Below are 144179 nucleotides of genomic sequence, written 5' to 3' on the forward strand. Positions count from 1 at the left end.
AAACATATATAAAGAATTCCAAAGGCAAGATAATGTATGTTGCAAAGGAAAATGCATACAAACACTAATAAAAACATAAATGACCAAAAACATCTTATCTGATACCTTTGGCTCAGTCAAATAACCATGAGAGCACCACATTTTAATAAGTGTGAAAATTAACCACTTAAACGCAAGCATCAGTATTCTGGGGAAAGCTTTGCAGAAAATATATCTAATAGCTCACAAAATGCTGCATTGCGACATGTTGAGAGCTTGTAGATCGGCAATTGTCAGCGAAGACAGCTGAAACAGACATTAATTAAGCTGCCATCCATGTGTGACATGGCACTGCTGCGGCTGATACTGGGTGCAACTGCAAACAGAAGAAAAGAGTAAAAAACGAACTTCTCCCATAACTTCTAATGAGACATTTTCCTTCATGGTAACATGATGGTGTTGGGTGTATGTAACCAAATTATATTTGTTGCGTCCACGTAGCCACGAGTTTGTCACCAGTTCCTTTCCTTTCCTTTTCAGGTGGTACATTGTGTGTGTAGTATCGGGCCGGGGGACTGCTGTGTGTATTTTTTGTGCTCATTAATTCCATGGAAATTATGTCTCCCAACATCTCCGATACCATCCAATTCCTTGCCACTGGGAATGTGGATGTCCCTTCCTCCTTTTCTTTTTGCACAAAGTGCAAGACTGAAATGTCTGTACTTCAGAAGTCCGTCACGAACCATTACAAGTTGGACTGAAATACATTTTAAAAAAATTACAAATGAAATGAATTAGAAAATGCCATACAACAAGTCCTTTCTATTCAGCTTTGTTTTCCTCTTTTTCAGCAGGGGGTGTTTCCTGAGGTGAGTATGGGGGAGGGCCCTCGCTCTGGGAGGGGGCCTGGGGGTCCTCCACGGGCGCGGTTGTAGTTTTTGTACAGTTGATTGGTGCGAGCACTATGGGAGGAGGCTGCAAGGGACAAAAATGATAATTGAGCTGAGATAACTGAAGTCCAACAGCGTGACAACTGAGAACAAAAAAGGACATAAGTGGATTTTTCTTTTAGTTATTCCTCTGCCTACAAATACAGCTTGGTTGACATTCATTAGGTCTAGACTAGTTTATAAATCAACATGTTGCCTGTTAGCTGGTTTCTACAGTGTCACAGAAATCCTAAGAGACAATACACAAAGACAAATTAAGCATCACAAAGAAAATCCCAGGGTTATGTTGAGTCACTCCACAATAACAATTATGCCATCAATGCTTAATAATCAATCTCTAAGAGATGTCTATCATCATAACTACCACCAAATAGTCGACTAATATTCACAAGGACTGTCAGTGTTTATGTACGTACCAAAAAAATGGAAGTAATGGCCTATTCTTTGAAAAATAAATGTACATTTAAAAAGTACAATTAAAAAGAGACCGTATCTTCATAATGCTTAAATTGTGGTAGAGCAGAAGGTAGAGGCAAAAAGGAAGCCCAGATAGGATACCTGCAGTGACCACAAAGCCAATTTCAATGTCCACTTTAAGACCTGTGAGCACTGAATCCTCACAGACTTGAATTAATGTCACCTGTGTGTTTAGCATACATGCAAGATGCAGCAGGGGTTCAAAATGTAATTAATATGATGAGCGGTACAGCAATTTGCGACTTCACATTACCATGACTTCATCTGCTGTTCAACCATATTGATAAAGCGAGGCTTATGTTTGATATCGTTGCTGTCAGGAGGAAACCACCTAACTCCTTTTTATTAAATTTCTTTGTGCATACGTCAGTGCGATTGAACACCCTTTACGTCTGATTGTTGGTTAAGAACATATTGAACCAATGGAAAGTATTAAAAAGCTCTTCGGACAAAACCTCTTAACCATTGGACCCTCAAACTGTCTGCTAAAACAGCCTACTCCACCACCTTTCCCCCTCTCATAATAATACTATTACTAATAATATACTAGTATACTAATATACTAATAAACTTTGATGAGGCAGTATTTCTTTGTTTTCAAACTATACAGTTTTCTTCATTCCCTGAAAAATCTATATTTAAAAAATTCAGAAAAAATTACATTTTGGAGTTAGGTGGTTTCTTCCCGACAGCAGAGATATGTTGTTTGTTCCATTTATGTGCTAAATTCTTATGTTCAAATCAAATGAAAACACTTGGAAATGAACAGGCTATCATATAATAAAATATCTATTACACATCTATCACTTAACCTCTTAACAGCTGCTTACAGTACATTCTTTTATTATCCGGCTTGGTTGTAAAAGCAGAACAATGTGTTGTGGGCCATTGTGTCAAGCAAAACCTGCAGAAATATAGGCTTATGTAAAGTGCAAAAAGTCTGTGAGAGAGCCCTCGTGCACCTGTCGTTTTACACAGGGGGACAGTCAAAAGTGCTCATCAAAGCTTGTGAGTGCAGACATTGAGATTGGGCCACAGAATGCTGAGCCCGCTGAGCCCTCAGCGCCCTCTAGAGCGAAACAGTGATGAGAAGAGCGGTGGGGGTTTGGGTTGAGCAAGCAAAACAGAAAGAAATGGTTGGAATGGATGGAATCATCGTAAGGCGTTACTCAACTTGAAATTCTACTTTACAGTGTGTTTTTTAAAAACACTAGAAATTTTTGTTGTCGACTTTTTTTTGTTTTTGTTTGAGTCTTTGTTTTCCCGCGGTAGTAGGTCACTCATATCAAACTGGTATTCACCACAAATCCACTTCCAGTCCAGAACTGGGGCAACTCCCTGCGCCAGAGCGCCACAGCCAGGCTGGTGAGCAAAGTGCAGGGTACCAGGTACAGCAGCGCTGGCTGTCCCTTCTGCATCAGAGCCAACGCCACGAAGGTGATCAGCAAACCAATGCCATAGGCTAGAAGGAAAGACACAGAGAATGATGCACAGGGTGAGGGGCGAACCTGGGACCATCTATATGCAATGACTCTTATCGATATTATCTTATGATTAGATTTCCTTTTTCATATTGATAATTTTGTACTATAAATATCAGGATAATTGCAATTTTCAGTGACCAACTGTTAGTTTGGAATATTACCATCTTCTATGGAGACTTTATCTTCTATGCAAATGTAAGGGGTTTCGTAATATAGCACATTGGTGTGATTTGTGATTTCAATACAAAAACAATTTTTCTGACCATATTTAAATGTAACGAGTTGGTTCAATGGTTAAACAATCAATATAAACACAAATAGATTGAAGATGGAGTGCCATGATTTTTGTATGTGTCTATGGAGTTAAGATTACTCTAATACATCCCCAGGTGTGGTTATAATATTAAAAAAAGTTTTTTTGGTTTCTTCCTGAAAGCTGCAAGCCTTTGAGTCAAAAGGCCCAATCGAAATACACCACTTTAGTGTCATCATAACCATAACCCCTCCCCCATTATCATACAACAACAGCTGTTGGCGAGGCTTAAAGATGGAGTGCCGTGATTTCTTCCAGTTTTTCATGTGTTTATGAGGTGACAGTACTTAATTAGACCCCTTGGTGTGGTTGTTATGTGCAATGATGTCTTCCCTTTGTATTTAGGGTTTCTTCCTGGAGGCTGAAACCTTGACAGTCAAACGTGCCAATGAAAAAAACAGTGATATAGTAACATCACAATATCATCCCCTCCCCCTTTATCATTCAACAGCTGTGGGTGCGGTTTCAGTTCAGGTGGATCACCACCCATCACCACCCACAAGGGAAACCAAGCATACCTAATGAACTGGTGGGCGTGTCCACATAAAAACTATGTTTTAGGGTGGGAAAAAAATCACAGCACTCCATCTTTAAGTTCAGGTGGGTGGTGCTAAGGTTTAAATCAGGTATACTTAATTAAATGGTGGGTGTGGCCACATAAAACATAATTTGAACACTTTCTGTACACTTTTTTGAAAAAAAGAACATCCTAGTATAATCATAGTACCTGATGTTTTAGAGGGGATACACAAGTGCAAAAGAGAGCTACACATAACTCAGAGTCATCAATCACATAGCGTTGTCGAGGTAAAACATAAATCAAGGTGGTTTGGGCCAGAGGAAGGGAAAGAGTGAGAGCAGTAGTTCATGCAGTATCACATCAAGTACCTACCAATGGTGCAGGCAACAAAGTAGATCCTGGACGCCTGCATGAGAATGTCAAATCTATGGCAGTAAGCTACCAACAGACCTAGGAGGAAAACAAGACAGGAGTTACATTTCTTTCTTTCTTTGATGTTCTTTTCATATTTAGTAATGTCACCCTCAACCTGTCAATGAAGCACATTGAACTGAACTGAGCTGTGCTGAAATAGGACTAGTGTGAATATTTCAATACACAGTGTAGGTGGTTAAGTGTTGCATTCACAGTTTCACACTGCTACCACAGGCATCGCGGTGCTCTTGTCCAGTGGCCAACCTCACGAAGAACACTGCCAACTGTCAGCGTGGCATCTTTCTCTGACATTACAGCAGCTGATAGGACATCCAGCATATAGAGATCCTGGGCAATGATTAGCTGCTAAGGAGTTATGTTAGTCATTGGTGTTACAGGCGAGACAAAATGGTAACACCTGAGCAGCACTATTGACGGCTGATGGTTCAGGGTACCCAAAAAGTCTAAATCCAAGCTGACAGATTACGAAATGAGGGGGCCATCGCTAATTCAAATCAACATGGTGGCGACTCCACCTGTATTGGAGGTGATATGTGGTTGTCCCACCCTTCCCATGACAACAGAACAGTGGGGGCTGGCAGGGACCCCCTCCCCTATTTTGGTGATTTTAAGAAAATTCGTAATCAATTCTTTTTGTTTCCGCTACTTTTGAGTGACAGTCATACACCAAAAAAGGATTAAATATGGAGATACAAAGTTTCTGCATGACAGCAACACAATTCCCAAATAATTACCTGGTACCAAGACATCCCCAAAGCCCAGGAGCGAGAAGGGCCGGTCACATAGTGCGAGAGGAGAGAAGTTTAACCGTGGCACTTTAAGCACCATAGGAAGCTGGAGCAAAGACAACAATTAAGTGTTACCACATCTTTCATTATGCCTCGTTACGTCTACTCAACAGCTTAACCTATGCACTGAAACAACGTTTAAGGAAGGAGTAATGATGTGTATAGTGCCCCCCCCCCCCCCCCCCACACACCCCACCCAGGGGGAGAGCAAGAGTTGAAAAATAAGCATACCTTTTCATGTGTGGAGGAGTCAGAGGGACCAGCCGCCACCTCCACCATTATACTTTCCCCGCTCTGTGGAGAAAAACAATAGGGCAGAAATGACCTTTTCCTGTAGTACAGAGGACTGTGGTTATATCATATTACAGTGAAAACTAAAGTGCAAAACAATCCTAACATACCTTTGTGAAGAGGGGTGTAATAAATACAAAGAATACGTCGTAGACAAACAGGACCACCAAGAGTAAAGTGCAAGCCTGGACAGAGGGAGAGAGTTGTTTTTTGTCTTCTTTTTTCACACAATGATAAAATGCTGGTGATGAAAGTCCACAGAGACAGCAATGAAAATGTATATCACAAAGTTATTCATGCAGGAGAGACAAAGGGTAATATGGTCAGTCATTTATAATAAAAAAGACACGGGCTACGTTTACATGAAGGGTGATCATTCCGAATAAATACTTCAGAATAAAATACATCCGATGTAATGTTTTTTGCCACGAGTTTACATGGGAAATGGTCATTCCGAATGAGTGTTTATATGGAGAAGTGATAGAAGACATGATACATGTTAATTCACGTGAAACTACGCCATCTGTTGGACACATAAAATATAGGCAGTTCATTCATTGTGACTTTCAGACGAAAGACGACACTTTGAAATCCCATCATTTCATTCCGCAGTAGTTTTGAGGCTGCTGCTTGGATAAGGACGGACATACTATGTTTACCGTCTTTTTTTCCCCACCTGCTGCGGCTCCCCTTCTCCGCTGGGAAGGTGATCATCTCGTTTTTATGTGTAGCCTACTTTATTATCTACAGCACGGCCAGGGCACACTGATTATTATTGTATCGGGTCGCTCGTTATTTTTGAGAGAGAGAGAGAGAGAGAGAGTGTGAGAGAGAGACCGTTGAACACACACACACACACACACACACACACACACACACAAAATGCACGAAATAACGCGCTCTATGTGCAAACTCCTCAGCGCGCCTTGGATATGAGGCTTATGAGCGCCTTGGAGTTGGAGCGCAATGGAAATGAGCATGCTCAGAAAGACCAGAATTAATTTACATCCGAAGCAGTGTATACATGAGTCCAATTTTCTTTCAATCGCATTGAACATCGGAGTAATCCGGCCAGTGACATCGGAATGGTTTTTAGATCGCATCGAGCGTTTTCATTCGGATGTAAGTTTTTGTAGGTGTTTACATAACAACGTTTAATACGATTTAACTTCTATTCGGAATGAAAAGGGGATTTAACTGCTCATGTAAACGTAGCCAGTGTCAGTCATTTATTTAAAAAAAATCACACCCGTGTGAACTGAGTGGTGCAACTCCCCTCTCCCCCCCTCCTCTCTCTCTCTCTCATTAGCAGGCAACAGTACAGCGCTATCTCTCTCCCCGTTTCTGGTACAACAGCGCCCCTACTGGTACTAATAGTCATTAGCTCATTAACGTCACATACATAGGTGAACAACACATAGGTGAACAACACAGACATTGCTGTTCCTTGGAGTGGTTGCACCACTCAAAAACTATCACCTCAAAGATAACACCTGAAACAACACATACCCAACACATTTTTCTACGCATGAGAAAACGGCACAAAACAACAGCACTCCAATTAAAATAACTAAACATTATTAGGGCAGGAAAAAACGATCGCATCAACGCACCTTAAACGTGGGCAGTCTGATTGTTTTGAGCATGTAGAGACAGAAGGCGATCCCCAGGGCGTCCTGTAACACCCACGCCCACCTGGACAAGTGGACAACACATATAGAGTTACAGGTCAGGACAGCCTGGCCTCCTGACTGGAACCAAGCTCCCTGACATCAAGTAACAAGACATGAGTCACACATGCATACAGGAGCAATTAACGATTATGTCATCTATCGCACATCTAGCAATCAACAAGTGAGGGGCACAGACGGCGTCTATGCGGGGGGCATTGGGTCACAACAACAATCGCAATGACGAATGTACGATGTGTTGAAAAGTCCACACATGCTTGATTAAATGTGTTTAACAATAACGATGAGGCTCGAGCCCACATAAGCACAGAAGGTTTCAAGCAAAGAATTCATTTTTACCGTGGCTTTATAGAAAAAGACTCCAAGCTAACTCCAAAGTAGACCAATAGTAATGCTTTTCACAACATACATGTATTCAAAACTCATCATGTTCACACTAAGTTCCCCACTCTAGAAGGTCGCCGAGGACCCTTTCACAACTCCACAGACCTCCGGGGAACATAAAAAAGTAGAACATATTTTAATTTGGTGACAGGATTATAAATAATAATATGCAGCCTCCCTTATCACCATATAGTCTTGTGGCACACCAGCATTTCTGTCACTATAGACTAGACAAGATCTCCATTTTAAACTCACTGAACTGGTGCTCCATTAGTTTTAATGCCTCAATTCTGTGATGCGGAAAATATGGATGCAAGCGCTCACTAAACACAGCATCAATGACTAAATGTTTTTTATGAACTGTTGCTGTCGCTGTATGAACTGCAAATTTTATCTACACACAATTTACTGGAAACAAAAAGACTTACTGTATAGAAACGTAACTTAGAGGTGGTGGAGCGTGCTACCCATTTTCCCATGGGTTTCATGAAACCACAGTAGTTTTATCAGATCAAGCTATGATCTTGATAAAACGCACAACAGGCAAAAAGCTTTCTCTCTTTTGTTGTGCAATATAAAGAAAAACAATCAGCTGTGTTGAATGTGATAAATCTAGAAATATCTGTCTTAAAAGCAGAAAACACACCAGGATCACCTCAATTGGATTCTGGATTATATTTCATACAGTCTCCTCCTTGACCACTTTCAACCTGACATCCATATTTTGGGCACGTTTCTTAAGTATATAGGGCAGGCCGGCAGGTAAGTTTGGCCTCGGGCCAAACTCTTTCAAAGACAGTAGGCCAGGTGGGCCAGAACACAATCAATGGCTAATTTAGGAATAGGAACCTTTCAGTATATACAATAATTAATAATAACTATATTGTTATAAAAGTTAATAGGTATGTGGTACAATAGATAGAAAACCATGTGGAATAAAATGTTACAGGTGCAGGCCTCATCTTTGAATGTAGCACTAGACTAGGATATTTAGTTCATCAAAATGTTTCAAAATAACATTTTATCTGGAGACTGAGAATCATGCTCCTTTTGAAACAAGAGCTCTTTCATGGTTCAAGGTCCGTTAAAATGGAGAAAAAAACAATGTATCATTTAAGGAAATTATTTACAAAATAATTGGTCGGGCGGCGGTTCAGATATAATCAATGACAGGCCAGTTCTCAGTTCACCTGTTGCCTACTACAAATATAGGGCGGTTAAAAGCATAGACATAAAGGTGGACGCCTTTTCCGGTGCTGGGGCCTCTGTATCTCGAGGGAAGGCAACATGGAGGCAAGCTTTCCCGAGATTCTTTGCAAAGTATAGCGGAAGCAAAGCGGAAGCTTGCCAAGCTTCCAGGTACGTAATGGAAGTATGCGCGACTCTGACTCCTTCTTTCCCAGCGGCACTTGCTTTGGCAATGTAAACGGAAGTCCCGGAAAAGACGTGCTGTGATTGGCCAGTAGTCACTTGAGTGGCAGCCACGCAGCATGCCTTCAGCACTTCCGTTTGACTTCCTCCTCCAGCTAGAGACAAGTCGCTCCAACGAACTGCAGCGACCAATGCGGCATAAATATGTTTTTGTATAGCCAATTATGAGGCTAGGCAATCAAATTAACCCATTCTGACCTGAGATCAGATTCATACGAGGTTTCCGCCGGACACACACTGGTCTGATGAACCCATTCTGACCTGAGATCAGATTCTAGAAATGTCAGTCGCTCTTCGATTTTTCAAAAATAGCAGACCTACAAGCTCATATCGCGCCACTCGGTGGCGCGATATGAGCTTGTAGATCTGCTATTTTTCAATAGCTAAAGCATAACATGATGCCGACACCAAAATGGGTGCCCGGTCAGAATGGGTTAAGTCCTTAGTGCAAGCCAAGAAGACAACATTTGGTGTGTGTGTGTGTGTGTGTGTGTGTGTGTGTGTGTGTGTGTACTCACTGGTCCTCGTTGCGGAACACCACCCAGGTAACGCTGATGCTGATGCAGAAGGCAGAGAGCAACATCATGCGGATCTGAGGCCGTTTGTGTAAGTACGGAAGATTGTTCTCTGGAATCCTACGGTCACAAGATTGCAGACATTCAGCCCACCAGAGAATAATATTTGTATTATTTAATTTGATCTAACCCAATAAAATGACACTCAGATCATGTCTCGCTTTAAAACCATAATTGATAACGCTATATTAACTAGACACACACCTTCATAATCAGGCCAATGCCTATATATCACAAATCTCTTAAGTTTATAATCAGTCTATATTCAGGCGACTGCCTATTTAAGGCATTTGTGTAGTTACTGTAGCTGTTACATTGTATTCATTGTATTCATAACATGCATTATACAAAGACACAGGGAATCTGTGAAATATGCCACAATTAACCAATGCAGAGCAAACAGAATGTTGCTGTACAATAATCTCAAATGAGCATCACCTGCACTTGCAGAAAGGCATTCTCCTGACAAAAGGCCAGAGGCAGCTGTAGAGACCCACCGAGGACGCCACGCAGAAGATGCCAATTACCCAGATGGCTACAGATGAGTCGGGAAAAAAACTATTAGGATGCATGTTGTCACCATGTCACAATAATCGACAACCTTCACAGCCTGTGATGAAGGAATAAAGAATTTAATATATAATTCCAACGTTTTGTGTGCTGTTCCTAAACTATTGTCTTCAAATTGTCTGTCTAATGTCTTATTTAGTGGCTAAATAATAAATATTTGTCGTCCATCCAACACTTTACAATAGACTACACAAAGGTACACTATACCAAAACCTCTTTAATCATCTTAGTATTATAAAACCAGGAGATTAGACCAGTTTCACCTTTGTATGACTAGTTGATGCTACGTTACATTAGCTTTTTTCCACAGAGTAACACATGCCAAACACAATGATTACTGGACAAACTCAGGTGAACATGCACCTGCAACCCTTTACATAATAATAATAATACAAATACTTGCTTTTTTTCTTGCTTTTCTAAATACTGCATATATATATATATATATATATATATACGTATATACACACACACACACACACACACACACACACACACACACACACACACACACACACACACACACACACACACACACACACACACACACACACACACACACAACCCCCCCCCCTCCCTAAAGGAAACTGAGTGCAGAGAGATGTGTGACATATGTGCTGGTGTGTGTGTGTACTGTACCCAAGCTGTCGTAGAAAAAGTAGAGTAGCACCAGCATGCTGCAGCACATGACCACGAACACGCAGATCATGATTGGTGTGACGTCCACCGTCTCCTCTTCCTGCTTCTCGGCGCTGTCGTCCCTCTTGTGTTTCATGTACCGCCTTCAGGATGGCGGAAGGCGAGGTGACAGGAAAATGTTAGAAGCGTTTGTTTGGGGAGTCTTTCATGTAGAACAAAGGGGAACTGTGGCTACTTACAACAGTTACAGTTGTTATGTTACCAAACTATACTCAAAAGGATTAATTTACGTTATTGTTAAGGAAGGCCATTTTTACTCGTGTTTATCGACATTGGTGGGTTAGCAGAATATACTAATCATGCACAATTTTACTATCCCAATACCTTTTTCCAATACAACCTGTAATCAATGGTTGACAGCCTGCCAAAATAGCTGCTAGCAGAGGCAACCTTTCATAGCCTGAATTTACTAATTTATGAATTTATCTATTCTAAGATCTGTATCTGCCAATAACGATTTTTCCCGAGCCGACACTTATTAGTTATGCCAAATCACAATAGTACAATATCCAAAATCAGACAATATCCAGTCTAATATCATGATATGGATATAATATTGATACTAGGGATGTCACATTTTCTGCTCCCAATCCGATTCCGATCATTTGAAAATGACTTGATCGGATCGGGACAACCCTAATGAATACGGATATCGGCAGACATTAATCTTAGACATTATTGTAACTGAACAAGGATACGTATAAAAGTAATGCGTTACTAGTTTGGCCTAAAGTGACGGCAAAATGTTGGCACTGTACAATAGTCTTTTCTCATGATGCAGGGAAGATACTGTGTACAAGTCGTTCCAAGAACACATTGAGCCACCACATACAGAGGGGTGTCTGTCTCATTTCAAAACTTACTTCTTGCTGTCCTTGCTGCCAGCCCATTGGCCTCCTATGGCAACTGTTCCCACTGCCATCAAAAAGATGATCACCATGTTGTAGTCCAGCACGGGCTCACTGGGTGCATACATGGCAACCTCTCTTCCTTTCCCAAATTTCTGCAGGGGTTAGGAAACAGAACAGCTCTGGCTCAGGTTGGGGAAGTCACTGGCATGCGATGACATACCGGTAATCAAATATACAGACTATACTTTGGTTAGCCTGGCTGTGAGCCAGTGGTAATGATTGGCCATTGCATAGAATTTGGACATCAACACATGTAATGCCAAACTACAATTTTCAGGTTACAATAATATACAGCATTAACGGGGGGAAAGGTCTGTCATATTTATACAATTATTCTGTCTTGATTTATTGATTCTTCAAAGAGCAAGTTCTCCTAACAGGTATTATGACAGACTGCATCTCTTTAACTTGTCACCTTGCTTATGTCCAGCATGTCAGAGTAGCTTAGCAGTGCTACTGGGATGTCGATCTCTTCATACTGTGTCTTGTTTCCTGCAGGTGGTGTCTGTAATTTAAAAATAAATAAAACAATAGACGTTGTTGCAAAATGTAGACAAAATAAACTGTTAGGAAATATTGGGAAAGCAGAACGATGGTCATAAATTAATTTATAAAATATGCGCATTGCAAAATGTTTCCTTCTGCGTTTCATTTGATTTAGAGGCCTCAATACCTTAAGGAAGAAGCACTCTAAAATATTGTATTGTCTACAATAGATTTAGAATTTTATAACTGAACTAGATTGCATTTTGATATCAATATATTTGAAATGAAGTATTATTGAACTTTTTGGAATTGGGTATTGGGTAACAACAGTTATAATTGATTAATACTATCAATTACATGTTTCATTTATTGTTTTGTTTTGACATTTTTCTTCGTTTTCCTACTATTTGCCGAACATTGATTTAAGAAAGTTGTGAATCTTCTCGTTTATATGGTTATTACACTCAATACAAAAAAGCAAAGCGACAGTACATTACATTTGTAGTCGCACAAAAAGGGATTATTTCCAGCCAATATTCCTTCAAAACAGTCCGTGGTACGTTACTGACAGATAGCGGAAATGAAACAACATAATCATTGAATGTCTGACCAATCACACATAGAACTTCTTGGACGTGCAAGAACTACCAAACAGCTCTGAAAAGCACAGCCTGAATGAGGTTTTGTTCTTATTGCCTACAGTACCTAGGCCAAACAAAGTTTGGACGTCATTCATCACATGCCAAATTGGCGTTAGCTGCCACGGATATTTACAGGTATTTGAAAGGTTGGAGGCTGTTATATGTGCATGTGGTTTGGTGTGATGGGTTGTTGATGCCCCCTTACCAGCCTGTCCTTGCTGACTATGAGAAGACCTTTGGCACCATTAATCTGGGCCAAGCGGACCTTCTCATAGAAGGTGCAGTTTCCCCTCATCACCATAGGGATGGTATTGGTGAAGCCTCCCTCAGGGACGTCTGATGGAGAGCACAGCACTGATGCCGTCAGGTCGTAGATCTCCAGACGTGACTACGGAATGCATAAAAAAAAATAATAATAATAATCGTGCCAAACATTATAGACCTACATAGTGAGACACAGTCTACACGTACACAATGCACTTGCAAGTATACGCAAAGGCATAAATGCACCATTCACCATTTTAGTCCAAACACTGTGCAGTTATCTGAAACTTCTATGATACTTTTGTTGGCAACATAGTCATGTGTAAACAAACAAATAATAGGTGACTGAGACAGCAGCTCTGAGGTGCACTGGTCAAAAGAACTAATGTAGAAATCACAGTCTGATAGAGTTGCCGACTCTGCCGAGATCAAGACCTTTGAAGTTTCAACACCAGTTTGGATGGTGCAATTCAATAGAAGGAAAATAAATGCTAACTACATGTTGCGGTACTCTTCTACTTCAATTGATATCTCTCCAACCTGACCTGCACCTCAGCAATTAATGGCCATTATTAAATTCATAAAATTCTTGATCCTTGTCTATTATTTTTCATCTGACCATCACCGATGTGAACATTCTTGGCCATAGAGTTGGTACTAACTGTTCACTTACCGCCTTATTGAGGTCCTGAGGTAGACCTGCCCATTGTGAGTTGAAGAATATGCAGTAATCCTTTCCTTTACTTTTGCCCTTGTCGCTGAAATGGGCCATGCCATACTCTCCCACGACCTGTAAAAAAAGTAAATGTCATAAGAAAGAAATCACACCCGTGTGAAGTGACGAAATTTCCCCTTCATTGTCAATGGCATAATTTAATGTTTGCGTTGCGGACAATTGACCTAATTTCTCCTTTCATTGTCGATGGCAAATATGAGACGTGTGGGGACAAGATCACCTACATTTTCCCTTCATTGTCAATGGCATTTAATGTTTGTGTTGCGGACATTTTGTGGGGACAAAAGCTGTATATAGGAGTGGGCCCTCAAAAATCACACCTGTGTGAAGTGAGGGGCACACTTATAATCGTACGTCATCATACATCACCTCATTCCGGCCATCACAATTTGCGTACTCACCTTCGTCATCAATGTTTGTGTTATGCAATGTTTGTGTTCACACAAACACTCAAAATTGTCCATAAATTGTCAATGGCATTTAATGTTTGCGTTGGGACAAAAATTGGGTTACATACACCAAAAGCTGGACATATAGCCCCTCAAACATCACACCCGTGTGAAGTGAGGGGCGCTCTTATTATCATTCGTCATCTCATTCTGGCCAATCACCAATCAATGTTTGTTTACACAAACCCTCATAGCTGGATATAAGAGGCTCAAAAATGTAATATTAAAATTGTAATATAAATGTTATAAATGTGTATATAATGTGGGTAACAACATTGCTTTTAAACATTAAGTAATGAATGAGTTAATATCGACTTTAAGCCCAAATACATAGCAACGTTGTAAATGTGTTGAGAAAGTAATTCCTTAACTATGACAGTAATGACAAAGTAGCTGTTGCTGGTGTGTCTTTTACAGGCTACTCCAACAGGCTTTTTGGCCTCATTTGAGTCATTTCCGTTAGCAGGGAGGCCAGTTCTGACACACTGCAGCTCTACAGTTGGTGTGAGTGTAACGTTATCGTTCATGACCAGTAGCAGCGATCTACTTTATTGCAATAAACCTGATAAGACAGCCCGTTAACTTAAAAGTAGGCTAATGATTGCCATGTTAGCTGATTGTCTGAAATGACAACCAACTCGAACATGGTTCCTGGAGTTCACTTACCGGTAATAGTGACATTAAAGCATTTAGCTGAACCATCAGCATAGTATGATGGTGTTTTTACTGAACAGAAACCTAAAGATGTGCGGGATACGCCTGGGCCCTATACATATCGGGTGATCTCCGCAAGCTAACACAGTCATAGCATGCAAGCTAATCATTCCGAAAATTAAAGAAAAAACAAAAAAACATTGTTTTCATCGACCACGTGCCGAGTGCAGTATACATAAACACACGCTCGCTTTGTCAAGGCAACCGTGTGGCCTCCCTTACCTTTTGAACTAGAAAAGCTGTCCAAATCAGGGTTAAAGGGACCCTCATGATGCCTAGCTTGTTGTTGTTTCCCCATCAACCGCACTGCTCACTACACAGTGCGCCCACCAGCTGTTCCTACAGACCCGCCTACTCACTGCAGCGCATTATGCTATTGGTTATTCTAACTAACACGAGTAAAAAAAACGCCTTGTGAAGTTGTAATTCGTTTCTTCTACCAACTTTTATGTTTCAAAAATAGTACTAGTAGTAGTAATCATCATGAAACAAAGACTGGACTCTAAATTAAAAGCACCGCTGGCTACCTCTAGAGGCTCAGGCCCTGCTGCTCCTTACACCTGGTTGAGTGGAACTCTGTCTTCAGTACAACTCTACTCACTAGGCCTTCTCTAGTACTTTGCGAAAAGTGGTCTGTGTGGCCGGTGGTAGGCCTACGGAGGTGGGAAACAGAACCCTGGGAACAGTAAAGGTTAGGGGGAAGTTGGGGGAACATAGTCTAGGAGGAATATAGGAGGGAAGGTGCTGTCCATTTATTTGTCCTTCAGCAGTCCAGCATGAAAGTGTCCAGCCACCCACAGCCAGTTTCATGGCAATACATCCATGTGGGGAGCCCTGTATATAGGCTACATGCACGGCTTGGGATATCCGTGGATATGCACGGCGATCATCCAGCTGTGCTCCCTGGTCCATACTCCATAGCGTAAACCAGAGAACTCCTAATGCTATGGACCAGAACTAAACAATTTCCCAATTTGTGGTTTATTTATCAGTATTGAAATGAAGAGGATCTTAAGGCATGGTTTAAACCTTCATCTTCACATTTACCTGTATTTTGCATTACTGTGTCTGACATTGAAGGTCACCCCCCCGAGAACCCTCATTATCTTCATAAACCTCACGTCGGCTTCTCTGTTGTGACTGAGGTTCCACTTCGCTGAGAATGACTTCCTCCGCGTCATCGGATATAATCACATCCTCCCTGGGAGGTAGCAAATCTTCCAGCTGGTGCATTAGATGTTCTGGAAGCCAGTCCTTCTCAGGGAATTCCACCAGGAACTGAAGGAATAGCCATCCCTTTTCATAAGGATCCTTGTAAATTGGCATGCCTTCATTGTGGATACATTTCAGGTCATTGGGCTTCACAACTTCACCTGGCTGTGAGCTGATGAGCAGCGTTCTGTCGTCTAATGTGTGAATAGTCTTCTTAAAACCACAAAGAGCATCAACCAGTTTGATAACCATTTTCATTACCAGATTATCCCCCCGTCTCTGGAAAACAGGATGCTCCCTCTGATCCAGCACAATGATGATGTCACCAGGCTCCAGGCCTGGTACCTGGTCACCTTCACCATGGAGTATAATTTTCTGACCATGTCTCATTCCTTTGTCAATGTGAACTTCAATAATCTTTTTTTTGCGTTCCACCTTGTGCCCATTGCATGTCTTGCAACGGTCCTTGGAGTTAAAACGCTCGCCCTGTCCTCGACAGTCAGCACACACTCTACGTAGGGACTGAATCATGCCCGGTATGATCTGTTGTTCGTGGACCTGGAAACCTTCTCCTTTACAACTTGAGCAATTCTCCAGTGAACCGGTCTTACCACCATAACCGTCGCACATTTCACAAATGACATTTTTCTGGATCCCAACTTTTCTGGTGCTTCCATTGTACATCTCTTCCAGGGTGACGGCAAACTGATGAACTACATTCTTACCTCGTCTCTGCATTCTTTCACCAAAGAGGGCGTTGAAAATGTTCATGGGGCATCCCCCTCCACCCAAGCCACCTTCCTTGATAGCTTGTTCTCCTCCTCTATCGTACAAGGCCCTCTTCTTTGGATTTGATAGCACATCATATGCTTGGGATATGAGCTTGAACCTCTCTCCTTCATTAGGATTCTTGTCTGGGTGATATTTCAATGCAAGTTTTCTATAAGCGTGTTTGATTTCTTCAGGCGAGGCTTTGGGACTAACACCCAAGATGTCATAATAGCTTGTTTCATGAACCATGATGACGACCTTGCGACTGCTATGCCGTAGATTCTTGTGTTTCTATGGAAGATAGAACGCCCGTGTCACCTTTTACGGCGTGGCTCCTCAGAGGTCAGCCGTCTTAAGAGGGTCTTGTCTATCTGGAGTGGTTCAGAGCAAATCTCGCAAACGGTTTGACCTCGATCAGGGTCATATGTTGTGCACACTGCCAGTAGGCCACAGCTTTACCTCTATGGATTTCTTTACACATTTAAATATTTGGAAATATTTAAAAAGTAAAGTAAGACCAGGCTGAAATATTGCCCAAATCTGGAGTGATGTTATAAACTTGTTGCAAATATAGCGTATATATATGACACCAATGACGTCACTGGCTGGTAACATGAAGTCTGAGATGCACATTGGAGCCACACTGGTCCCATGTGGATCCACATGATTACCGTATAATTCTTTGGCACCCTAGTTTTTGAGTGGTTGAGCCCCTCCAACATCTGGCTTTCTGAATTACGTCATATGGCAGCCAAGTCTATGGACTTTTAATGTTTGTTTAGAGAGCACTAATCGTGACGTCATGTGACAGCCACGTCTATGGACTTTTATCATTCGAAGTTTTGAGAAACAAGTTAACTATAGGGTTGAATAGAATTGGTTGACAGAAGGTCGGTCTCCAGTTCACAACCTGACTCTGGTATACTATGGGCACAAGTGTCCATGAGCAAGGCCCTGAGCAATTACTGCTGTATCATGAAAGATGCCTCCTGCTCACATACACAGTGGTGAAAAAATACTCACATGTTTTACTACCAAGCCTATTGTAGAAATACTGTTAAAATAAAAGTCCAGTAATACAAATTTACTGGAGAAAAAGTGGCATCAAAATATACCAAAATATAAAAGTAAAAAGCACTCATTATGCAGAAGGTCCCATTTCACAGGTTTTCAAATGTATAAATGTTCTTTGAAAATGTACAAGCCCACTTCAGCAATTTGAAAATAGCCGAAGTGAGCTTGTACATTTGCCTCTGAGATGTAGTGGAGTAGAAATAAAATAGTTGAAAATTGAAAATACTCCAGTAAAGTAGAAATAAATTGTGCCTGTACTAATTGTACAAATTCAATTAAATGTACTGCATTTGAATTGATCGCAATATAATTTAATAATAAAACCTTAATAATAGTGTGTAAAACACAGAAGCCCAGTGTTGTGATTCAATTCATCTAATCTAAAGTAATAACTAATAAGGCAAACAGCAGCTATTGTTTTAATGTTGTAAATTTGAGTCAGGTAGTTATTATAGACAGGAGGTGGCGGTGTTGCACACATAACCAGACTATTGAAATGTTTTAACAACTCAATCTTGTAATGGTCCTCAGCACAAAATGTTTTCACATGGGGTTTGTGCATGGTTGTGGCCAATATTAATATTTTGTGACAACAGGTCGCATTTACTATGAAATCGTGCATTTCCCGTCAGTCAGTTGTTTGGTTGGTGGCATCACGTGACATCATCAGGGATGGTCATCAATATTAAGCCCATACATGGGAATGCCCATATATGGAGATCCCTGATTTCATCAATATTGGCCAGCAACTCCTGACCTCAAACCCTTAGATCTCCATATATGGAGCTTACCTGTTCTGACATTCCAGATTGATCCATCCTTCCTCCTCGATGTCTCCCTTTTGACAGGCCTGCCCCAAAGTTATTAGTGCAAACTTGAGTTCTCAACAGGCCCTACCTGATGAGGGCCCTACCTCCTCTTCAGACCTTCATGTGAAGGTCTGAAGAAGGGCTACGGCTCGAAATGTTACCACTTTAAGTAAAGAAAGTTCTGGGAGCAGAAAATGGTGTGCAGTTCTTTTTCATTTACTTACTTGTGACTTTGTTTAATCCAGCACCCTGCTTAGTAGGCACTTGGATGTGCGTGTTATTTTTTGACTGTCGTTTTCAGCCTCCTTTACTACAGTACAGAATTAATTCCATATGTTAGAGTACTTTTTTTCTTATTATTAGTCCATACATTGCCTGATATGGACCTCTACATCACGTCTACATCACGGCATCAATTGTATAAAAGGAAAGGATAACCTTCGCAACTCTTTCACGGTTTCTAACGTCACAAGCATATTGTGAGGTTAGTCAGACATTGTTCTGCGTTCCTATCCATCACAAACCCAAACCACCTGAGAATCACTAAAAGCCGTCATCTGGAACACTTACAGTATTGATCCAAACACTATTCAAGCAATATCTCTTGAAGCCTAAACCAAGATGTTCAGGCCAGGGCTAGACCGTGATGTAGACCATCCCCGGCGGCACCATCACCCGCCATCATATCTTGATGATCATGAGTTCAAGTTCCGTACCATGCACCGCACCTCTGTTCATGAGCAGGCCAGACCAGATAGCTTCACCGATGTTCTAGGATGTACTCATAGCATGAGAGAGGAGCCTGACCAACTGCGATATAGGATGAGAGAGGAGAATCACCAACTGCGACGGGAAGTGCTACGTCTTACAGAGATGATTTCTAGCTCTTCGCAACGTGTCATGTCACGGCTCCAGATCCAAGAGGATGAGGCTTCATCCACACGTCAGCTGATGCCGCTACGTCAGTCCGAAAGGTCTGCATTAGTCCGCAATGAGTCTCTACACACGGAAGGCAGCCAACGTGACATCAGGTACACGCATCGCCCTCAGCATGGTGCTGTCTGCCATCAGTCCAATGACAGCTCTCATACCTTGCCCGATGATAGCTACCAACGCCACTTTGAAAGCTTCCACGAGCATGACAGACACCAGCCTCAGCAAGATGATTGGTCCAGGGGCTTTATTACCAGTTCCAGCAGTAGGCCAGGAAACTACTGTCCTCTGCCTGATGACTCCTGTCACGATATTGACATCCACCATCACCTTGAAGAATCTAATTGGTGGCTGAATCAGAGAGCCCATTGCCGCCACCGTCATGATGATGATGACCACTACCATCATCAAGATGACAGGCACCATTCGACTGACCGTAGAGGTCAGGACCACTACCGTCCTGCTGATGATATCCACCATTACCACCAGGGTGACACGTACAGACCTTTAGATAATCACTACGCAGATCAGTACCGTCGGTACCATCCGGTGGAGCGGCATCGAGCCACACCCTCACAGCCACCCCGGGCCCGTAGACCCGTATGGACGCATATGGGGTTGTTGCACTCTAATCCAGGGGACTATGTGTATGGACAGGGAGGTTTAGATGCTGTCCTAACACAGTTGCTAGATCAATTCGAGAATACCGGCCCTCCTCCAGCAGAGAAGGAAAGGATATCCTCTCTCCCGACAGTCAACATCTCTCAGGAACAAGCAGACCGCAGTATGGAGTGTCCAGTGTGTAAGGATGACTTCAGGTTGGGTGAGCCAGTTAGACAGCTGCCTTGTAATCACCTTTTCCATTCAGACTGTATAGTGCCATGGCTGGAAATGCATGACACCTGTCCAGTGTGTAGGAAGGCTTTAAATGGAGAATACAGCAGCAGAGGACAGAAACCTTGTCCGTAAACAAATGCTATATGGCGGTGGCCGCAATCGTTGTGTTTGACCCAAACTAGTCTCTCGAGACAGACTGTTGCCGTTTTTCCTTTTTTTTTGACGATGGATTCTCAGATTGGACCCAAACAAACATGCGTAAGACGGCGATACATTTAAATGCATTTCTTTTTTAGGACAGAAACTGAGTGGATTGTTGTCCATCTTATAGGCCTGTGGCCTTGGCAGCAAACTGTGTGTCTCATACGGTTTGGCAGTGGTGTATGTGGACCGAATCAAAAATAAAAAAGACAAAAGGAATGAACAAAATAAAATTGTAATTAGCCTATAGGTCTTGGACTATATAGTCTGACATTGTCCCTACTGTAAGTCATTTATTTTGGTAAATATTTAAGTACAAGCTTTTTGAGCGGCGCTATGCGCAGCTTTGTGCGTCTGCGTGTACCAAATTTGAGATGATTTGATTGGCTAAGCACAGAATGTGATGTATGATGATAAGAGCACCCCTCACTTCACACAAGTGTGATCTTTTTTTATAGAACGCCTGTGTCCGTCTGTCTTGAGCTAATCTCACCAACTGCTGGATATCAGCACTTCAGTACCAGAGGTTTAACTTACTGTAAAAAAAAAACAACTGTTTTGTTTTAGTTCAATGTTTGTTTTAAAAACGCCATTGACAATGAAGGGAAAATGTATGTCATCGTCTCTTTATTGTTAATGGCATTTATTGTTTGTGTTGGCACCATTATTTGTTTTACATCACATCACCTAATCAACATGAGTTATACTTAAATATATTAGCGCCCCTCACTTCACTCGGGTGTGGATTTGTTTTGTTTTAATTTAGTGGAGGTTATCTAAATGTCATGTTTAATACTTTATGAAACTTTAATACATAGTCTTGGATGACTGACCTCAGACAAGTACACATGAAGTCCTAAAGCCATATTGTGCCCCGGCCCGGTGAGGCTTATTGAAGCCCAGAGAAAGGCAAAGACAATCTTTCTGCTGACACAGTGGCTGCTGGAGATGACTTGCATGTTTTGTTACGGTTTGTACAGTATCTGTACTACTATTTCAGCCTCAGGGTGTGGTGCATGGCTTGATGAAGACCATGAAGACCTTCAAAAAGGGAGCTCAAAGTATGGAAGCTTTTCTGAGACATGCATCATGCAAATCGGTTTATTTTCCTCATAAGTCATCTAAAGCGTCACAAATATTGTGGGAATTCCGCTGTGCAACGGCAGAAATAAAAGAAAGAAGAAGGGATGACAATCCCCACATTTCATTGAGGGGAACTAGCCCCTCCTATGTCCAGCTTTGGGTGTTTGTGTAAACACAACCATTGTCCTAGCACAAACATTGAATGCCATTGACAATAAATGGCCAGCTTTGAGCGTTTGTGTAAACAAACATTGAAGACGATGGTGAGGACGCAAATTCTGATTGGCCGGAATGTAAGAAGATGTACGTGTCGTGTACGATGATAAGAGCGCCCCTCACTTCACAAAGGTGTGATTTTTACTACTAGAACTTTCTGTGCTCTGAGCTACCAGCACACCTGACTTTGGGTCTTTCATTGATTAAAAAAATAAATAACTCAAAGTTTTGGAATCTGTAACAGTTTTATTCCACGACCCATTTGCTGGGGATAGGAAACTCAGTAGCAGGACATCAGTAGATTTAAAAAAAATGAAAGAACTAAATGCTAATGACTTTGTGCATCAGATCATAAAACAACATTATTTACAACATTCATTCCTTAAACATGTTTAACATAGCAATCCACATTTTGACTTGGGACCAAATCCAGTAGTCTCTCAAACGCTATAAGCAACTCCATCTACTGTAGCTGCAACTGAAAACTTATCCGATGAGTGTTAATATTGTGAAACTGACATTTCAGTCACCTTTCACAGTGGGAAATTAACAAAATATCCCCTTTACCAAGTGTACAAAAACTTTCTTTCAGAGACACCAATTACAACAGAAACATGGTTTGACTGAAAGAGCGTCCTGACCATTCTGAAATATGCGATTGCCACTCTATATCAACATAAACACAGTAATATTTGTGCACTTTCCTCACAATACCATAGCTTCAATTAAAATAAAACAATGGTGACATGAGTGCCAAATGGTTATAGACATGACCCAATTTCATTTCTTTTTACAAAAAGATAAAACTCCTGGGAACAGACTTTGGCAATACAAAAGTGAATAGTAATATTTCAAATTTGTCTAAAATAACTACAGTGTATGCCCCAATCATGTATAATATTGGTAAAAATGTCTCCTTTTCTGCTTAAATAACTTCATTTTTGCACACCATCTCTAAAAAAACGTGGGCAGTGGTACCTCTGAGCTTGTTCTTCACATTCAGTGGAGCTGTGAAATAAAGTTCTCCAATATTAATAATAATTATAACACATCATGATATTGTTTAGCATGAACACACGTTCCTATACTATACATACTTACAGTACATCTTGAACATGGAATAATTCCTCATCTTGAACATGGAACCATTCCTAAAGTCTTAAAAGCAGATTTGCATAATTCCAACTGTCCATCTGCATCACCCTTCACACAGGGTCCTCGTCCAGAAACAATGGCGTCTGGCCCCAGCCGCCTCCCACTTCTAAAGGAATATTACGCGTTCTTTTTCCCTTTTGATCACGTCTTTGGGGAAAGAAGGTACGTCTTTGGGGAAAGGAGGTGGTGGTGGTGGGAGCATCTCGCTGCTCCTCTTGTGTACACTGAAGGATTGAGAGCCCTTCACACCGGCTGGTCCTGGAGGAGTGAAACGATCCACTGTATGGAGAAGGGCACACATTGAAGCAGAGTGGTTTAAGTTTAAATTCATCCTACCTAGGCTGCCTAGATTGTCTTATTAGCTTTGGAGCATACGCCGAAGTATTTGCAGCTTTGATCGGCGGAAAATAGTCCCATGGTTTGTTGTTGAAGAACACAGCCTCCACAGCATGTTGTAGTCCAAACAAACCAGCCGTTCACTTGCATTGAACTCATTTTCCCAGAAGCCCTAGCAGCCCAGAGCATGGCTTGATTTCCGGTTTCGTCATCATAATGCGACGGCCTCGTCACCAAACGGCGAATTAAACACATTAAACTATCATTTTTGAATTCTCAAATTAACTGCACTTTGTTTTAGCTAGAAACATTTTGAAAAATTGCATAACTGCCACCAAGAACAATTGAGCCGCTGCCAAATACAAGTTGTGTTCATGGACACTACCAGTACCTGAGTGATGGATCCTTTGGGGACTGCGGTTACTTTTGGCTCGTAGACTCCCTCCCTCTTTACCAGTCACTCTGATGGGGCTCATCTGAGTCATGTCGATAGACGCTGGATGAGGAAAGACAAACTACAATAAGGCTAATGTCTGTGATACTGCATGCATGGACATGTGCTATTTGTTATCCATGGATGATTTCAGCCAGCTAATAGTGTTCACATTATGCAAGTCTGTGATTGGCTGTCCACTGGCCATATTGCCCAAAAGTCAAGCTTAGCAGCAGCCCCGTTTTTCATACAATTAAAAAAAAAAGGCAAGGTCAACGTCAGCCTAAATTCCTCTGGCCAAAATGATGAATGAGCATTGAGATATGTTATGAGCGCATTGGATATCGAGTCCAATAAGATTGTGAATAAATTGATTTAGAAAGGCAAAAAATATGATTATACATTAAACTTTACTGAAATGAGATGAGATTATTTGAACACAGCTGTGTCTTCCTGACCTGCACTGTGCGTTCTCTGATGGGAGCCTTTGGTCCTGAAGCTCTTCCCCTTGCCTCCGAGGGCTGCCAGCTTGGTGGGGATCTGCTGCTGCACAGCCCCGGGCTTGTGGGACTGGTTGGTGGTGCTGATCAGGTGCATGGGCACCTCAGCCTTGACAGGCAGGGGGCTGATGCTCTCCTTGCGGGGAGGCACCGGGGGCACTTCACCCAGCTCAATGGTGGGTATGCGGATGTGGGACTTGGGGCTTGACATCAAGGCACCTCCCCCTCTACCTCCCACATCGCTTCGGAACGAGTGGTAGTATGACAATCCCTGAGGCTGGGATAGGAAAATGAATCAAATAAATGATATGTGAAACACAATGAATGACTTCAATTTAAAGCTGAAATAAGTTGCAGTCCAACTGCAACCGAAGACTGAAGTCCCTTTAATTAATAACTAGTGGTGCCCGTTGAAGCCTCTACAGCGGTGCCCATTTAGCACTGGCCTACTTGGAACGATGCAAGTTGGAAATGAATGCCCCACCCATATATTATGTCTGTGTCCCTTTGTCAGGTTCTTTGTCAGGCATGCCCAAATATGTCAGAACAGGCCAGCTCTATATATGGACACGGGACAGGGGCCCTGAGCAAAGGCCTTTTTGGGGCGGTTCTGGACAACCGTGGGCAAGCACTCTAGTCTATAGCAAAGATTACTATAAGAATATAGAACTTTTGTTTTTACCAAAATACTTACGTTTTGATTTGATTTAAACTTAATTAACTTAATTCTTTAATTATGTAATATGCATATCAAACAGTGCATCACCTGTCCATGGTTGTCGTAGTGGCCCTGCATGCCGAGCTGTTTCTTAAACTTCTTCTGCTGCTGCTCGATCCACTCGTTTTCCTTCTCCACCTTCTGCTTGGCCTCGCGCAGCGTGGCCAGGTCCTGCTGGTAGGCCTCCCTGTTGTCCTCCAGCTCAGCGCGCTCCTCGGCCAGCCGCTCCTCCAGCTGCCGGCACTCCTCCTCCCGCCACACGAGCTGCTCCCCCAGCACCTCGGCCTGGATGCGCTGGCGCTCCCGCTCCTTCTCCCAGAGCTTGCGCTCCTGCTGGTGCTGCGCCTGCAGCTTGTGGAAGTTGGCCGCCTCCTCGCGCTGCTTCTCGAGGTTGCGCTGCTTCTCCTGCTCCAGCAGCATGCTGCCGCGGTGGCGGGCGGGCCGCTGGCGCTCCGACAGCGACACGCGCTGCAGTTCCAGGTGGCTGTCCTGTTGCGCGATGATGGCCTGCGTGTGCGTGTGAAATGTAAAGTCATTTAAATGGCTTCAATACGTAAGCTTGAATAATGATATGCAGTAAGTTAGGTTCAAGTAAAAGATAATGTTAGGAAAATCATAATCGTGGTTTGGATTTGTTCAGTTAAGTATAAGAAGTACTGTGCATTAGAAACTTTTAGGAACGACACCAACGGAGATTTAAGGGTATGAATATTGATATCAGAGTAATGTGCTGTCTCTTACCTGCAAGCTGTATAGCCTCTGTGAAAGCATTACCACCTTATCGAATAACTAAAGAGAAAAGGAGATACATTTGCAGACTAGGAATTAAAGGGTTATATTATGCAGTACATTCCCTTGTGAATTTAAATGAAATTAAGAGAAAAACAGAATGATCAAAACTAAAATGTCCTACTTCTTCCTCGTGCACGGAATTGAAGGTGGAGTTCCAACATGGCACCGGGGTCTCATAGTCAGCCTTGAAATAGAAATGGTAATGTACAGTAAGTGCTCCATGTTCAACATCTGTATGAATTATTTGATCCTAATCCCCTTGCACACAGTCAGTTTTATCTACACGAAAAGAATAAATTGAATTTACATGTTACATGAGTGGCTGAGAGAGTGTGTACATTTTTAATTTCTTTATTCAAAACCAGTTTGATTTCTGCGTGTTTTCAGATATGTTAAAAACGGATTGACCAATAACAGAAATGGCTCAGTGTGCAAAGATCTCTGCAGTGAATAAAAGAATCACACCTGTGTCAAGTGAGAGGCGCTCTTATAATCATACATCATCTCATTCCGGCTGATCGCAATTTACGTCTATTCTGCACTCACTTTTTATCCTCAATACGTACTTTGCTCAGCCAATCAAATCATCTCAATTCCGTGCTCAGCCAACCAAAGCATTGCTATGATTCACACAAAGCTGGGCATAGCCCTCAAAAACACGTTAAATCTATGGAAAAGAATAGGGTTTATTGTGGGGGGGGTGGTCGCCCGGGCAGGGGTCTCGATGCGTTGCTTCGGGGCCGCTTCTTGGGGCGGTGGCCCTGCCGCCTGGAGGGGTGGCGGTTGCCGCCTTTGAGTGGAGCATGCATGGGTCTGCTCTTGTAATGATTTGGTGCCTATGATAACTGTTGTCTGCCTTTTTAATATATGTATTAATGTACTGTATGGATGTATTCCCTGATTGGGAGTCTATGAAAATTCGAAAGTCACTTGTCATTATGGTTCATTGTCCTTGTCATGTCTGTGTATATTCAATCTTTTTATTTATAATAGTGTTGTGCCTGAGCCGTTTTTCTTTTCTTTTGTTTGTTATTATGTTCTTGTTGTGTAATGTCTTTAAAAACCAATAAATATACTTTATTAAAATAAAAAAAAAAAATAATAGGGTTTATTAAACGTAATTTCATAATTCCTCATATCATTTAGTGCTGCTACAGACACGACCATTATAAAACACAAATTCCCAGGATATTCACTTACAGACAGTTCCTGGCTCTCAGATAAGTCAATTTCCTGGAGTTGGGGGTCAGAGGGGGCCTGGCTACTGCTCTCCAAGGGACTGCCCTCTGCACTACCAGGTCTCTCAGCAACATTTTCATCTGGGAAGGTAAAATCATGTTATGCATTATAGTAATACAACATTTGTGTAGGATTCCTAGCTTTTTACCATCAACTAAATTTGTTGTGGCTCCAAGGATAAGGTTTAGACAGTATGAGTATGCTAGCGTAACTAGCAAGCTGGCTCGGAGGCTGCTGGGGAACTGGACACTGACAGTAGGCTAATGGGATAATCAAGAGAGTCAGGCTTACCGTGACTCTGGCTGAGAGAGGGGCTGCTGTCAAACCCTGCAAAGGTCTGTGCCCTCTTAAGATGGCTTCCATGGTCTTGGTCCTCCTGTGGACAATTTCTCATCTCTGACATCAGCATGTTCTGCAGGTTCTCCACTGTGGACACAAGACCAGACAAGTCAGGAATGGCGAGAACCGAATTCGATGGAAATCCACATTGAGTCAATCCAGTGTCCACAAGAATATTAAATATTGGAAAATATTGGATAAGAGTGTTTTTCATATAGTAACAAAATAATTGAGAATGCTCTATATCAGATTTAAGTTAAGATTTGCTTCAGTTTAACCTGAGTCACAATTGAAAACAGGGTCTACAGAACAACTGCAGACCATGACCAGTTTGACCACTATGACGAGTCATGATTTAAGTATTCAGACTTTCTTTCCTATGGCTGGCAACAGTCACAGGAGCAGATTAAAACAAATATACACTTTATATGCATTCAACGCTATTCAACCCAGCTCTGAATGCAGACAGGTTATTGTCTTGCTCCACCTACCCTCGGTGATGGCTCCTTTGAGCAGAGTCTCCCCCTGCTGGAGGTCGGATGCATCTCCGCGTAGCAGCAATCTGGTGTGGGAGGTCTCCAGACGGCCGTATGTGGCAAAAAGCTGCAGTTTCTCTGTCAGACTCTGCACTATCTGGGTGTCCTTCATCGTCAGTTGCTCTGGGAGAAGACCACCAAACATAGTCACACACACATGCACGCACGTCAATCCATGATTAAGTTTTGGCAAACTTAGCATACATGCAACAATGGCGCTCCCAATAAAAAGAGTCTCCCAATTAAAAAGGTATACACATGGTACTGTGAGGCATGTTATTAAAAAGGTTATAAAAATGTTCCAAGTCAGAATTATCAGGAAAAAAACTTCCAACCTCAGCACTGAATTGTTCTGAGAAATAAAGTTGCAATTGTGAGGGGGGAAAATTAATTATTTATAAAAATAAATTATATTATAAAAAGAGAAGGATCCGGGCACACAAGGTTAAAAAATGAGGAACGCCTTTATTAAATTAAAAGGCAACGACCAACATGTTTCTACCTCTTAACAGGTCTTCATCAAGGCAAGGATGAAGACCGGATGAAGACCTGTTAGGTCGAAACATGTTGGCAGTTGCCTTTTAATTTAATAAAGGCGTTCATCATTTTTTAACCTTGTGTGCCCGGATCCTTCTCTTTTTATCATGTTTTGATCCCGTTTTTTGATCCGTATGAGCACCTTTTTATCATTATCACATCCTGCTACCTCCATTGAGCACCTGGTTAGTTCCTCTTTCTTCTTTATTAAATGATATGTTCCTAGAAATCCTTTCAAAAGTTTTTAACCCTGGAAGACTACCGATATCCGATAGAAAAGGTCAAGTTTCAATGTCTTACCCTGGAATTCTTTGAGCCTGGTGGCTCTGGCCTCCTGCTCACTGTACAGCTCCTCCTCTCCCTCTGGACAACTGGAACACACCAGTATAATTAACTTTAAGTACCGTGTGAACCACAATGTAGCACCTGGTTCAAATGCAAATATTTTACTACTTCATTGTCGTTTTCCTTATGCTGAATATGTCAGAGAGCCCTAATGTCCCAGGTTCGATTCAGGACCTCAGCGATGTGTCAAAGTGTCCCTGAGCAAGACACTTAACCCCTAACGTCTCCCCTCTTTGCACTCCTCTGTGGGCAGCACTCAGCTGGGTGAAGCTGAAACTGAAAGTCGCCCCACTAAAAAGCCCTCCGTCCAGCCTACCTGTCCACAGCGTCCCGGATCAGGGTCATCCAAGTGTCACGGTCCGCCTTGGAGCTGGTGTGGATCTCATACATCTCCGGCAGCTGTGAGGAGGCGCAGATGAGGAACATGGCTTTGTCTATATGGGCCACTTCCCGGACGATTAGCCTCTGGAGGGAGATTACAGATGGCTTGTTGTCCTGCAGCAAGCGGGAGAGAAGATCCATGAGAACAACGATAACAACCAGCAGGATTCATCATCTTAAGGACATTAATAGTAAATAGAAGTCAGTGTCTTAACCTATTAAGATCTGAGGCAGATTCTATAAATGCCTTGTAACACCGGGGCTCCACCGGGCGCGTCAGGGAATGTTCCCTTTTTAATCAATGAAGGGTGGCTCCACTGCCCGCGTTGCATGACCGCATTAAAATTGCCCCGGTTCATTTTTTGACGCACGCGACGGAGACGCAACGCGCCCGGGGGATGCCCGGGGGAAAACCAGTAGTTCTTTCAAGATTTTTCAAAAATGTAAAAAATAGCAGATGTAAAAGCTCGCATCACTGCACAAAGTGACACGCTGTGAGCTTGTACATCTGCTATTTTTGAATAGCCAATGCACAAATCGCACCTGTGTGAAGAGTCTCTCTCTCCCTCTCTCCCTCCCTCCCTCCCTCCCTCTCCCCCTCCTGGATGTAGGAGTGGTTGCACCACTCAAAAATGCTTTCCTGTTTTTAATGGTTTAAACTGTGGGTCTAGGTAAGACAATGATGGTCATTTCACACATTGCACACAGTATTATTAAATAATATGATGATATGTACAATTAATAGCAGATAAATTGTTATAGCAGATGTGAATGCATGACATTTTGCCACGCAAAGCAAGCAAGTCAGATGATGATGGTGGAGAACTCACCACAGTAGCAAATACAAACTTCTGATCTTTTTCTTGCAAGAGCAGAAGCACGTCGGTCAGCAGCACAGCATGGATGTCTGTGAGCAGGATATGGAGACAATCATATCAATATGTCATACTAGAGATGCAGCAGGTTGTCAAACTAATCCATTTGAACTATTGTGAATCTATATTCTACATACAAGCTCAGCGCTTGTAGATCTGATATTCTACAAGTGAGGTGACTAATCGATTCATGATATATAAAGAATTGTCATAAAAGCACTAAAAGGGTTGCGAAGGAAGTGTTTATAATATGTTAAGTTAACGCCTAATCTCTGTAGAGACATTATATCAAAGCACAGTAGCACACAGTACTGTAGAATTCCCTGCTGTGAATAATACCACCTCAAACATTGTACAGTAAAATATATAATTTTGTGTGTGTGTGAACAAAAGTTATTTAGATTTATTGCTTCCCAATTTGAGCCGTCTTGTAAAAGGATACTTGCAATTATATCAACTTCCATGTTACTCGATGCCACAGAAACGGTATTAAATCACATATGTATGCTGTTGTTCTGCTTTGTGCTGCGGTTTTAACAAAACCTAACCACTAATGCTGATATTTGACCCCATGGCTCCCATAGGGCCATGACTCGAGGGTTGATTCTATAGATCGTGGTCATACGGTCGTTCTACTAGAGGTGCTCAGTCTCTCCAGTTCCTCCTCAGCCAAGCACATAGTGTTGCAACAACACATCATCAGTAGAGTCAAACTAACAGGTGTAAGACAGGTGTAAAACTCACACCTGTCTGGTTTAAAACCAGCCCGCCTAAAGCCCAAACCACAGTTGTACCGCCCCATTCAAACTCCCCATGTGTCACTGTCCAGACTGTGTCAGATATCTATGCTCAAATATTATTCTAATGCTGCGTTCAGTCACACTGGCAGATGCCAAAGATACAAAGTTACAGTACACAGCGTATTTGTAGCTTTGTATCTTTGTAGCTGAAGTTGAAACCAGCTCAACTTTTATGTAGCTTTGCAGCTGTTGCAGTAGCTAGCTACAAATGTCAAATGTATCTTTGTATCTTCATGTCGCTAGTTTCCATTGAAAATGAATGGTAGACGGTATCTTTGCATCTGCCCGTGTGAACGCAGCATTATGAGTATATTTATTCAATTCAAGTAACCGGGACTATTCATTCAACACCAAGGCTAAATAAAATCTAAGCCAACCACAATGGTAGCTTACATGTTTCACCGATTGCCCTCACTAGCCCTTACCCGTTGTGAGATATCCCACTAATAAATTAATTATTAATCATTAATGTGTCAAATCGAATAAAAGGGCTTCGTTAAGACCTCCATATTATTATGGTCAATGCCTGTGTGAAAAGTGATAGGTGCAGGCAGTGAGGAGCTACGGCAGTCACAGTGACACACAGACACACAGACAGACAGACAGACACACACAGACAGACTGAATTATAGTATGATGATGATGATGATGATGATGATTATTTAAACAAGAAAATCACACCTGTCTGAAGCTCTTATCATACATCACATATCTCATTCTGGCCAATCAAAATTTGCATCCTCGGCCCAGGCCGTAGCGTAACGGTCTGGGCACCGGACTGGTGATCCAGTCGCAGTGTGCCGCGGGTTCGACTCCCGGACCCGACACGGCCTTTACTGCATGTCATCCCCCCATCTCTCTCCCGTTTCCTGTCAGCCTACTGTCTGTCCCTTCAAAAATCAATAAAAGGCGTAAGCCGCAAAAAAAAGATATAAAAAAAAAAAAAAAAAATTGCATCCTCACTTTTAGCTTCAATATGTACTTTGCTCAGCCAATCAAATCATCGCTATGGGGTGATCAACCAATCATCAGCCAATGTTTGTGTTTACACAAACCCGGGCATAGGAGGGTAGCATCCCTCAAAAAAAAACAATTAGGACGGTAAAACACATGTACTGTATTATACAGTATCTATGATACAAATCAGATAAGAATCCCACAAATTGAATATAACTCTTGAAATGGCCCTAACTAAGCAACATTGAAGTCAACTCCCCGGTCAGGGAGGGTTTGACCAGTGCCCACCTTTGTTTTTGCCCGAAGCTGCTTTCCAAATGATGGCGCCCTCATGTAGCAGTGTTCTAGCTCCCTGGACCAGGTCCTCTCCGCGGAAGAGTCTGCCACCCTTCAGGCGACCATGGGACTTGGGCTCCAGGCTGCGGCTGATGACATTCAGCCGCACAGCGTTCTTGTAGTCATTGACATAGGCGTCCACCTGGGAGATGGTGTCTCGGATCACAGCCAAGGCCGTCACCAGGGACTCGTGTTCCTCTGTGTCGACTGGAGAGAGGATGGGGAGACATGAGGACCAAGGAGGTTAAAACAGGGACTTGCGAGGAACTACCTGAAATCAAATCACTCAAAATGTACGGAAAATGTATATACCAAAATTCAGTCAAAAATAAATTAGCATCGTTTCATAAAGCAATAACACTAGGGTTCATGTGGTTACAAAAAATCCCTATTCTGGGCATGTAGGCAAATATTTGTTGAAATGAGCAGATCTATAAGCTCACATTGGTTACTTTCTATGAAGAGATTTGGTGTAGAGGAGAAAAAAGGAAGGGAAAGGAAAAGGAAAGGTACTATGTTTACCCAGGTTAACTGGACTAGGCTCAAGAACTTGTTTACAGCCAGGCCCTGCTCATAGAACATTTCATGGTAGAGGTTCAATGCCTTGTCCAAGGGCACTTCAGCTGTGGTAATTTTAACGTGCCGGTCCGGGGATACGCTCCGCAAACCGTTCGGCCACCGCTGCCTCAAGGGACCAAGTAGACCTCAATATAGAAATATAGAAATGCTGTTTACTTCAGGGCTGGCAGCGGTCTACATACATCCAGCAGTCTACATACATCCAAAGTTAGTTTGGACAGGATTGGTACTAATCAAGAGCCATCCCTGTACAAATGACACTACAACCTCTTGAAATGTCCAAATAACAGCCAAAAGTAAAGCAGCTTCCTTAAGTTCCTTGACCTACAGTACTAGGAGTGTGGGTGCAAATGTTTAACACCAGTTGGTCCAGTGGTTACACACAGGCAAAATCATAATCTCCGTCTCCCAGCCTGGTGGTGATCGTAAAACCATATTTGTTGCAGTGACATTATCTGTAGAGGAGGGAGGAACTTAAATGCAGATGACATTTATACAGTACTTACCTTCAGTGTTCTGTATAATGCGCTCCACTAGGACAGGGTATTTTGTGATGCGTTGAGTCACCAAAAGAAAACAATCAGGGACACCCTGTCTTCTCACAATGGGTGACTGACCGATTCTCTGTTAAATACATGAAGGGAAAAAAAAAGAATGCACATTAAATTCATATACATTTTTAATTTTTATAGGATTGCACAATTATGTACAACAATGTCCAGCTCAGTGGCCCTGTGGTTAGTGTCCGGCATCCGCCCAATGACTGGGAGGTCGGAGTTCGATCCCCGGCCGGGTCAGAATCATCTTTATTATCACAGTTTTACAAGTGAAAAAGTTTGTTTTGTGCATAGTTCCCATCGTGTTATAAGGGTCATACCAAAGACTCTGAAAAATGGGACCCAGACCCAGTGCCTCCCTACTTGGCACCATCATCGTTGGATCCCTTCGACATACTAGCGTCATGTCCAGGGGATGTACTTGTACATCAAGCTGCCTCACAGCTCACACTACAGAAACGGGAGATAGGCTCCTGCCCTACGTGCTTACAATTATGTACAGTACTTCTGGTAAACATACATCTATTACATATACTATACTACTAATACGTGGCCTGCTGCTACAGACACTTTATGGTAGGACACCAAGTTATGTGTTCTGAGACACTGCTCTGCGTGCCATGCACGCAAAGGTCAAGGTAAACTTTAAGCCATATCATCATGGTGATGTGCAGAATATCTTTGGTTTGTTGGTAACTTGTATTGTACAGTACTTTTAATTCTGGGCAAGTTGTTTTCAACCACATACTTTAATGTTTATTACTGGACACAAAAACAAACAAAAAATACAGCACATGGATGTACCTGGGACGTATCCTTCAGTGATGTATCCTAAGGCGTTTCGGGGCTCGCAACATCATACCCCTCACTCAGGTGACCCAGCCGGGGGTAATCAAGTCCCGACTTACGTCCCAGTAGCTACCCTTGAACAGTCCCATTAGGGAAAGTAGTCACACTTTGAGCAGACAGGCTCTTCTTCAGACTGCATGTCTCCTCAAAATGTCAGTACTGGTGCTTAATTGAGACCTGCAGTGTGTGAACTCCTGACTTCTTTATCTGCTTTTAGCACCATTCTCTGTAAAACATAAATATTTTTCTACAAGATGCCCACATCTTATACAGTGCAGCAAACATGATCACCTCATGCACCAAATTATCACAGAGGTTTCTCATTTTGTCCATTCTAACCTACAATCCTACAGTGACCCAGAGTAGGGCCTGCCCATCTTCTATAGTAAACCACAACCATTCACTGTCTGTGTCTGCAGTGGTTCAGGGGTAGAGTGGACGGTAGAGCAGCTGGATGGGAACAGCTAGGTTCCAAGTTGGTTCAGTTCACTCCCTCAGTGTCCTTGAGCAATACTCTGAACCCCCAATTGCTCTCAATGTGAAGGTTGGTGCCTTGCATGGTTTCATCCACCATCAGTGTATGAATGTTTATGAATGGGTGAACGTAATGCACAATCTTTGCTTTGGATTAAAGCGCTTTACAGTACCTAGTTCGTACTGTAGGACAAATTAATTTTGTGAACACGGTGATACACCCTATAAACTGGGCACAAAGTACAGAGCACTTACTCTTATGAGGTTTTGGAACTTCTTGTTGTTCTGGAGCTGTTCCTTGTACACACTGGTCGAGTCACTGTTCTTGCTGCAGAAAACGCCGTAGCAATCCTTCATGTTCTCTCCAAGGTCACCTGAAAACTATTCAAATGTCTGGTTGAAAATGGGATTTGTATAAAGTTTTAACACATGAACCTAGTCCTAGTATTAACCAACATGCATGGTGGATTAATAGATTTGCTTTAATAAGCAGACAATCATATCCAGATTGAAATTCTAATTAAATAGACTAGAGGACTGCCAGATTGTGTGTTGTGGCATTTATTATTAGTAAATGAAAACTGCTGATGATTTATCAGGCTTTATGTAAACTGAGACACTGGTCCTCCTACTACAGCTCTGTATATCAATGTACATCTGGGAACAGAACAGCTCAGTTCTCCTCATGTTGAGGTTAATTACAGTTGCTGGGTGTCATTTTAGGAAGGAATGCTGAACCACCGAAATGTCAAACAGATTGCATGACACAGCTTCTTTTTCTACATAAAGAGAACAGGAGATCACTGCGACCATGTACAAAAACGAAGAAAGCACCCACCTAGCTAGCTTACATTTGGTTAACGGAGGAGGAAAGGGTCATTTTTTTGTGTGGATTCTCAGGCAATTTGTGGGAATGATCAGTAGCTTGATCTGAACACATTAACTTTTGGTTCAAAAAGGCCAATGTCAAAATGATATAATATATCATAATCATATCTCAGTCGGAAATGGCATATCTTTCTTGACAACTGAATTGTTTTGATGGAGGCATGCACTGCACTCCACTTAGAATCTTTCTAGTTAGATATGTAATGGAGTTTTGCAATGTATATCACACGATTATTAAACTAGTCATTTCATGAACCAAAACTGCAATATGAGCAGCCACCGAGTCCACTGATTTCTCATATATCAGTGGCGTGGTATGGAACCCTTGGACAGAATAAAACAAACATGAAACACAGACACATTTACTTCCTTTACCAGTGAAACTACCACAGCAGTTAGGTATGTAATGTATCCTTGGTACAATTACACCAGTGACACAGCATCATTCCAGGGCCATGAGGACAGACAGTAAAACACACACACCCCCATCAGCACTTCCCTTCAGACTCAGGGCCTGAGTACACCTGTACTGAACAGAGTGGCAGTGTGGGTGGTGGGTGAAGCTACAGTCGTTGATATTGTATTCATTTGTAACTGTAAAGGTAAATGGACTGGGGACGATGTTGATATTGTGAATTGAAGTACCTGTATGTAAAATTTTCATAGCTAACTGATATTGACCTCAGTCATCAACAATCAGCAGATAATAACTGAACATCGAATGACATACATTTTCACAGCAATGTCTATGAATTTGAAAGTGTTAAGAATTAATAGAGATCAAATTGATTGTGAATCCTTCTGAATCGAGAAAAAAAATAAATAATCATGACCCCAATGAAGAATCTAATTCAAAGCGAATGGTGAGATACCAAATTATGCACACCTTAACGTGCCCAAACAGAGTTGGTAGAAGCCTAATAGATACACGTTTGACCCATTGTCAAAGACTCCCAAAAGACCAAATATTTTCAGCTTGGTTATTCAACAAGGTAAAAAAAAGAAAAAAAGTAATATAAAAAAATATAAATAAATGTGTAATTTCTTTCCATCCAAGTATCATGACAAAGGGTTATCTTTCCCTTTCATCATGTCATCGCAATTCACGTTACGTTTCCTTGCCTTACCTGAGAGAGGAGGATATCTGCCAGCTGTGTGATCTGATAGTTGTTTGCAGAGGTCACGGTGTCTTGCTCCTGGGCGCCTTCCGCCTTCCGCCGCCTGAGGCAGGACAGGAAGTGCTGGTGGAGCGCGAGCAGATGCTCCACCACCGGGAAGAGTCGCTCCAGCTTGTCCTTGTCCATCTGCAGGGTCTCCTTCATCTCGTGCATGTAAACGTAGAACAGGATCTTGAGGGTCCGCACATGGTGCATCTCCGTCTGAATCAGCTCTGGGGGAAATCAGAGGGAGAGTATATTCTTCGTCATGGCGGCTTTTTCAAATAATGGGCACCTGGCTGTTTGTGTGTGTTTATGATAAAAGTGTTCCAGTTAAATGGCTTGGTGGCCAGCAGTGGCAGACGGTGTTATTACGGCACATGAACAGTATCATAGATGCCACATAACTCACCAGTACTACTCCCCTCCCCCAGGGCACTGTGCTAAACAACAAATGCGTTCCCATTCAACTCGATTGGTTAGACATGGCTTGGGAAAAAAAAGAATTGCAGCTGTCATGGAGGTCATTGTTAGAGTATAGGTGTGGTTGTCCCAAGTGTCTGTCTGAGGTCATGAAGTCATTATCCATCACCAAGATAGCAGGCACTGTCAATTCTGCTTCTTACCATGCCGGTATTATGCACTTTACCAGAGTAATTACTCTAATCCTCTTACTTTTTACATTCATTACAGCATAGCGGTTCATTGTCTGTGGGAACACTTAGCCAGAGGGAGACTGGCTGTTTAACAGCATGCTCAATGAGAGTGACAGGCAAACACTAGTCCTTGCATCGATATACTGTAACTTGTTGTTTTTAAAGCACAGTAGCTGTGGGTTTGTAAGCGGTGGTTCTTCTTCTCGCTGCTGTTCCAACGCACATACTACTAGGAATAGTAATACTACACAAAAGCCCATGGTATATCCTAATTGGAACGTGTCTATGAGTGCTTAAACACACGTATTTGGGATATAAAATACAATTTATCACAAAAACAGGCATTATTTGACCCGAGTAAGAGGAGCGACCAGCCGACACTGGTCAGCTGCTGTACAGCTGCTGACAGCTGACCAATCAATGCAAGTTAAAGCCGTATCTTCCCCAAGGGCTATATAGCTGTTGACCAATCAGTGTGGCATGATGCCACCATCCCTCCTAGCTATGGGACGGAAAGGGACAGGGAGATAAATAATGACACAGTGCCATAAAACAACAACAGTGCAGAATACATATGGGGTTGGCGTTCTCCAGTTGGTGAGAGTTGAAGGATAGAATGGGAATGAAGAATGAGGCAGCTGGACAGTTTTCTGTTGGACAAACTACAAGCGGCAGAATGCTACTCCATGTACACTGTAACTTTAAGTACACAAAGGAACCAAAACACAGAGCGATGTGGTCTATAACTCTCGTGATGTGAACTCACATTTTTGTACTCTGAAGACCATAATTATCTTCCTTTTGTCTTGGTGTCAGTCTCAAATCATCTGGTAACCACAGCACTATAATTCTGTCAGGACCAGTGTTTTAATTGCATATTGGAGCTATATTTCAAGTGCATTATTTTAGCATTTAATATGTTTTACGGCATGACCATTTTCTCCTGCACATACTGTACATGTACATGTACAGACAAACAAGGTTTCTATCCGAAAGCAACAATATACTATAACATAACGGAGCCGTATACCTACCATAGATGACATCCTGTCTTTTCACAGCTCGTTTGTCCAGGGCTTTAAGGTAGTTCTGGTCCACAGCCACACTCCAGGAGTCTGCCTCCAAGTGCTCAGCATCAGCCTCCAGCTCATCGCGCAACACTGAATATTGGCCATCTGGATAATAAGTAGAAGGACGGTCATACAGCTGCACAATATTTAAGTTAATAGTCAATGTATTATTACTACCATGTGTATATCAGATACTTTTATGATGACTATACAATATATTAAATGTTTGACAGGTGGTCCTCATAAAAGTCTTAAAACAGTGAAATGTCTCGCAATTAAAGCATAACAAAATGTAATGAACAAAAGTTCAGTTCAGTTTGTCAAGTTCAATTAATGTGTACGTTATTTTATATTATATTTTTCCTCGCTCTTTGTATAATTAAAGTTATGTTATTTTCATAATATTAACAGTGTATACGTATTTTAGCTTATATGTTCTCAAAATATAATGCTACAGTATGTTTTTCAAATTGATAAAAAAAAAGAAAAATTTACAAATTTTGACAAAACATTGGAAACCAATCTAGAAACATTGGAAACCAATCTAGAACTCTCTACAATTGGGACTAAACCCCCAAATCCAGCAGTCTGGCTCTAGTCAAAAGCACTTAAGCTAGTCTCATCAACCAGGGATTGTGTAGCTCAGGGTTGACAGGCTGTTATGATAAGAGGTACAGCAGGGACCTTTCAACAGGCCCTCATCCCGGATCATTATTACATACAGAAGGCTAACTGACCTTCCAGGTTGATGGACTCAGCCGTGGAGGGGGCCAGGGACGCAGAGTCGTCAGAGAATTTGAATCGCAGGGCATCGGTGTCATCCATCATGTGCTGAGACGGAATCTTGAAGGTATGTGGTAAAGATAAGGGTTGATAGTTAATGAGTGATGTCAGGGGAAGGGGATGGCATGCGAGCATCCAGACACACTGAAATGGGTGCACTCATGCATATACAGTACACACGTGCATGGACTTTTACTCAAAACACTGCCAAGCCCCCATATACATACATGCATACATACAACAAAAAGAAAACGCAATACACTGACACCAAGCTAGACAGGAACGCCCACAAACGTCACATCCGGTTTTAGCCCGGGGTAAGAATTTTCTATGGCTGCCAATGCAACTTGGTCGAATCCTTAATCACATACGGACAAACATCTATGCCGATAATATCTAACTTGCGGAGGTAGCGTGCCTTGTCCACGGGCAACAGATCTTTCAACGTATGGCATTGCAAATACGTTTGATAATCGCTACTCCGCAATGCCGCAAATTGCATTGCAGTGAACGAGAGCAAATCACAACTTCCCCCGGGGGTGGGCGGAGTCACAGCTTGACGCTCTGAATACACGCCGTGGTGTCAGTGTATAAGTCTGCTATAGTCTACACAGGTCTAGACTCCATTTAACCACCGCCTCCTCATGCATTAGAATGTTCTTCTTAAGGGTGATTTTTCCATTCATATTTTCATTGATATTTTTAGATATATTATTTTACATTTATTTGAAAGTGAAATATCAAACCTGGGACTAGCTCTCAAGGGTGGAAGTAGTCTGTGCTAATGAGGTAGCACTGGAAAGGCCATTGAAGGCTGGGGGAGCAACACTCTCCCTAGGACTGAGAGGAAAAGCATATTAAGGGTCAGAATTAAGTGATGGGGAGACGGTCTACGGCTCTACGCGGTGATAACGGCTCCATATTAAAACCAAGATGACTTCCTTCCTTAGAATTGTGCCTCATCTCTCACACACATACCCTAAAAAACAGGGGATGGTCATAAAAATAGGGTTCGATTACTCAAACCTGGTGCATTCAGCTTGACCAGGTGCTTCAATGAGCACACTTGGTTGTGTATGTGTATGCGGGTGGGAAGCTGGCAGGGGATTGTGTTCTTTGTCACTGCACTACTGACTCCTAAAGGTTGGTTTGGGAGGGCCCATTCTGCCAATGGACCCGTAGAGCCAAAGCGGTCATAGAAAGAGTACGAACATAAATAATAATAATATATTTAATCCTTGAGTTGTTGGGGTATTTGTCACTGTACATTTAACCCATCTCAACTATTAGGAGCATTCATACGAGGTTAAGTGTCTTGCTCAGGGACACTTTGACACAAACTGGCTCCGCCACCTTCTGATTACCACATGGACTCTCTACCCACTCAGCTACAATGACCTCATCAAAGTACCAATTGAGGGATTTTTGTGGAAGGCAGTACCTCTCCAGAAACAGATACTTGAGGTTCTAACCACATTACACTCATTATTAGTCATTTCAACAGACATAGCTCATATTTGAGAGGTTCAAAGATGAACATTTATTACAGGAATGTTAGACTTACCTTCACTTTGCTGCTGACAACAACCCTTACTGCTTTATGGACTGGTGCTCACTCAAAGTCCCTTCAAACAGTGAAGTTTCTGCATTTGAAAAGAAAATACCAGATGGAGTCATAGAGTGTGCTTGTCGCCGTACTGAATCCCAACAAAAGGCTTGTTTCAAAACTAATCTGGCCCTGTGGAGAGAGAACTGGTTTGGCAGACTATGACAGCACAGCTCAAGTCTGACCTGCTCTAAGGCAAAGACACATGACAGAGAGGTTGCCTCGGAGGAAGCAAAACATGGCAAAAATAACACACATAAACGTGCTATGCATTGCTAACCATTGCTAGAGGCTAATTGATTTAGACGGGGTGCTCAGGTGCCCAACAGGGTGTGTCTGACAGTAGTTTCATGACGATGTCATCGGCCCCCTTTCTTTCTTCTTTGCCCTAAGATACACATCTCCACTGCGTGGGAATTATAGGTCTGACAGTGAGACAGATGTAATTGCATGGCAAGAATTATTTAAACTGATTTGAACCTTTGAACCTTTCCTGTGTTGTTCACTAGTTTTTCCTAAACTAACATTCACATGACCTAAAAATGAAAATGGCTTACCTGTTCTTTTCCTCTCCTCTTTTCAATGCAAGTAACTCTTCTTGAACATCTTCGTGGCACTTTAGAAACAGAAACATATATTATAAATAAACATGCGGAAAATAATAAATAAACAAGCGGAAAATATGCCAAAAGGAATACCAGTGAAGCTACTGAGGAAGGCAGTTTAATTAGAAACCAAAAATAACGTGTCAAAATCCAACCAAGAGCAAGAGTCCAGATCAAACAGAGTGAGAGTGGCTTTCAGTTACTCTGTGTGTGTGACGTGCATGTGTGTGACGTGTGTGTGTGTGTGTGTGTGTGTGTGCGCGGCTGCTCATGCATGTGTGTTTTTGGCAGGCTCTCGCACTGAACCTCAACCTACAGTATCTTCTGTTGTGTACACATGCCAACCTAAAATCAGCAGCTGTTGTTTCTAATATACACTGATCATTGTCAGCTCAACCCTTTACAACCATTGCCTCTGAAGAATCATACAGAAGCAGAGCAAACACTGTTTCTGCTCTCTGGGATGATGAAGCAGGTTATGTTAAACAAATACACGTTTTAAAATTGGGTAGGAAAAATAGGCTAATCCAATACACGTAGCAAAGCCCATTATGGCTTTGACAAAATGTGTCCCTGCATATGAAAAGGAATTAAGTTTCAAATTGGTTCCATGCAGGATAATTACAGACAGGAGGACTGGGGTTAGGACTTACAGTACTTGTGTAGCAGCGTATTATTATTTGAAAGCTAAAAAGCACATGTTGAATGACAAGACACGCCCAAAACACACATTACTGTTTGACCAAAGGAGCTGTGAAAATGTCACATAGCCCAACACGTGCATGAATGCGCACACGCACACACAAAGTACACAGACATGGATGCTTCCAGTCAGAAGGATCCTAACACTTAAGTTGTTTACCTTTCTAAACCTCAAGTCACTGTTAATTCAAAGCCTGTTTCAGGTTTGAACATTGCAGTCGACTTTTTATAGGATAAATGTCAGCATACTTGGGCGGGAAACCAATCTCTTAAAGTAGGTCCATATATAGAAAGGTTCCTATTACTGTATGAAAGTAAGAAGAGGTCAGGTGTCTTGGTACGGGTTATCCTATATTGTGTTTGTAGCTCCGCCCCCTCGTCTGGACTCTGAAGTGACAGCCACACCTCGACTGATTCACCCAAACAACACTGGCTGGGAGTGGAGAGAGCAACATGAAATACGGCTAGACAAAACAAGCCCAGCAAGTCTGTCAGGTAACCATCCCACTGAGGGCTGGAAGGCAGGGGCTTTCGCTTAGGACACCGCAGGACCTAATCACTTGTACACTGGAACATGCTGAGTGTTTGTTTATGGAACAAAATCAACCTGTATTCATGATCCATTTGGTTTGTACAGTTCAGTACAATCATTCCTATATTTCTATTCTAACTGGTTTGGGCAGTAGATGATACATGACTTGTCTCATCATTACATGTTCAATAAATGTTCACAAAGCTCACACTGGTTTGAATATATTTGCATTTTATACCAAATAATTATCAGTACTTTCCTTTCTCTCTCTCTCTCATCGGTGTATATCTTATATTTTTGTTCACATTCTTGCCTTGTAAAAACAACCCGGCCAATAAACACATTGAGACTTCGATATTTCGCTAAGTTTAGAAAAACCTCAGACTTCATGCGGCTGGTGAGTCTATGACATCAGAAGTAATCTATGACATCAGTGGGACTTCCAAAAGTTACTTCCAAAGTTCCATATTAGGGCAAGGTTTCAGCCCGATTTGACTGCCATTGACATTTATTATAAAACGCATGCATCCGCATGCATCCGCCTCGTTGACAGCAGACTGCTGGGCGAGCGCTGGCGCTTTGGCATGGGGTCAGTATCAACATGGAATTAATTCTGTACTGGCCATATATAATGAGCATGTCTTGAGTGTACAGGGTTTGATGAGGTCGGATCAATTCAACATATGGAATGTCAGAACAAGAAGTCAGCTCCATATAGGAGATCTAAGGGTGGTAGCGGCGACATTCTCTTGAGTGTACAGGGTTTGATGAGTGTTAATTTTCGGGCCTGTTGAGAACTCTAGTTAATTATCTCTTCCCAGGGAAATTTTGGAAGGCAGTGAATTCTCTTCAGAACACCAGCACTGCTGCCCTACCTACCTACACAAATTATCTGTAACAACCGTTCAATATCAGACCCCATGGAAATATGTACATCTTTTAATACACACTTTTCAGAAGCTGGTCACCTGGTCACCCATACATACACAGAGGACCTGCACTCGAGGCTGCCAACCATGTTCCTACAAATAGCTCAACAGTAAACGGGTCAATTCTCCCTGCCACTGTTATCCTAGAAGCACTATTAAACATAAACCAAAAGAGCTCAACTGGGGAGGACAATTTAGACCCGTATTTCTTAAAATTAGCAGCACCTCTTATTGTAGAGCAGATCACTCCCATTTTTAATCTTTCAATTTCATCAAGCGGTTTCCCTCATATTTGGAAAAGAGCACATATAACACCATTGCACAAGGGAGGTGACAAGCAAGATTTAGATAATTATAGACCTAGGCTCTCTCAAAACTACCGTGTCTTGCAAAACTCCTGGAAACACTCAAACTCCCAGTTAAAAGTATTTCTTTCCAAGAAACACTCATAAACTCCCAGTTAAAAGTATTTCTTTCCAATTTCGTTGAAAATGAGGGCTTGCCCTCAACTGTATTCCGAGTATAAATAAAGGTGAGAGAAAGAAAGAAAAGGGAGACATCGAAGAGGAAGGAAGGATGGGGAAGGATCAATATATGGAATGTCAGAACAGTATATACTGTATATCCATATGGAGATCTAAGGCTTTGAGGTCAGTTGTAGAATTGCAATGCTGGCCAATAAATGCGAAAGCAGGTCGCACGAGACTTGGGCACCATGTATGGGGGCTTTCCCCATGTATGGGGATTTTGAGTGACTGACTGACGAAAACAAATGTACGATTTCATAGTAAATGCGACCTGCTGTAGCAATAAAAACATGTGGAAAGAAATGTGCAGAATTTGACATTTGGCACTGATCATTCCAGTGGTTTATGAGATTAGGCCCCGGCACACTCTCCTCACACACAGCCGCATACACACAAAACCTCTTTCTAGACAGCTCGGCCCCTACACTAGCATAAAAAATAACGCATCTCACACTATTTCTACTATCTCATTACTTTTTCTTGGCAAGCCCTAAATGATTAATTGCCGTGAAACTAACCTTTAGCTTGAGGACATCATAAAAGCTAACCAATACAAAACAGTCAGTGATCCTCTGTCATAATATCTTGTGACTGATTGTAGTACAGATGTATCCACACACTGTGGTTTCAAAGCTGTCTGTAGAGAGAATCTTTCATACTAGCACCATCATGACAGCTCTTACCTAGCCTAGTAGCCTTGACATGCAGTTTACTCATTAACTGAAACATACTGTACCACACACACACATGTGAGGGGTGTGTGTGTGTGTGTGTGTGTGTGTGTGTGTGTGTGTGTGTGTGTGTGTTGAAGCAGTGCGAGAGCCTCAATTTAGTAGTCCCTAATTGTAAGCATGTGACCTCCCGATGGGCGGGTGGGGGTGTTCTGGGGCGTGGGAGACACAGGCAAAGAAAACATTAATGGTATTGGAGCACCCCCCAATTTGGAATAATACCCCCCCCCCCCCCCCCCACACACACACACACACACAGCTACCTCAAATTAATGAGGATACAGGTCTACATAAATTATACTAAAATACTACCATGTATGGCATGCGTGTATGCCAGTGTCAGACATTTTGTCTAACGACATTCTTTAAACCACATCTCTCAATAACCGGGGCTCCAGAGTCCAGTCCAAACCTGGCATTATAGGTGAGATATAGTGTAACTTTAAGATCTACCATGTGAAAGTCCTTGCTACATGTTGGGAGGAGAATGTGAGGAATGCAAAGGTGCACAGTGAGAGAGAACTGACCTGGATTCTTACCTATTGAAAAGAGCACTGCAACTGCAAGTGTCAAATTAAATCATTATCAACAGGCAGAGGCTATAGGGTTTCTGGCCAACAACGACCCAGTAATACAGAGTAACTAGACCAGATTATTTAGGCTTTGTTTAAATTAATAAAGTAGAAAGTTAAAGTTATCCAACTGAAATGTGGATATAAAGTAACGCTACGTTTACGGTCTTCTAAGCTTACAATACATACATGTCGGCTTCTTTAAAAACAAACGCCACAACTAGGCAGTTTCACTTGTTTGAAGTCGGTGGAAAAAAAACATGGCAGAAACGGACATAACGTAAAGCGGTTGATCAAACCGTCGCCCATTCAATATTATATCATTTATTTCAGTCAGCCCTGGCAGTCCCCAATTAAAACAATGTGCCATGTATCATATTACATGTATGTTAAAACGTGCCTTATGGCCTCTTAATTGTCCCTTCGAACGCGAGCAACAACAAAGTTACAGATGTCTTCTTACCTATCGTTGAACACACAGCACAGAAGAGTAAACAAGTGTAGAACTTTAGCCAGTTCCAGGTATGACATTATACACTGACTATTATTTTCCATTCCAATCCACAGACACTACTTTTACTCTGTCTAGAGACAGTACCATGTGATGCTTCTAAGGAACAAGTGCACACAGGCACAGCAGACCTACCAGACCAGCCCCCTCCAACTCAAGCAGTTACACCGAAATCGGTTATCCTATCGAATTCTTTGACTCCAGATGTCGCTCTTTTGAACGTTGGCAATGTTGGCCAATTTGCAGACAGTCACTGCAGTCAACTGCGAAGAAATGGCAAAGAATGAGAATAATTGCTTCCTTGTTCGATATCATTAGCCTAAAGATGAATGAAATGAAAATAATGTCAGTTAAGTGACAATTAAGTTAAGTTAATGTTCATGTAAGTGAAGTTTACCTGCCATCCTCCTCCCATCTGTCTGTCTGCAACATAAGCCTTACCGCGGTACTTTAATTTGCTCAACAGTGACCTCTTGTGACAGTGTCAAAGAATTACTAACAACAAAATCATTATCAGAGCCTTATCATCATTGTCTGTTACTGTGTACAACATTCATATTGAAATAAATCTACTGTGTACAACATTCATATTGAAATAAATCTGTGTACAACATTCATATTGAAATAAATCTACTGTGTACAACATTCATATTGAAATAAATCTTGAGTAATTTCTGTATTCTATACATTCTGTGTCTTTTGGAATATTCCAAGGAGACAATTAAAACGTTCAGATGTATAGGGGAGAATTACTGTTACCAAGCCGTCACTCTTTCTGCACTATTAGGCCTATCATAAATATAAAGGTTGAACCGACTGCATTCACTGGACTCCAAAGTGTGTGGAAAAATAATTTCCAGCACAATACTATCTAGTATCACCTGACTCATCAATTGAGGCTGTCGATGACTCTTTGCTCAAATGTGTTTGAAATGTTTAATGTAGGGTTTTTCTTTAAATCCATACTTTGGGGAGGTGCTTGATGTAGGTGTATTGTACAGTATTGGTTCCAGATGTGTATTCTGATTAGTAATAGATTATACAAGGTTCACAGCTGTGTAGTCCAAAGAGGAATCTGGATGTTTTCACCATATATCACCTGCTGCTCAAATAACACACCACTTATTAGTTTAATGTCATGATATTTGGCAATAAAAAACCCAAACTATTTATTCTGTATCAGTAATGCAAAGATCATACATAGAAAAATAGTAGAATTGATAGTACTTAGCCTACATTAACGAAAAACAGATTTAGCACTTGGAACACATTTGGCATGTTATGACAACTAGAAAAACATTTTGAGATTTGATTCGTTTTGAACTTTCACTTGTTTTCTAGACATCACTGCTTGATATCTCAGATCATTCAGATATATACGGGCCACCATGGCCCAGGAAAAAAAAAACGAAAGGGAAGTTTTGGTCCTTTCCTGCTGGAGGAACCGTCTTCATGCTCATCATAAGATGGTACCGTTTGTCACTCTGAAGTGGGTGGTAGACAGTTCAGAAACATCACTACCAGTGACACCATCCATCAAGCAGCTTTGACAATTTAAAATAAATAAATAAATGCATACTTTTTTGTGGAAAAAGCGCTCCTTACACCTCCCCCCCCCCTTCTTTCCTCTCTTTTTTTTCTTGGAAAATATAACACGATGGGAACTATATGCACAGAAATTAATTTCCACACTTTTTTACTTTTTTACTGTGATGTGACAATAAACAGGAAAAGGCTACTGTATAGTTTCTATTACATTGGAATCCCCATTGCTGAATGCAACAATGAATGAATGCACTGGTAGGCAGGTTTCAGAACTGTTCATTAACCACCAATGAGACGCAGTGAGTAGACAGAAATTGTGCTAGATTTGTGGGTCCGACCGTTCCGAGGTCGACGGATTTGACTGGGGCGAGTGTGTTTTGGCGCGAGGGTTCTTGTATTCGTCTTGTATACAGAACTGTGTCTGGACTGAGTCATCCTTACTACACAAATCATTTCCAATTATATTTAATAATGACTACCAATTTAGTCATTCTTCTAGTTCCCCAATTCTTTTTGCTGAAATGCCCAGCCAAGACGGAGACACCACGGAGCATTTAAACAGCTAGTTTCTGTGTTGGTGGGAAGGAACTTGACCCCTGTAGCACCTAAACACCCACACAACCAGGTTACAACCAACCAACCAACCAACCAACCACACACCTCACACACTGCCAATGATGGCCAACAGGTGGCACCTTCATGCCACAGATAGAACATATCCACAAATTGAAATGTAGATCCAGTAACTGAACCTACCATCATGTCAACCTGATAGTGCTGCAGAAAGAGGACATATACTGTAAAATGAGGTGATAAGAAATAAGAATCCTGCCACTTCATGAATGCACCTTGCTGCTTTATTTACAGCTCAATTTGATTTGATCTTGATATTAGGGGCAGACATCTGAAGCTAAAGACGCCAACACTTTTCACCTGTGCATCCAATAGCAAAAAAAAGGACCAAGTGCAGTTGGTTGATCGAGAGTCCAAAAATGATAATTAGTATGATTTTCTGGATTAGAAAAAAAATTAAACATAAGAGACTAAACATGTAAAAACCTTTTCTATGACCTGAAATACCTCATAAATGACATGTCAACTATGTACAAAAAACATCAATAATATATTTATATATATTTATAATCTTCTATACCCACTAAAATATACAGTACCAAAGAAGCAGCTATTGGTCAATCTGAGGAACTCGTTTTGTCAAAAATGCTTTTGAAAACAGTTTAAATATCCTTCAGCTGTAAATATGAAACGGGAGGAGGGGGGACACGACGACAGAACAAAGGGGAGGACATACATAACCCAACATAAATGTGTTTTAATCCGTGTGCTGTTTTGGAATACTGCAGAGTGTGAGGAGGCAGGTTACTTCCAACCTGCTCCAGTGAATAAACAGTTTGTTCAGCGATGGACCATCTCAGACCATCCAACAAGTTCACAAGCTTTGTTGCTTGATAAAAGTCTTCTTGTGTTTTGTTGACATCGTGAGTACAAAGTTTCAGACACAAATCCCATGACAGCTGATGTAGGCCACAGACAAAATAGAAGGGCACTTTTTTTCCTTTTTCAAACCCCAGGATGGGGTAACGTCATTTTGTTAAAGTAAGGGTCGGGGGGGGGGGGGCTGGACAAGTCTAAAGAGTCAGAAAAGCGACCATGAGTTTTAGCAGCCTTCTTGTTTGTCAAAAAGAGTTTGTTTCACAGTTGATTCCATCATCCGCCCAGTCTAGCACAAACTTGGCAATATATAAAAAAATACTACAATCGTGGACAAGAGAGAAGCAGACCGTTCATCTTTAAATACAAAAAAAAACAAACCCTGGTGTCCATGGTTGGACAATACAGTAGTAGTGTGTTGGTTTAGTGTGTGGCATCTGAGAAGAAAAAAAATAATGTCCTGAGATATGCTTCGAGGGTCCTCTGAAGAGTGTGATGAGTGAGATCTATATAAAATTACGGAAAACAAAACAAAAAAAACAAAACATACACATATATATTTATATCTAGCATCTGTGTGTTGGTGTTGGAGATGAGGAGGTGTGTGGGCGTGTGTGCGTGCATGTGTGTGTGTGTGTGTGTGTGTGTGTGTGTGCGAGTAGTATGTTATGATGGACTGGGCCGCGGTAGGGCCAGTATTCGTCCGTTAGTCTTTCCCCCATTCATGTGTGTGTAGGGGATGTGATGCTCCTCGTAGCTGCCCCGCAGGCCCACGGAGGAGCCCTCGTCCCGGTCGGAGCACTGCTCCCGCTGCGAGTAAGACGAGGGGTCCAGCGGGATGCTCTCCATGTTCTCCATGTCCAGGTCAAAGTCCTCAGTCTCGGGGGGCTTGTTCTCCTCGCTGTAGAAGAAGGACATGTCCTGGAAGGACGGGTGCAGGTCCTCGCGGAGCATCTCGATGATCTCCTTGAACATGGGACGCGTCTTGGGGTTGTACTGCCAGCACATCTGCATCAGGCTGTGTCTGCGGAGGGTAGTGGAGGGAGGGAGGGGGGTGTTGTAGTTTATCATGCAGACATTTTCTGATGCTGGATTGTTTTAAGCTTGATTTATACTTAGTCGCACGATGTTGTCCCACACCACACATTGCTGATGTACAAACACAACAGGCTGCATGCATCGCAAGACCTTATGAGCTTGTAGATCGTTTGTGTCCCAAAATATAGAAAGGCCCGCTACAGCTATCAATTATCTTCTGAAAAATTCTTCAATTAATCAACATGAACAAATCGATTAACCACTTCTTATACTTATATACTACTATACAAATGCAAACCTAGTTAAAATAATCATGATATATATATATTTGAAGTCATATTGCCTAGCGCTAGTTTGTGTCAGCAGTAATCGAGTGCTCTAGTCTGTATTAGTAATAATAGTAGTAGTAGTGATTATTGCAGTAGCAGAACAGTAGTGATATTAGCCAACAGTCACACTAGTCTGTACTCACAGTCTGTCTGCGCAGTTGTCGGGCCGGTCCAGGAAACCTCCGTCCATAACAAACTTGAGGACTTGCTCATTGGACAGACCCTGGTAGGGCTGCTCTGCCAGCGTACTGATCTCCCACAGCACCACCCCAAATGACCTAGCGTGTGCACGTGCGCGCACACACACACACACACACACACACACACACACACACACACACACACACACACACACACACACACACACACACACACACACACACACACACAGCAATTAGAGGGCTCACAACTTAAGGCTTTCAGGACACATTGAGACAGCATTGCTGGTAAACAACAGTGAAGGAGGAGGGATCTGAGACTGGCAGGATAGGAGTGGACAATAAATCAATGAAATTTGTGCTAGAAGTTGCTCGTTTAGAAAACTCCCAAAAGCCGCAGCCAAATGTTCAACTAGTACGAACGAACAATTTTGCAGCTGTTTTATCATTGATACATTGCATATTCCTCTCTATATTCACTGTAGATTGACTGTACATATTTACAGTATATGGTACGATGTGGTGTACATCCTTTCTATATACCCGTTACCCTGAAAACATGGGCTTTTATTGTTCACAAGATGAACTAGCCTTTATTATAAATGGAATGGAAAAAAATAAATGACTGAAACTGGATGTTTGACTGACAGAAAGTAGATCACACGAGACACACACACACACACACACACACACACACACACACACACACACACACACACACACAACTGACCAGCAGTCTGAGTGTGCAGTGAAGACTCCATCCTTCAGGGACTCTGGTGCCATCCACCTGACAGGCAGCAGTCCCTTCCCTCCTTTACGATAGTAATCCGTCTCATAGATGTCTCTGGTCATACCAAAGTCTGCGTGTAGGGACGGAAATGCATGTTACAATGTGGCTAGTTCACCGTTCCATCCTGACTGTAGTCGCCTTGTCTCCTCTGTATTGTGCATGTAAATATTGTACTCTTCATTTCAGTGATATGGTTATTCATTTCTAGTTACTATATTGCACATTTCTAGCTGTAATTTCATATAAACTAATATTAATCAAATTTAAAGGAGAATTCCATGCTAGAATGCTTTCTTATCTTTCTTACCTTTCTTTGTAGTCATTACGTCCCCATCAAAGAGGTCCAGGTGTTTTTTTTGTGCAAAAACTCCTTATTGGCTATTTCCCCTACCATAAGCCCTCAATGAATTGCATTGCATTGAATGGGAATTGAATGGGGCTATGGGGTGTTATGCTAGTTCGCTTATTTCCATCGAAAGAAGTAGTAAAGTGTGCCGCTTGGGATATTATCTACATTATGAAGAGAGGATATATACAAAGAAATTATAATTTTGAGCGATGGAAATAAGCGAATTAGCACAACACCCCATAGCCCCATTCAATTCCCATTCAATTCAATGCAATTCATTGAGGGCTTATGGTAGGGGGAAATAGCCAATAAGGAGCTTTTGCACAAAATAACACCTGGACCTCTTTGGTGGGGACGTAACAACTACAAAGAAAGGTAAGAAAGCCTTTTAGTATGGAATTCTCCTTTAACATGTAGATAATCTATTCCGTAAAACGTTCATTGATGTAAATGTTTCACACGTCCAACTTCCTGAGACTTTATGCCTCATTTACTCTGCCGTAAGTAGAGTATACACCGGGCTTTGAGAACTGAACAGAACAGAACAGATCCACAACTCTTTTGCGACTCCATCTTGACCGTACCTCCTATCTTGCAGGTGAGGTCGTGAGCCACCATGCAGTTCCTGGCCGCCAGGTCCCTGTGGACAAACTTCTTGGCGTTGAGGTAGGCCATGCCGTCTGCGATCTCCGCCGCCATCTGAATCATCTCCTTGAGAGTCGGCGGTGGGCGGCCCGGGTTGTTCTATAGTAACGAGGCGCGTCGTAAAAACATTAACATGGCAGCAATGCAGCCAAAGATACAAAATAACACAGTGGCAATTTCTTTACGTTATTATTTTCATATTAATGTTATTGTTTTCATTTAAAATCTTAAGTGTTTTGCCAATTATTCGGGGGCTCACTTACAACATCCTCACGGCCCACTAGTGGAGCACAAGGTTGGGAATTGACTGCATTATGGAATATTGTATGTCGACGTTATGATGCCTGTACTTTAGTGCGGCATACCTACATTGTTGTGAAGGAGTGTTCTTAATGTAATCATTCCATCCCACCAAGTAAAGTAAGGGGATAATAAGTTGTAATCAACCATCATCATGGAGTGTGAGGTGACGGCGCGCTACCTCAGAGTCGGGCCGCAGCATGCGCAGGAAGCTCTTGAGGTCACCGTGTGTCATCAGCTCCATGACCACCAGGGTTGGCTGACCCTTAGACACCACGCCCAGAAGACGGACCTGAGGGTCGGGGGAGGAGGCACAGTTTGTTGGGTTATAAACTTTTTAATTTCAAGGACCATCATCATAAACAAAAGGCACTGGGTAAGAGTGAGTTTTAACTCTTTTATTTTCTACATGAAAAAAAAAAAGACAAACATTTCGTCTATCCAGCCTTCATCAGTGTGTGTTTGAGTGTGTTTCTAATTTCAAGGACCACCACACCTTTGAGAGTGTACAAATGGAACCAAATGGACCTGTGGTTCCATTTGTATACTCTCAGAGATACAGACCGGTCCCTCAGGGTTCCCCCAAGGACCCCACTCTGAGAAGCACTGGGTTCTACAGTAGCACTGTGGGGTTGGACCTTGTAATAGGTGATGTGGTAGAACAATCAGTCTGAGCGCAAGGAATGGAGAAACAAAACTTGAAGAACCAGTCCAAGAGCAAAGTTTGAGGTATAAATAGATGGAAAAAAGGCAGTAGCACACTCATCCCCAGCATCCAAACCATGTATTTTTAGATCCCGAATCAAATATAGCCAATTATGTCGTTGGCAATGGTGACTGTGAAATGGCACCAAGTAATAACAATATACTTGTAACATGCATAACGCAAGTACCGCGTACCAGAATAAACATAGCTGGCATATACAGAAGGCATATTTTAGATGTTCCCGCATGTGTCGGAGTGTGTTTGTGTATAGAGCACATCTCTGTTCAGATGATGTGGTCTCTCCTTACCACATGGTGACAGGAGAAGGCCTTCATGACCGAGGCCTCGTTGAGGAACTCGATCCTCTCTCTCAGGCTGGCCGATTCGTTGACCGTCTTGACCGCCACGCGTAAATCTGGCTCGCCCTTCACTATGTCCTTTGCGATGCCCTCGTACACCATGCCGAAGGAGCCCTGGCCCAGCTCTCGGAGGATGTTGACCTTCTCCCTGGGCACCTCCCACTCATCTGGCTCATACACTGCGGAGACATTGCTGCTGTATTATTTTCGTTGGAAACCAAAATGGTTACTTTTCAAGAAATGGGGGGAAAAAATAACTGGTGTCCCAATGGATCCAACCGTAGTATTTGGTCACAAGTTCTTGTTAATACTTTTCACTGGTTCAATATTTATAAAACCCACAGACCGAATAAACCCCCTTTCATTTTCACTTACGATTTTAAATAATGAAAATAGCACATCTACATGTTCATATCCGCTACTTTTGCATGACATTGTAGTATGTAGTATGATGAAATATGGAGATATGTGGTTTCTACCCGACAGCAATTATATGCATGTGCACTGACTAAAGTTTAGTGGCAGTGTTCCTCGCTGTCCTCTTCCACATAGAGGTAAACATTTCAAGCAGTGATTAACCCATCGAGAGCTTCCCTATCAAGGGTAAAAGTTTAATCTCTTTACTTACCATCATTAGCACTAAGATATTCTGGGTTTGAAGAAGCATAGATGGGCCCACTGGGCACTTGAGTTTGCCTAAGAGAGTAAAAAAGGAGATTAAAAACAATCAAATGCAATGCTACTACTGAACGATGGCAAATGCATAAAATACGATGTGGAAAACACAGTGATTCAGCAGAAAACTACATGAAAAATTGCTTTATGTACTGAAGACCCCCCCATTGTTCACTGTTCACAAACACTTTTTGGGAAGTACTGGAATATGTGTTAAATGGTGAATTATCAGTACAGCTAGAACCTAAATGACACTAAGGCCAATGAAGTGAATAAAGATGGGGAACGTACTTCTTCTTAAACATAATGAATCCTGCTCCCGCCACAAACAGCAGGAGGACAAAGCAGATGACGGGGCCAATGACGATCTTCATCACATTGGTGGGGTCCACCCCTATCACAACACAAAAACAAATCCCCCAATGAAACCCACAGCAACCCATTCTGACCGGGCACCCATTTTGGTGTTGGCATCATGTTATGCTTTAGCTATTGAAAAATAGCAGATCTACAAGCTCATATCGCGCCACCGAGTGGCGCGATACGAGCTTGTAGGTCTGCTATTTTTGAAAAATCAAAGACACTTTTAGAATCTGATCTCAGGTCAGAATGGGTTAATAATGAAACTGTCAGGATGTAATAGACATTTTTAGAATCTGATCTCAGGTCAGAATGGGTTAAATCCAGTGTCCCCTATTTTGGGCAGGAAAGGATTTTCCACTAAAAAAGGTGATGTACAAGCTTGCATTGTATGTTGAACATTCTTCACAAGAACATCACAACCTGTGAAATAACAGCTAGTCTAATAATACAATTGATAGATAAAACAGTATAGATCGATACTATATAGCAGTATTTGTACCACACTTCGATTCGTCCAATTGCCGTTGCCTTTTATCACAAACATTTGCAGACCCCGTTACAGATAAAAACACATTTTCCATATGATATCCTGCAGTCCATCATGGAAGCCTGCACATGAAATGATTGTAAGGGGATTTCCACTGTGTGAGGTTTGACCTCATGTACTTACTCAGGTCCTGGACGTAGAAGTGGGTGGGCTCGGTCCAGGAGCCGTTGCCTGCCAGCGACGTGGCGCGGAGCTTCACGGTGTAGTTCCCAGGGTGCACCACTCTCAGCAAGCAGCCATTGGCCGTTTTGTACATGTTCCTCGACACGCAATAGTTTAGATCCTGGAAACAAACAAAACCCATATGATAAGCATACTATATATATAGAATGCATCATATTATATGTACTGTATTTGATTTGATTTATTTGATTTGCACAACATACATAATATACTAGTTATGTCCAAAGGAAAGAAGGCTTTAGTTGTTGTGCCGGTGAGGTAAGAAACCCTAGAGGGGCTTATGCGAGATCCTCACAGTTTACATGACATACATTTAACCCATTCTGACCTGAGATCAGATTCATACGAGGTTTTCCACTGGACACACACTGGTCTGATTAGCCCATTCTGACCTGAGATCAGATTCTAAAAATGTCAGTCGTTCTTCGATTTAAAAAAAAATAGCAGACCTACAAGCTCGTATCGCGCCACTTGGTGGCGCGATATGAGCTTGTAGATCTGCTATTTTTAAATAGCTAAAGCATGACATGATGCCGACACCAAAATGGGTGCCCGGTCAGAATGGGTTAAAATGTATTAGTACATTAAAAACAACAAACAAAGAAATATATCAAGAAAACCCCAAAATAAATAAAAACGGATGATATAGTGAAAGAAAAGAAAACTGGACGAAGCAAATATAAAAGTACATACTGAGCAGAAAAAGCAACGACATAATGCTACTACTCTTGTGAAGGATTACTGTATTTACTGTATGTATACATACACACAAATATATATATATACTGTATATAGGGAGAGAGCATCATATTACACATACACACACACATATATATATATATATATATACATAATGTGCTTTAACAGAAGGACAATCAGAGTTGTTTTTCTTTTAGTTTTGTTTTTCTAGGGGAAATAACAGTCGTCAAGAACAAGTCAGACAGTGCGCAACGTTCGCCATGGTAACTGAAAGACTGCACGGAGGCAGCAGTGCTAGAACCACCGTTCCATTAAGGCCATTATCAACCAAATGGTCCAGTTTCAAAACAACATCTTGTTCCTGGCAAAAGTGTCTGTGGGAACAAACAGCTGCATCATGTACCAGTGTGGGTGGTTTGGTTTCATGGTCTGGATGAGTGCAATTATATTCTCAACTCTCAAATGACTAGGTTTGTGTTTTTCTTTTGTTTTTGTTTGGTTAAATTGATAGAGGCATGCAAATAAAAGTGTGTGTGTGTGTGTGTGTGTGTGTGTGTGTGTGTGTGCGTTCTCTCTCTCTGGGGGCGTAAATGTGTGTGCATGTTAATATATTTTGACATTTCTCTCTTTTCTTTGTACCATGTATGTGCCCTTCACATATTTGCCTCACAGGAACTAAACATGGAAAGCAAACAGTAGAGATACCACCCTTGTATTTAAACTTATTTTGTAATAGCAAAAATGATTAAAGGACCACTTCACCACATTTCAACCTTTCTTCATATAATAGGTCCTCACTAATAGTCATGATAAAATGGCACGTTTTTTTTCTGCTTAGTCTGTGTCTCATAGGAGGGCTGTGGGCAGTTTAGAAACCGTCTTCCAGTGACATCATCATTAGGCAGATTATTTTTTAAACAAGATTCTTTTACAAAAATGTTTAGATTTTCATTATCGTGAGAACGATGGCTTCCATTTTCGCATTGCAACTTTTCAGGACTAGAAAGCCTGCAGTTTTTATTAGCTTGTATTCCCCATCGATGATGTCACTGGAAGACGGTTTCTGAACTGCCCACAGCCCTCCTATGAGACACAGACCGAGTAGAAAAAAACTGCGCAAGTTTTTCATGATTATTAGTGAGGACCCATTATATGAAGATAGGTTGAAAAGTGGTGAAGTGGTCCTTTAATTCATATTTAGTTGCAATAATCGATAATTAAATGTTTTTTATCTGCCCAACCCTACTTGCAACTAGTAATAGAAACTTGTGTTTGTGAGTATGTGTGTGTGTGTGTGTGTGTGTGTGTGTGTGTGTGTGTCCCCTCACCTCAGTATCCCCCAATCTCCTGTACTGGACCTCATACAGGATGATCATGCCATTGGGACTTTTGGGCTCCTGCCATTTGATGTGCACCGTGTACTCTGACACCTCGTAGACGATGGACCCCACAATGTCATCAGCTTTGTCTGAAGGAAGACAAAAGTAATGGCTCTCTAGGGTGCAAGACGTATTGGCAAACAATAGCTGCACACCGATGATACGATAACCTTTCAGCATTTCTCTCTACCCATGTGGATATCAATTCCTGTGGTGCTCTTTTCAAGGAAGGTATCTGATTTCATCTTTTTGTTTTATTAGATCAGAGTATAGTGGTGCCATAGGAATATAAGGCAGGGACATAAAACATAGAACGGAGATCAGCTGTCAGGACCTGGATTGAAACCGATGACATTTATGGTATGGATGGTTATTTATTATCCAGATTCAGTTCAACAAACATTTGCTCAAGGACATGCACTGTCATTCTCTGAGGGTAAGCTAGGGTTAGATGTGCACATAAAATATTAGATAAGTCAACTTACAAAGACATTCTGTCCTGTCTTTATCCCGAGTGCATTACCTGAAAAATCCCTTATAGAGATTATAAGAGGACCCTAGACATCCCAAGATGCTAGGTTTGATGTTTACCTGCCATTTGTAATACGGTATATGATAAATTTCTTGGCACAGTGTTTACTTGACTGCTTTCTCTGTGGATAAGCTAAATGCCTAAATTGTTCATTTTAAATGATAATGCTTGTGCTAATGCATGAACCTAGTTATATTTGCACTAACTGGATGTGTTGTTTATTCTGTATTTCCTTGTACATACTGTGCACATGGCAAATAAAGGTGATTCTAGCAAATCCCACATCTTGAATGTTAGGTGTCTTTACCCTCGGGCATGGTACGGGCGCTGACATAGGCGGCCATGCTGCAGCGTAAGGGGTCGGTGGGGTGGTTGCAGGCGTGGACCTCTATCTGGTAGCTGGTGAAGTGCCGCAGGTTGGAGATGACGGTGGACTCCTTGGCGTTGGCCGCCACCGTCACCACCGACTTGGTGCTCTCAAAGCTCTCCTCGCCCTCCTCCACGTCCTCCTCCCCCTTGTCTCCCCCGGGCCTGCGCGTTCTGCCTTCTGGCGTGCTCGGGGCGGTGGTGAGGAACGGAAGGGTGCGATTGGCGATGCCCATGGCTGACCGCCGCTGTCTGTTGGGTCTGTGGTGTGGGGAGAGAAGCGGTCGTGTCATGCTGGCTCTGGGCAAAAATGTCACCTCACGGAAATAAACATGTACACATGCAAAACTAAGAGCAGCCAGTACACCCTGTACAACTTTTAAAGTCGCCAGGGATTCATCGGATCGTACTGCAAGATATTATCACTCATCACCGAGAGTAGAACCCTGCAAAGTCAGCGGGAACCTGTGGTACCCATACTGTAGGTCCCAACGCAGATCTTATTTCCCCTGGGTACAGAGTCTCTTTCTCTCTCTCTCTCTCTCTCCCCCCATCTCACTCTCTCTTCCTCCCTCCCGTGTGTTCCACGTGCTCGTCGCAAAATAAACACTCTGTGCAATTCCTCTGAAACACAGACAGAGAGGAGTTTCATTGGGAGAACTAACGTATGCAGAGGAACATGCTATTCCTGTCAGTTCTGCTCCCAGTTCTGCTCCCTGCAGTACAACCTGTAGATTTCACCCTCTCTGCCTGACTTCTTGATAAGTGATTTGGTCAATCAGAACCACCTTCAGTTTGTTCAAGTTCAGAGAAGAACCAGTAGAATATTTGTCCCAAAGTGTAGTACCTCTGTATCTAATAGAAAACTGACCATGACTAGTACGATAAAGGGGGGGATGGAGATGAGTAGCCCGTCTAGTGTTGTATTTGTGGACTTGACGGTTGACACCAAGCGATCTAGAAACTTTGTTGGAAACTAGATCGATGTGTTCTTTCCAGCCGAGTTTCTCATCTACTAAAACCCCTAAGAATTGTATAGGAGATATCTCAGTGTCATTAATACTTCCCATCTGTGAACACATTTAATTGTGTACCCAAGCCAGATTGAACCCCTAGTGTCTGTGGTGGTGCCATGAACCACCCAGACGCCAAAACAGTGACTTGCGAACGTGTTTTGTGGATACAATTACCACCTGAACGTGCATAGGGTGTGATAATCTATTGACTGGTTTGTAAATTACGTATAACTTGTGCACCAGACAGAGACAAAGCTATTGCACGATGCCCATGAATGGTATTATGTGGAGGATCCTAATACTCAACACAAGAGGGTGCATGTGAGCCTTAACTGACAAGGGAATGTGACCAGAGCACAAAGTCAAATGTTTTGTTAAAAGCTTAAAGCGCTATAATTATTCTCATACTCTAGTGCTCATTGCTATAGCTCTTCCATAAACAGAAAATCAGCTTCATTTTTATATTGTTCAAGTTCCAATTCCGTCGGGTCAATTCTTCGTGTAATCACTTGTTTAATCTAGAACCTGTGTGAGTTCTCTTTCCCTATTGGATACAATAGGTATCCTGATAGGTATAAATGCATGTTCTGCTTAATAAAGAGCTGGAGAGACGGGGAGACTCTGTTACGGTTACTGAACAAACATCAATGAGTACTATCAGAATATGGAGCTAGTTAATACTTAATCACTTACACTACCTTTAAATTGATTGGCACACTTTAAAAAACGTTCAAAGCAGGCAAAAAGAACAGTTCAAAGCTTTTGCTCTGACTTCCATATATGGTATTCACTCTTGTGTACAGACAGCCAGAGGGGCATGACCATTCATTACAAGGAAATATGTTTATATGTCCAATATGTGACCAACAAATAACAGCTTGTGTGTCTGGTTTCCATGGTAATGAATCCTATCTATCATGCACCTGGCACCATCCATGCCTCTTGCAAAAGATAACTGACCAACTGACAATGTTGATATAAGGTTGATTGGACATACAATTAAAAACGTAACTTTATGGATGATGTTTTAGCGTGTTTGTTTTCATTTGTAATTTTGTTTTATTTGGAAGAATAAGCTGTGAGGCAGAGGAAGGTAAAAAATAAATACACCATAAATACACCATCAAGCACAGTCTTATGGGAACCAATTGATATTTCCTTGAAGATTTGACAATTATGAAGAAGGAATGTAATATTCCTGGTGCAATGAGAGTCGTAAGCGGAATAGCGGATATACAATGCGGATATACAATGATAGCGGATATACAATGATATACAATACGGATATACAATACGGATATACAATGATATTTATATATCATTGTCCTGTAATGTCATTCATGTCGAATGTCATGTTTTTAAGTTCTGTGTGGACCCCAGAAAGATTAGCTGCTGCTATGCACCAGCTAATGGGGATCCTAATAAAACTCTAAGGGCTGTATTTTGTGTGTCTTAAGTACCAGGTCTTATTCCCTAACTTGAGTAAACTAAAGACCTGGAGGCGTGATCAATGCTCTTTGGCCACTCAGAATAGCCAAATGGCATTGATCACGCCTCCAGGTCTTTAGTTTACTCAAGTTAGGGAATAAGACCTGGTACTTAAGACACGCAAAATACAGCCCTATAACTCCTAAAACCACTGCCTACACAAGCTTCCAGTTCCTTGCAAATGAGAGCTCCATAAGTCTTACTTACTTTATCTCGAAGACCTCGTTGTGAAGATAATTCTCAAAGGTTTTGCGGTACTCCGAGTCCTCTTTCTCCTTCTTCAGCTCCTTGTCGGTCTTGGGACAGGAGCAGCAGCGAGCACCGTGTCCATACTCCTCTGTCTGGTTCCACTTGTGCTCCTCGTCACTGTCCACCTGGGTGGGCACGCGCGACGGCAGCTTCATACCTGCAGACCAGGAAGGGTTGACACGCAACAGGACTTATTATTAATACTTATTGTAATATTTATGGCCCGGTATAGTCCAATTTTCTCATGTCTATTCAGAACAATCATACTTGTACAGATTCAAGTTGAGTAACTGTAACATGTTTTACAATGAAGATAATAATATCTTTCGATCCACTGTTCCATAATAATTTATCATATCGTATGTGCACACATCCACGCACCATAAGTCAGTCAAGACATATATAGATTTTTATAAACGGATATCCTGGATGTGAATTCAGAGTATGCAGGCGAGGTGCAATATGTTTGGTTTCAGAAGTGTTCTGGTTTCAGATTGTAGTCGTTGAGTAGTACTGACCAATTACAATTGAACAGGCTTTGGTAACACGACTTTAGCATCCAGGTAAACAGTCTATGTGGCGAGAAAAAGAGGCGGAATGCAATTCCTGAAATACAATCTCCAGTCAAAACCAGCTCGAAACCCATCGATATCGCCAGATGAACTTTTATCCCGGTGTAAACTTCTAGTAGTGGTAGTGGAAGGCGTGGCCCGGATATCCACTGGCTACAACGGAAGCCCAGAACCATTGGCCCTTACCCACAGACAGTAAATCCTCATCAGACAATAGCCAATGGGTTCCTAGATAGACAGAAACATACAGTACAGTCGAACTCGGAACCGTAGTAGCCGTGCCGAGCCATGAGGCCCATAGGGCAGGAGCCTATCTCCTGTTTCTATAGCGTGAGGCAGCTTGATGTACAAGTACACCCCCTGGACATGACGTTAGTATGTCGCAGGGACTTACCCCCAATCCAACCCTTGATGCTGAGTGTCAAGCAGGGAGGCACTGAGTCTTTGGTATGACCCGGCCGTGGATCGAACCCTGACCTCCCAGTCTCAGGGCGGACACTACAACCACAAGGCCACTGAGCTGAACACACACCGTAGGCCTGAGACATATTCGCACAGATAGCCGGATGGGCATGACCAATTGTTATGTTGTAAACTGAATCTACAAGCATAAGTGTAAACATATGGCTGGAGCCATTGCATTGACCTTGGTGCTGTCTGCAAAGCCAGACAGACATGTGCACAGACATCCGGAGGGGCATGTCAGTCTCCACCTCCCTCCCAATGAGATTGACTAGCAGTAACACAACCTCCCCACTGCCTACCATCTTGGAGTTGAGGGACACACACACACACACACATACTGTACAAACAGGAGTTCTACACTGGCGGTGTTCACATGAGGGTCAGGCTATGACAGTAACCATTCCATTTGTCTGAACTTTTCATGAACTTGAGTCCACTTAACGAGCAGATCCCATTGTTGGCGTTCCACCTGTCAGGGTGTGACACCGTGTCAGTGGTTTGACACCCGCACATCCGCACATCAAAGTCACCCGAGTCATGTTCACATGTTGTTTAAGTGATCTGGGATCCCAGGTGAGCTTTGATGTGCAACTAAACTCAGTACTTTAAATTAATCTCATCTGAAAAACCCAAATAAATCCTGTAGCCTAACCACTTACAGTAAGCCCTACTGTACACTTTGTCGTACGATGGTGTCACATTGCGAAAATAGCCAATCTACAAGCTCACGGCACGACCTGCTATTTTCGCTACTTTTCGGAAAAGTTTACCTATAACAAAATGCCCAAAATAGAGATGCCAAGTTGAGAGTGGTTAAACGTGCATCACTCTTCTTCAGGGAGGCCAGATCTAAGGAAGGGGTCATCCACAGGTCAGTGTCTCTGGGGGTAACCGTGGTGTTGAAGTGCTTCCTCGAGGGGATGAAGAATGTGAAGAGCTGTCTGGCTAATGGAAGGCTGGCTGTGATGAGTGAGTCTCTGTATCACCACACACAGACATACTACAGTACGTAGATTACAGACATGCACGCGAGGAGCAGGCAGACGCTGCCTGGCTGCATGACCTGACTCACCCTTCTGACAGTAGTCAAACTTGTAGAGCTCGCTGGCCTCGGGCTGGCGCTGGCAGAACACCAGGTAGTGAGTGATGTTGCCATTCGGATCGTTGGGAGGTTTCCACTTCAGGATGATCTGAGACGAGGAGTTGGAGGAGGATATCGGGTCCAGCGGCACCGAGGGCTCTGCGGAGACACCACAGGAACACCAATGAGCGTTAATGAATAGAGCTTAGAGGTTATTGCGCTGGAAAGAGTGTGGTATCACAAACAATATACACAGTTTGATCACTGCTACAGGTAACGTGTCCATCAACCGCGACGTACTGTGTGTGTGTGTGTGTGTCTCAAAGTGTACTTGAGCAAGACATTGAACCTCTAATGTAATCAATATGAATAAGAACATCATTGAAGTATTCAAAGTCTAGCTCAGGGGTATTGGAAAAAGTTCACATCACAGACCCCCAAACTGAATTTCATTAGGTCATTTCAAATATCTCTGTCCTAGAGACCCTGAAAGCATAGTCTAAATCAGGGGTTTTCAACTGATTGGGAACCAGGGACCACCACCTTGACTAAGAATCAGCCTGGGGACCACTGTTGTGTTGCAATGGGATATGGGCTAAGATGAGTGCTTTTGTAACACTTGCTACGGAATGCATGCCATGTCTCATACTGATTCTCAAACGATGGTCCACGAACTTAACTGATATGCAGTACTGACACGTGTGGCCCTATATCTTGGGCGTGCCTTAACCTTTATCCCTAAACTTTTTTGCCATATTTTACTATCTTGAAAAATATTTTAAAATAGTTCAACTAGCCGTTCTACATCCACACATTATGATCGGCTATTTGAACTATTTGAATAGTAGTAATAATAGTCATACTACGTGCGAGATATACTGTAGCACATGATGACATGATTATTATTATTATTATCCTAATAATGATGACTCAATCAGGTAACTGGTAGGCTACACTTACCCTTCTTGAGATTCTAACTGCCTTTTCTGTGGAATTTCTTAACCTCAGACTTCCCTGTAATTCTGATAACATTGACGGTGACGCACTTCCACGGAACAGTGCACAAAGGTTAGTGCACTGTTCCGTGGAAGAGAATACAAAATCTTCACTTTCCTACATTACTAAATGCATGGTCAGGGACCACATGCAATACCTTCACGGACCACCAGTGGTCCACGGACCACCTGTTGAAACCCTTGGTCTAAATGTAATAATTGTACATAAGAAACAGATTCATGGTGGTTATATTGGTTGAGAGCATACGTTTTGTCATTGTAATCATTTTAGTGTGCAATTCAAGTGATTTGAATTATGGTGAGATTAAATTAACCCAGTCCCGGACCCCAAGCGAAGACTTGAGGCTTCCCTCAAATGTTGTGCTCTTTTGGCCATTTAGTCAAGGCAGGATTTCAGAATATGTGCTTATTTAAAGTGCTGAAGGCAAATCGTGTTAATTTATGGCATACATGTTTTCTAGGGGTATTAAGGTCTGCTGAATCCAAATCTGCTGTATGCCAAGCTCAAAAATGGCTGCTAAGCCCTCAAAATGGACCATTTAAAGATGGCGGCCACCACTATGCTGAAACATAATAAAATGCTTATATTTTTGTCTAAACAAGGTAGAAATATAGACTGAAGTGTCATTTTTATGTTTTCATATATGGGGAATCCAATTCAATATTCTGATTTGAAATCAAGTTTGATGAAAATGCTTAAAATTCATACATAATTGGGAAAATTGTCATTTATTGGCGAATATTATTCCAAACAACTTTATGCAATAATTTATATATGTTCCTGATCATTATGTACATAATGTGTCATTGTATAAAGGTAACCAACTCCATAATACTTGTGCAGAAACTGCTTAAAAATAATATTGCATGCCTGTGGTATAAACTGATGGCCTAACTAAAATATCAGCCACAAACGGCTTGCTGCTTCTCTATGAATTGTCAAGGCCCTAAGGGATCAGTCTAATCACAAAGGTTTCCCCAGATGCAGCCCAGGGTATGATCTAATGATTTAGCTAGGGCACTCAAGTCAGCGACCTTCCGGGTCGCCACAGCAGCCAAATCCAATATCGCCACCACATATAAACAGGGATGTAATGTTTGAACCAGATGATCAATGTTTGAACCAGATGACCAGATGATCAACATATGCAAACTTGTGTATTTCATTTTTTTTGACAATTAGATATATGTTGAAATGCTTATCTTTATGATTGGGTGGAAGTATAATTTGTATATTTCCAAGATGGCAGTTATAGGAAGATTTGTTATACCCAAATCTTCCTATAACACTCTTGGTAAACCTGGTGTATTATGATGATTAGATATACACTAGAGCACTTGAATTTGCTTATTACCAATATGGTCACTATTCACCAAAATCTATTGTACATTTTCGCCCAGATTGAGTTAAACTCAAAACAAATAACCTATGCAATTTAGAGATTTTGAAACAAAACAAGTAGGCTAAGTAGTAAGTAAGTAGTTTTGATACAGCTAACATATGAAACAGTACAAGTACAATTTTAACATTGTTTAGATTTTAAACAATACGTTTAGATCAAACCAGCAATCATTGATATTTTGCCACACGCACACATGAACGCACGCACACGATTGATGACAACGTGTACACCTAATGTCTGGTACTTTCTTCTTCAAGTAACTGGAGAAGCGATTTTTGGGGGGCTTATCAGTGATGAGCTCATGGATGATGACATGTAGGGTTAACTGCTGCTTTGTAACAAGAAAAATGTGCTCTCAAACTAACCTGGATTTGATTTATCTGCATTCTGCACTACAGCCTTGAAACCATCCTGAAAAGGACACAAGAATAGTTCTGTACCTGGCCCATGCTAAAGCCAATGGCCATAAAGGCATTTGTCTATCAATTATAGTTCTTGCAATCCACTTATTTGAGACATGAGCATCACATCTCTGGATTGGCTTTGGCTCTCTTCCATGTGCTAAAAGGCTGTGAATATAGGCTGTTTTGGAGGCAACACTGGATCTGACAGGTTGCCCTCACCTTGGAGCCTGTGCAGATCAACTCTGATGTCTAGTGACTCCTTTATCTGCGTCTTCAGCTATCTCGATTCCCCATTCATCTAGCACATCCATGTGGTTTCAGTGGCTAGTCCCATCCCACTGCTATTGTGTCTGCATGGTTGTCATATTCATGATTTCAGTATATGGGACTCCATAACAGTAAGTAGTACAAGTAAGTAGGTCAGAGTGCCTTCTTATCAGAGTCGGAGGTGCCCAGGATCAAAGCCATGGCATAGTCATAGAGGGTACACGTGACATCATCATCATACACAGAAGTTATGCAGGAACGCCTACGGAGTGGAAAAAAACACTTTCTGGCCTTGGCAGCCTATACCTCCAAACAGAAATCTGATTGCATTAAACGACGTTAAACTCACTTTGCCACTCACTTTATGCATGCACAATTTGCACATACTATTGTGGTTGAAAGGTGAGTGCAGTCTATACTGAGCAACCAGGCCATGTGAGGCCATTGCACCAATAATGAGGGTCCAGGCGACAACATACAGTATAAGAACCTTCCAATGTTTCGAAGGATAAAGAAAAAATAAGTTTGCCAATATAGTGTCAAAAGTTAAGGTACAACAAGGTATTTTCATATTGCCTCCATCTTGGACATATGCAAATTAGGTGTCCAGATGTTTCTTATCGTCAAACATCCTGAAATGGACACCAAGTTTGCATTTGTAGCTCATCTGGTTCAGAAGATATAGCCAAAACCATTTTCAGGTGGCAGCCATATTGGATTTAGCCACTATGGCGACTGTGAAGGTCACCGGCTCAGGCCCCCTAGCTAAATCATTAGAACATACCCTGGACTACATCTGGGCCAAATATGGTGCTTTTAGACTGATTAGCACGAAATATCCCTAAGGGCCTGGACTAAAGAGGCTAATTGTCACTATAAATTATATAAAAGTGGTTTCTTCACAATTGATCTTAAATCAGAATATTTCATTGTATTCCCCATATATAAAAACATAAAAGAGGATATTTCAGTATTTTCTACCATGTTTAGTCAAACATAATGTGTTTTATTATGTTTCAGTATAGTGGTGGCCGCCATCTTTAAATGCTCCATTTTGAGGGTTTAGCGGCCATTTTTGAGCTTGGCATACAGCAGATTTGGATTCAGCAGACTTTAATACCCCTAGAAAGCATGTATGCCATAAATTAACACGATTTACCTTCGGGGTTCATATATTTGGGAAAGTGGTCCAGACTAATTGTGCTGTTGTTCCTTTGTGGTTAAATTCCCATGATAGCACAGCGTGTGGGTGTGCGATGTGTTGCTCTGTTCATATTGATGAAAAGGGCACACAAACCCAACTTGTGTCACTGACACAACATTGGAGCTATTGAAGAAGATAAGATATATTACCCACTCGGGGACTGTGTGGACTCTTGCTAGCAACTTGGAGGCAATTATTTATATATATTGATTAATAAAATGAACGCAACACTGTTCAAAAAAGAAAACAAAAGAAACAAATTTGTATTTTGAGAATTTTACAAATTTGAGTTTTAGTCCAGTGGGAAGAAGCGGTAATCAACGCATCATCCACTGGAGATATACTTCTAATCAGTGTTTCTAGATGGTGTTACTGTAATCAGTGTTTGATTTGATTTGATTGATATATTCATGATACAATTCATAAAAGAGCAGTACAGAATTATCAGGATTGCACAAAAAGTCTTAAAGGACTTAATTCCATTGTGATCCAAATAAATAAATAGTTACAGCATAAACATGTGTGTACTACATCACAATACTAATGACATTTACATCAGGCCATCATAGATCAGTAAACAAAAGACAATAAATACATATAAATAGATAAATACAGCACTATACTAACTTGCCCATCAGCCAATACGAATGCCCCTGGCCGTCCCTCTTAACATAGCTCATCATTTTGTACACATTTTGTCCAATCTAGAAACACTGATTAGAATTATATTTGCTGCAGTGCTGCAGTGTATGCTTGCATTCAACTAAACACGCCCGTCAAGGAGGAGGAGGGGTCGGCACTCTGCAGCAATTTCTCCATCATTTCCTCATCAATCAATCCATTCTTGAAGGCTTTGTGGCAATGCACAGACAGCCAACTTGACACCAAATTGTGTGATGCAAAAACACTTCACAAATGCACTAACCAAGTAAGTGCCTTATGGTTCACGGTGTTATTTCTGTATTTGATGCTCAGTTTGATCATCAAAATCAGATCGGTATGTCTCAAAATCAAATGATCGGAATCAGATCGATTCCGATCGATCAACGATTGGTGACGGTTGGAGAAGTACTAGTTAAAACGAACCACACACACAGAGACCCTGCTGGCAGGCCAGGACGGAATCCAGATGCCCAACAGAGCCCTCTCTCCTGTACCTCCCCTATATTGTCTCCCTCTCAGCTCTCATGATGTTTATTTCAGCAAAGAGAAAAGTGGACTGCCCACTCTTTTGAAATGACACAAAACAAAATCGAGCGTTGTTGCCCGGTGTCATCATACCATGCATGTAGTACGCCTGGTACAGTACGGACATAGCAGAGCAGGTGCTAATTCATACCGCATGAATCAGATGTTTGACGCAGGCAGTAAAACTAAAGGTAACAGAGTTCGCATAGTTTCACATCTTCTTCCGTGTTTAAAAAAAAAACAAATCAGCCACCAACTTGTATAGGGTGATATTACGTCAGGGATTTATGAATTAGCAAGGGTTCAGCAGAAGTACGGAGGAGGAATGTGTGTGTGTGTGTGTGTGTGTGTGTGCCACCACACACACACACACACTTCGAGATTATGTTAACCTGACAGGCACAGCGCACTGGTCTGACCGCATTGTCAGACTAAGTTTCACCAGTACCAATTTATGTCTAATGACAGCTTCTCTCACGCAGGCTCGGCATGACACGGATGGTGAACCCTGGTGAAGCGCAGCCTTGCGCTCGCGTCACGTTTTGTGCGAGCGAGGGAGGAGGAAGAATGCACGCATGTACTGTAGAAAAGGAAGCCAGTCAGACAGGACAATGTGGTTTTTATTGGTCTAAAACCACACACACACACACAGGCATGCGATGCGATGCGACGCGACACACACACACACAAACACAGGGTGGTGGTGGTGATGAGTGCAATTAGATGTCAGGGAAGAGATTTATAACTGAGGCACCTTGCACGAAGCAGCACCCTGTAGGTTGGTGGTGCCCCGGGGCAAATCGTGCCATCTGCCTTCCGCTTTCCTTGATCTTGTGCCAAGGACTTTCTGGTGGCACCGTGGCAGCCAATCTGACATTTACAATGTTGATTGTAGGCCTACTAGGCCAGTGGTTCCCAAACTTTTTCATGTCAAGGACCCCCAAATTGACACTAATTAGCCCTGCAGACCCCCATTTGAAAAGATATGCCCAGGGACCGCCATAAGAGAAGATTTGTACGGCTCTAGCAGTGATTCTCAACACGTTTAGTTTCAAGGACCCTCAGTTTGATATGCATTAGTCTACGGACCCCCATTTAATGGCATTTCTATCTCTGAGACTCCCAACTTATATTGTAAAATCAAAGTTAATTTAACTCTGAGAGTGTACAAATGGAACCAAATGGACCTGTTGCCATAAACTTGCTTCAGACAGCCAAATGTCCACCCTACCCATCACTCCCCAGGCCATCTTTGAACAAGCAGTGGTGAGACAGGCTCGGAATATTGCATCTGACCCCTTGCATGTACTGTACCGAGAGTACGAGCTGATGCCATCCGGTAGGAGGTATAGAACTCCACGATGTGTATATAATAGATTTACACGCTCTTTTGTTCCCCTGTCAACTAAAATGCTCAATCAGGGATTGCCGAATGCACTTTAATGACTATAGTTGCACTTCATCAAGGGAATGTGTGCAATATCTCTGTTTTGTGTATGTGGGTGTTTTATGGTGTTTTTTCTTTTTCGTATGTGAACATGTCTGTTATTTGTATGCAGCTGTGACTCTGTCTCCAAGACAAATTTCTCCCAAGGGAGACAAATAAAGATAACCTTGAACCTTGAAATGGACCCGTTTGACCTGTCAAAACGGGTTAAATGAGACTTACTGGTGGCGTTAGTGCGCACGTAGATGATCCTGCTCTTGGCGCCGTGGACCTGGTTCTCCTCGGAGGCCAACAGCTGGGTCTTGACCATGATGGCATACTGTGTCCAGGGCTTCAGCGGTAGGATGAGGTGGCCGGGCTCCATCTTCTCCTTGCTCCCCTCGGTGGCCCTGGGCGGAGGGTCCACGTCTGCGATCACCCACCCGCTGTTGGAGCCGCAGGCGTCCTGGCCGTCAAACTCTGTCACGTTCTTAAAGGGCCTGATGAGGGGATGAACATTCTTCTAAGATTCTGGTATTGTTTTCTGAATTTTATGTTCCGTTTTTCCCTTTTTCTTTCTTTATAGTGTTCCGTTCTCGTTTATGACGCCGACAACCCAGTTTTGGATAGATACAGCACAATGAGTGCCAACGACAAAACTGAGTACAGTAATTCTGTCAATTTACATGTGACTTACATTCCAGTCAGTTTGACGTGACTAATCGCAAACCTACAGAAGAACATGGTGCTCTAGAAACCCAGCACTGCAACAACAGTGTCAGTGAAGGGCTAATGAAGTACCTGTGAGTGCTTTGAGAAGGCAGCATGGCTTGAAATTAGCCCCCCAGCCAAATGGTGAATGCAAAATGTGTTCCCATTAAGTCCAGTTTATACGCCATTTTAGCAGGGAACAAACATTATGTTTGATCAGATGCGTTGAAAAAAACCAAGGCACATCTTCCAAAAAGAGTTAATTATAAATCCTAGTTCATCGACATCGTAGAACAATAAAAAATAGCCTACATGTTTTGACTCTAAAAAACTATTAGCAAAAAAAGCAGCAAAAATGTAATAAAAATAATAATAATTTCCAAATGAATGATTCAATCCACTTGCCACAGTGATCAAAGACTTCACTCCATGCCCCGTTTGTAGATTTACTACCCACTCTGGCAGGAAGCCAGCCCTGTGTTTGATCAGTCTTTTTATTTTATTTCACAAGCCACTTTAACAGCTAAAAACACAAGCCAGCACTGTGACTGGTCTAAATCTACTAGTCACAGTGGCTGGTTCATGGTTTAGTTTCATACTCTGGTTGAATCACTTACGCTTCTTTGTAGAGTACCATGAATCCCAGGAGGTCTCTGAAGTCTGGAGGCCAGAAGGGCTCCCACTTGATGATGATCTTGTCGCTCAGGGTGCGGACCTGAGTGAACTTTAACTCCTTGTTCTCACCTGAGGGACAGAGAAACTCTCTTCAATAACTCAAAAGAATATACCCAATATTGTCTATGTATTTTATCGTCGTTCATTCATGCAATTAGAGGAATGAGGAGGACATAGAAAAAGTAAGTACTAACCCAAATAGATTGTGACTCGTGAGATACCCTTTTGGAAATAGCTTGGTAAGAAATGTGTAAGGAATTCAATCCATAGCCATCAAAGGCCTTTTAACTTGTGAAATACCATCATTGGCTTCATTGCTTCTGTTTCTTAAATAAAAGGCTCTTCCCTTGACTCTATGTGTTGTTTTATAAATAGTTAGTAGCGCACAGAGCAAGGATGTAGTCTGGTATGATCTCTCATCGAGGATAGTAATTGTGGTTTGAGATGCGCGGGTATAAAGGACCACAACTTTGCAGTAACCACATTAACTTCATCAGCTTGGTCTCCGCGGGCTGGGTTATGTACTGAGGAAAGGCTGCACAACCACAGTAGGAAATCATTCTGACTGATACTAATTGACTTTGTGTGTGCGAGGTCTCCATCATATTCACTTGTGTTCGTTTTTTTTAATCAGCTATTGTTACGTTTCACTTTAAAAGGTGCTTAACCCATTTAGGCTTGACCTCAAAATTTAAAAAAAATCTTCTAAATCCTCCTATTTTCACGATTTTTTCAAAAATAGCAGACCTACAAGCTCTGCTATTTTTCAATAGCTAAATTATAACAATGTTTAAAACACCAAAAGGGGTTCCCACCCAAAATGGGTTTTTGGGAGATATCTTTCTATATTCTGAAAGTAATCATTTCTATAAAGTGTTTGCTCAGTAACAGGGGTGTCCTCTTCTCTCCAGGTCTAGTAAACAGAAAATAAATGTTCAGGCGGGACACCAATTTCATACAATCAGGAGTTTGGATGAAATGTTTCTACTATTTTACGCTATTCCAGTTCCTACTTTGTCTACTCATTGTTTTCTTACATCAATTCCAATTTCACTTGTGTATCCTGTATCCTACAATGTTCTCTCTCCTGAGTGGATGAAATTGGTTAGAAATTAATGTGACACATTGTGAGCTTGAAGACTGGCTATTTTCACTATTTGTAAAACAAATTTCCATTTCCCCCAAAACTGATTATTTTATCGGTTCTTTTTTATAATCAATTAACATGATTAATGTGATTAACTGCTGCACTGCAAATTCAGAATGTAAGTTATATTCGTTTTAGGGCTGTCAAATGATTAAAGATTTTAATCAGATTAATCACAGCTTCAAAATTAATTAATCATGATTAATCACCATTGGAACTATGTCCAAAATATGCCATGTTTTCCTGTATATTGTTGTGGAAATGGAAATATAAATGAAAAGTGGATATAAATTAGTTTTTTTATGTTTTTTGTTTTCTAATGCATTTAGTATATGATGTGATGTGAGCATTTGTAGGCCAAGCCTACACTTTGAGTTAAATGAACACTGGCTTTTGGCCATGTAGACTGGGGTCCCCCAGGAGGAATTCACTAATGTTGCTCTGGAGAGGGAAGTCTGGAACACTCTGGTGGAACTGTTGCTCCCGCGACCCGACTACGGATAAGCGGATGGATGGACGGATGGATGGAGACTGGGGTCCCAGTCCAGAGATGAAAATCATAATTAAATGTCCTAGGCTACTCTCTATCAATATAATTTGGGGGTCCTTGAAATTAAAATGGCTGAGAATGAATGGGTTAAACTGTAGACTTTAGTTAATTCACAAAATACAATAACATGGCACATAACGATTTTTGAAACGGGGCTTGGTTTAGAAAAGCCTATATTTTGCGCTAAAGTAATATATTGAACAACATATATATAAATGTAGGTTTTAAAGCTAGAATGGCATTGTAGAGAAGTGGACTATGGTGAGAGACGAGATTGTCTCTCCTTCATTGCGGGGCTGCAGGACTCTGGAGATAGTTAGTCGTGAATGATCAGCTGTTTTCGTTTGTACCTGGAGTTGTGCATTATCTCCGGGAACTGTCTTTATATCCATGGTGTTGTTGTTCAGTTCAGTCTTTGCATGTGCGACACAAAAGTACCATGCGTTTCTTTTGGTAATAGCCTACTGCAGGCGCAGCCATGCTGATTCACGTAATCGTGTTGGATAAAACGGAACCAGCCGGACCGTCGTTAATGGCTAAATGTACGCAGGACCCGCATTTTCAAACTGTCCACAAGTTGCGACGGACCCGACGGTACTATAAAACATGCGAGTGATTCTTGCAGCGCGATAGCTACACACTAGTAGTGTGCGTGTGTGCGTGCGTGCGTGCAGAGGAGGGAGGAGGAAGACTGCAGGAGGCGTGTGTGTGTGACTGGGTGTAGCTTAATGAATGATGATGCAAAGGGAATTTTGCTAGGCAGACAAAGTAACGCAACAGAGTTACATAATCAAACCACTTGGCAATGGCACCCAAACTACAACACACAAGCTGTCTCTGGTGTTGTTCAATCATGACTGTGCGCTACACGGTGACAGATTTGTTATGTGCTGGACGTTCCTGAGCCGGGCGCACATTAGGGGGAACACTGCACATGTGTTAATTGCGTTAGTTAACGCGATAATTTTGACAGCCTTAACCCATTTTAGGCGAGAACCCCTTTTGGTGGTTACATACGTACATTATGTTATAATTTAGCTATTAAAAAATAGCAGATCTACAAGCTCATAGAACTATGAACTTGTAGGTCTGCTATTTTTGAAAGATCGTTAAAATGTGCCTCAAATCTTTCCGAAAATTGCCATGATTTTCGGTTCTTACATGAGGTCTGGTCTCCGTTGGTCTTGGACGCAATGTCGTTCTTGACCTGCCGTTCCTTGGTTCCCGTGACCTCCTCCATCTTGCGGATCTCAGCCATGCAGAGCTTGGAGTTGTAGTGGAAGAACATCCGTCCCTGAAGGATGGTCAGCTTGTGCTTGGACCAATCCCACAGCTGACGCAGATTTTGGTTGTCCAAGGCATAGAACGAGTAGTTCCTGATGAAGGGGGCCCAGAAGAATGAACACCAGATGAATACCAAATGAGGGTTGGGTGATGGCTTCAAATCAATATCACGCTTATTTCAAACTTTTGCCTTGGTTACAATTAATAATGAACAATTATAAAGTGAAAATAGCTGATCTACAAGCTCACGATGTGTCACGTTGTGAGCTTGTGGATTGACTATTTTCTCTATTTTTTTTAAGTACTCAAAATCACTTTACATAAAAACAAAAAGTAATAAAGTGCCTTAATCAGACTAATCTTTAGCCAATTTGTTTTGTGTCGATTCATTGATATAAGATATATTAAAAATAAATATCTCCCAAAAAAGCCTGCTTCTGGATGATTAGATCAACCTACATTGAGCAAGATTAGTAAGTAGGTTACTGGTTCAAATATAGTAGTAATATAATAGTAGTTTAGAATTCCGGTTAATTGCTCAGCCTAATACCAAATCAGGGCATATTTCAGCTTGCATGTGGCAAAGAGCATATTATCCATATTATCCAACACAAATCATCAAGATGGTTCGGTTCATATGTGGACATCTGTAGCCCAGTTGCTTTACAGCGTAAAACGGCGTATATGTTTCTACTGTCCAACCTAAATCTAAAAACCTACAACCCTCATATATGTGATTTGGGAAAGATGTACTAAAAACAGCCGCCGCAAAGAGCCATTTCGAAAAAGGTCAGTCTTTCTGCTTTTAACCCATTCTGAACGGGAACCCATTTTGGTGTTAGCATTACGTTATGCTTTAGCTATTGAAAAATAGCCGAGTGGCGCGCTAAGAGCTTGTAGGTCTGCTATTTAAAAAAAAATCAAAGAACCACTGACATAGAAACACAGCTTTTTCAGAAAACTGTCATTTTCAAACAGACATTTTTAGAATCTGACCTCAGGGCAGAATGGGTTAACTTATAATTACAGGACGAGGGTTTTGTAACATGGCAAAGGAAGAGATTCAAGAGGCTCACCCGACTTCCTGGACCTCGCCACGGATGACACGGAGCTTGCGGAAGAAGGAGAGGGAGACGAGGGCATAGGAGCGCCGCACGGTCAGGTAGCCAGTGATCTCCTCCAGCTGGCCCAGGCTGGCCTCCAGCTCGGCCGCTATGTTGTCTAGAGAGAGGAGCAAAGTGACAAACCACTGCGTGACCATTGGTGGTGCAGCATGCTTCATTATTTCACTGCAGACGAGTCTCATTGCAGGCATTCTGTCACACCGGCACGCTCTCATTTTGTCTGAGAACCAACCGCCGTCGACACACCGCAAAATAATATAAATAAGAAAACCTACATTCAATTTGATTTGATAGGTTTCATTTAACTCATTCTGACCCGAGATCAGATTCATACGATGTTTCCACTGGACACACACTGGTCTGATTAATCCATTCTGACCTGAGATCAGATTCTAAAAATGTCAGTCGTTCTTCGATTTTTCAAAAATAGCAGACCTACAAGCTCGTAGCGCGCCACTCGGTGGCGCGCTATGAGCTTGTAGATCTGCTATTTTTCAATAGCTAAAGCATAACATGATGCTAACACCAAAATGGGTTCCCGTTCAGAATGGGATAATGGGAAAATGTGATGTATATAATATATTTTATTTTCATGACAAAAGCAGCACCTTTATTTGGCTCATTCTTAACACAGTTTTAATAAACCTGAGCTTTTCGTTCAACAACGCTGTTCTGTCAGTACAGAGACATTCCTACAGTTGTCCTTGACTAGCAAGTTACTTGCCGTTCCCGTCTTCAAATTCATCATTGTCTGCAATCTTTGTCTTGTATTGTCACAATCAGTCTTGTCACAGATATCTTGTGCGCGTCCGTGTTCTTTTTAAATAGCTAAACAAAAGAACTTCCTCTCTCACACTTTTCTCAGGATTCTCTCACACGATCTGGACCTGAAATACCCCAATCAAATGTGTTTGTTTTGTTCTTTTAGGTTTGTTGAGAACGCTCCAAGGATACTCACTTCCTCCACGGAGGTTGATGACCAGGCTTCCGTTGAGGACGGTACATCCTCTCAGATCCTGGGCGGCCGTGACAGAATCCACAGTTTTCAACCCCATACATACCTTGGGACAGAGCCCTGCACAGGGAGTACAATTGAGCCTGTAAGGACAGAAGAAAATACTCAATCACAATCAGTTTATTTGCCAAGTACAGTGGCTGTACTGTAGTTTGTAATGCTTCACTCATTTGGAATATACCACAAAAACTCAATGATACAGAAATGACAGTAGTTGAGCCAATTCAGTCCCAGCGCACCGTTGTTCTTTGTTTATAAACGTCCCAAAAAAAATCAGACCCGTGTGAAGTGAGTGGTGCAACTCCGTGTAGGGGTCCCCGGGGAGACCCCGGAACTTCCAGACCCACAGGAACGAGCCCAGGGTGAAATGAGTAGAGGACTACTATACTGTACTGTCCCGTCACACCCAAAATCATCATATATACAGTTAATGTATATGTATGTGTGTGTGTGTGTGTGTGTGTGTGTGTGTGTGTGTGTGTGTGTGTGTGTGTGTGTGTGTGTGTGTGTGTGTGTGTGCGTGTGTGCGTTAGGCTGCACAACAGTGACACTTGGTGATGAACCCAACCAAACGCTATTTCCGTGCTTGGACACAGGGACCCAGGGACACAGCCAGCCAGAGACACACAGAGCTCCCTATAGGAGTGGTTGCACCACTCAAAAATATACCACACATTGGCATGTGTACAGTAGTTGTGGCATCATGTACATGACACCAACCCATCATGAATGTCTTATACCCTACAGCAGGGCTATTCAACTGAATTGTCCAGGGAGGCACATTGTCAGAAACCGAAGGGCACTGTGAATGGATCCTATAGACCTGCAAACCCATTCACCTTCAAAGCAACTCTAGTTGTAACATGGCTCGGACATGCCTCTCCAATAATAGCAAAATAGCCTCTCGTAACAAGCACAGACATGGGCTCACAAGCTCGCATATTATCCCGTTTCCTGAAAACCTGTCTGAACATTCCTCACACTCATAATGGGATCAAGCGCAGGAGTCTAATAAGGTCAAAGCAGAGTTCTGGGTTCCACATGTGTCGAAGTTGTTTTTCTGCTGGCAGGTTTACGAGGTGAGAATGGAGTTGTCTACCGACTGTCTGGTAAGGTGGCTGTACAATTAAGGAGGAACGCAGCATTGCGTGGTGATAACCAGTTTTTTTGGTTGGTGATTATACGAGCATGGCATTAGCGAAGGTGACACGACACGTGAAGTTTGATGCATTCATTCTCTTTGTTTCCCTAAAGTGAATGCAGTGCATGTTTTCACTGCAACATGTGCACCTGTGAACTGTACAGATAAATGCCGGCAGAATGTGCTGATGGATTGTCGCCGTTCATGTTTTACTTGCCAATTAGTTTGACGTTCATAATGATAGCTTGTAGCTACTGTACAAAACAAACCACCCACATCAAATGACAGCTCGTGGACCAGATACAAAGGGACAATAGTTGGTTTAAACAACAGATAGTTTCATTTACAATGCAAAGACCTTTATAGACAAGAGGACAAAGCCCCCGTTCTTTTGGATAAATCCACCATTACCCAGAGCCAGCAAATGACAGCTCTTGTTCAGACCTTTGCTTATTGACAATTTAAACAACCCTAGCATTATTATTCTGGGGCTAACATTCAGCAAAAAAAAAAGCAGATCTACAAGCTTGTAGTTCAGCCATTATAAAATACATTAATATTAATGTAACACTCCCTGCAGACAGGGACCGGAGAATTATGTGCAGTGACAATGGTCTTATTTTCGGTGGTGTGACACCGGCACAAAACTATCTGTATCTATAAATCAAAATTGATACTGTGTGAGCCAAGCCATGGCTCACACAGTTCCAACAGTATCTCGTACAGAGTACAAAGTATAAATTAGGCTTAAATTAGGCTCAACTGCCTCCGCTCGCTCAATGACCAAATTTGAGCAAAGGCACTTAACCGCCGTTTGGTGCCTTTCAGTAGCCCTCAGTAGACCAGAGGCTGAAGCTGAACGCCTGTGAAGGTTTGCAACAGTCAGAATGTGTATCAGGACTAGAGATGTCGCGATACTGTATCGGTATCGGGAAAAGTATCGGATCTGCCCTTATTCGTCATATCGGGTCATATCGGTATCTGCGAATATGCCAGTCTAACCACAGATCCGACACAGGGGTAAGGGGTCGACACTATGGCAGGTAAATAAAATGTTGGGGCATGTGGAGTTTGCTTTGGACTTGCCCAAACTCCAAGTGCACATTATGAGTGAGGAGTCTGCTATAAACACAACACAATAGCTAGATAGCTATAAACACAACACGAGGTCACGAGGTCACGTATTCGGTATCGGTAACACAGAAATTGAGGTATCGGGATCGGACCGGAAGCGAAAAAAGGGACACCCCTAATCAGGACGCAGCTGAAAAAAGAGCACCTGTGCTGCTGTGCTCAGTACACTTTATGTGGATAAATAAAAGGTTAAAATAAAAGACAAACACACACACACACACACACACACTATCTCTTTGGTATGTGCTACACTAGAGCACGGCAGTCTCCAAGGACAAGTGTGTTGCAGTCATTTGTCAGGCAGGTCTGAAGCTGAGGGGGGGGGGGGGGGGGGAGGGGGGGACTGGCAGCCTCTCCAAAATGCCTTTCCGCCCCTCTCCATGTCCTCTGGGGACTTCAACTGCTAGTCATCTGTTGAGATAGCCATGCATTCAGCTAGATGTCTAGCTAGATGCCGCAACAAAAATCTCACATTGAGCCAACAGTGTTCAAAACTCTGTCTAAGCAGATGATTGGTGTGTCTGAAATCCCAGTGTCTAGGATTGGGCAGATGAAGTTCAGCTGTGGATGAGCGCATCCACACCAGGGGTCAGACAGATATTTTGTGAAGCCACTAAGGAAATCGGGATTTCCTGAAAGTTCATATAATGGCCTGTTGTGGCGCTGTCATTGGGCCCAAAAAAACCCATAGCCCCATAGAAGTCCATGTATTTGGGCCCAACTTCACCTAGACTGTATTACCTTAATAAGCATGGTCATGAATACTTTTTGCTTCCAGTCACTAGTTTAAAGTCTCATTTCTAATGTCATAATATTCTTTTTGGAAAATTATGGTCCCATTTATAAAAAGAATGACCATAAAGTCGCGCATGTTCTGAGGGGCGTGGCTACCGTTACAGTCTATGATCGGGATTCCCCACCCACTCGAGTCAAAATAAAAAACAACTAAGAAGAAGGGGGGGGGGGGGGGGAAGTCCCGCCTCGTTGTCTGGGCCAGCCAATGGGCCAGCTGGGCCCAAACGGATCTAGAAAGATGGCGACTTACAATTCAAGGACTGACAGGCTTCATTTTACGTTCATGTTAGACCCGGGGAACGCTTTGTCCATATTTTTTACAGTCTATGATCCACACCCACAACCCCCCCCCCCCCCACACACACACACACACACACTCAAAATGTCTACATCCTGACAGTTTTCTGAAAAAGCTATGTTTCTATTTCAGTAGTTCTTCGATCTTTCAAAAATAGCAGATCTACAAGCTCATAGCGCACCACTGAGTGGCGCGCTATGAGCTATATTTTTCAATAGCTGTAATAATCATTTTGTGTTAGCATAATAATGCTAACACAAAAAGGGGTGCCCAAAATGGGTTAATTTGTTTATTCCCAAGAAGGAAAAAATAAATTAGGTGACGTAGTAATAGTTTCTTATTTCAGCCTTTGCACAGGCTATACAGTATGTATCACAAACTAGGGCTGCGACAGTTAAACAAATCATTTTAATTGATTATACATATCTTTTAAAAATGAAGTCACAGGAGTGGATATGTATATGCATGCATATTGCCTATTGAAATGAAATGATCATACAGTAAACACAAGCTTTGTTTAGTTAACATCATTGACGGTCTTCTATTCTATGTTCAACTGCAACTGGAGAAAGGCTTTTCAGTTGCTCGTCGCGAGGCCAGATGGTTTATGTTGTCTGTCCCTGATTATTATGAATTATAGCTTTAAGGCTTTAGTACAGTACTTGTGATTTCTACAGATAATGTTCAGTTGAATATAAACAACATAAACACACAGAAATAAAATACATCCTATGTTGTGTATACATCATTTTAAGTACAGTTGCATAAATGGAACATGAATTCCAATAGGGCTGAAACAGTTACAGTAGATTAACCAATTCAGTCGGTTATACTTTCTTTTTTGTTTAGTTTTTTGACAGTTTGGTGTTGATTTGTTGAAATATACTAATTATAAAAAAAATAAAAAAAATAAAATTAATAAAAAAAAGTTAAAATAGAACATGCTTCTCGATTAATCAGCCCAAATGCAGACATTCTGCAACGAGAGCGAGGCGCTAGAAGCCGGTTGGTTCCCTGCTGAACTGGTGCGGCTAGCATGGAGGTGACAGGCAGGCCAAAAACAGCAAACGTTCAAAGCGAGAACAAAAAGCCTCAACAGGTGAATATGTTCTCTGTGCCAGTAGCTCGATGCAGACCTGGGCGGTGGTGAGTAAACAACCTGTTAGCATGGTGAGGAGCACAGTGAGAATGGAGGATGGAGAGCGCTTCAAAGGCAGAACGTACTGTCATGCCGGCCTTCCTGCTGTGACCTCGCTGTCAGTGCAGAACACTCAGTGCACCCGCCGCCACCCAGCATCCATCCTCACGCAGAGATATACGCACTTACACCCTTAATTGGATATAAACTCCTATATAACAATAACATGCACACCCTTGTGTCCCTGTTCACCTCAATGATTCACCACTTGTTCGCCATCTCTAAAGTCACAGGGTTCAGACACAAATGACTTGCCGTGCGATACCTGGGAGTGCCATGCGAGAGTGCAAGAGTGCATCTGGCGATGGTAATGCTAAGTGACTTCTCATTGTTGTGGGCTTTTAAGGTAAATTATGGATGATTGAAAGGTTAGAAAAAAAACGCAGGGGAGTGGAAGACGAGTGGAACAGAGTGAGTACCGCAGGTGCGCACATCAGCACTCACACACAGTACACAGGTACTACAAGTTGCAGCAGCCAAACCCGACAGTGATCTCAAGCCTACTTTTCACTGATCACAGATTCACACCGCTGCGGCCGCCGGACTAATGAGAACCCATGACCCCCCCCCCCGCCGTGTCTGGCCGCGGGCCAGCGGCGTGTCCACTTACGAGGAGGAGTTGACGGTGGTGTAGCCAGACGGACAGTCCGGTATGCAGGCTCCGTTGTGGATGACATACTCGTGGCAGTCGGAGCTCTTGGTCAGACCCTTCTCCTGCCTGCACTTGTTGTGGAGGTCCCGGCAGAAGGCGAAGGGGACGCAGCGCCAGCCCTTGAAGGTGTAGTGGTCGGCCGGGCAGCGCTCCACGCAGGCGCCCTGGTGCTGGAGCTGGCGGCAGGCCACGCAGTGGCCGGCCGAGTTGGGCTGGAGGCAGCCTCCCAGGCACTGGTCATGGCAACACTGGTCGTCCCTGGTGCAGGCCCGCTGCTTACAATGAACAGGGCACACTGGAAGAGAGAGAGAGAGAGAGACAGAGAGATAGAGTTACAGATAAAGCAAGAGAAGGGGGGTGTATTGTATGTGTAAAATAGCCTTTATCACCCTAAAACCCATTTTGACCTGAGATCAGATTCTAAAAATGTCTTCTACATCCTGACAGTTTTCTGAAAAAGCTGTGTTTCTATGTCCGTCGTTCTTCGGTTTTTCAAAAATAGCAGACCTACAAGCTCGTAGCGCGCCACTCGGTGGCACGCTATGAGCTTGTAGATCTGCTATTTTTCAAAAGCATGACATAATGCTAACACCAAAAGGGGTTCCCTTCCCACCCAGAATGGGTTAACGGCATTATCATATCATAACCCCCCCCCCCAACCACCACCAGCACGGTGCAGTTCCATGAATTTCTCTCATGAGTGAGACTGCTCTAAAGAACCTCGCTAATGCACAATGATAGTTTCCAGCTAGCAGGGCAGAAGACCATCTGCTATTCGGCCCCACTGTCATAATACATAGAAACAGCAGGGGTGCCACCAGTTGGAAAAACGACACAATTGACCAAGCGAGCTTTGTGAAAGACAGAGGGAAGGACAACTTTGTTTTGTTTTTTTCAACCAAGGTTCATTTTTTTTACAGTAAGCTGTTACTAGAGAAAGTAAAAGATGAGTGTTAAATCTTTTCGATTTGCTGCTTTCTTTCGTTTTAACGATTTTAGCTATTTTTGACACGGGGCTGGGGGTATTCACAAGTGGCTAAATATGTTTTTGATTCAAAATTCTACAGCGATTTCTTTATTAACCCATTCTGAACGGGCACCCATTTTGGTGTTAGCATCATGTTATGCTTTAGCTATTGAAAAATAGCAGATCTACAAGCTCATATCGCGCCACCGAGTGGCGCGATACGAGCTTGTAGGTCTGCTATTTTTGAAAAATCGAAGACACTTTTAGAATCTGATCTCAGGTCAGAATGGGTTAATAATGAAACTGTCAGGATGTAATAGACATTTTTAGAATCTGATCTCAGGTCAGAATGGGTTAATATTTACTATAGTCCTACTAGACAAAATTACATCTGGCCTAGTACCCCCCTGCACATTTACTGTTCTTTTGTGGCCAGATGTAATGTCCTGGGGTTTAGTAGGACAAAGTAGGATGTCCACAACAATAAAGAAATAAAAAAACATTTAATAAAAAACATTTTGTAAAAAAAAAAGACATATTTAGCCACTTGTTCGAATGCCCCCACCCCCCTGTCGAAAATAGCTAAAACAAAAGAAAGCAGCAAATGAAAATAATAATAATATACTCATATTTTACTTTCTCTAATAACAACCTAAAATATGAACCTTGGTTGAAAAAAAAAGTCCTTTAGTTTGTGATTACAGACCTTCTGTACACCAGGTTACATTGAGTCTTTGTTTTGACTTGTGTAGTCTCTCAAGACTACTCACGACAAAATTAAAGGAAAAGAGGGTGCTTTTTTTCCTTTATTTTTTGACGATGGGTTCTCAGATTGCCACTTGGTCACTCATGTCATTATATAATGGCAGTTAGGCCCCGTTTACACTGGCAGACAAATCTAGCCTGAATCAGATCTGTTCCACATCGAGATTGAAATCTGATTGGTTTAACCCATTTTGACCTGAGATCAGATTCTAAAAATGTCCGTTTGAAAATGACAGTTTTCTGAAAAAGCTATGTTTCTATGTCAGGCGTTCTTCGATTTTTCAAAAATAGCAGACCTACAAGCTTGTAGATCTGCTATTTTTCAATGGCTAAAGCATAATGTAATGCTAACACCAAAAGGGGTTCAATGAGTCCAACATGTCACATGACTCATTTAAACAAATCTGATTCTAATCTGGATGTGGCTCAGGTCTTGATTCAGGCTGCCAGTGTAAATGGGTGCCTTACTGTCCTGTCCAGTGGGATTAGGTCCTCATCCCACAGAACCAGATTACGATTAGCCCACAGCAGAAGAGATAACAAGGGGCTGTGGTTACTAGGGGTTGGTCACAGGTCAGATCATTTAGGACTGTGTGTGTGTGTGTGTGTGTGTGTGCGGCGCGTGCGTGAACGAACATTCATTCATCTACCGTTCCACACAAGTACGCACCGCTGAGAGGCGTTCTAAATAGAGAAGGGCTCACTAAATGGCAGGGTGTGCGAGGGTGTGCGTGCGTGCGCGTTGAGGACATTGTGTTCCATTCCAACATTCAGTGATACTGTGTGAATCGCACCAAAACGTACGCCGTTGTGCTTCCGTGTGTCACCTAGCTACAGTTGAGCAGCACGCGGCAACGCGTGGGGTTCATTAGTGTCACAGCCAGTCATGTGACTTAGGGGTCGGCCCTTTAAGCAGCAAAACAACACAGACCCGTGGTCCTTGTGCACTTGCCAAAGGTAAGCCTCTCAAATGCCTGACTTAAAAAAAAAGAGAGAGTGTGTGTGTGTGTGTGTGTGTGTGTGTGTGTGTGGTCCACAATACTAGGGAAACAAATGATTATACCAAAGTTTGTTCTCCCTCGGTGTGACCCAGTGCAGACAAGCCCTGAGTGACTGATGCAATGAAACTCAAAAATCTGCACCAACCACAGATATAGACCGTCATGCTATTCTGTTGTATGTTCCTCGAAAAAGGTCCCCTGCCGCTACAGTATATTGCCTCTGCATAATTATGCCCAATTCTATTATGTACACTAATGTTCTCTCAAATCACGTACGAATTCAACACGCACACGCACACACACACACACACACACACACACACACACACACACACACACACACACACACCTAACGCCACTGCTCTGGCTGCACACAGGCACTCCTGATCCCCTCTAGTGCTCCATGTCGGAGCACACGGCCAGCAGTAGAACCGCCCTCAGCTTTAACCAATGTGTTGGCTGGCTGTGGAAGCTAGCCATTCAAATGGCCTCTCCCATCTCCAAGGAAGAGCAGTGCACCGTTTAACTCCTTGCTTACCGCCCGCATTGCACACACAGAGAGAGAGAGAGAGAGAGAGAGGCGGTAATGGGAGGCATGCGGAAAACCGACACGAGAGTCACATAGTAACAGGCTGGGTCTGCTGAGCCGAGCTGGACTCGAGTACAACCCTGCAAAACCCTGCAAAAACAGATCTATAAGCTCACAGTGTCTCATTGCAATGAGGAAGAAAAAAAGTTTTGAAAAACTCATTTTTTGAAAATGCATCTATAATGACATGCGCAAAAAATAGGGATGCCAGGTTGACAGTAGTTAAAGGTATATTCAGTGATTTCACTCAAAAAACCTTAGGTTTCGTTTTTGGCTGTGGGACCCAGCCTTTCGTCCAATCAGGATAGAGAGTCAAAAACGAAACCTAAGGTTTTTTGACCCCCAGGGGTTAACTGGGGACAGGGAGGAACTCCTTATATGGCCAGCACACTCTATAGTAGGGAGGATTATCACAACAAAACAAAAAAATAAGTGATATTTGAATTAAGTGAAATCACTGAATATACCTTTAATGGGTACAAAACGCACCTGCAGACCCATGTGTTTGTTACAGTTGTGCTGAAGAGCACATCACCTAATGGATCATGTCTCATCACGTCCACAGCTCATTAGGCGTCTCTCTGCAGAATGCACCCGTTGCACAACAAACGCTGTAGCACAGCCCGTTCAAGGTCTGTGATGTTGTACAACCATTAGACTATACACGTCACTGCTTTACTACCTACCGAGTTATTGGGAACTTGTATTTTTGCAAAAGAAAGAATACGTCTGCACACCGTTTAACCCATTTTGGGGCGGGAACCCCTTTTGGTGTTAGCATAAGTTATGCTTTAGCTATTGATCTACAAGCTCATAGCGCGCCACCGAGTGGCGCGCTACGAGCTTGTAGGTCTGCTATTTTCAAAAAATTGAAGAACGACTGACATAGCTTTTTCAGAAAACTGTCAGGATGTAGAAGACATTTTTAGAATCTGATGTCAGGTAAAAAAAAGAAAAAAAACGTTTCGGCCTCTGTGGCCTTCGTCAGGTACTGTATATCAGGCGAAGGCCACAGAGGCCGAAACATTGTGTTTTTTCCCCCGCCTTGGTAAATAAAGTGTTTGGGGGAGCTTTCAAAACGGTGTGCAGACTTATTGTCTCCACCAGGCCGAAGGCATGTGGGGAGAGTATGTTTTGCACTCCGTCCGTCCGCGTGTCCGTCCGTCCGTCCGTCCGTCCGTGTGTCCGTGTGTCCGTGAACAGCTAATCTCGGCCACCGTTAACCCGGTCGATGCCATATTTTGCACACACACTCCCTGGATGCCAACCATGAACCTCTGCCCCAAACTTTCCAGAACGGCCTGTTATAGCGCCACCAGGAGGCCGCTTTGTGCAAAACAAGTTTTTGCACAGTACACCTACAGATTTTGTCCAAACATCACGCAAATTGGTACACAGTCTCTCTAGAGCCATTCAACCAAACGGGTCTTTCAGATTTATCAGACTCCATCCTGATTGGTTAAGATTGGCTTCCAAAGTTCACAGGAGTGCTCAGTTTCAAACAAAATGCTGCAAATCATGAACACATCGCGTGATTTCCCTGAAATTGTGCACCCACATTCCCACTAGGCCGAGGACGAAATGCCACATGAACAATTTCAACTCAGCCTCAAGGTGGCGCTATAACTGGCCGAAAAGTGTTTTTACCTCTAACTGCACGGATCTGTGGATAACCTGGTGGAGACCTGTGCCCGGAAGGGCACTTTTTCTAGTTATTTCTTTTGCAGTCTGTTCTTTTTGTTTGAGCACCCGTTGAATTAGCCCGGGATGTGCGTCCTCCTGACCACTTGTTGGTCACCTTCTTGATGTTTTACATCACGGTCGAAAAAGGGTCCACTGTCTTACTAAATACCACCTCAGGTTGCTTCATTCACCAACATTCAGCTACTAACATTTACCAAGAATCACGTTATTGGCATAGGGACGCCTTTTGCCAATCCCACCTAGGGTACTAGGCCACTGATGACGCAGAGGAGAGAACACGCCCCCAGCACCACAGCAACATAGATACTTTAAGGTAATTCCAGAGTACCCGACTACCCATAAAAGGTATTTTCTTTCTACAACAGGTCAAGTGACCTGTGGAACTATGGCTGTGGATAAGTAGATTTATTTTCCTCTCAGTGACATAACATCTCAACAGCAGCAGCTTCAATAATCAACAGCAGAAGAATTGGCGGCCACACTGAAGGCAATAGACTTTCGTTTGTGTGTGTGTGTGTGTGTGTCACAATGCTTTCAAGGTTAGGACCCTGAGGACCTTTGAGAGCGAGGCCGACCCAAGCACACTTTGATGTCCCAAGCACAGAAGACGCTGACGGGACTGCTTCTTTCTTTAAACATGCAAATTTGTCAGGGCTGTACCAACACTTCTCCTCTATTATAGGTCCTCTGTCCTCCTCAGTTCAATCCAGGGGGCCACAAGAAGAAGCTCTGGTCTTTTCTCAATCTGGGTCAATTAGCAATGCTCAGCTTGAATGTGGTCCTGTCATCGTTTCGGCTGCTTATCTTCCACAGGAGCTCAATACAATCGCTAGACAACAAGCAATCAGTGGACCTTTTGGGGGAGGAAAGTGTCAGGTTGAAAAAAAAAGAAGAGGCTTCTAGTTTGAGGCAGCAGACTGGCCCTGTTTAGCCAATAATTATACCCAGCTCCGTTTTATCTGGGTTTCATGCAGAAACTAACGAAATATATAAATATAAACCATCATTTTTTTAGATTGAAACAGAATGCAACTACAAACGCGCGCTCCTGAGAGTGCATGTCTCCGCCAGGCTGGGTTGCTTTACCTTTGGCCCATAAATGTACATCTTGATCACATGAATCCACAGATAATACAATTTGTAAGCGTAGTAGCAAAAATGAATTATCCAAAGCAAGATCTTGCTCGTACGAGCTACGGTTCAAGAGTTATAGGCCACAATGTGTTATAGCACCACCATGAGGCCGATTTAAATAATCTGGGGTCGAGGTTCTTCTTTGGCCTACTGGGAGTGTGCACTGTGCATGCAAGGTTTCATGCTGATTGGGCCAGCGGTGTCCGAGATTAGCTGCACACAAACAGACAGAAGCAGTGACTCACGCAAGGAGCAAAAACATAATGATATAAAACAGGAAAATTTGCTTTGTGCTAGTGTAAATGCATGTTTTCTTTAACCTACTTTGGGCGGGAACCCCTTTTGGTGTTTTAAACATTATGTTATAATTTAGCTATTGAAAAATAGCAGATCTACAAGCTCATACGAGCTTGTAGGTCTGCTATTTTTTAAAAATCGTAAAAATGTGGCGCAAATCTTTGAATATATATTCTTTCAAAGTGAATGTTTTTAACTCAGGTCTAAATGAGTTAATTATTATTATTAGCCACCCTCAGACTAGAGACTAATAATAAAGTTGCCTCTCTATCCAACTATCTATCTAGCTGTTCATAGCACATTACCAGGTATGGTCTTGGTAAACAAATCTTTAGCTTCAGTGTCATGTGGTGCTGTGATGTTTCTACTGTGCACTGCAGTGTGGGTACTGTTAAGTCCCTGTTTCGTGACATCATTCATGTAAAAACAAATACAAAATAAATGTTTTTACACTAGCAAAAAAACGAATTAATGAAGGACCCCAATGGAAACAAGCCATAGTGCTTTCTTGGGTTTTAAATCATCTCCGCAGACCTTGTGTTGAACTGCACTTTCCTGAGCTTTTTACTGCAAAGTTCAAACTGTTGAATAAAGTATTCAATCAATCAATGAATCGATAGCAGAATAAGCTGTGATTGACCTCAGAGTACATAGATACTGTGAGGCACAAAGGCCACACACACACACACACACACACACACACACACACACACACACACACACACACACACACACACACACACACACACACACACACACACACACACACACACACACACACACACACCCCCCCCTCATCTTCACAGGCTCCTGTGGTACAGTACTTCTGGTCAATGCCTGTCTGACCTCCTGTCATGCAGTCCACTCATGCAAAGTGCAGCGGATCACATAAAAGCTACAGGGAATAAAGCATCAGGAATGTCTGGCTCTTTATCTCATTAATGGGACAGTGGCGAGGTCTACACATTGTTATGGCTCTGTTGGACAGAGCCATAACAATGTGTATAACCTCACCAGTGTGCACAACAACAACACCGCCACCACCGCCAGCAACCAACCGACCAAAGCGGCGATGCCAACTACTGTACAGACCCCTGTGTGAGGGAGTTGAGTCAGAGCCAACTACTGTACAGACCCCTGTGTGAGGGAGTTGAGTCAGAGCCAACTACTGTACAGACCCCTGTGTGAGGGAGGTGAGTCAGAGTCAACGGTATCGTTACATCACAGGTTTACATTGTGTAAAACAGGGGGTGAAATTATTTTTTGTTGCAAGCTCTGTCATTTTTGTTGCAAGCTCTGTCATTTTTGTTATTTTCATAAAATAAAAAACAACAATTTACTGTATCTACCGTAATTTTAAGCCGCTACTTTTTTCCCATGCTTTGAACCCTGCGGCCTATACAACGGTGCGGCTAATCTATGGATTTTTACAGATTTATAGTCATATTTACAGAAAGTATATCAATCCGGTGTGGTACGTAAATGAGATTAATGCATTCTGTTACAGTAAATGTAATGCCAACTTGAATAAGAGAAGCAAAGAAACATATTTACTCTGCTAGCCAGGCAGTGACTAGCGTCAGTGACTAGCTATAATAATGACTATTCAATGATCGGAGATGTCACAGCAAGCCAGATGAATTCCAAGTCTCAATGAGGAATTTACTCATTGCTTGGTTGTGGATATGAACAGAATGTTTTGTTTTCCTTCATACTGCTTTGTTGGCTAGCCTTTAGTCGCTCGTGAATGAATTTATTGCATTTAAGACTGACGAGAAGGATCGGAAGAACAAATGAGACGCATTAATCAAGTACAACCACAAATATAGCTGCAGGCAGCGATAACCAAACAATTTACACTAATATTTTCAGTTACTGAATGTAACAGGGAATATGAAATCCTGGCACCAGAGGTAGATCAGGCAGTCCTTAAATCTCTACTCTCTGCACGAACAAATAATAGATTAGCCTACCGAACAGTTGCCAACTGAACACAATTGGGTCACATACAGTAATTGATGTTGCCTTAAAAGTACGTATTAGGACCGCATTTAACTCTCTCTCTCCAGATGGAGAGAGAGTTAAATGCAACGATAAGTGTAGTGCTGCATCTCAGTGTCTAATATGGTACGCCACGCCATCTGCTTCAAATAACTGTATTCAGTCTTCCAGAGTTTTACCTAACACCAGGGTTGACATTTGGAATGGAAGTAGTGAGACCACCTTCAACCACTGCAGATGTGCTCTACCAAGGTTGGTTGAAATAATGGTTTTATTAAAATAAGTCCCGGATTGAAACTTTTAAAACACAGCTTACATGGACTGATCACCAGAAATTGATATAGACAGCATCAATTGTACAGTAGCATTGGGCTTCAAACTTCCCCATTAACCACTACCACTGGTGCTTGACTGCTGTAAGGCTTGAGTTCATTTAAATGGTCCGTTTTTAAATACTAGGCATATGCACCCATTTCTCTGGAGAGCCCCAGTATATGCATACAGTATATATAAAGACAACTAAGTTTAGGGATAAGGGGTGGCAAAAGATAGCACTTGATGTCTGTCATTAATAGGCTGACGCCTGGTTTCCTCTTCATTAGTGAGGAACATGTGTTCCACACCGCTATTTTGCATGGCAGCCTACAGCAGCTCCCTCCCCTAACTTCAAGAGTAATGTAGATAGACGGACAGTAATGTAGAGAGATGATATGGCAAATGGTGACTTCAACCTTAAAGCGGAATTCTAAATACCCTTCTTTGAGATCAGTCTTTTTATTTATTTATGAGAACTCTCCAGAAACTGGCAGTGATTGCAAAGCCACCATTGTGGATAATATAACTGCACCCAGTGTGATTTTCCGAAGCTATGGAAAGATTTTCCAATTCATTTTCAAATTTACAATTCCAACTCAAGTCCTGGTATTGCAATAAAATCAGGCTGACCTCGGTATAAAAAAGCTCACACACGTTCTACTACATAACTACACACACAACGTTCGGTCGATTCTTTCAATTCTGTTGAGGGAGCATCTACAAGTCTTAACCCATTCTGACCTGAGATCAGATTCATACGAGGTTTCCACTGGACACACACTGGTCTGATTAACCCATTCTGACCTGAGATCAGATTCTAAAAAATGTCAGTCTTTCTTCGATTTTTTTCAAAAATAGCTCTACAAGCTCATATCGCGCCACCGAGTGGCACGATACGAGCTTGTACGTCTGCTATTTTTCAATAGATAAAGCATAACATGATGCCAACACCAAAATGGGTGCCCGCCCAGAATGGGTTAACAGATTGTTTCACTATGAAAGAGTGAGAAAGATACAGAAAACTATAATAAATAATTAAACATCCAAGTTCCATTGGAGACAACGTGCACACTACACTAACTGAATCGAATGTTTAGGTTGGATTTTGTCTGGACATCTTCCAGCAGAGCTGTCCTTTGTCACGCCTGCAGACACATTAGACATTGATTTGGAGAATAAAATGGCAGCCTGATCGAATTCACCTGGTCTGAGCAGCACCTTTATCTCATCCCTTCCTTGGATCCCTACGTACCCAAATCAGAGGGTCAGCATACCACAGAGCATTGAACAAGCTATATAAGAAGACGCAATAACATTGTGCTTTCCATCAGACTAATGGGAAATTAACAGTTAATCGGACTAATCGATTTAATCCATTATAACATTGTAATAAATAATTTTATATCTCTATTTTGATCATGTCATTATAGGCGGAAAGTTTCAAAACAAATCTACAAGCTCAAAATGTTTCGTATCACAGCACAATGTGAGCTTGTAGATCTGCTATTAATTTTCACAATTTTTGCACGACTGTGTTGTGAGACAGAGTATAAAATCACAAGTGGTTAATCGATTCGTTGATATACACGTATACTATATAAAAATAGTTCTTCTCAATAATTTGATTAATTGGTAAATTAATCAATAAAATAATCACCAAACAACGCTAAGTAGTGAAGTGCGTCAGAGGATACATCGAGAAACGCATTTCCCAATCCGGATTTCAGCTCTTATGTGATTTTATACAAAGCCTAATGACCTTGGCTTATTTTGTTCTATTCTTTCCTGGTATCCACTTGTCAGCCGGTCTGACTCAACAGAAGTGGGGCCCAGCTGAGACAACTGAACAGGAACTGTAAACAATTTCATTAACCAGGCTCCATTAATAGAACAAAAACACGCAAACAACATGGAAGGACATTTTTTTTTGCGTTTGATGTACCCCTGGTGCCGCTGTCTGTCGTGTAATGGCAGGATATCCAGCTCATCTGAGACTGGAATGGAAATGATAAAAACACTGCTCACTTTGACAAGCAGATGAATTAAGCCAGAACATTGAAAACCGTCACATCCTTCCAGCACTCAGGTGCGACTACCTTGGTGATTTATTTTTAAACCTTTTCTGTGACTTGGAAAGTACTTTTTTATTACTAGAGTGGTGCCCGTGAGGCATTGGCCTACTTGGAACGATGCAAGTTGGAAATGAATGCCCCAGTTATTTTGTCTGTGTCTCTTATATGCCCATATATGGAGTTCTTTGTTAGGCATGCCCAAATATGGAGTCTATGCCGATTTCAGAATGATGTCAGAACAGGCCAGCTCCATATATGGACACTGGGCAGGGGCCATGTCTAGACCCCGGGCAGAGGCCTTTTTGGGTGGTTCGACCGACTCGACATCGGCCACTGCACCCCCTGTGGTGGGGTGGAACGCGTGTGTCGAATTTGAAGTCGGTGGGGCGAACGGTTCTCGAGTTACGTAGATTACACACGTACTTACAGACAGACTTGGTGCATTTATAGATAGATAGATTTCCTATATTTTTGAAAAGTGACGTGCCACTTGCCACAACGTGTGTGTTAATAGAAGTAGCCCAAACAAATTGCTCACTGCACTTTTACCAATTCATACAGAAACAAATTATTTCACTTCCATGTCGTTCAGAGATTCAGGCATTATTTGCTTATCGTTTTACCGTACTGATGTTAATACATGTCATTGTCAGCTTGTTTCTCCAAGATCAGTATTAAAATAGAGACTATCAATACCAAGTCTGAGGTAATCAATAAGTAAAAACTAGAAAGACAATTACCCATTATTACTTATAAAAATAAAAATAAATACAAAAACAAGTTACAACATCTAGGTATCAAAGGATATTTAAAAAGTTAGACAACAAGGCTTTTCCCCCAGAGAGGCCAATCTAAACAGCAGATAAGCCCCTTGTAAATAGAATGCCTGAGCTGAGTGCGAGCGCATACGACAGCAAAGAAACGCCTGTCTGCCGAGCTTTAACACATGCCTCAAATGTCTGGGATTCCAGTGGAAGGACTCCGGCAGTTGCAAACTGCGGAGCGAAGGCTCACAAGCCGCAGCACCGAGTGCCAGAGCAGTTAAATCAGCAAAAGAAAAAGGCGTTTGCAGAGAGAGAGGAGAATGGGGAAGGGGGCGGGGGCCAGGGCCAAGCGGGCAGGCTGACTGACATTTGGATTTAGGCTAGTAGAACTCTGTGTGCTGAGCTGTGAAGCAAGCTGACACGGTGCTCTCCCAGGCCATGAACAATGTGGCGAGGGTTTTATGACTTGTATGCATCTGTCTGATCATGTCTGACATGATTTTACCCCCACCAGAAGTTTTGTGGTATGTGCGAATGAAGTGGAGCCGAAACCGTCAATAAAACAGTTCATTAACCACAGTAGGTGTAGCGCTCAATGAAACTTGACATGAAGCCTCTAAAGGCAGTACTTATACCGCCATTACTCCAGTGCACTGAGTTCATATGTTATTGCCCTGTACTTAACATGCACTAATTGGTTTGAGGTTAGATAAGAGCCAGTTTAGTTATGGAACTTCCTACAATTAATTGTACCTTTTTTGTATTTGAGTAAATTCTCTGAGATACAGTACAGCAGAGTAGGGCTATTGATCCTCCTAGCCCATTTGGGGGCGTGAACCTCTTTTGGTGCTTTAAACATTGTTATAATTTAGCTATTGAAAAATAGTAGATCTACAAGCTCATAGCGAGCTTGTAGGTCTGCTATTTTTGAAAAATCGTGAAAATATTCATTTCAGAAAACTGGAGGATTTAGAATATTCTTTTTAAATTATGAGGTCAGGCCTAAATGGGCTAGAGGAGGATCTCCAATGACAAAATCTACAGAACGACCAGCCGTTTGCAGTTACATCGCTGCTCGCCTGGGCAGCATTCAATTTCGGGTTTATGATCCGGTCGGGAGCGGATGCTAACTTTTGTCACGTTGTAGTCATGAACGGGTACTTCTTATTCCGCCTTGTGGTTCCTGCCCAATGACTACGAATCAGTGGCTACGACATGACGTAAATTACCACCCGCTCCAGACCGGTTCACACGGCGATTTTGGAACACAGACCAGACTTTCCTCAGAGGTGGAAGTTAAGCCCGTTGACGCGAGGTTACATCGCTGCAAAGTCGTTTGTTGCTCTAAGTAGCCACTCTGTGTCACTTACTGCCAATATTGATTCAGTCTGTATGTCTTTTATTTTATTTTGAAGACCGCAAAATGAACCGGTAGCGTCTCCTAAAGCTCCCTATTGGTTCACCAACATACTGTAACTATGTGTTCGCCTACCCTCCGCAGTAGAACACCAACATACTGTAACTATGTGTTGGCCTACCCTCCCCAGTAGAACACAAGTGGAGAACACGGACGTCATCACATTTGGAGCGACGCCCTCTGCACCGTTATTGGTTAGGGAAATACAAGATTCACTCACACATTAATCATGATACCAAGATTTCCTTTTTTCACCTTAGAAATACTGCACGAATCGGAGCCAATTTGTCATTGGACTATGATCCATGCCTTTGTTTTTTCTCGGCTTGATTTATACTGCAATGCACTTTTTTCTGGATTGCAAAAGAACAGAACAACTGACAGATTACAACTTGTCCAAAATGTGGCAGCCAAAGTTTTAAATAAAACTAAGATGAGAGAACATATTACAGTTTACTACATACTGCAGTTTTAGCTTCACTGCATTGGCTTCCGGTTGTTTTTAGGATTGATTTTAAAATGATTGTACTTGTTTATAAAGCACTCAATGGTCTTGCACCTTCCTACCTACATGACTGCCTGCCTAAATATGTCCCAAACCGCCCCCCTCGGGTCTTCCACTGCTGGCCTGCTCGCTGTGCCTAAATAAAGCCTCTGTAGACATTTTTAAAGCACAGCTCAAGACCTACTTCTACACTCATGCTTTTAGTTGATCTTTTAAATTCCTTGTTATTCATGTCCTCACTGTATTGCATTACTGTGATTACTGTATTTTACTTACTTAATTCGTTTATTTGGTCGGGACAGTGTATATTGATATTGATTACATTAAAAATTCAGTGTAAATATACCAGATTTAGTAAAACTTGCTAAATTCCATATGCCGTCCCCAGACATCAAACAATACAAACAGGACTGACATACAGGACATAGCATACAAATACATAGTACATTTCAAACGTAATAAGACTAGTAAGAATAAGAAAAGATTAAACTATTAGATAAAACTATTATTAGGGTAGGTTTACTCTAATAATCTCTCTAACACAGCATACAAAAGAAATACACCTAAAATAATCATGAATGGTTGCAGCTTTGGTTTTCAAGCAAACCATTTTTTCAGATTGTATTTAAAAGAGGAAAATGTAGCACATTCCCTTATATGCAGAGGAAGTCCATTCCATTTTACACAGCCCTGTACTGAGAGGACATTTTGGCCGAATGTTGTTTGCCGGTGCGGCACTTCGCAGTCTCCTCGAGTTGTTGCTCTGGTACTGATTCCCCTATCGGGCTTTCGTTTAATGAATTCACTTAGGGGGGGCGGGCACAGACCATGTAGGGTCTTGTATATGACCCCAACCTGTTTGAAAGTTTTAAAGTTATCAAAGCTAAAAAAAAAAGAGCCTCCAGAGGATGTTACAATGATGATATGAGTGGGGCTTCCTGTCAAACACCTTGAGCGCACTTGAGCTATTCTATGGGTTTGAGTGTAGTCACACCTGTGCAGGACCAGTTTGTGAAATTTTAATGTTTTATGCCTTGCTTTTATTTTATTTTTTTCTCCATTGCTCTGTAAAGCACTTTGAGCTGTACTGCACTTCATGTCATGAAAGGTGCTATACAAATAAAGTTATTTATTATTATTACTCCCACTCCTATGCCACATTTCCTGGGTCGTTTGCCCAGGCTCTCTTTTTCTTTTGAAACTAAATCACCTGGGTCTCCGAGGCTATTGGAGCGCTGAAATAGCAACACTTTTTGATAGCATGTCACACCCTTAATGTCCCTGGCGTCCATTGAAAATGACTTGTAGCTTATGGTTTTGTCGCTGCTAGTGTGAATGCAGCATTAGGGTTCATCCTGCCATCGAACCGTTAAGATAAATTAAATAAATGATGAAATCTTGTCAATTTGGACTAAAGGAGGAAAGGTCACCAGGTCACTCCAATGGCAAGCGTTCATCATGAACGTCCTCAGCAAGTCTCATGGCAATCTGCCCTTTAGATTTGATGAGATATCTCGTGTGCAAGTGGACATTTTGGCCTAAGGACGGTGCGAGGGGAAAGCCATGGGGTCACTAAAGTCAGTATGCTTCATTTTCTGGGGAGCATAAAGGTGCAGTACACAGCGATCCAGACACTAGTTTTGTTGGGACCAAAATGTTGGACGCACCAAACTGACTGACATGGACATCCTTAGAGCTAATGGGGCTAAAATATTTCCTTTGAATCTAACCCTAACCCAGAGGCAAATAAATGGGGAGGGTCTCAGAGGCAGAACTAGAAATAAAATGGTAAATGGTGCATTTTCAGTATATAGTGCCTTTATCCAAGGCGCTTTATGCCGGAGCAAACAACGCAAAGCACCAACCTGCACATCGGGAGCAATTAGGGGTTCAGTGTCTTGCTCAAGGATACTTCGACAATAACTCTGGGGGAGCCCGGGTTCGAACTGGCAACCTTGCGGTTCCCATCCAGCCACTCTACCCCTGAGCCACCGCCGCCCAGAAATAGAGGAGTGATTCATTTAATGGCAGGAGAACAGGGCATGACTTGGCTTTCAAACATGTGTCAAGTTTTAGAGGGCAACACGATGGGTAATGAATACACGAGCCTGGCAGGGCTGTTGAAATTGGCTCACACCGACACTCAACATGTCAGAGAGACATCAAAGAGCAGTGTCCTGACTGTCCTCATGCCATAGTCCAGTCTCATGGGAGAACTACAAGGCTACAAGGTACGACTTGAGGTACTCTAGGACAAGCTGGTATACATAGTCAGTAAAGCCAATGGCGAGCATCCATCTATGAAGATATTCTTTATTCACACCAGCAACATGACATGTGGGACCTGTCTTGGACCAGTGGGGGATGGAACCTCAATGTTTTATGATGCCACAGTTTATCTTATCCCAAAACCACACACAATACAATTGTCAGCGTAAACGTTGATGCAAATGGACCGTAATGTTTTGGTTTCATTTTTATACTTGTGTTGCACAATTGTGAGCACATTGTGAGTTCGAAGACTAGTTTTGAACGATCGTGAGTTCGAAGACTAGTTTTGAACGATTTTGTGCTAATGACGTGTCAATGAAGTGTCAATCACATGTTTTTGTTTCACCACTTCCACTCCCCTTCTCTCCCCAAAATTCCTGTGCCGTAAAAGAAAGAAAAACATATTCTTGTCATTAACCTGTTCCGTGTGTTATTTAATCCTAACTTTTTCATTTACCAGTATGGCTTGAGCAGCATGCAGTGACTCGACACCTGGTCATTTTGTAGCCTTGTCACAGCCCGCTATAGTGTAAACTATGAGGTTTTACTGTGCACTGTAGTACACTAGGTAACAGTTTAAGGGCCCCAGACGGAGGTCTCCGTCCTGTTAATTAGTAGTAGCGTTAGATTTAATCATACCTCCCGTTGTTGTCGCTCGCCGTTTGTTTTGGCCGCATTTAGCCAGCCACACACACACACACACACACACACACACACACACACACACACACTTAATTTAAATGTTGTGCTAAGCTGCACTAAGTAAAACATAATTTGTTGGCGTTGCGATTCTCCAGAGTGTTTTTGACAAGCTGCTCAGTTTGTCCTCTTAATGCCTCGGTGACCTCCACAGGTTACCTGTTGGTATTTTGGTCTGGTAAAAGTGCCGGCGCTGCAGCGACGACGCCACTTTAAGGCCCCCGAGGCTCCATTCATAACCTCTGGGAGGAAGCAGGCCAACAAAGGCAGGAAACAATCGGGGAAGATTGCTCTGTGAACTTCTGCGACAGCTTATTGTTCGACTTTGAACGGGAAGATGAACTTGGCGCCAGTATAGTGGCCACGGCGCTGTGGGGGGGCCAGGGCAGGACACTAGGGGAAAGGGCTAAAGAGCAAGGTCAACATTGAGGTGTGCGCCCCCCATGGTGGCCACTGTGACCTGCCTCGCTGTCCACCAGAGCTAGCTTGTGTGTGTGTGTGTGTGTGTGTGTGTGTGTATGGGGGGTGTTCACATCCCCGATTACACCACTGTGTTACTCTCCTGTTTCCTAGCAGCAACACTAAACAATAGCCGTCCGCTCCGTCTGCAAACATGCGCACACACACACGCACATGCGGGGGGGGGGTGGGGGGGTTATCTGTGTGATTTATATGCAGAGTGTCTGTGGCTGCAGTCATAGTTACATGTCCCCTACACATAAACACACACACACAAACTCATGTCTTGTGATACGTGGTGACGGACGTTGTGACGTCTGACCCCACTGCCGAGAGACCAGTGGGGGTCCAGGCAGGGACCCCCCCAGCGTTCCATGCGGGGGGGTTCTACGTTGACCCTTGCAGGTCTGTAACTCTGTCCGAGTGAATAACAAATGGAACCACTCTTAACGGGTCCATTTGGTTCCATTTGTACACTCTCAGCATTATGAGGGTCCTTGAAATTAACACGTTTGCAAACGACTGGCCAAGACCCTCCATATGAAGGGTGCGGATAATTCACCTGACCCGACTCACAATTCACAGCAGCTCTCCAGTTTTAACAGCCTGCATATAGCATAACAGCAGTTAGTGTACCAACCCCCCCCCCCCCCCCCCCCCCCCCCCCTTTCACGCAGTGAGGCAGGCAGGCACACATACCACGGAGTGTGCAGTGCCAACCAATCAGTGGTTAGGGGTGGCAATACAAAATCCCATTCTATAACCCCCACCGCCCCGCTGTTACAGCTAATTAAATATGTACCAAATTTTCGTAAACTCAAACACGTGCTGCAGTTTGCTCCACCAACCTCCTCCTCCTCCTCCTCTCAGCTGGGTGCCTAATCTCCTCAGGAGGACAGATAATAAATGAAGATCGTTTTAGAACGTGTGTAAAAATACAAGCTGCCTGGGAAACCCGGGTTCGCTTATAGAGCCTTTCTTGGGGCCTGGCGAGGTGCCCTGCGCTGGTGGGGAGTAGCACTTGCTCCGACAAAGAGGACCAAATGTGATTACAAAACAAAAATAAAAGATTGGTGGAAGTGATTACACCATCGATGTGGAAACACCTGTCTCAGGACGAATCTGATTCAACTCGACGTGACTCGATTTGCAAAGAGAAGCGAGCAGGTGAAGCACACCGACCACTGCCATTACATAATGTGAGCAGAGTGTCCAAATCAAAAAAGGTCTCAATCAGGAGTCAGGACGGAATTTCATTAAAAAAACAAAAAAATAAATGCATGAAGCCTCCATCTGATATTTTGGGGCGGGAACCCCTTTTGGTGTTAGCATTATGTTATGCTTTAGCTATTGAAAAATAGCAGACCTACAAGCTCGTAGCGCGCCACTCGGTGGCGCGCTACGAGCTTGTAGGTCTGCTATTTTTGAAAAATCTAAGAACGACTGACATAGAAACATAGCTTTTTCAGAAAACTGTAGAATCTGATCTCAGGTCAAAATGGGTTCAAATGGGCCGTCTTCATTCAATGCAAGCGTTTTGAAGGTGGTCCAAGAGGCTCTTGTCTGCATCATTTCAAGCACTCTGTTGGGCTTGTTCCAAGACGAGGATAAAGAGAGAGACAGTATCTCAACCTGGGGGCCGAGGCCACACTCCATATAATAAAACATACACGGCAAAAACTGTAACTGTAACCACTTTATTTCATATTTTGTAGTACGTTGGTGTCATGCGCTGCTCGTTAATTTGCCAATCTGCAATCTTGCAACACGTTTGTCAGCTACTCAGCTTATACTGTAGATTGGCCATTTAAAAAAAGAAAAGAACATATTAGCTTATAATGGCATGCCCAAAATAGGGACACCAGGGTGGTTAAAGTGGATAATGAATGCCATAATCCAGGCAAGACAGGTTGAAAAGAACCAAGGGCAGAAGAACAAAATAACTCGACATCAGCTGTTGACACAATGTTATGGAGGGTTTACTAAAGTGTTATCTATTGTTCCATTCATAAGATTACACACATTAATAGTTTTCATGCAGGTGTCAGGACAACACTGGTTGTCATGACACCTGCATGGCCATCAGCATATGCCCAAATTAAGTGTTAGCCTTCTTTTTAATGAAACAAGGGAAAACATTTGTCAATCTGGTGCAACTTCCACTGATAACAAATAATGTAACTATTGTCATGACTCATGAGTATCATTATAAGAAACAAACAAGAACCTAGTTTCATTCACAATTTTCGCCCAGAAACGAGCTGAATAAGGAATATTGTTTCATCCACTATATTCCGATATTGTATCTTTGCATCCATTCAAAGGCTGTGTGAAACGGGACAAATTTTCATGTCAGACTCAAAACTTCATATGAGCTAAAGCCAATAGTTTAAATATTATTCAGGTTTTCTTTTACAGTGCATCTACAGTGGAAAAATTGAAACCCTAGAGGGGAACTCTTGATGTTAATTGAGTCACAAGCGATAAGTGTCACCTTCTACCCCGGCAGGAGGCAGGGTGCGCTGACATCCTAACAAGCCTAACAGAGCCTGATCAAATGGCCATTATCTTTAGACTTTAGTGTCGGTGAAACCGAGTACTTCATTCAAAGTTCAGGCTAACAATAGTGTTAGTGTTAATGATTCTTTAAGTTGAATCACAATTACAGCTTTTACATTTGATGGGGCTGTTTTTTTTTGTAGATTTTACTGACTTTCAGAATCTTAGGTTCCAAATGAATTTGAATATTCAGAGATAAAAACAGAATACAAATGTTTATGAAAAATTATGATATATAATTATATTTGATATATGAACTATATCTTGACTTGTATCCCGATGTGGTTGTCTTATACTTTTAAATAAAGCTGAACATCATGTCTGAGGCATCCTTGCCTTAGACAAATAATGAAATTAATTCAAAGGGAATTATTTGAATACAAACAGAACCTCATCCCACAAGGACCTACTTTAACAGGGAAGATAACACAAATACATCACAAAATAATGACACTGCCAATGCCATTCATTTGCCATTATTTCGACGTTTATGGAGATAGTGTGGTGCATGTGTATGCAGTGAGTAAGAAAAATCAATCACTTTTGCCGGTAATGAGCATCTCCTGCAACCATGTCTTGCCACTCTGCTAAACGGACAAACACAATTTAGTGCAAAAAAAGGATGAGAGATTATGGCTCACTCTGAGGCTGAGGCGCAGAGCAGCTCCAATTACTCCTGGTTAGAGAAGTAGGGGAAGGAAATGGTTTGTGACTCCAAACACGGGAGCTAAGCCAAGCCTTATGGTTGCGCAGCTCTGTTTTCTGCAGGTGTTCACTGTGCACAGACTACAGAGGAACCAAGTATGACCCACAGTTACCTCTGGCAGCACTCTCTGCAACAGGGAATGTACCGTTTTCTCACTGCCAGGCCATTAACCCATTTCTGACCCGAGATCAGATTCATACGAGGTTTCCGCCGGACACACGCTGGTCTGACGAACCCATTCTGACCTGAGATCAGATTCTAAAAAATGTCAGTCGTTCTTCGATTTTTCAAAAATAGCAGACCTACAAGCTCGTATCGCGCCACTCGGTGGCGCGATATGAGCTTGTAGATCTGCTATTTTTCAATAGCTAAAGCATAACATGATGCTGACACCAAAATGGGTGCCCGGTCAGAATGGGTTAATGTGGATGTGACAACTTATGTTTGCTATAATCTCTCAAGAACAGATTCCGAGCTGCGCTACTGAATCTGTTGGCGAGGGGCATTCAGAACGTGTATACATTGTCGTCTGTGGGAATGAAAACATAGGCGCTGTGGGTCCTGCCTACAGTATATATGTGAGCATCGGCTTTGTTTATGGTTATGTCTGAGGCAAAGTGACTTACCCGTGGTCCGCCCGCTGGCCCTCCCATTAGCGAAGTTTAATAAAGGATTGGTGTGTCATTGTGTGTGTGTGTGTGTGTGTGTGTGTGTGTGTGTGTGTGTGTGTGTGTGTGTGTGTGTGTGTACAAACTACAAACAACAGAGATGGAACTGAGCACTGAACGCCTCGCACTCTGTTCTGTGGTTCGAGCTAGGGCTTAACAGGTCTTTTCATGCTTTAGTGAAACTAGGCCAAAAACCACAGGCCCCAGACCACAAGACCACAGGCCCTGCCTGTGTCGACTGCAGCCCATGATTGGGAGATCAGCGCTTGACTGTCGGCTTCTGGTCTTCGTTCTTTGTATGAGGGAATGGCACACGTATGACGTTAACTCAATTCAGAGCCATCTCTGCTACTTTAGACCACTTCCTCCATAACATTTTCACCACAACTTGACAACAGCTCCACTGGGTCTACGGTCTACAGTACAGATCTATTCAGCAGATCTATTCAACAACAAATACGAGCACAAATCGCAAGTATGGTCATTAGTTAAATAAATAAACACAGCGCGGTAAAGGAACGAGTGTGTGCTACGCAGGTCCACGGTAGCTCAACAGAAACTGGCTGCTTGCAACTGTCACAACAAATTCAAGCACTTCAACACAAAAATAAGTACTTGAGAAAGCAGATCTGCACAATGGAGAAACTGGTTCAAAAGAGCAGTTACATGAGGTGTTGCATAACGGTGCAAGCCAAGGGGTTCAGACGGCACCCATACGCAAAAATTCTTGTCAGTGCTCAAACTTGAACTCATTGGCGCTGTGAAAATGGGTGGGCTTGTCATTTTAAAACAATAGGTACTTCAGAGAAGAACGATCTGTTCTATTATTCCCAGGAATATTTATTGGGGGCTATCATTACATTTGGCATCATAATACTTTTCGCTGTGCTGTACTTGTACTGTACATTGACAATAAATTGAATCTCATCATCATCGCATCTGTCATTATCACCTATCTCACCCAGAAATCTTCACAGATCACAAAATAATCCAAACTGTCCGCTGAGTGGAAAACAGACCATCACAGCCTCACTGGCGAGGTGTTGCATCATATTCAAAGAGTATAGTTCAAACTGCTTTAACACAAATGTTGGCTTACTTTACTAAACTTAAGCACATGACTTGGCTCCGACATTTCAACGCCAAGAGAGACACAAGTGACTGTCTTTGCAAACAAGGCAAAAAATGCCTCTAATATTGCAAGTCTGGGTGTGGGCTTTGTTCTTTTATTTTGCCCAATTTGAGAATTATTGGACTAAATTCTCCAAACTGTCTGTTGCCATTTCAAATCAGGCCCACAAGTGACAAAGATATTGGGTTACACTTCATTAAATGCAGTGTAGCTTTAGAGATTGAGACCAATAAAATAGTTGATAGAAATAAAAATACTTTGTCTATGTGGTGCAATACGACTTACTTCTTTGACAGTGTTTCTGCGTCCAGCACCGCTCGCTCCAGTGTCCGTTGATGGTGGTCGTCAGACAGGTGGTCTTTCCTCTGGCCGCCCCGGGGCAAACGTCTCCGCACTCCCGGTCATTCTTGTTGGCCACTATGTAGTTGTCTTCCACCGTGTCCAGGATCTTGGACCAGTCCAATGTCGACAGGTAGCAGAGGTCCGGGTTCTTCTCGATTCTCACTGCTCCCCGGGTGATGTTCATCAGGCTGTGGAGGCCGATCTCGTTCAGCTGGAGCATCTCAAACATCACCAGGGCGTAGTTGAAAAACAGATTGTTTCCCCGGATGACGGTCAGATTAGGGAAGAGGTCACTGAGTGTCTCCAAGCCGTAGACCCTGAAGAGCAGCAGGTAGTCGGTGACGACGGTCAGCTTGGGGAAGCTGAGGCCACGGAAGTCTTCTGGCTTTGTCTTGAACATGAGCAGGATCTTCAAATGGCCTTCGATAACAGTGCAGTTCGCCAGTAACTGGAGGTTGGTCACATTGTTGCGGATGTCCTTGCTCGGGCATACTGCAGAAGAAATAGGAGGGAGAGCAGAGAGAGCGAACAAACTTTTAAAGACTGGTTTCTTTCATGCATGGAGTAAAGAGATCTCAGAACATGGAAATCAACAAGATTAAGCCACTGTAATTGCTAGTTAGGCTCCACAAGTAATAGTCGGGATTTTCTCAGTTTACACTAGGTCTAAAGGAAAACAAACACAAATACCGTTCATTCCTCTTTGGAACAACTGAGCACTTTCATTCCGAATATCGTAAGGCTGGCCTAAAAACCTGGAGGTGAAAGGTTACTGTACTGTAACTGTACTGTACTGTTACTGTACTGTACAACTTCTGTTCCTCAAACAAACACTGTGTTCTATTGTGTTTCCATTTTCTTCTGACACTAAAACCAAAATGAAAACAGTTATAAGTTAGTATTTATCTTGTCCAGACAACCACTGATTGTAACAGCAGACCAGATGACCAGATGATGATAAAGCGAACATGACACAAGACGTCTGTGCTGCAGCCATCAATTGGAAGGCCAGTTTTAAGGGAAGCTAAAGATGGCTTTGGTGAGAGGAAAAAAATAGACCACACTTGGTATTGAGAGGGCATATTTCACTGAAAAATATGTGGTTATGTCTCCATCTGTGATGAAAACCAGGCGCTTTTTGCTGACATTTTGTTTAGCAACCACATATCTGGCTGCTACCCCCATTTAAATGTGGAGAGCCACCACCAGTGTCAAGTTTTGCTCATCACAGGCTGCTCCTATGTGGTTTGTATCACTGCCCCTGTAACTTCACACCATTAATAACACTGGCTAATGTATTAAAAATATGCTTCTGTAGGGGGCCCATTCGAGTGCTCAGGGTCATGGATCACATTAGTATGTAGCAGGTTTGCGGCATTTCCTGCCATGACCTAGACACATGATCCTGTTCAAAGAAAGAAATGTCACAACTACGCCACTCTTCAGACTGCCCACATTTTTCCATCTCAACTCTTTCCAACTGTTATAATAAAGGAGGTAGATGCACAGGCCTGGAGTGCTTTTTGCAGATAAAAACAAAATCACATTTTGTGTGAAATGAGGGGCGCTCTTATCATCATACATCACATGCTCAGCCAATCAAATCAATCAAACCGTAGTACACACAAACACACAAAGCTGGGGCCCTCAAAAAGGTTGACCGTAATGAGGCCCACCGGATATTAACCAGGCTCTTTCAAGGAGATGCCTTTTGTGTGACATAACCATGAAAACTAAAAAAGAAACATTTTCTTTTACAGGTGCAGTGTGTAACAACATTCCAGGCCCCATTTCACAGTCCACACGTCATGGGTGCATTTGGAGAAGTGCTGCCTGGTGAGTAAATAGTGACACTAGACTACGAATTATTGCCAACAGTCTGATACGGACATAGTCTGATCATACACAATGAGAGAAACAAAGTGGGTCAATCAATGTGCTGCTCGGCTCATTAGCCATCCGTCTACTTCTTTAATGAAGCTACAGACCGGAGTATGCCGTGCTTAGGCACTGAATCACATTTAGAAAAACACAGATTGGTCGCAAATTCAATGCAAGAATACCATAGTATTATTAACCCATTCTGACCGGGCACCCATTTTGGTGTCGGCATCATGTTATGCTTTAGCTATTGAAAAATAGCAGATCTACAAGCTCATATCGCGTCACCGAGTGGCGCGATACGAGCTTGTAGGTCTGCTATTTTTGAAAAATCGAAGACACTTAGAATCTGATCTCAGGTCAGAATGGGTTAATAATGAAACTGTCAGGATGTAATAGACGTTTTTAGAATCTGATCTCAGGTCAGAATGGGTTAAAGTTCTTGGTTGATATATGGTCTATTCTTACGAAGGCAGCAGCCCATGCTGGCATATATATATGGGAATCCCTGCAACCATCATCAGGGTGCCATGCACCTCAGACGAACCGCTCAGCCATGTGGAGAAGTGGTAGAACAGCACAGCACACGCCTCTTTATGGTAGCAGGTCATTTTACACCTCATGTTGCATAACAGTACGGGGCCAACCGGCACACCCAGTGTCCCATCACTATGTGTGCTCTGTGATGACAAACAACAACCTTTAACACCGTGACCTTTATAGCCCAGAGGGGAGAAGAAAAAAAGATTGCATACTTACATACTAAAACAAGTGCTTTGAGCCCCAATTTTTTAAATACAAGCCAGATTCTCAACATTGATTTCAATCACATGGGCATTTAACCACATGAAAGGGGAAAATTAAGCTTTCAGCTTCAGATTAAAATGAAAAAAGGCAAAAAGAAAAATATATATTTGGACTCAGGGAGCGTAGTGCAATCACAAGCAGTGAGCTTGTAGATGGTTATTTCGACAGAGATTAATTAGTAGATGAAAACAATATTTTGGGGGACTCTGGTCAATGAAGAATACTAGTGTTTCAATTGTTAAGAAGGGGGGAGGGGGGGGGAGTAGATTTCCCCTTCCATTCTACAACTCCTCATTTGGACTGGTGCATAGTGCAATGACAGCCAGGGAGCGTATAGCGCAATCACAACACAAGCGTGACTGGAATCCCGGCAAAAACCTGTAATTTCAACACATCCTACTCAAAATGAAATGCTTCCCCTTGAGCACGGAGTTTGCCGGGGCACTGCGAAGAGAGCCTGGCCTACTGGAGCCTGAATCCATTAATCAAGAGGACTCAACCTCTGACAGCACATTTGTCTCATAAGCCTAATTTAAAGCGTGCTGCATCGCACGACAGTGTCACTCACTGGAAATCTGCATTAGAGGTGAAATTTGTTTTCAATTGTTTTCTAAATAGTAGTAGACCTACAAGTTCACAACACATCGCATTTTCGCAATGTGAGCTTGTAGACCGGCTATTTTCACATAATATAAATAGGGCTACGTTGCTGTCTCTCACTCACATGTATTATTTCTCTTATGCTTGCACACTCTCACTTGAACACAATACACAAAGACACAGAAATACTGCATGTAGAGACATGCGGCGCACGCGCACACACACACACACACACACACACACACACACACACACACACACAGGCCTAATAAAGGAGGAGCCCAGACCGGAAGTGTGAGAACATGTGGTAGACTAGGCCAGGAGATCCTGGCAGTAAGAGACAAGAGTACTGAGTGACCCCACCGAGACGGCAGCACATCACAGGGCAGCGGGTCCAGCCTCCAATCAGTGTACACTTTCAGCCAGGCCAGTATTTTTAGCAACACATTCCCAATTGAGAATCTATTACACTCTGTTCCAACTCCGTACCCAATAGTGGTTACTAGCGTTGGAAACTGGAACACTGCAGGCCCTGGTGTGTACGTGAGGAATTCTAGAGCAACAGAGAGCGAGAGGACGGCTACGGAATGACAAGGCTGACTGGCTTTTCCTGCATGTGCTCATTATGATCTAAGTTCCCACTTTTCCTAGGTGGTATGGTACGTCCGCAAAATAATCTACTATATACTCGGCTCAAACTTTGTTTTCTTTGTTGGAGAGCACAGCCCACATGCAATAAACATACTTATGATATGGTAGTGAGATAACACAGTTAATCCGAAACAAGCCACACACTGTGTAGACTTTAAGCACTTCCAATAGAGGTAAAAACTAAACAAAAACAAAACAGTTGGTGGACGTCACAGGCAGTGTTTCCATGGTGACCGGGCTGGCTACTCTTTATTAGCTTGCAGAACATGGACTTCTCCAAGTCAGATCTAGCACAGATGCAGATTGCAGAGTGCCAATTAGAATCACAGGGAGAGCAGATTTCCATTGACCAATAATATCAACTCTCTCTCCAGAGACACACTTGACAGGCCAGGCCAGTAAACAAAAGAATGATGTGGATATGGGCTTTCACGATATATTGTGCCAAAGAAAATAAGGCAATATTAAAAAGAGACGAGATGTATCGTCAACATGAAAGACTGCATCAGTGCATCATGATTTTTTTTTTAACTGCAGTTAATTTGTCCAAATAAGCAAATCATTGCATTTCCGCAGATGATTTAAGCCTAAACTAATCTAAGATTGCATCAAAGGATTTACGGTACAAGCATCATGGACAATTTCTTCAAGGTGTTGTCGGAAATAACAAAACTTTTCAATGGTAATCTAAGACGAGATGACTCAGAGGTTAGTGAGATTTATGCAGTATCGATTGATTGATATCTGACCTTACAGCTGATGGTGAGAACTGCTTCCCTTAAGCTCTTGTTTAATTGTATTCCTTCTTCTGTGCAAAGGACTTTGTAACTTTGATTTGAAGAAACTGTTACAAATAAAGTGTATAAAATCAAAACTCCGATTCCGCCCCAGCACTGAGTTTGTGTAAAATGAGTGTATCATGACATCCTTAATGGGGATCCATTATCAATCATTTAAAACCAAGCACCCCAAACATGGAACAACATGCTTCACTGGCTATAACTGCCACTTTAATGGATCTTTTCCCGTCAATAAAACATAGTGATATTAATTACCAACCTATAAGAGAGATCAAAATCAAAGCTGGTCCTACATTTTATCCAAAAGGTTAAAGAAATAAAAGAAACTCCACAAAAATTCTCCACAGAGGTTTTGAACACAGAATTCAAGCTGACTGCATTACTCAGCAGTCTTACTTATATTCTTTCAGCATTATGAAATGCAAACACATCAATCTCCATAAAAGCGCCATAGGTGTAAAGTTCCTGCTCGCCGCAGTGGACATTTGGATTTCCTCTGTGGTGGCCCTGTCTTGGCCAAGCCCTCCAATGACCATATTTGCCCATGTTCACATTCACAATAGGGGTAGGCAGTAAGGTACACATAAAGGGGGAATTGGCAATTACTAAAACTGGAGAAGAAAAAAACAATTGATCAAAATGGGTAAATGACTCTATCCCACTTTCTGAGGAGCTCTGCTTGCCCGTTTAGCCGGCCTAAACACGGGCTCCATCGATACTTTCTGTACAACAGCACGGCAATCAGGGACTCAATCTTGTGACGGAGGCAGGCAGGTAGGGGCTGTGCTGAACATTATCACTGGGCCTCCAGGAGGCATGCGTGAACACAAACACTCTACTCTTGCAACACTTCCCTTTTCAAGGTTTCACTGGTGTGTTGTTTTCCAACCTAGACTCTAACCAACCACAATCTGCAGAATGCCGAGGTCACTGAGGAACACGCTCGCCGTTACAGCTGTGATGTAATCCCTGTCGAAAAGCGGTTGTAAAAGCTAATCGTTGATTCGTCCATCAGCATATTGCGGTGTAAACAATCAAACATGAAACATTTATTTTGTACTTTCGCTTTATTGATCTTCTGTAAAATAATGCTAGGATGAGAGGATACCAGGGAAGGCGTGCCGTTGATATTTTGTCTACAATTAATTAACCAAGGTTAATTTCAAGGTTGTTTTTTGTAATGGGACACTCGATACACATAACCCTGCAACTTTGAATGACTGGGAATTGTACTGTATATATAATTGTATTGAACATTGAGTGGTTACTGCCTGCCTGGTTATATCATTATTCATTTATTGGAAAGCAAAGGCTTAGTTAAGTGTTGGGAGATGTGACTTCAGGGATGTAAATATCTGGGAATAGTGTCGAAACCATGTTGAATTGTACTATAGGCTATCCTATATATGGCTTTTAGTTTTAAACTAAAGTTGAGTGGTGGAGAATGATTAAGGTAAAACTAATTAAGGTATAGAGTAAAAGACCTAAGGGGGGAAAAAAAGACTAAGCAAAAGCTTTGTTAAAAAGATATGTTGACTGTTGTGGATCCAATAATGCTCATGTGAGTGGTGTAAAAGCAAAAACAATTTATCTAAACTAGCGCATATTATCTAAATGTGTTTGCTCTGACATCACAAGCATAGAATAATGATACAGGTGATACAATCTCTCTGACTTTTGACGTTCAAAAGAAATGTACAAATAAGTATGTTAATCAAACTTTAACTTTTTTCCCCCTTTGTTGTTGATGATGCAATAACACAATGTTGTTGAATGTTTTGCTTAGTGCAAGTCACTCTGCAGCACTAGCCACATGTGACACCGATGTGGATGCAAGTCCACTCTCAAAATAAAACCAGAGACTGCAAACCACAATTTTGCCTCCAGGCGTATGACTCAATGCCCTGTGAAGATACGGCTCCCTCAAGATCGTTTGGTGATTCACCTGTCCATCAGCTGCTCTCATCTCCACATTTCCCTCGCCCAACACGGAAGAAAAGGGTATGACTTTTATCATTCGACTTGTTTCATGGGCGTATCATTCGTCTTTAAATTGTCATCTCACATTGGTTTGGTGATGTCATGTGTTGCTTTATCCTAAGGCAACCGAATATTACTGCAAAATTCTGATGTAATTTGTTGTATGTCAATTAACAACAATAAAGTACACGGTTGAAGTTTGGCTAATTTCGCAGAATATTTGGCTATTGTGATATGCACGGAATAGGGACACTAGGATTCATGTGGTGAGTTGAATCAAGACTCAGATTTACATTATATGCCATGCAATACAGCATATGCCATATAATATAGATAGAATAACAGGTTTAGACTCACGCCCTCTGTGTTGGTTATGTTGCTTCCAGTTTATTGAAAATGTTGGGCCCATATTGGCCATTGTTGAGGTCAGGAAAGGCCACTGTTGATAATTACCTCCAAAGTGTGAGAGCACAATAACACAGGCATTTCCTTTCACAAGGGGCATCGGTGTTCATTTTTGCTGTTAATTCACACCAAGAAGAAGACCTATTTAACCACAAGCCAGTTGTAAGTTGTGTCATCACATTTAATCCCGCAACCTTATCCTCCTCGCTTGCCGCTTGGGTGACACATGTGACAAAGGGGATGTCTGTTAACATGTAGCTGCTCGTAACTGAAATTTATGAGCAAGATAGGCTACCGGTTTGACAACATGACCGCTTGAGAGGAGAAACGCGACCTGAAGTGAACTGAGCTCTCCCACTGGCACAATGGCAGCCGGGGCCAGAGATTCGAAATACACATAAGTGTTCAGTTAACTCAGAGAGTGTAGCACTCAGGAATTTGCAGTGTGCACTAATGTGCACACATGCATCACAACAGAGGCTGTGGAATTTTGTGAAACGTATAGTTATAGCGCAACACACACACACACACACATACTAGTCCTATAAGGAGAAATTATCTCAGCTGTGAACTTCTTGCTGATGCTGACATCAATCTGAAATCAAATTATATAGGCTACACTGTTAACGTCAAGCTGCATTTAGCTAGCAACATTTTTCCTTTCAGCTGAGTTGGACTGCTGCAAAGAAGTAAAATAAATAAAGAGAATTCCCTGACTTCGACACTGGTCAGACAAGCTTATGAAACCCGCCAGTGTGAGGCCTCAGTTGCACTCTTCCCTTACGTGGTTCACTCTCTAGTCTGAGAGGAGCAAGAGGGGGGGCCCCAGCGGTACAATTACACAACTTGTTTATGATGTACTGTATGCATTTAGAATCTCACACAAACTGATCTGAGGACATAACCTCAAAGTTTACTTCCAGATTCAAGATTCAAGATTCAATAAACGGCGAGGTCCACCGTTTATCTTCGTTCTTCAGAGCTGGTTTTAAACTCATTAATATTCATTTAAATTAACAATATTAGGGTTTTAGCCCTTTGAGAGAGCTGGGTTATAATCACAGAATGTGAAGTACAGACTTCAAAGATAGCACAAAAGAGTGGCCATTCTTGTTAATCTGGCTGGAAAACAAATATAAGCTAACTGTGCACAATGCAGTTACTTCAGAATTATCAGAATCTTTACACTACAGACTAAAGACCAAAAGTAATTCAAGCCCTGGCCATAATGATAATACCCTTGCCAAGAGCATTGCTCTGAGAGAACAGTATGCAGTGGACCATGCAGTATGTCTCAGTCCACAGTGCGTTTCCAAGATCAAAAAGATCCCACAATTCACAAATTCAGGAACAATACCTTTTTCACACGGAAAATGCAAAGTGGTATTCTTATTATTACATAATAATGATTTTTTTTTAAATAAGTGCAGGATAAGCAGTGTCATATTTTTCTAATGAATTAATGAACTGTACAGCATTTAATTTAACTATGTCAGTCCAAATTGTTCAGAAAATGCATCAGGGTGGAAAGGCTGTCAATTATGAACTTTGAATTATCTTTCATCTGTAAAATCTCTAGTAACCCTCAATCATATGCTGTGATAAATGGTGTCGCCTACTACTCGGTATATGGGACAGTAGGTCGAATTGTGATATCAAACATCAGTGCATCACTATGTAGTGTGTCTTTCCTTATACAAAACTGGACCATATAATTATCTGCAGAATGTTTATTTTAAACCACTGGAACTCCAACGTGGAATCTGTGGACGACCAGGGGTCTTTGATGGGGGCTGCAGGGGGTCCTCGGTTAACTGACCAAATTGACCCTTAGTACAGGCGGTAACCCCGGGTCCCCGAGAGTGCATAAGTACATACATCCATTTCTAAACTCTTAATATGATTTTGTGTGTATGTAGATCGGGGTTCCACTGAAAATAAAAGGATCGGCATTGATGCTGCCACGCAGCAATAAATCTCGTTCTTGGCAGCAATGATGGCTATAATTTGTTCATTCTCAGCGCAGCACTTCAGAACAACACATTTTGTTTACAGTTCTCGTGGAGCCAAACAGCCGATAAGTGACAACCTTTGTCCCTTGACTCCCTTCAGACCTTCAACACATCGCTACTGCTGCCTGCATATACCTGCCATTATTATTATTGTTTGACAGCTGTCAATCCCGTTATTCTAGTTGAAATGTACATAATGTGACACTGACACAAGTGGTGTTTGTTGATCGATACTTACTCTCTCCGGCCGTTTGGTGACTGATACACACAATGAAGACACTGGTCACAAAAACCACAAAGAAAGTCCGGAGCCACATATTGACTCAGGTTAAGTCAATAACATCCAACGGCTATAGCCCCTCTGCGGAGCTGGTTGCGAATAATCCTTGTGATCGCACTTCAAACTAGCCAAAGAAATGGTTCCAGGGGATGTGATGGGTTTTATGTGTACTTCACGCAGGACGAACCAACAGGTAAACAAAAATATAAACACATCATCCCCGGAAAATGGGCGGAGGGAAGGAAGCAGGAGAGAGTCCAACGTGTTCAGCAGTCAGTCAGATGGCTAACGTTAGCCACGTCATGGCTAATTGCTGTCGGGTGGAAATTCACCACCAGCATTCATTCATTTCATTAATTCATTCACTCCCATCGGATATGAATATTCAGTCATGTGTTCGTTCCTGGTTAGATGCATCGGTGCGCTGTTCAAATGAGACAGAGACAAAAGGATAAGAAAAGTCATATGCGACCGACGCGACCTGCTGCTGGGTAGCAGAACAGGCCACAGCGCAAGTTTTGTTGTTGTACACAGTACTAGCTTACTTGCAAGTTCAATAACATGTCGGTTTAATATATCACGAACGTGTCAGTTAAGGTCCTCGCGTGTCCTCTTTGTGCAGTGTCGGGTTGTTTGCAATGAAGATGTGCAGACAGACACGACCACCATGCCAGTTCGCTGATCCGAGCCGAGGGTCGTGGCAGGCAGCGTGGCGTAGTAAACTCACTGCGTTTCACTCACTCACACACACACACACACACGGGCAGCATGAAAATAGAACCCCCGTCAATAAACCAAGAACAAGAAGCACATTTCTCTTGTTGCGCATGGATGGTCTTGATCTGATAGCAGCGCTCTGGTGAAGCGCAGAGACACGGCTCCAAAACAAACTCCTGTACGTGGAGTCTTCAAGGCTGCTGTGATTTGAATGAGTGTTGTTCTTCTGTCATCATACTTCGTCGTGGCTGATCATCATCAGCTCCCTGTCGGTGTGGGAAACCAATCCAACTGCGCTGCTGCTCCGAGGGTTTCATGCGACACTTTCACAATAAACGTGAACGATTGTTTTAATGGGAAAATATTCCAAATTTGAAGTTTGAAACGTAGGCTTTTTCTGTTCCCCCACTAGAGGTAGATTATGCAGTCTCCATGCAAGTCCCCATAAGGATCCCCTTCTTCCCTCAGTTCCCTGCTTCTCCTCCGCCAGTAAACAAACCTGCCAGTGAGCCAGATCACGGGGTGGAGGGAAAACACGGAATGGATTTTCTTGGATTTGCACAGCAAGTAGTTGGAAGAAAGTTACTTACTGCAACCGCACTGAGTTTGTTTTGCAATTTGCATGACGGTCTTCAGTAGGAATTAGGGAAAGCATCTCTGTGGTCAGTGGTCACATAATACTATTTCATTATATGTCACATGACACATAATGAAAAAGGTGTGTGTGTGTGTGTGTGTGTGTGTGTGTGTGTGTGTGTGTGTGTGTGTGTGTGTGTGTGTGGGCTGCTGTGAAAAACACTTAAAAAAACATTTTCAAGACTGCCTTTTTAACATTGATTGATTTAAGTATTTATTAACAGCTTGCAGAATTACAGTACATTTCAAACAAAACTCAATACAAAAACTGAACCTGTGAGTGGACGACACCATAATCAATTCAATTAAATTCAAAGGGCTTTATTGGCATGAGAAAACATACGTTTACATTGCCAAAGCAGAAAGAACAATACAACAATACAGCAATACAATCAAAAAAAAAATGATGTACTTTGAAGGTCAGGATCTTCAATAGATCAACTTCTATGTACCAAGATCACTCGATGCAGGTATAGTGCAGGAATATACACAATGATTAGTCTTTAGGGTCATTACACTTGTTTACAAGAGGGTCCACCGTTAAATTTATCATAACATTTAGAGACGTACAAATATTTCTATATAGCCAAAAACAGGAAATCATCAAGGAGCAAGGAGCCTAGGTAAAAGGGGGGAAAACATATACAGTGAGGGAAAAGGGGTTCAGATTTTACGGGGGCCACGGGCCAGTTTCGAATTGCAGCCGTCCGTGGGTTCCCTTTGATGTCTTAATGACAGTTGGTAGGGTGTTCCACATTTTTTAATTTGAATTTAGTCCCTTGTTTGTGCCGAATCTGGGTTACACATGGTTTGTTGAACTCCCTCTTGGTGTTGTGGGTGTGGACTTCATTGACATTAAGGAAGTATTTAGACAGGTACATGGGTATCTACTATCTTGGTGGTGTATCGAATCCTGTGGACCAGACCCATTGCAAGATGCTGTACTCTGTCGTCAACCCTAAGCCAGCCTGTCAAAGTGGGCAGGGGTGAGGTGGGTTCGGGGGGTGAGGCCCAGTAGTAGCCTGAGTCAGGCTGCCTGACCAGTTTGTTTTGGGAAGTCTGGAGCCTTGTTTTAAGGGCCTTTGAGGTGCTGTGGTACCAAGAGGTGCATGCATAGTCAAAGAAACCTTGTACGAGGGCTCTTGTTATAGGGTCTTCAAGGTGTTTTTGTGACCAGTGAGGAGATACTGTAGGAATCTTGTTCTTTGGTTGACTTTTTTAATTACGTTGGTGGCCATTTTATCATCTGAAAGATTTGCCTCCAGGATGGAATATATAGGTAGGTAATTTCATCTTTTCGTGTGATAATATTGTCAGCGACTCTAACCAAGAAGCCATCTGCCTTGGTGAGATTACTATTTGATCCAAAAAGAATGGATTCAGTTTTTCCAAGGTGTCATAACATGACTCTTAAAATTAACATTGGTGCATTTGCATAGTCTACTACAGTCAAATCCTAGGGTCCACTTGGGTCCATTTTTACTCTGATGGTATATGAATGTAAATCTGAGTGAATTGCCCCCTTCATCTCACACACACCTGGGGTACTGGGCACACACAATTGCCCTGAATTTCCATCAATTTTGTCATATCTTACTTTGATTTATGATTGATTTACGATTGGGCTTTCCCAGAAGATTTTGTATGCTATTATCTCCACATCACCATCTCATCTAATGATATATTAACCACATTTATAATGCATTATAATGCACTTATAAATTATATTATAAATATGCGATTAAAGGACCCAACCTTTAAAGTGTTACCGAAAATGCTTTGCCCTGTTTGAAAATGTCCACCTTCTTAAAGCAAAAACGTGACTGAACCTCTGTGGACTCTGTGCCATCAAAAGGTCAAAGTTGAAGAAGATCCATAAATCCTTTAAGCAGGAAAAAGATGAGGGAGTAGATGTTTGTAGGAAGCCAACCATTGTTTCTTTAAAAACATTAGTCATTCATTCCACATAGCTGCTTCCCTACAACAGCTAGTGATTCACCACACATCTTCTCCGTGCACAATACAGTACAGTAGACCTATATCTGTCTATTTCTAGATTATTCATGTTGTTAATTAACCTGTATCCACCTTCCTATGTGACTCTCATTCCTGTGTCCCAACCCCTGACCATGAACTTCTCACACACTCAGACATGATAATGCAGCAACATTTATTTAAAAGGAAGAGGAAAAAAATCCCCCAGATAGAATTACGCACTACACGATTCAGTGTACAATCGCAACGGAAGGTGGGAAATGTCTAAAACTATTCTTCCTGCCATGTCTGGGCCTTGGACTTATGTTACAATGCCATCTCCATTACAACTGCTAACGCACTACCTGTTTACATCCTTCCCTTCAAGGCAGCACCATGTTTGGTGGGAGATGAACGTGTCCTGTAGTCAGATCAACTAAAATAGAACCCTATCTTACAGGAACACAAAAACTACACTCCCTTACAAGATATGTCTGTAACAACAGCTTAGTTGTACCGACAGTGAGTGACACCTCCCCCCAAAGGCAAGATTGCACAACTGAGCCTTTAAACCGCACTCAATCAGCATTTTAAATACTTTGTTCATTTTCACATTACACTATAAGTAATTAAGTAAAAGAAATCAGTGAAAAATATCTACTATTTTGATTTATTGAATACTTTAACAGTTTGCATGCAAGCACAGGGAAGTACAATACAATGCAAGGTCTTTCCATTGGGGTCCTTTTGTACTCAATTCATTGAAACATTTAATGATAGACAATTAAGACAAATATACAATACTATGCGACAAATATACAATATTATGCTAAAGCACATTCGAGGTGTATATAGTTTTTTCACGTCTAATAACCGATCCAACTAAAAATAGTAGGCTACCACACAGGCATTCATTATTTAATTTGTTATTATAGGCTATAATATCAAGTTCTATTTGATAAACTGACCACTAACTACACACTTTGGTTTTTAATAATGAACACGTTTATTGTCAATCTCAAGTTTTTGTGAAGAACAGTGTAGAACATATAGGCCTAAAAACTCACTGACTGACTGACTGAATGGAGTAGAACTGAAATGCACACAGCTATTGTACTACATTGTAGGCTATCGTATAATCGTACTTTAGACTCTTGTTTATGCAGAGATCTACAGTACTATAGCAGATAATTGTCTCCTCCTTGTCTCAGTTTATCTATAGTGTGTTTAAACGTTTTTCTTTTAGGTTTTTTGACCTCAATTACACCCAAAAAACCTGAACTTTGAACATTCAGTGGATTTTCTGTGGTCTGGAGTTTTCTCTGGGGGTTGGGAGCCTTTTGAGCTGCAATGCAAAACAGTGAAAACAGTGACATCTGCTGGCAAATCCCATAGTCATATATGGAATTCGCAGGCTGTGACATCACAAACAGCAGGAAAATCAGAGTACTTGTTTGAGCCAGAGAATCCCAGACCACAGAAAATCTACTGAATGTTAAAAGTTCAGATTTTTTGGGGTGCATTTGAGCTCAGAAAACGTTTTATGTCACAATCCCTTTAAAAAATGTCTCTCTTCATTTGCCTTTTCCTTAAACACTGTAACTGTGGAATGTGGATCAGTTCCCTCAAAGCTGGCACGCTAACATAAAACTTGATGGCTTCAGTGGTGCTAAAAACCACCAGACAAAAGAAAATAATTATACCCTCCTGTTGATGGTTGTCACCTATATCCTATATCCTAAATTAAAATTGCCTAATGGTGGGTGGACCCGGACCGTGGATGATGGTGGACGTCACAAACGTAACATCCGGACACCGCAGACCGCAGAACACACACACACAGACTAAATTACACAACTGCAGTATTTAACACTTCAAATGGCCATAAACTTTGAGCGCAAGGACTAGCTTTAAATTAAAATATAGTATAGGCCTATACTATATAATCCTATATTGAGTCTGCAGCCTGTAGGCATGAGTGTACGGTATGTGTAACCACCTGGATTCAAACCCAGGTCTTCCCTGCATAGAAAGCTGTAACTACAGTCTGTTCTGTAAACTCTGTATATCTTTCCTCTGGCTGCATCATACACTGTAGTTATACCTCTGTAACCTGCAGGGAAGAAATTTCAAGTAAGAGAGAGAGAGTGTGTGTGTGTGTGTGTGTGTGTGTGTGTGTGTGTGTGTGTGTGTGTGTGTGTGTGTGTGTGTTGTGCATGCGTGCGTGCATGTGTCATAATAAGGCTATTTCCACTGTTCCTATGAGAGCTGACTTGACAGCGTACTGTAAAAATAAAGTCATAACAATAGGGCGGGGGTGGGGGGGGGGGGGGGTGGCAGGGGGGTCAACAGACTCCGGGGAAATGTATGATTTATTTTGCAAAATAACAACCAAATTTCTATGAATTTGTCCTTTCAAAAGCTTGTTTTGCAGTATTACTATTGATGCTATGATGACGTAAAACGAGTTACTCACAAACACATGATCCTTAATGTGTGTTGAGCAATGGAACTTAATACCAGTATGGTGCCAGCATATTACATTATACTTTGGACATGTCCAACGCTCAAAGACTGCTGGAATAATATCAGAAGATTATGTTTCGAAGTCCTAAACCATAAAGTTCCAAATTGCTGCAAAACGGTTTATCTTAGGCTCAACTACTGAGCTCCAGTATTATCATTTCACGTCCTTTGAAAAGACATGGATTATTTGAGCTCTTACAACAGCCTGCCCCATCAGAAAGAATGGGTTACAACAAGCATATTATGAGAGTGACAAACTGGATCGATGCATAATGAAGTGGCTGACTTGGTAATACAGTGCTTAGAATGGAATGCTGTGCTTATCTCTGAAGAAAGTGTCTGTGTAGTCGTCTGTGTTCAGTTGATGGTGGTCTGATTAAAAAAAGCAATCACTGTGACTATACCTTCAATAAAATGTACATTACCAAAAGAAAGAAAGAAAATATAAATTATTCCTGATCCCATTTCCACTCTGTGTTATATGAAGGTTGTTGGAAGACTACTGTCTACGTAATGTTCTGGGAATGCTCTCCAGTGGCCAGATGGTTGTCTCTCCTGAGATGTTTGAGATTACAGTGCCTCACCCGCCTGTTACACTCATTTTAAATAATATGTCCTAGCTGACTTGACACTGATCAAATCTAGCAATATTAGCTAGACTTGAAGCAATGAAAATAAATGTATTGCCATGTGCTATAACAAGTTGAAGGCAGGTTCATACATCATGTTCTTCTGATTAAACACATCTCTCTACTCTAAGTCTAGGCCATCTTCCACGAGCACTCCAGCAGCATCTTCAGTCATCCTCGATCCCCTAGGTAAGTTTGGGACACCCTCGTGATTGATGTGGCGATGTGACTTCAAATCAATATCATGATTATTTCAAACCTTTACCTCAATTACGATTAATTAATATAAATACGTGAAAATAGCAGATCTACAAACTCAACACATGATGTGATGCATTCTTAGCATGTAGATATTCAGCTATTTTTGGGCACGATTGTACAGCGAAGTATAATACAGCGTTATGTTGTTAATCAAAGCAATTGAATTAGCCATTATAAAAGTTTTTTAGAATATTTTGAAATAAAACAAATGATAAAGCTTCTTGATTAACCTACATGAGCAAGATGATTAAGTAAGATTAAGTAATATTTAGATTATTGGTTCTAAATATATATTCTTTTGTTAATTGCCCATCCCTAATTGATGCCTAAGGAGCCAGCAAACTTGTCCCTGCAGTGTATGGCAGTTACAGCCTCAATCTTCTTCTTCTACCATCTTCTCACACATCAGATAACTGATGCAGAAGTAACCAACAAAGCAGATAACAGTTTAAGTAGCCTACTTAAACTGTAACATCCTGTAGAATTGGGCGTGCAGTATCTTGATAGAGAGGAAGAACACAAGTGTCAGAAATATACATCAATATGATTACACATGCAGTATCTACAGAAACATATCTATATGCTTGCACAGCTTAAGAGTATAAATCCAGATACTGGGATGTGGGCCAAGCCACGGGCATATTACAACACATACACTTTTCACCCAGAGTCCTACTAATGTACATGTGTACAGAATTACGAATGAGTATACAAAAGAGATATGGATTTCTGTATCTGTGAACTTCAAAAGCCTTTGAGAATGATCATCTATCAGGGGGGAGGGGTCCCATAGCCAGACAATCAGATATCTCCACCTACACGTCACCTACTGATACGCACACAGGCTGGGGAAATCAAAATTCAACACAGGCTTGAATGGCAGAAGAAATGATCAGCTGTATGCTGCAAGCAACTCACTGCTTTGTAAACCAGTCCTGATATAGGCTACCATACCAAAATGAAGTACCGCTTAAAGTATTTGCATTGGTTCTGTGTGTGATGCTGTTATAAAAAATAAAATAAAAGGTGAAAATGGTTTCCACACAGTTTTAGCCTATTCATTGAATTTAGATAACACCAGACATATCAATATGCTGTAAGTCAGGATTGGGCAACTTTGACGATGGAGTGGGCCACTATATTTCCACATTCACTCCAGAGGGCCACATTGCACATTAGTGTTGTAGCAAAAATATGCCGATCTACAAGCTCAAAACGTGTGACACTGCGACGCGTTTTGAACTTGTAGATCAGCTATTTTAGCTATATTTGAATTGAAATCCTAAATAATGTTTTGCTATTTCTTCATTGCAATCCTGAAAAGTATTTTTTTAATTGAATTATAGTTATGCTAACTTTATGAACTAAATATGAATGCATTGGACATAAAAATAATAATAAAGCCGGTTATGTTTGCATGTTTGGATTTATAACAGCTAAAAAGCAAAGCTTTTGCACACCTACAGGCGACACCTGCACACTGTCTTCAAATGCAGTGAATAATGCAGATCACAGCCATATTTTCCTTACATGTCCCAAAATACAAACCATCTGGACCAGTGGACCAAAGTTTCACAAAAAATAGAACAAATATTTGGAAGAGCTGTGAACTTAGAAAAACATAATATACTGCTGGGAACACGACCCAAAAGTTTACAAAGATCTATACTGTTTTGGATTCTCAGAATGACAGCTCTAAAACAAATAACCAGAAGTTGGAAAAGTGTGGAACTACCCAGGGTGGATAGATGGCTGGACAAAGTATGGAACTATCCAGGATGGATAGATGGCTGGACAAAGTGTGGAACTACCCAGGGTGGATAGATGGCTGGACAAAGTGTGGACCTACCCAGGGTGGATAGATGGCTGGACAAAGTGTGGAACTACGACCGCCAGTTGCCCATGTATGTTGTAGGTGGAGATCTCTGATCAGCATGGCTATGTGAGAATAGGGGCTTCTTAACCACATTAACCCTAGCATCCCTATTTTGGTATATCATTATATAGGCAAAGGTTTTCAAAAACCTTTTCTCAACATGTAAAAATAATAATCTTCAAAGGTTTTGTGACGTGACACACACTGTGATCTTGTAGATATTTCAAAAGAAGTGTACTGCCAAAAGAAGTGTTTGGCAGTACTACAATCACACACATAGCCATGTGACCCTCACCTTATTATTCCTACATGTACGTATGTAGGTAGCACCCAGTTTGAGCATGACAAGTAAAACAACAGGGTCAGGGTTCAGGCTGATAAAGCTCTAGCAGAGTGCTGACTAATACTACCTTATTACCGTACATACTGTATCGTTCTTTTTGGTTAGTTTTGTCACTCCACTGTGCTGTAAAGTGATTGACTTTCAGATATATCTGAGAGGGCCAGTGGAGGCAGGGGATTCAAAATAAAAGGTGTTCTGAGTATTTGGCTCTTTGCTCAACTAATACTGCTGCCTGGGATACGTGTCCAACCCTTGGGGTGGTGGTGGTCTTGTGTCAAACAGGCAGTACTCACAGGTCCACACCCATCCCACAGGTTAATGGTCAACCGTGTGTTCATCATGGGTGGTTTACATATAGAACATGGGAAAGTAGGCAGTGTGGCAGAGGTTAGTGACCATGCTCCTTTCACACAAGCCTGTTTGACAGGGAGAACAATAAGGTTCGCCCTGTGATTCATCCCGGGGCTCTTCCAAGGCGCCACTGTGCTCCGACGCTCCGTGCCACCATGGCAGGAAAAGGGGTCTGTTGGAGCCGGAGTGTGACGTTCCACCACTCGACTGGCTTCCTCTTCCCAGAGTGCGTGTGGGCCCCAGGTATCTGTCCTGATGAAAGATACCTTCCTGCTATAACCAGCGTACCCAACAGAGTTTTGGATAAAGAGGCCGGGCTTTATTGGATGGCTCTCATGGGTTAATGAACTAATAGTATGTTGAGGAAGCCCATATTCAGAGCATGTAACAATTATTCCAGACTTGTGTACCTACTGTATCTATGACCCTAATGAAGCAAATGCTACAAAAAGCTCTCTCTGCATCGCACTACATTCCATTTCGGTCTCTAGAGACTGAGTCACATGGCCTTTTTCATCGTTGACACGAGTACAGGCAAAAAGCATTGTGTGTGTGTGTGTGTGTGTGTGTGCGCTCGTGCATGTGTGTGGGGGGGTTCTCTTTGACCTCACTTCACTGATCTCGAGCTCCCACTTTCTCTACAGCCCCAAGCTGTGTAGAACCTGTTAAAACAGGCACATCCTTTCACTGCCAGGGAACCGTCAAACTAATCTCAGTGTGTGTGCCCATATTCATGAAAAGCTGGAAACTGTGCATTATTTTCTTAATTTGTTGTGCAGAAATGGGCATCGACAGCTAAAATATTATCTCACTCAAGAGTAAACGGAAAACAAAACTTCTCCCTGAAGAACAAAGCACCCTGAGGTGGGCATCCTGCACACACACCATAGGAGGAGGCATTGCGTCAGTGATTATCTATTGCTTAATAAGAGACCCCATTTTGCTGACGATGAGTCTATCATAACTTCTCTCAAGACATATTCAGCAAAGCTGGTTAGAAAACAATGGACATGGATTAAGGTCTACTATCCTTTGGTCGCTCTTTAAACACACACAAGACCTGCTGCTCTAATTGAAGAGTGCTTACTGGTACTTTGATTTACAGGAGCTTTGATTGACAGTAGCCTAACAATGATTTGCCAAGTTCATCCTCCTAATGTTGGACAAATGGGAATCATAAGGTCAATAGAACCTGGAAGCCAAATGCTAATTGAGCATTAAAGCATCAAGCATGCCCTTGAGTTTACAAAAAAGTGAAAACTGGAAAATTCATCAAGTAACTTATGCTGCATTCACATTCACAAACTACTGGTGGCAAAAGCCACAAGCTGCCAAGCTTGGCCAGTTGAAATGTTGCTCAAATCACACTGGGTAAATGAAAAGGTTAGGTTTAAGTAGCAAAGGGAACTGGTTAACAGCAAGAACTAGAAAATTCGCAATTTAAAAAAATTGCAGAGTGTGGTTGCCGCAGTGGCTTACATATGCCCCTCCCACTAGTATTGCCAGCCAATTACAATTTCAAGTCACGCCTTAGATCATGCGTAAGTAATTCGGAGGGGATTTAACCCCCGAAATTCATGTTTTTGCGACAAACGGTTACATTTCTCGCATTTGCGGCGCCCCCTATGGATGAAAATGGAATTGCTTTTAGAACTTGGTTGATTGAACCACCCCGGACATGTGATTCAAATTTGGGATGGATTGGACATTCCGTTCGTGATTTATGGCATTTTTTGTGATATAGGCCCCTCCTACTAACTTCGGAAGACGATTACGGCCGAACGATACGCACTTTAAAAATTCTGCAGTTCAGTTTTAATTGGATGGGTCCAGAGATCACGTGTGCCGATTTCTGTGAGATTTGGACAAAATCTGTAGGAGGAAAAGCAAAAAGTGTGTTTTGGACAAAATTCAAAATGGCGGAAAATCTATCATGGCGGAAATGGGCGTGGCCTATATGGGGAGATGCGTCATGACCCAAGGAATCCAGGGAAAAAATATTTTTTATTTTACGACCTACGGTTCAAGAGTTATAAGCCAAAAGGTAAAGTGGGCTGTTATAGCGCCACCATGAGGCCGACCGATAAAATTTTAGGGTTAAATAATTTTAGGGATAATGTTGAATTATCCCTAAAAGTTTTGTAACTATAGTGATTACAGTCTCCGAGGAACAAATACTTGAATGTGAATTTTTGCCTTTTCCCATTCATGTCAATGGGGAAATTTAAAAATCACTTTCACCTAGAAACTACATTTATTAAATAGATAAGAGTTCTAGGTTCACAGGATATTTAACATCACCATGGTGCATCGGCAAGAATGCATACACAGAGTTCCATCAAAGCCTTTTATTGTTCCGTTGCACACATGAGCATTTGAGATGAGCAAGGAGGTGGTGAGGCTTCACAGTTATGGTTTTTACTATAAAAAGACAGAGAAACATAATTACAATTCATTATATACACATCACATTTATACAGATAAATAGACAATTAGGCCTAATGCAAACTTGGTACTCAAGGTGTGGGTGGGTAGCTACCACTAGATACATTAAAGAGTACCAAGCAAACTTATAACAAACATTTCAATTAACTATAGGTTAAATACTGCATTTCCATGAATACTGAACAAGTCAATTATGTGCACTGCGCATTACACACCGTCTTCTCTATAGAGTTTCAAGGCAAACAGTTGAGATCTAATAATCACAATAACCAATAAATACATGAACTGAACTCACTTCATTGACGCATAACACAGGCATGAGGCTCCAGGACAGAGGGCTCTCAGGTGGTGGTGGAGTTGCTGCTGCCAAACAATAACTGTAGGGACAGGCACTCAAGCAGTATATATAGCTGGCAACTGATTAAGGTGTGAGTGAGAGCAGGTGAAATTACTGATTGAGAGGGAGTGACAGCAGGAAGTGGGTGGATCAAGTCCATGAGTAGGCCAGAGGGAGGGTTGCTGTTGATAAGTAGGATGACTCTTTTCTACAACATTCACACTTTGTTATTCAGCTTACTGTGGAGACACATGCTGGAACTTTTTAGTATTGAGTTTGTGCTTGAAATGTACTGTAATTCGACAATCAATCAATCAATCACTGACCTTGAGCAGTATAAATGACCTTCATAAGATTAGTAAATGACCTTCACCAGTATATATGACCTTCACCAGTATATATGACCTTGACCAGTATAAATGACCTTGACCAGTATAAATGACCTTGACCAGTATGCGGTCCGTGACCATGGACTATAGCCTTTCTCTTTTCCGCGATTTTCACCTTTTTTTTTCAAATCCTCCGAAATCGAAAAAAAACGACATACTATTGTATGACCTCCGAGACCATGGATTAATGACCTTGACATGTATAAATGACCTTCACCAGTATAAATGACCTTGATCAGTATAAATGACCTTCACCAGTATAAATGACCTTGATCAGTATAAATGACCTTGACCAGTATAAATGACCTTGATCAGTGTAAATTACCGTGACCAGTATAAATTACCTTGACCAGTATGCAGTCCGACACCATAGACTATAGCCCTTCACTTTTCCGCGATTTTCACCTTTTTTTAAATCCTCAACAATGATGAAGAATCGCGCACTATAGCGCGCCGCTCAATGACCTCTGAGACCATGGACCAATGAACCATGTAAATACAACACATTGAGCAGGGCACTGCAGGGAGTTGAACCCCGTTCAATGAACCATGTAAATACAACACATTGAGCAGGGCACTGCAGGGAGTTGAACCCCGTTCAATGAACCATGTAAATACAACACATTGAGCAGGGCACTGCAGGGAGTTGAACCCCATTGGCCCATTCAATGAACCATGTAAATACAACACATTGAGCAGGGCACTGCAGGGAGTTGAACCCCGTTCCGGTAAACCAGAAGTACGACACCAGTGCCTTAGGTTTTGTGTTGTCCTTTACAGGTCCTTTCGTTGAAATGTAAATTTTACATTTCAAACAGTAAAGTAATGTATAAAGAAGAGAAACACAAAAGCACAAAAATAACATTTTCGAATTACCTTTGCTTTGATTTTTTAAACTTTCTCTTTTGCCGACCTCCCACATTTCATTCGATGATTAACAAAAAACAGTGTTGGACCTGTAAGGGTCAATTTGGTTACATGTGTTACACTCTCAGAGTTAAAGACCTGTAAGGGTCTATTTGGTTACATGTGTTACACTCTCAGAATGACAGACCTGGCCCAGGCCGTAGCGTAACGGTCTGGGCACCGGACTGGTAATCCAGTCGCAGTGTGCCGCGGGTTCGACTCCCGGACCCGACACGGCCTTTACTGCATGTCATCCCCCCATCTCTCTCCCGTTTCCTGTCAGCCTACTGTCTGTCCCTTCAAAAATCAATAAAAGGCGTAAGCCGCAAAAAAATATCTTAAAAAAAAAAAAAAGAATGACAGACCTGTAAGGGTCCATTTGGTTACATGTGTTACACTCTCAGACTTACAGACATGGACCAAATGGTCCATTTGGTTACACTAGACCTGTACGTGCCCGTCGGCCACCATATATACTCTCAGAGTTAGAGCTGTAAGGGTCCATTTGGTTACATGTGTTACACTCTCAGAGTTACATTTGGTTAGCGTGTGCATGCACATGTGCGCCTGTGCGTGTGTAGGTGCATGTGTGTGTGCGTGCGTGTGTGCACGCTTCAATAACCACTGTTGGACCCCATGGGGATCAAGGACCTCAGGGAGCCACCCATAATTCACAACGATCACAGCGAACTCTGTTGCGTCACAACTGGTGGCCAACAGTCATAACCAACACCGCCGCCGACCCACAGGAGAATACCATCGCACAGTGGTATCAGACCAACCACAATCAGCCAGCCCTCAAACCAAACCCTTCGACCTAGAAGAACTCGAAACTGCAATGGGAAAGTTGAGCACCTGGGACGTAACGCAAAGACCTGGCTCGTGGGGATACTGAATAAATGCATGGCACAGAAAACCATCCCTTCTGTCTGGAGAAAGGCCAAAGTGGTTGCAATCCCCAAACCTGGCAAAGACCCATCATCCCCAAAGAGCTACCGACCCATTTCCCTCCTCTGCATCACCTACAAGAGAGGCTGCTACTCCAACGCCTCATGCCACTCATAGACACCAAGCTGACTAAAGACCAAGCTGGTTTCCGTCCCGGCCGCTCCTGTGCTGGACAGAGCTCAACCTCACCCAACCTCTGGCTTGCTCAGCTCGCATTCTGAGCTGGCTGGCTTGGCAGAAAGGCTGGTTCTGTTGCTGCAAGGCAGGGCGGAGCAGACTGGGCCAGGCAGACAGAGAGCCAGACCTCGAGAGAGGCCTGGCTGAGCTGACTGAGCAAGGCCAGTATGGCTGCAGTGGCTGACTGCAAGGGCTGATATGCTCTGGCTTGGCAGCCTGACTTTCTACACTGGCTGACTGGCGGAGCTGACTGGCTGCGTTCGCTGACTGGGCAGGCTTGCTGGCTAGCTGGCTTGCTGAGCTCCCTGAGGGAAGCTTTGGGATGGATCTCTAGGGGCATCGGCTTGTGTTGAGCCTTCCAACGGCGTCTACCTTGATCTCCGTCCTAAGAAAGAAAGACAGAAAAAGAAAGACACGCACAAACCCAACTATGCAGCTTCCACCTGAGGAACCGAGACGCGAAAAAAGAACTGAGCGTCACTTGGGATGGTCACAAACTCTCCAACCATACCCACCCCATGTATCTTGGAGTTACACTGGACAGGACCCTCTTCTTCAAAAAACACCTGGAGAACACAAAAGCCACGGTCAACACCCACAATAACATCCTGTGAAAACTAGTGAACTCCAAGAGGGGCGCAGACCCACAAACAATCCGTGCAACTGCCATGGCCCTGTCTTTCTCTACAGCAGAGTATGCCTGCTCAAGCTGGAGCCGATCACGTCACACCAAATTGGTCGACACAGCCCTAAATGACACCTGTCGCATCAACACGGGATGCGTCAAGACAACACCTGTCCCGTGCCTTTATGCACTAGCCGGCACCTCCCCCTGCACATCAGACAACTGTGTATCGCTCAAGATGAATGGAGAACACAGGAGATAGACAGTGAAGTTGGGAATGAACGAAGGAAAGTCTGGAATTAAATGATAGAGAACACCTCACACACACATAGTTTCCTTTCGTGGCTGTTTACATTCGAGGGTTGCCGGTCCTCTCGAACGGAACAGTTTAACGTCATGCCCAGGACGAAAAGATATAGAGAACACCAACATGACAAATAACAGCAGGAAGGCATGGGCCACAATCCACCGTCTTGGCAAAGACCACACCACCCATAATTCACAACGGTCACAGCAAACTCTATTGCATCACAACTGGTGTAGTTATTGGATGGAGCCCGCACACCACCAAAAAAAGAAAAACAACATACTATAGTATGCCCTCCGTGACCATGGACTTTAGCCTTTCGCTTTTCTGCGATTTAACCTTTTTTCAAATCCTCAACAATGATGAAGAATCGTGCACTATAGCGTGCCACTTAATGACCTTGACCAATATCAATGACCTTGAGCAGTATAAATTACCTTCAATAAGACTAGTAAATGACCTTGACCAGTATAAATGACCTTGACAAGTACAAATGACCTTGACCAGTATAAATGACCTTCACCAGTAGAAATGACCGTGACCAGTATATGACTGTGACCAGTATACATGACCTTCATGAGACTAGTAAATGACCGTGACCAGTATAAATGACCTTTATAAGACTAGTAAATGATCTTCACCAGTATAAATGACCTTGACCAGTATGCGGTCCGTGACCATGGACTATAGCCTTTTGCTTTTCCTTGATTTTCACCTTTAAAAAATCCTCAACAATGATGAAGAATCGCACACTATAGCGCGCCGCTCAATGACCTGAGACCATGGACCAATGAATGAAATACAACACATTGAGCAGGGCACTGCAGGGAGTTGAACCCCGTTCCGGTAAACCAGAAGTCCGACACCAGTGCCTTAGTTTTTGTGTTGTTGTTCATTTAAAGGTCCAGGTGTGCATACGCATGTGCCCCTGTGTGTGTAGGTGCATGTGTGCATGTGTGTGCACGCTTCAATGACCACTGTTGGACCCAATGGCGATCAAGGACCTCAGGGAGCCACCCATAATTCACAACGGTCACAGCGAACTCTGTTGCATCACAACTGGTGGCCAACAGTCGTAACCAACACCGCCACGACCCACAGGAGAATACCATCGCACAGTGGTATCAGACCAACCACAATCAGCCAGCCCTCAAACCAAACCCTTCGACCTAGAAGAACTCAAAACTGCAATGGGAAAGTTGAAACCCGGAAAAGCAGCAGGGATTGATGACATACTGGCAGAAATTATACAGCACCTGGAACCTAACGCAAAGACCTGGCTCGTGGGGATGCTGAACACATGCATGGCACATAAAACCATCCCTTCTGTCTGGAGAAAGGCCAAAGTGGTTGCAATCCCCAAACCTGGCAAAGACCCATCATCCTCAAAGAGCTACCGACCCATTTCCCTCCTCTGCATCACCTACAAGATAGGCTGCTACTCCAACGCCTCATACCACTCATAGACACCAAGCTGACTAAAGACCAAGCTGGTTTCCGTCCTGTCCTGTGCTGGACAGAGCTCAACCTCACCCAACACATTGAGGATGGGTTTGAGGGAAAACAAATAACTGGAGCAGCAACTGGAGGGCGAAGCAAGCACGCAGGCAGCTTGTGCCTGCCTGCGTGCCTGCCTGCCTTCCTCATGTGGAAGCTGCATAGTTGAGTTTGTGTGTGTGTTTCTTTTTCTGTCTTTCTTTCTTAGGACGAAGATCAAGGTAGACGCCGTTGGAAGGCTCAACACAAGCCGATGCCCCTAGAGATCCATCCCAAAGCTTCCCTCAGGGAGTCCAGCAAGCCAGCTAGCCAGCAAGCCCGCCCAGTCAGCCAACGCAGCCAGCCAGCTCCGCCAGTCAGCCAGTGTAGAAAGTCAGGCTGCCAAGCCAGCGCACATCAGCCCTTGCAGTCAACCATTGTAGCCATACCAGCCTTGCTCAGTCAGCTCAGCCAGGCCTCTCTCGAGGCCTGGCTCTCTGTCTGCCTGGCCCGGTCTGCCCCGCCCTGCCTTGCAGCAACAGAACCAGCCTTGCTGGCAAGCCAGCCAGCTCAGAATACGAGCTCAGCAAGCCAGCGCAGCTGGCAAGCACGCAGTTAGTCTAAACCAGTTTCAGACTGGCAGGCCAAGGCAGACAGACAGGAAGACCGAGGCGCCTAGGCAGGCAGACAGGCCAGGAAGGCAACAAAGTGCAGGCAGGGGGACTGTCCGGCCTAAGGCTGCGCTGCAAGGGTTGGAGCCTGGCCAGCTCCTGCTGGTCTAGACTGAGTGGCTGTGGCTGCACAGTAAGGCTGCGGTAACCTAGTCTGGGCTTGCTGCTGCACTGGCTTGCTCAGCTCGCATTCTGAGCTGGCTGGCTTTCCAGAAAGGCTGGTTCTGTTGCTGCAAGGCAGGGCAGGGCAGACCGGGCCAGGCAGACAGAGAGCCAGGCCTCAAGAGAGGCCTGGCTGAGCTGACTGAGCAAGGCTGGTATGGCTGCAATGGCTGACTGCAAGGGCTGATATGCTCTGGCTTGGCAGCCTGACTTTCTACACTGGCAGGCTTGCTGGCTAGCTGGCTTGCTGTGCTCCCTGAGGGAAGCTTTGGGATGGATCTCTAGGGGCATCGGCTAGTGTTGAGCCTTCCTATGGCGTCTACCTTGATCTCCGTCCTAAGAAAGAAAGACAGAAAAAGAAAGACACACAAACCCAACTATGCAGCTTCCACCTGAGGAACCGAGACGCGAGAAAAGAACTGAGCGTCACTTGGGATGGTCACAAACTCTCCAACCATACCCACCCCATGTATCTTGGAGTTACACTGGACAGGACACTCTTCTTAAAAAAAACACCTGGAGAACACAAAAGCCACGGTCAACACCCACAATAACATCCTGTGAAAACTAGTGAACTCCCAAGTGGGGCGCAGACCCACAAACAATCCGTGCAACTGCCATGGCCCTGTCTTTCTCTACAGCAGAGTATGCCTGCTCAAGCTGGAGCCGATCACGTCACACCAAATTGGTCGACACAGCCCTAAATGACACCTGTCGCATCATCACGGGATGGGTCAAGACAACACCTGTCCCGTCCGTGCCTTTATGCGCTAGCCGGCACCTCCCCCCGCACATCAGACGACTGTGTAACGCTCAAGATGAATGGAAAACACAGGAGATAGACAGTGAAGTCTGGAATGAACGAAGGAAAGTCTGGAATTAAATGATAGAGAACACCTCACACACACATAGTTTCCTTTCGTGGCTGTTTACATTCGAGGGTCGCCGGTCCTCTCGAACGGAACAGTTTAACGTCATGCCCAGGACGAAAAGATATAGAGAACACCATAATGACAAATAACAGCAGGAAGGCATGGGCCACAATCCACCGTCTTGGCAAAGACCACACCACCCATAATTCACAACGGTCACAGCAAACTCTGTTGCATCACAACTGGTGTAGGTATTGGATGGAGCCCGCACACCACAGGTATAAGAAAGACGTGATGCAGAGGAGGGAAATGGGTCGGTAGCTCTTCGGGGATAATGGGTCTTTGCCAGGTTTAGGGATTGCAACTACTCCAGCCTTTTTCCAAACAGAAGGGATGGTTTTCTGTGCTATGCATGTGTTCAGCATCCCCACAAGCCAGGTCCTTGCGATAGGTCCCAGGTGCTGTATCATTTCTGCCAGTATGCCATCAATCCCTGCTGCTTTTCCGGGTTTCAACTTTCCCATTGCAGTTTCACGTTCTTCTAAGTCGAAGGGTTTGGTTTGAGGGCTGGCTGATTGTGGTTGGTCTGATACCACTGTGCGATGGTATTCTATGTGGGTCGGTGGCGGTGTTGGTTACAACTGTTGGCCACCAGTTGTGACCAAGACCGCCACCGACCCACAGGAGAATACCATCGCACAGTGGTATCAGACCAACCACAATCAGCCAGCCCTCAAACCAAACCCTTCGACCTAGAAGAACTTGAAACTGCAATGGGAAAGTTGAAACCCGGAAAAGCAGCAGGGATTGATGACCTACTGGCAGAAATGTTACAGCACCTGGGACCCAACGCAAAGACCTGGCTTGTGGGGATGCTGAACACATGCATAGCACAGAAAACCATCCCTTCTGTCTGGGAAAAGGCCAAAGTGGTTGCAATCCCTAAACCTGGCAAAGACCCATTATCCACAAAGAGCTACCGACCCATTTCCCTCTGCATCACCTACAAGGCTATATGAGAAGCTGCTACTCCAACGCCTTGTTGCCACTCATAGATACCAAGCTGACTAAAGACCAAGCTGGTTTCCGTCCCAGCCGCTCCTGTGCTGGACAGAGCTCAACCTCACCCAACACATTGAGGATGGGTTTGAGGGGAAACAAATAACTGGAGCAGCATTCAGAGATCTCTCTGCTGCCTACGACACTGTCCAAAACCGCACAATGGTCAGGAAAAGCCTCCTCAACAACAGGCGCTTCTATGTCCAGTTAAATGACCAGAGGAGTAAATGGAAAGCCCAAAAGAACGGCCTCCAACAAGGTAGCGTGCTCGCCCCCCTCCTTTTCAATATCTACACAAACGACCAGCCACTACCCAATGCCTAATGCCAGCGTTTCATCTACGCCGACAACCTCTGCGTTACGACCCAACAAGCAGACTTCCAGAAGATTGAGTCTGTCCTTGAAAGTGCCCTCCAAGAAATGTCAAGCTACTACAATACAACCACCTGAAACCCAACCTATAGAGAACACCTCACACACACATAATTTCCTTTCGTGGCCGTTTACATTCGAGGGTCGCTGGTCCTCTCGAACGGAACAGTTTAACGTCATGCCCAGGACGAAAAGATATAGAGAACACCAACATGTCAAATAACAGCAGGAAGGCATGGGCCACAATCCACCGTCTTGGCAAAAACCACACCACCCATAATTCACAACGGTCACAGCAAACTCTGTTGCATCACAACTGGTGTAGGTATTGGATGGAGCCCGCACACCACAGGTATAAGAAAGACGTTCTTTGTTGAAATACTGACAGCGTTTCGATCCATTTGATCTTCATCAGGTCATGTGTACACAAAACATACACTTTTATACTAAGGGAGTGCCCCCATTAAACAATCAAAATACCACATTTTGGTGCCCCTCCCATCACTGCAGGTGTGACACGTCAACCCTGAGTGAGTAGGTGGGGACCCAGACATATTGATGTAAATATAGTCTGTTCAGAAATTGTAGTGCCTCTCATAGAGCTTGTAGGTGATGCAGAGGAGGGAAATGGGTCGGTAGCTCTTCGGGGATAATGGGTCTTTGCCAGGTTTAGGGATTGCAACTACTCCAGCCTTTTTCCAAACAGAAGGGATGGTTTTCTGTGCTATGCATGTGTTCAGCATCCCCACAAGCCAGGTCCTTGCGATAGGTCCCAGGTGCTGTATCATTTCTGCCAGTATGCCATCAATCCCTGCTGCTTTTCCGGGTTTCAACTTTCCCATTGCAGTTTCACATTCTTCTAAGTCGAAGGGTTTGGTTTGAGGGCTGGCTGATTGTGGTTGGTCTGATACCACTGTGCGATGGTATTCTATGTGGGTCGGTGGCGGTGTTGGTTACAACTGTTGGCCACCAGTTGTGACCAAGACCGCCACCGACCCACAGGAGAATACCATCGCACAGTGGTATCAGACCAACCACAATCAGCCAGCCCTCAAACCAAACCCTTCGACCTAGAAGAACTTGAAACTGCAATGGGAAAGTTGAAACCCGGAAAAGCAGCAGGGATTGATGACCTACTGGCAGAAATGTTACAGCACCTGGGACCCAACGCAAAGACCTGGCTTGTGGGGATGCTGAACACATGCATAGCACAGAAAACCATCCCTTCTGTCTGGGAAAAGGCCAAAGTGGTTGCAATCCCTAAACCTGGCAAAGACCCATTATCCACAAAGAGCTACCGACCCATTTCCCTCTGCATCACCTACAAGGCTATATGAGAAGCTGCTACTCCAACGCCTTGTTGCCACTCATAGATACCAAGCTGACTAAAGACCAAGCTGGTTTCCGTCCCAGCCGCTCCTGTGCTGGACAGAGCTCAACCTCACCCAACACATTGAGGATGGGTTTGAGGGGAAACAAATAACTGGAGCAGCATTCAGAGATCTCTCTGCTGCCTACGACACTGTCCAACACCGCACAATGGTCAGGAAAAGCCTCCTCAACAACAGGCGCTTCTATGTCCAGTTAAATGACCAGAGGAGTAAATGGAAAGCCCAAAAGAACGGCCTCCAACAAGGTAGCGTGCTCGCCCCCCTCCTTTTCAATATCTACACAAACGACCAGCCACTACCCAATGCCTAATGCCAGCGTTTCATCTACGCCGACAACCTCTGCGTTACGACCCAACAAGCAGACTTCCAGAAGATTGAGTCTGTCCTTGAAAGTGCCCTCCAAGAAATGTCAAGCTACTACAATACAACCACCTGAAACCCAACCTATAGAGAACACCTCACACACACATAATTTCCTTTCGTGGCCATTTACATTCGAGGGTCGCTGGTCCTCTCGAACGGAACAGTTTAACGTCATGCCCAGGACGAAAAGATATAGAGAACACCAACATGTCAAATAACAGCAGGAAGGCATGGGCCACAATCCACCGTCTTGGCAAAAACCACACCACCCATAATTCACAACGGTCACAGCAAACTCTGTTGCATCACAACTGGTGTAGGTATTGGATGGAGCCCGCACACCACAGGTATAAGAAAGACGTTCTTTGTTGAAATACTGACAGCGTTTCGATCCATTTGATCTTCATCAGGTCATGTGTACACAAAACATACACTTTTATACTAAGGGAGTGCCCCCAATAAACAATCAAAATACCACATTTTGGTGCCCCTCCCATCACTGCAGGTGTGACACGTCAACCCTGAGTGAGTAGGTGGGGACCCAGACATATTGATGTAAATATAGTCTGTTCAGAAATTGTAGTGCCTCTCATAGAGCTTGTAGGTGATGCAGAGGAGGGAAATGGGTCGGTAGCTCTTCGGGGATAATGGGTCTTTGCCAGGTTTAGGGATTGCAACTACTCCAGCCTTTTTCCAAACAGAAGGGATGGTTTTCTGTGCTATGCATGTGTTCAGCATCCCCACAAGCCAGGTCCTTGCGATAGGTCCCAGGTGCTGTATCATTTCTGCCAGTATGCCATCAATCCCTGCTGCTTTTCCGGGTTTCAACTTTCCCATTGCAGTTTCACATTCTTCTAAGTCGAAGGGTTTGGTTTGAGGGCTGGCTGATTGTGGTTGGTCTGATACCACTGTGCGATGGTATTCTATGTGGGTCGGTGGCGGTGTTGGTTACAACTGTTGGCCACCAGTTGTGACCAAGACCGCCACCGACCCACAGGAGAATACCATCGCACAGTGGTATCAGACCAACCACAATCAGCCAGCCCTCAAACCAAACCCTTCGACCTAGAAGAACTTGAAACTGCAATGGGAAAGTTGAAACCCGGAAAGGCAGCAGGGATTGATGACCTACTGGCAGAAATGTTACAGCACCTGGGACCCAACGCAAAGACCTGGCTTGTGGGGATGCTGAACACATGCATAGCACAGAAAACCATCCCTTCTGTCTGGGAAAAGGCCAAAGTGGTTGCAATCCCTAAACCTGGCAAAGACCCATTATCCACAAAGAGCTACCGACCCATTTCCCTCTGCATCACCTACAAGGCTATATGAGAAGCTGCTACTCCAACGCCTTGTTGCCACTCATAGATACCAAGCTGACTAAAGACCAAGCTGGTTTCCGTCCCAGCCGCTCCTGTGCTGGACAGAGCTCAACCTCACCCAACACATTGAGGATGGGTTTGAGGGGAAACAAATAACTGGAGCAGCATTCAGAGATCTCTCTGCTGCCTACGACACTGTCCAACACCGCACAATGGTCAGGAAAAGCCTCCTCAACAACAGGCGCTTCTATGTCCAGTTAAATGACCAGAGGAGTAAATGGAAAGCCCAAAAGAACGGCCTCCAACAAGGTAGCGTGCTCGCCCCCCTCCTTTTCAATATCTACACAAACGACCAGCCACTACCCAATGCCTAATGCCAGCGTTTCATCTACGCCGACAACCTCTGCGTTACGACCCAACAAGCAGACTTCCAGAAGATTGAGTCTGTCCTTGAAAGTGCCCTCCAAGAAATGTCAAGCTACTACAATACAACCACCTGAAACCCAACCTATAGAGAACACCTCACACACACATAATTTCCTTTCGTGGCCGTTTACATTCGAGGGTCGCTGGTCCTCTCGAACGGAACAGTTTAACGTCATGCCCAGGACGAAAAGATATAGAGAACACCAACATGTCAAATAACAGCAGGAAGGCATGGGCCACAATCCACCGTCTTGGCAAAAACCACACCACCCATAATTCACAACGGTCACAGCAAACTCTGTTGCATCACAACTGGTGTAGGTATTGGATGGAGCCCGCACACCACAGGTATAAGAAAGACGTTCTTTGTTGAAATACTGACAGCGTTTCGATCCATTTGATCTTCATCAGGTCATGTGTACACAAAACATACACTTTTATACTAAGGGAGTGCCCCCATTAAACAATCAAAATACCACATTTTGGTGCCCCTCCCATCACTGCAGGTGTGACACGTCAACCCTGAGTGAGTAGGTGGGGACCCAGACATATTGATGTAAATATAGTCTGTTCAGAAATTGTAGTGCCTCTCATAGAGCTTGTAGGTGATGCAGAGGAGGGAAATGGGTCGGTAGCTCTTCGGGGATAATGGGTCTTTGCCAGGTTTAGGGATTGCAACTACTCCAGCCTTTTTCCAAACAGAAGGGATGGTTTTCTGTGCTATGCATGTGTTCAGCATCCCCACAAGCCAGGTCCTTGCGATAGGTCCCAGGTGCTGTATCATTTCTGCCAGTATGCCATCAATCCCTGCTGCTTTTCCGGGTTTCAACTTTCCCATTGCAGTTTCACATTCTTCTAAGTCGAAGGGTTTGGTTTGAGGGCTGGCTGATTGTGGTTGGTCTGATACCACTGTGCGATGGTATTCTATGTGGGTCGGTGGCGGTGTTGGTTACAACTGTTGGCCACCAGTTGTGACCAAGACCGCCACCGACCCACAGGAGAATACCATCGCACAGTGGTATCAGACCAACCACAATCAGCCAGCCCTCAAACCAAACCCTTCGACCTAGAAGAACTTGAAACTGCAATGGGAAAGTTGAAACCCGGAAAAGCAGCAGGGATTGATGACCTACTGGCAGAAATGTTACAGCACCTGGGACCCAACGCAAAGACCTGGCTTGTGGGGATGCTGAACACATGCATAGCACAGAAAACCATCCCTTCTGTCTGGGAAAAGGCCAAAGTGGTTGCAATCCCTAAACCTGGCAAAGACCCATTATCCACAAAGAGCTACCGACCCATTTCCCTCTGCATCACCTACAAGGCTATATGAGAAGCTGCTACTCCAACGCCTTGTTGCCACTCATAGATACCAAGCTGACTAAAGACCAAGCTGGTTTCCGTCCCAGCCGCTCCTGTGCTGGACAGAGCTCAACCTCACCCAACACATTGAGGATGGGTTTGAGGGGAAACAAATAACTGGAGCAGCATTCAGAGATCTCTCTGCTGCCTACGACACTGTCCAACACCGCACAATGGTCAGGAAAAGCCTCCTCAACAACAGGCGCTTCTATGTCCAGTTAAATGACCAGAGGAGTAAATGGAAAGCCCAAAAGAACGGCCTCCAACAAGGTAGCGTGCTCGCCCCCCTCCTTTTCAATATCTACACAAACGACCAGCCACTACCCAATGCCTAATGCCAGCGTTTCATCTACGCCGACAACCTCTGCATTACGACCCAACAAGCAGACTTCCAGAAGATTGAGTCTGTCCTTGAAAGTGCCCTCCAAGAAATGTCAAGCTACTACAATACAACCACCTGAAACCCAACCTATAGAGAACACCTCACACACACATAATTTCCTTTCGTGGCCGTTTACATTCGAGGGTCGCTGGTCCTCTCGAACGGAACAGTTTAACGTCATGCCCAGGACGAAAAGATATAGAGAACACCAACATGTCAAATAACAGCAGGAAGGCATGGGCCACAATCCACCGTCTTGGCAAAAACCACACCACCCATAATTCACAACGGTCACAGCAAACTCTGTTGCATCACAACTGGTGTAGGTATTGGATGGAGCCCGCACACCACAGGTATAAGAAAGACGTTCTTTGTTGAAATACTGACAGCGTTTCGATCCATTTGATCTTCATCAGGTCATGTGTACACAAAACATACACTTTTATACTAAGGGAGTGCCCCCATTAAACAATCAAAATACCACATTTTGGTGCCCCTCCCATCACTGCAGGTGTGACACGTCAACCCTGAGTGAGTAGGTGGGGACCCAGACATATTGATGTAAATATAGTCTGTTCAGAAATTGTAGTGCCTCTCATAGAGCTTGTAGGTGATGCAGAGGAGGGAAATGGGTCGGTAGCTCTTCGGGGATAATGGGTCTTTGCCAGGTTTAGGGATTGCAACTACTCCAGCCTTTTTCCAAACAGAAGGGATGGTTTTCTGTGCTATGCATGTGTTCAGCATCCCCACAAGCCAGGTCCTTGCGATAGGTCCCAGGTGCTGTATCATTTCTGCCAGTATGCCATCAATCCCTGCTGCTTTTCCGGGTTTCAACTTTCCCATTGCAGTTTCACATTCTTGTAAGTCGAAGGGTTTGGTTTGAGGGCTGGCTGATTGTGGTTGGTCTGATACCACTGTGCGATGGTATTCTATGTGGGTCGGTGGCGGTGTTGGTTACAACTGTTGGCCACCAGTTGTGACCAAGACCGCCACCAACCCACAGGAGAATACCATCGCACAGTGGTATCAGACCAACCACAATCAGCCAGCCTTCAAACCAAACCCTTCGACCTAGAAGAACGTGAAACTGCAATGGGAAAGTTGAAACCCGGAAAAGCAGCAGGGATTGATGACCTACTAGCAGAAATGATACAGCACCTGGGACCTAACGGAAAGACCTGGCTTGTGGGGATGCTGAACACATGCATAGCACAGAAAACCATCCCTTCTGTCTGGAAAAAGGCCAAAGTGGTTGCAATCCCTAAACCTGGCAAAGACCCATTATCCCCAAAGAGCTACCGACCCATTTCCCTCCTCTGCATCACCTACAAGCCTATCCCGTCACACCAAATTGGTCGACACAGCCCTAAATGACACCTGTGGCATCATCATAGGATGCATCAAGACAACACCTGACCCTGTCCCAACACCTGTTTACATTCGAGGGTCGCCGGTCCTCTCGAACGGAACAGTTTAACGTCATGCCCAGGACGAAAAGATATAGAGAACACCAACATGACAAATAACAGCAGGAAGGCATGGGCCACAATCCACCGTCTTGGCAAAGACCACACCACCCATAATTCACAACGGTCACAGCAAACTCTATTGCATCACAACTGGTGTAGTTATTGGATGGAGCCCGCACACCACCAAAAAAAAGAAAAACAACATACTATAGTATGCCCTCCGTGACCATGGACTTTAGCCTTTCGCTTTTCTGCAATTTAACCTTTTTTCAAATCCTCAACAATGATGAAGAATCGCGCACTATAGCGTGCCACTTAATGACCTTGACCAATATCAATGACCTCGAGCAGTATAAATTACCTTCAATAAGACTAGTAAATGACCTTGACCAGTATAAATGACCTTGACAAGTACAAATGACCTTGACCAGTATAAATGACCTTCACCAGTATAAATGACCGTGACCAGTATATGACTGTGACCAGTATAAATTACCTTCATGAGACTAGTAATTGACCTTGACCAGTATAAATGACCTTTAGAAGACTAGTAAATGATCTTCACCAGTATAAATGACCTTTAGAAGACTAGTAAATGATCTTCACCAGTATAAATGACCTTGACCAGTATGCGGTCCGTGACCATGGACTATAGCCTTTTGCTTTTCCTTGATTTTCACCTTTAAAAAATCCTCAACAATGATGAAGAATCGCACACTATAGCGCGCCGCTCAATGACCTGAGACCATGGACCAATGAATGAAATACAACACATTGAGCAGGGCACTGCAGGGAGTTGAACCCCGTTCCGGTAAACCAGAAGTCCGACACCAGTGCCTTAGTTTTTGTGTTGTTGTTCATTTAAAGGTCCAGGTGTGCATACGCATGTGCCCCTGTGTGTGTAGGTGCATGTGTGCATGTGTGTGCACGCTTCAATGACCACTGTTGGACCCAATGGCGATCAAGGACCTCAGGGAGCCACCCATAATTCACAACGGTCACAGCGAACTCTGTTGCATCACAACTGGTGGCCAACAGTCGTAACCAACACCGCCACGACCCACAGGAGAATACCATCGCACAGTGGTATCAGACCAACCACAATCAGCCAGCCCTCAAACCAAACCCTTCGACCTAGAAGAACTCAAAACTGCAATGGGAAAGTTGAAACCCGGAAAAGCAGCAGGGATTGATGACATACTGGCAGAAATTATACAGCACCTGGAACCTAACGCAAAGACCTGGCTCGTGGGGATGCTGAACACATGCATGGCACATAAAACCATCCCTTCTGTCTGGAGAAAGGCCAAAGTGGTTGCAATCCCCAAACCTGGCAAAGACCCATCATCCTCAAAGAGCTACCGACCCATTTCCCTCCTCTGCATCACCTACAAGATAGGCTGCTACTCCAACGCCTCATACCACTCATAGACACCAAGCTGACTAAAGACCAAGCTGGTTTCCGTCCTGTCCTGTGCTGGACAGAGCTCAACCTCACCCAACACATTGAGGATGGGTTTGAGGGAAAACAAATAACTGGAGCAGCAACTGGAGGGCGAAGCAAGCACGCAGGCAGCTTGTGCCTGCCTGCGTGCCTGCCTGCCTTCCTCATGTGGAAGCTGCATAGTTGAGTTTGTGTGTGTGTTTCTCTTTCTGTCTTTCTTTCTTAGGACGAAGATCAAGGTAGACGCCGTTGGAAGGCTCAACACAAGCCGATGCCCCTAGAGATCCATCCCAAAGCTTCCCTCAGGGAGTCCAGCAAGCCAGCTAGCCAGCAAGCCCGCCCAGTCAGCCAACGCAGCCAGCCAGCTCCGCCAGTCAGCCAGTGTAGAAAGTCAGGCTGCCAAGCCAGCACACATCAGCCCTTGCAGTCAACCATTGTAGCCATACCAGCCTTGCTCAGTCAGCTCAGCCAGGCCTCTCTCGAGGCCTGGCTCTCTGTCTGCCTGGCCCGGTCTGCCCCGCCCTGCCTTGCAGCAACAGAACCAGCCTTGCTGGCAAGCCAGCCAGCTCAGAATACGAGCTCAGCAAGCCAGCGCAGCTGGCAAGCACGCAGTTAGTCTAAACCAGTTTCAGACTGGCAGGCCAAGGCAGACAGACAGGAAGACCGAGGCGCCTAGGCAGGCAGACAGGCCAGGAAGGCAACAAAGTGCAGGCAGGGGGACTGTCCGGCCTAAGGCTGCGCTGCAAGGGTTGGAGCCTGGCCAGCTCCTGCTGGTCTAGACTGAGTGGCTGTGGCTGCACAGTAAGGCTGCGGTAACCTAGTCTGGGCTTGCTGCTGCACTGGCTTGCTCAGCTCGCATTCTGAGCTGGCTGGCTTTCCAGAAAGGCTGGTTCTGTTGCTGCAAGGCAGGGCAGGGCAGACCGGGCCAGGCAGACAGAGAGCCAGGCCTCAAGAGAGGCCTGGCTGAGCTGACTGAGCAAGGCTGGTATGGCTGCAATGGCTGACTGCAAGGGCTGATATGCTCTGGCTTGGCAGCCTGACTTTCTACACTGGCTGACTGGCGGAGCTGACTGGCTGCGTTGGCTGACTGGGCAGGCTTGCTGGCTAGCTGGCTTGCTGTGCTCCCTGAGGGAAGCTTTGGGATGGATCTCTAGGGGCATCGGCTAGTGTTGAGCCTTCCTATGGCGTCTACCTTGATCTCCGTCCTAAGAAAGAAAGACAGAAAAAGAAAGACACACAAACCCAACTATGCAGCTTCCACCTGAGGAACCGAGACGCGAGAAAAGAACTGAGCGTCACTTGGGATGGTCACAAACTCTCCAACCATACCCACCCCATGTATCTTGGAGTTACACTGGACAGGACACTCTTCTTAAAAAAAACACCTGGAGAACACAAAAGCCACGGTCAACACCCACAATAACATCCTGTGAAAACTAGTGAACTCCCAAGTGGGGCGCAGACCCACAAACAATCCGTGCAACTGCCATGGCCCTGTCTTTCTCTACAGCAGAGTATGCCTGCTCAAGCTGGAGCCGATCACGTCACACCAAATTGGTCGACACAGCCCTAAATGACACCTGTCGCATCATCACGGGATGGGTCAAGACAACACCTGTCCCGTCCGTGCCTTTATGCGCTAGCCGGCACCTCCCCCCGCACATCAGACGACTGTGTAACGCTCAAGATGAATGGAAAACACAGGAGATAGACAGTGAAGTCTGGAATGAACGAAGGAAAGTCTGGAATTAAATGATAGAGAACACCTCACACACACATAGTTTCCTTTCGTGGCTGTTTACATTCGAGGGTCGCCGGTCCTCTCGAACGGAACAGTTTAACGTCATGCCCAGGACGAAAAGATATAGAGAACACCATAATGACAAATAACAGCAGGAAGGCATGGGCCACAATCCACCGTCTTGGCAAAGACCACACCACCCATAATTCACAACGGTCACAGCAAACTCTGTTGCATCACAACTGGTGTAGGTATTGGATGGAGCCCGCACACCACAGGTATAAGAAAGACGTGATGCAGAGGAGGGAAATGGGTCGGTAGCTCTTCGGGGATAATGGGTCTTTGCCAGGTTTAGGGATTGCAACTACTCCAGCCTTTTTCCAAACAGAAGGGATGGTTTTCTGTGCTATGCATGTGTTCAGCATCCCCACAAGCCAGGTCCTTGCGATAGGTCCCAGGTGCTGTATCATTTCTGCCAGTATGCCATCAATCCCTGCTGCTTTTCCGGGTTTCAACTTTCCCATTGCAGTTTCACGTTCTTCTAAGTCGAAGGGTTTGGTTTGAGGGCTGGCTGATTGTGGTTGGTCTGAT

At 43.1% G+C, this 144179-nt stretch overlaps 4 protein-coding genes across 5 annotated transcripts in view; all 4 read right to left on the reverse strand.

The window, feature by feature from the left end:
- Positions 1 to 15127, reverse strand: part of sppl2 (signal peptide peptidase-like 2) — a 15949-nt gene extending 822 nt beyond the window's left edge. Inside the window, exons 1-15 of one of the 2 annotated variants that reach the window (XM_083781042.1) lie at positions 15011 to 15127; positions 13563 to 13679; positions 12831 to 13013; positions 11914 to 12003; positions 11451 to 11590; positions 10528 to 10670; positions 9757 to 9853; positions 9262 to 9378; positions 6851 to 6932; positions 5348 to 5422; positions 5178 to 5240; positions 4893 to 4992; positions 4096 to 4173; positions 2708 to 2868; positions 1 to 954 (exon numbers count right to left, since the gene is read on the reverse strand). The exon at positions 1 to 954 is cut by the window's left edge and continues 822 nt beyond it. In XM_083781042.1, coding sequence (XP_083637168.1) covers positions 802 to 954; positions 2708 to 2868; positions 4096 to 4173; positions 4893 to 4992; positions 5178 to 5240; positions 5348 to 5422; positions 6851 to 6932; positions 9262 to 9378; positions 9757 to 9853; positions 10528 to 10670; positions 11451 to 11590; positions 11914 to 12003; positions 12831 to 13013; positions 13563 to 13679; positions 15011 to 15058 — 1647 coding nt within the window. In that variant the 5' untranslated portion in view covers positions 15059 to 15127 and the 3' untranslated portion in view covers positions 1 to 801. Of the gene's footprint in view, positions 955 to 2580; positions 2869 to 4095; positions 4174 to 4892; positions 4993 to 5177; positions 5241 to 5347; positions 5423 to 6850; positions 6933 to 9261; positions 9379 to 9756; positions 9854 to 10527; positions 10671 to 11450; positions 11591 to 11913; positions 12004 to 12830; positions 13014 to 13562; positions 13680 to 15010 lie in introns of both variants that reach the window. The other variant, XR_014570200.1, reaches the window with a different exon arrangement.
- Positions 15128 to 15847: 720 nt separating this feature from the next.
- LOC310870375 (dnaJ homolog subfamily A member 4-like) lies at positions 15848 to 17020 on the reverse strand (the record flags this gene model as incomplete). The annotated part of the gene is made up of 1 exon (XM_083781562.1): positions 15848 to 17020. One exon carries the CDS (start codon positions 17018 to 17020, stop codon positions 15848 to 15850), a length of 1173 nt encoding a protein of 390 aa, XP_083637688.1.
- A 5130-nt stretch (positions 17021 to 22150) lies between these two features.
- arhgef18a (rho/rac guanine nucleotide exchange factor (GEF) 18a) lies at positions 22151 to 46034 on the reverse strand. Its single transcript, XM_083781314.1, has 22 exons — positions 45884 to 46034; positions 41380 to 41438; positions 40781 to 40859; positions 39963 to 40056; positions 39171 to 39276; positions 38398 to 38538; positions 36678 to 36940; positions 34918 to 35043; positions 33289 to 33406; positions 32156 to 32410; positions 30066 to 30142; positions 29171 to 29349; positions 28810 to 28880; positions 27928 to 28095; positions 27389 to 27523; positions 27059 to 27177; positions 25980 to 26042; positions 25808 to 25855; positions 25115 to 25573; positions 24307 to 24625; positions 23807 to 23911; positions 22151 to 23358 (listed from the first exon to the last, which is right to left on the reverse strand). Exons 5-22 carry the CDS (start codon positions 39259 to 39261, stop codon positions 23186 to 23188), a joined length of 2910 nt encoding a protein of 969 aa, XP_083637440.1. The 5' UTR covers positions 39262 to 39276; positions 39963 to 40056; positions 40781 to 40859; positions 41380 to 41438; positions 45884 to 46034; the 3' UTR covers positions 22151 to 23185.
- Positions 46035 to 48311: 2277 nt separating this feature from the next.
- insra (insulin receptor a) lies at positions 48312 to 114823 on the reverse strand. The gene is made up of 21 exons (XM_083781411.1): positions 113588 to 114823; positions 104157 to 104705; positions 81805 to 82141; positions 76572 to 76711; positions 75566 to 75710; positions 74367 to 74581; positions 71451 to 71577; positions 70366 to 70622; positions 63206 to 63373; positions 61055 to 61253; positions 58285 to 58604; positions 57395 to 57534; positions 55308 to 55467; positions 54566 to 54668; positions 54228 to 54295; positions 53549 to 53778; positions 52716 to 52826; positions 52174 to 52333; positions 51181 to 51310; positions 50436 to 50570; positions 48312 to 49949 (listed from the first exon to the last, which is right to left on the reverse strand). Exons 1-21 carry the CDS (start codon positions 113664 to 113666, stop codon positions 49592 to 49594), a joined length of 4131 nt encoding a protein of 1376 aa, XP_083637537.1. The 5' UTR covers positions 113667 to 114823; the 3' UTR covers positions 48312 to 49591.
- Positions 114824 to 144179: the final 29356 nt, after the last annotated feature.

Source organism: Protomyctophum parallelum (assembly GCF_964188405.1).
Source record: "Protomyctophum parallelum genome assembly, chromosome: 14".
Lineage (NCBI taxonomy): Eukaryota > Metazoa > Chordata > Actinopteri > Myctophiformes > Myctophidae > Protomyctophum > Protomyctophum parallelum.

What these genes read in the sequence shown, in the direction of transcription:
- arhgef18a (XM_083781314.1), bottom strand. Translation starts at nt 39,261, where the DNA reads ATGATGGATGACACCGATGCCCTGCGATTCAAATTCTCTGACGACTCT. An exon ending in TGAGTCCATCAACCTGGAAG is followed by an intron (nt 38,539 to 39,170) that starts GTCAGTTAGCCT and finishes CTTATTATCCAG; the next exon opens with ATGGCCAATATTCAGTGTTG. An exon ending in CAGGCTCAAAGAATTCCAGG is followed by an intron (nt 28,096 to 28,809) that starts GTAAGACATTGA and finishes GTCTTCTCCCAG; the next exon opens with AGCAACTGACGATGAAGGAC.
- insra (XM_083781411.1), bottom strand. Translation starts at nt 113,666, where the DNA reads ATGTGGCTCCGGACTTTCTTTGTGGTTTTTGTGACCAGTGTCTTCATT. An exon ending in GGCGAGGTCCAGGAAGTCGG is followed by an intron (nt 74,582 to 75,565) that starts GTGAGCCTCTTG and finishes CCCCTTCATCAG; the next exon opens with GAACTACTCGTTCTATGCCT. An exon ending in CCTTCTCCTGTCACCATGTG is followed by an intron (nt 52,827 to 53,548) that starts GTAAGGAGAGAC and finishes CCCGACCCTCAG; the next exon opens with GTCCGTCTTCTGGGCGTGGT.